At 34.2% G+C, this 110,984-nt stretch overlaps 1 protein-coding gene across 5 annotated transcripts; it reads right to left on the bottom strand.

The window, feature by feature from the left end:
• Positions 1-40,505: 40,505 nt before the first annotated feature.
• On the bottom strand, positions 40,506-108,643 carry PKIA (cAMP-dependent protein kinase inhibitor alpha). 5 transcript variants are annotated; one of them, XM_074278940.1, is made up of 3 exons: positions 108,359-108,643; positions 47,274-47,451; positions 40,506-42,274 (listed from the first exon to the last, which is right to left on the bottom strand). In XM_074278940.1, exons 1-3 carry the CDS (start codon positions 108,371-108,373, stop codon positions 42,198-42,200), a joined length of 270 nt encoding a protein of 89 aa, XP_074135041.1. In that variant the 5' UTR covers positions 108,374-108,643; the 3' UTR covers positions 40,506-42,197. The 5 variants fall into 5 exon arrangements, with proteins under 5 accessions (XP_074135041.1, XP_074135040.1, XP_074135042.1 ...); XM_074278939.1 differs by lacking the exon at positions 108,359-108,643 and adding an exon at positions 107,697-107,724; XM_074278941.1 differs by lacking the exon at positions 108,359-108,643 and adding an exon at positions 107,460-107,690.
• Between the last annotated feature and the right edge of the window lie 2,341 nt (positions 108,644-110,984).

The raw sequence follows: 110,984 nt of genomic DNA, 5'->3' as shown, positions 1-110,984 counted from the left end.
AAGCTTCAATTATGTACAAGGTAGCAGGACATACATTGTAGATAAAAATGAGGAAAACCCGGGGTTCAAATCTTGTTTATGACATACTATCTATGTGATCCTTGGTATATCACTTACGTTCTCTTTTCTAGGCAACTATCAAAGACCTTATGTTGCAGAAAGAGTTTGGTTTTAGTTTGGTATCCTCAATATGTAGCATGATGCTAGGTCTATAGTAGGAGCTTAATAAATACATATTGGAGGAATAAATAGGAAAAGAGGAACAAGGGCTGAAAAAGGTTCCGAATAAGTAAAAACCAAGAGACATAGTGGGTTGCAAACAGAATCTCTCTGGAATGTCAAAATCCAAAGGGACAAGATAAAAATGGGAAATTAGGTGAAGGAAGGAGAAAATGTTCTGAGAAGACAGTGGCAGAAGGGAAAAAATCATGAGTATCAATGAACTAAATATTTATATGACAATCAACCAATCAACATTTTTCCTCAATAATTATTTATTAAGCTCCTCCAAGTACTATGTTAATGCTATGTTAGTCACAGGAGAGGAATCAGAAAGATGACAACTAATTCATGGATAGATGATGATATTATCAAGTGAATAGAGAATGTTTTGAAGAAAGAATTTTCCTCTTTGAAACTTCTGCAACCAGGTACTCTGACATACAGATATATTACTATACATCTTCTTGTCCAGATAAATAAAACTGTTTGTTCATATCCTTTGACCAATTATCTCAATTTGGGAATGACTTATTTTTATAAATTTAACTTAGTTCCTTCTATATATATTTGAGAAATGAGGCCTTTATCAAAGAAAATTACTATAAAATTATTTTTTAAATTGCTTCATTGTCTTTGGTTACCTTTTTTAAAAAGTAAAATATAATTTCCCAGCTTATCTTTTTGACTAGTTTTATTTTTGTTTTTGTTTTGAGATCATGATTGTTACCCATGTCTTTTTTTTTTTTTTTTTTTTTTTTTTTACTTCTGCTGAAGTATAATAGATTCTACTTCAGTCCCTTGTTTTAACTCTGGGTGTGTCTATTTCAAGTGTCTCTAACAAAGAACACATTATTATACTATGGGTTTCCTATCCAATCTACTATCTATTTCCATTTTATAGGTAAGATTATCCCATTCATATTCATAATTACTAAGTCTGTACTTTCTTCCCTCCTATTTTCTTCTATTTACCCTTCTTTCTCTTTTTATCTTGTCCCTCCTCAAAAGTTTATTTTTGCCTCTGACCACTGCTTCTTTTAATCCACCCTATTTTAGCATCCCCTCCTCTAATATCTTTTAATTTCTTTCCCTTCTAATTAACAATTAGGTAAAGTGGATTTTTATATACAATTGAGTGTGTATGTATATATATTCTTCCCACTATAAAACATTAACAAAGAATGAGGTTCAAGCATTGCCCAATATACTTCATTTCTTCCTCCACTGTGAAAGTTCTTCTTTGAGTGCCTCTTTCTTGCGAGATAATTTTCTCATTCCACCTCTCCTTTTTCCTTTCTCCCAGTGCATCCTTCTTTTTCACCTCTACATTTTTTGTAGATCATTTTAATACTGGTGCCCTCTATTTATATAACTTTTAACTTTTCTAATAATGATATTTTCTAGGAAACACAATTATCATCTTTCTATATAGGAATATAAAGTTAATAAACATTGATTCCCTTATAGTTACACTGCAATATTTATCTTTTTTAAATGCTTCTTTTGAATGTTATGTTTGACTGTAAAAATTTCTACAACTGTTTTGTTTTTTTTCATCAAGAAAGTTTGAAAGTCCTCTATTTTATTAAATATCCATTTCTCCCTGAAGGATTATATTCAGATTTGCTGAGTGGGTTATTTTTAAATTTTCATTCTAGTTCTTTTGCCTTCTTGAATATCATATTCCAAACCCTACAATCCTTTGATATAGAAGCTGCTAAATCTTGGGATCCTTACTATGGGTCTATAATTTTGGAATGGTTTCTTTCCAACTACTTCACAATATTTTTCTCTTTGATATAAAAGTTCTGGAATTTGGTTTTAAGATTCCTGGGAGTTTTCATTTGGGGATGTCTTTCAGAAGGATATCTATGGATTCTTTCTGTTTCTATTTTACCCTGTGATTCTAGAATAACAGGATCATTTTCCTTGATAACTCAAAATATGCTGTCCGGGCCTTTTTTTGATCATGGCTTTCTGGCTTTCCAATAATTCTTACACTACTTCTCAATTTATTTTCATTACAAACAACAGGCCATGTTTTTTATTACATATTTTATATTCTTTTCTATTTTTTTTATTCTTTTGATTGTATTTGATTAAATGTTTTTTAATGTCTCATGGAGTCATTAGCTTCTATTTGCCCAATTCTAATTTTTAGGAAATTATTTTCTTCAGTGAGATTATGTACCTTTTTTCCATTTAGTCAATTCTGCTTTCTAAAGAGTTTTTTCTTCATTGAATTTTGGTGCCTCTTTTATCAAAATGATTTTCATTTCTAGCAGCACTCACATTTCTTTCCTCAATTTTTCCTCTAACACCCATCTCTTTCTTTAACTCTTCTAGGAATTGTTGTTGGGTTTTAGTGCAATTAGCATATTTCTTTGAGAGTTTTTTTAAGTTGTTTTCACATTGTTTTCTTCTGAATTTTTGTGCCATCTTCTTTGCCAGCATAGTAGTTTTATGGCTAAGTTTTGTTGTTGTTGTTTGCTTATTTTTTCAGCCTATTTCTCTACTTTGAACTATATGTAAATTTGCATTCTGTTTATCTGAGAATGAAAAGGAATTGTGCTAGGGTTTTTCATGCTGCTATTTTCAGAGCTAGTTCTGGGAATCTTCAAACTTTTACTTCTAAGGTGATATGATCCAGAGAGAGATTTGGTCACTTCTCCCTTTGTCTGTGTTTTGGTCTATACCTAAGAAGATGGCCTACTTTCTCTGCACCTGCAAGGACTAGTAGTCCTCTTGTCCCTGGAACTGTGACCAGGTTTTCTGGTCTCTTATGACACACCCCAGGAGCTCTTCTTCCTTCATTTCAGAACTACAATGTTCAAAAGAGTGGCCAATCAGCTCCAGCTGCACCCAATATTTGCAAAGAGTCTCCTGTAATCTCATCTTGACCAGTTGTTTAATCCCCTTACCATCTCTGGACTGAGAGTTCTTGAAGCTACTGTCATGACTACTTTCAAAGCCCACCAATAGGGTTTGTGCTGCGTGGTCTGACTTTTAAACAAGTCTCCAGCCTGGTTTCCAAACCTCTGCTGCCAAAGTAGGAAGCTATGTTAGGATTAAAAAAAAAGTCTCACTGATTTTTTGTTGCCTCTAGTACTCAAAATTTTGATAAGGATTTATTTTTAAATTGTTTGGAAGGGTATGTTGAGGAAATTTGGTTGAATTATTCCTTCTAATCTGCCATCTTGACTACATTCTTTTATTTTTCCTCCTAATAATAATTTTTGTTCTTCTTCCCCAGGAAATCCAATACCCTGTCCTTTCAATCATTTTAGCTTTATCTACTTTAAAGCAAGTCTGTTCCCATTAATTTTCTTCCTCTCACCTGCAACTTCTCCCATACCTTTAATGTCTTTTACCTATATTCATTCCATCTTCTGTGAAAAGCATGATTTTGAAGGCCTGTAAATTGCCCTACACCAACAGTAATACTGATATCAACCATTACTTACCATAGTCTATCCACAGAGTAGCAAACACCATGAATTAAGTTTCTATTTCAGCTGTTTTATACTGTCTTCTTGGGTATATAGAGCTGGACTTATAGTCAGAAAGATCAGTCTTCAAGTTCTGCCCCCCATCACATTCTAGTTTTATGTCCCTTGGCAAGTAACTTAATCTATAAATGTCCATTAAAAAAAAATTCTGTAAAATAATAAATTGCATCTTATTCTCCAAGAAATCATAGGTCCTTTCCTTAGTCCTTTTTTTATTGCTTAATATTTCTAGAACTCACTTCCATATTCTACTTTGAGCTATCCCAAAGAGGTTAATAGTCTTGCAGAGAATAGAGAGAATAGAGATCTGAAAGACTTGAATTCAAATTGGATCCCATATATTTACTAGCTGTGTGTCTTTGTGTGTCAATTAACTTCTGTTTGCCTCTATTTACACAACTGCAAAATGATGATGATAAGAAGAAGAGTTATTGTGAGCATTGAGATGAAATTTATAAAATTTTAGCATAGTTCATGGCACATAATAGACATTACATTAATGTTTATTTTCTATCATTCTCCTATATCCAGGGTTTTAATTGGTAAAGAAGCAAGATGATATTTGTGCTATATTTCTAAATCTATGATTTAGGGTTTGGAGGCATTAACTTTCACTGAATAAGGTGAGATGATTGGTGGGTCAGCCTTGTAGGGTTATTATATATGACAAGTGTAGGGAGCTCTTCTCATTTATATGACCTTGAAATTGGCTGCTTTATACATAACCCTTAGAATGAAAAGTTTGTGAAAAATATCCCCTAAAAAACTCAGGCACCCCTCATTTCTCTTAGATTGTGTTCTGTCTTCAAAATATTTGTTGTACTTTTTTCTAATATTTCTCTTACTAGAAAAGAAGAAAAACTGAGTCATTTTATCAATCAATAATAATGATGATGGTAATATAGTGGGTTAAAAGTCTGTAAACTACTTTATGTATATTATTCCATTTGAAACTATAAAGAGATCATAGATGAATGACTAAGAAGCTATTTTTCTAGGATTTGAACCTACATTTAGTATAAGGAACCATTCAGATTCCCAGGGTTCGGATAAATAATTCCTCTAACAAAAAATATAGTCAACAATTCTAGGTAAAAGCAATACTCCAAGGTGGCTAAAAGTGACTAGCAAACTGTGCAGACCCTTTGATCCAGCAGTGTTTCTACTGGGTTTATATCCCAAAGAGATCTTAAAGAAGGGAAAGGGGCCTGTATGTGCAAAAATGTTTGTGGCAGCCCTTTTTTTAGTGGCCAGAAACTGGAAACAAAGTGGATGCCTATCCATTAGAGAATAGCTGAATAAGTTATGGTATATGACTTATGGAATATTATTGTTCTATAAGAAGTGACCAGTAGGATGGTTTCAGAGAAGCCTTGAGAGACTTACATGAACTGATGCTGAGTGAAGTGAAAAGAATCAGGAGATCATTGTACATGGCAACATTATATGATTATATGATGATCAATTCTGATGGGCGTGGCTCTCTTCAACAATGAGACGATTCAGGACAGTTCCAGTGGTCTTGTGATGAAGAGTCATTTGCACCCAGAGAGAGGACTGTGAGAATTAAGTGTAGATCACAACATAGTATTTTCACTCTTTTTTTTTGCCTGTATTTTGTTTTCTTTCTCATATTTTCCTTTTTTGATCTGATTTTTCTTGTGCAGCATAATGGTGGAAATATGTATAGAAAAATTGTACATGATTAACATGTGGAGGGAAAGGAGAGAAAAAAAAATTTGGAATATAAGGTTTTGCAAGAATGAATGTTGAAAATTATCCATGTATGTTTTGAAAAGAAAAAACGTTAATAAAAAATTTTTTTTTTTAAATATGAGACAGATCCAATCACCTTTTCTTTCTTTTCAGGCCCTCTTATCTAACATGAACTGGTATCTTCACCCTCTAGAGGCAGCAGGGGGGAAAAAGAACAGAAAGAACAACCAAAAAAAAAAAAAAAACCACTGGATCTGTCCCATCTGTTTTAAAGACACAGGCAGTAAATCAAAGGTGGTTACTCCCACTCACTTGGAAGGGGACACAGCAGCCTTTGTGTGACAATGGGCATGCTCAGACAAAGCCCAGGTGAAAATGAGATACAGTGGTTAAATAAAAATGAGCAAGCACATTAAGGTCTGGCAAAAATTGTCATTAATATATATTTTTAACAATTTGAGGTTGAAAATATGTGAACTGTTGTAAAAATCACTCATTGTCTATAGATAGTTCGTGCTTTTAGGCAGATTTCTCTGACTCATATGAAATACTGATTCTTCCTCAATTTAGGTAATGAATGGCCAATTTCTTCCCTGAGGGTATAGCATTCTGAAACTAGAAGTGAAGAACAATAAAGAGGGTCATAGGAGTAATACTGAATTCAAAGAAAGTGTTTTCCATGATTTATGACTTGATTTCTCCAAAATATAACAATTATCAGATATAAACCATAGCTCAGCAAGCATCTCAGTGTCTGGGTTTACACACACAAGTCTCAGTATTAGGACTGATCCCCTAAATTACATCTATTTGACTTATTTTGTCCTTATCCAGAATTCTTACAGAAATGTATATATACATTGTCGACAATAACAACATGATTATGTGATAATCAATTGATAATCAATCCATTATGGATTTGGCTCTTCTCAACAATATGGTGATGTAAGGCAATTCCAATGGATTTAGGATGGAAAATGTCAATCACATGGAGAGAGAACTATGAAGACTAAATTTAGATCAGAGCATGGTATTTTCACTTTTTTTGTTTGTTTCTTTTTTTGTCTTTCTCATGGTTTTTCCCCTCTTTCTTGTACAACATGAAAAATATGGAAATATTTTAAAAGATTGCATATATTTAACCTATATCAGAGTGCTTACTGGGATGGGGAGAGTTAAGTGAAAGGAAAAAAAATTAAAACATAAAGTCTTACAAAAATGAATATTAAAAACTATCTTTACATGTATTTGGAAAAATAAAATACTATTGGGAAAAATTTTTAATAAAAGATATATATGAGCATTATTCAATATTGTTCATATTTAGGTAGATAAAATGCCATCTCCTATAAAAGCATTCAAGGTAACAACGCATGCTATTGTACATGGGAGAGGATCTATTTCACACCAAAGAAATCCATCCATTCATCCATATACTAAACCCAGTAGATTTAGCAAGATACTTTTAATAATGTAAAACTAAAACAAAAACTCATATACATAAAGACTCACAGCACTGTATGAATAACAAACACAATTTTCCTTCCTGCCTGGTAAACTCTCCAAACTCATACATTCTATGATTTAAACTCTCATTAGAAGGAAACACACTTCAGGTTGCTAGAGAGGCAATGCTCCAAAATAGTAGTGACGAGGTAAGCTGGGAAACTCTTTCTTTTTCTCTCTCTTTGACTTTAGGAATGAGCCATGAGATAGAGCATTTGAGAACCTTGAAGGAGAAATTCTCCTTGAACCCTGCCTCTGTGAGAGACCTGCCCCAGGGAATCAAGATAAAAGTGATTTATCTAGGTGGGGCTAGTTGAGTCCCAAACTGGAGGATTCCAACCCCATTGAATTAAAGATCAAGCCTATTCTATTCAATTCCACCAGAAGCTCACCGAGCTAGCTTGTATCCAAGGCTTCTATTATAAAAAGAGGCAATTTTAAGCTCAGTCCTTGCAGAGGACTCAATATGCCATCCCTGGCATAGCAACAACTTCTGCCCACTGAAATGATATTCTTTCAGTGTTACCCTCTCTTAACTCTCTCACCTATTTCTCTAACAAGACTTTAAACCTCTCTGTTGGGATTTCTCTATTAGAAATTTTACTTCTCTGTCAGACCTTGCCACTAAGGAATTCAGTCTTTCTATTCATGCATAGCAAAGACTGACTTCTCAATGCCAATAATAAACTTTTTTTTATCAGTCTAGCTTTTTGGGTTCATAAATTCCTTTATGAAGAACCTCTTCGCTGCCAGAAGAGAGTTCCCACAACTCCCTACCATGTGCCAAATCCTAAGGGGATTTAGGGGAGCCAAACCTCTTCATTTGGTTCCCTGAACCCTAAACCTGCCACTAACCTTATCATCTAAGTCCCTGACTACCAGGAACCCTAATCTCATCAGTAGTAATTTCTACTTTGACCCTATAGAGGGAATTTCATGCAGACATCAAAGCTTGTGATGCTACCCTGAAAGCACAAGCTCCTCCTGGAAAAAAAGAGTTCTTTGTTATTGTCATTGTTCAATAGTGTCCAAATCTTCATGTTCCCACTTGGGGTTTTCTTCTCAAAGATACTCAAGTGGTTTGCCATTTCCTTCTCAAGCTCATTTTGTAGATTAGGAAACAGACACAAACAGAATAAAGTGGCATGCCCAAAGTCACACAGCTAGCAAGTGTCTAAGATCTTCCTGAGTCTTCCTGATTTCAGGCTCAACTCTACTGTCCATCTACCAAAAGGAAGAGAAGCAACTACTAAAGCAGCAGTCTCCTTTGGTCATTCCTGTAGTGACTAAATAACTGGTAAATTATGATTGAGGACAAAGTTCAGATCTTTTTCTTCCTGATATTTGATACTTTAGTTCCTTGTTTATCCTCCAGTTCTGGGGGCTATATGCTTCATTCTCTACCCTCAAACTTGAACTGCCCCAGAACCTCCAACTCTGTCTAAATAGCTAGAATTAGGATAGCACTGCTCAATCTCTAGATTAAGAAATTAAAACGCAGTATCTTATGTCAGAATTGAGAATTTTTTTTTAAGCTATAAAGGGAAAATTGAGAAACCATTTTGTTGCTGTTATTCTATGAAACTGGCTAACCATTATTCTTGAGGGTGTGTGGAATATTAGTAATCACAAAAACAACCAGAGACCTCAAAATAATAAAAAGCTAAAAGTAATTTATTACAGTCTCGAGAGAAAGGGCCTCTCCCATCTGACAAGGTGTTTGCCAGTAAAAGGAGTACAAAGCAAAAACTACAAAACACAATTAAATAGTCTGAATGCAGAAGCCCCCAACCCTACTGGGTCTTTTTTCCATTGTTTGGAGTCCAGATTTACACTCTAATTGCAGAAATCTACCCCAGAAATAAAAGAACAAATTGCTTTTGAATTGCCTAATTAAGAGGTATGTAGGGGTGGGGGGGAGGGGGTTCCTCTAGGGGAGGAACACCTACAACTTTTTTAGCCATAGCTCTATTTCTTGTTATAAAGTCTCAAGTCACAATTAAGGTATAGTTTAAGGCTATAGTCTCATAAGAATGCCATCACTTGGTTAATTCCTCACAAGGAGAATTAAGTTTCTGGTTGGTATAGGATTTAGGAATTCCAAAGTATCTCACCCCTCAACAGTATTTTTTAGTATGTATTTAAGATGTGTGTACCTGTTTTCTCTCATTAATTAGATCAGGGTTTCCCCAACTTAAAGTATGAGAAGCTTATCAAGGGGAAAGGGAGAATGTTTGATAAATAATTATATTGTTCTGATGAAGTATTCTAAAAGCAGTAGTATTAGTGAAAAAAATGTATAGATTTGTTAAATCAATGAAAACTTAACAAATTTATGGTGCTAAAATATTGCTATGTACTGAATATTTTCCTTTTTTTAAATTAATTTTATAATTATAAAAAATTTTTTGACAGTACATATGCATGAGTAATTTTTTTTAATAACAAAAATGGTATGGTCAATTATACTAATAGTTTTCCTAATATTAATTGTATTCATTTTTCCAAATTTTCCTCTTCCTCCCTCTACTCCCTCCTGTAGATGACAGGCAATCCCATACATATTAAATGTGTTACAGTATAACCTAGATACAATATATGTGTGTAAATCCAATTTTCTTGTTGCAAGTTAAGAATTGGATTCCGAAGGTATAGAAAGACATTAGTGCTAATAGTTTACATTTAATTCCCAGTGTTCCTTCTCTGGGTGTAGATGTTTCTGTCCATCATTGATCAACTGGAAGTGAGTTGGATCTTCTAGGATCTGGCTTTATATTTTAAAGTGGCTTTGATTTCTCTTCTGATCTGCTGTTTTATAAGCAGAGTAGAGCTATCAGCCTGTGCCAGATTCCTCTCTCCCAGTGGCTTCTCTGATCCCAGAGTTCTCCCCAGCCCGTTTGGCACAGTGTGTTAGCTCTTAGTCCAACTCTGTCCGTGCTAATCTTTTTTTTCCTCCCCTTGGAACTGACCTTTTTTGTTGAAATTCCAGATTCTCTTCAGCTGGTAAGTTGTGCTTCTAATCCTTGTGGTTTTTATCAGTCCAGCATTATTTTTGAGGCTAATTGAACTAATTGGTATTTAGGGAAGAAGGGAGCTTAGAAATTTGCCTGTATCTTCTCCACCATCTTGGCCTCACCCCCCTGAATATTTTTCTTTATGAAAATCAATTGATCTCTTACATTTTTATATTCATACGCATGACAAAGTATTTCCTTTCGAATATGGGCTATATTAAAAAGATTTTAGTGAAAGTCAAGAATTAAAGGATCAAAAGTATTAGTGACTTTTATAGCAGATAGGAAATTTCATAAAGTCAGATATTTTTTCCTATAACACTAATAATAATAATAAAATAATTCACCCACATATAATTTATAAACCATTTTTCAAAAACCATAGACTTGTGACATAAATAATATAAATGTCATTATTCCCATTTTCTAGATGAGAGAACAAGCTCAAAGACACTGTGACTTGCTAACAGTATGCCAGAAAATAAGAAAAAAGCTGGAACTCTTGGTCTTCTAGAACTGTGATCTGTTCTGTTTTCCTTCTTTGGTTACACTACACTTCCTAACATAGTGCTTTGCACACAGTAGACCTTCAGTAAATATTTGTTATTATCAATTCATTGATGTGACTTTGATCAAGGCAAGAGTAGCTTTAAGTTTGCCTATTGCCTTAACTTCTATTTTAACAGTATACTGCTAGAATTACAAGTGTAAGGGGGAAATGACTGTTTTTCAAGGAGCTCACATTATATTGGGGGAGATAACAAGTAGATATAAAAATATCTTTAGTAGAAGTATAAATTAAATAGTCTCATATATGCCCAAATATTTATTCATAGCAGAAGTTTTTGTATTAACAAAAAAAAATTCAGAGGACAAAATTAAAATCAATGTGTAGTGAGACTGTAATGCCAGAGAAACTAAGGCAAGACAGAGATTGATTTTTAATCTTTTTATGTGGCGAATTTAGACTAGCTGACAGAATGGAACTCATGTTTAAAATCATTCAGCCTGAAGAACTGAGGCGGGGAACTTATATAGAGTTTTTAGCTAATTAGGGTTTGCAAGGAGAATACATTACTTGAGTATACAATCTCATAGGGGAAACAAAGGCAGATAAGCAGGGGTGAGGATACTAGGTGGGTGGACAAGCCATGATTCCAGGAAAGGATCATAACTTAATTCTGACAGGATATGCATTAACATAAGAAGAACTAGGGCAGGAGACAGAGAGGGGAGGGGAAATACTCAAAAGGAAGAGGAATTATCCCTGTAAGGATTGAGATAAAGCATCTGGAGTTTATGATTCAATAGTATATCAAGGTTTTTTCTGACTCAATTATCCCAGACCTAATGGCAAGGAAAAGGGGTGGCCATAATAATTTTATTCAGGGCATAACAAGACCTGTCAGATCATCTGCTCTGATTTTCGTCAAATGTGAGATAGAGGAACATTTATAAATGGCACAATAGGATAATGAATATAGGTCCTTTAATTGTAGGAGAATATACTCTGAAAGTCTATGGAGACCAGACAATTAATGATTCAATAAAACAGAAAAGAATCTCAGTGATTTTTAAAAAAAAGATCCAAGGAACTTTTTATATATACAGTCATTCTATTAGGACTGACTGCCTGACTTTCCTCCTCTCAAACATACCTTTTCCCTTTAAGGCTTCTCCCAATGTTCATTTTAGGTCACTTGGATAATACTGAGGACAGGGAAGAAATGCAGTGTTAACTCCTCAAGTTCCTAGACCTCTCTAATGCTGGTCCTGCCAACTGGTAAAGCTAATATGACTATAGAAGATTAGCTTTGATATTTATATCAAGACATATGTCAATGTACAGTTACTGAATCACCAAAGTTGTCTTAAATACCTTTTACACAACTTTCACAATATTGGTAACTTCTTAAAATTTTTGAAGCAATCTTTTTTTTTTTGAGAAACACAATACCCTGGACCCTTATTTTCTCCACTAGAACTGGGTCTGCATATAGTTCTTGATATAGAGATGTCCTACCCAAACCACACTACTCCTGATTATCTATTTTTCTTCTTACATAATGTAAAGAATTTTTCTTTCCACAGTAATTTTTAATAAAGACTATAGGCAAAAGTAATATAGAATTCTGCATATCAGACCACTTTCTATCACTAGTGAGAGCTGCAACAAGGGGATAATTTTGGATCCTATTCATTGACCTAAATCTGGTATGATTATTAGGATTGGAAGATGTGGTGAGGTATCTTATTTCTTGTAACAACAGCAGACAACTGTAGAGCATCTGATATACAAGTTTAAAACTTGTTAAGAATAGCTGTAGTATTTTGAATCTCCGTATCATATAGCCACTTGTGGGTGAAGTCATGTCCACTCAAGCCCTTGGAATGAGTGGAAAGCAATCCTCCTGCACCCCCTTTCTTTGGAATGCCAATATGTGCAATGTGTGCAGATTCAGTTTTCAAAAGCTCTAAACCCAAGCATTGACATAAGCATTTGAAAAGAGAAACTATCTTAGCAGCAAAGTAGTATCTAGTTTCTCATTTTTGGGTGAGGCACACATAGCATAAGTTCAGTGACATGTGAGAACTAATCATAGCTATTGTGCTGCCAGGGTGTCATGATTGCCAGCATGCTACATGTTCTGCAATAACAGGTGGTTGACATTAATGTCTTTGAGGAATGAAGGTATGACTTCAGTGGACTTGATAGTGATAATAGATGAGGGAAACCATGAATTACTAGTAACTGCATTAAAATGATATGTTTTTTCAAGTGTTGCACCTAAAACTGCAGATCTGAGCTACAGGTATGTGAGTTTTATTCCTAGTACTTTAGCTGTATCCAAATTTATCATTTATTAAGCCACTAGTTGCACTAACAGCCATAGAAACTGTCATCACTGTTTTGTTTTCAATAAATAAGTCAGACCATTTTGAGTGCCATGAAAATGTATGAACAAAATGCTTCCTAGATTGTCAAGTAGGTCATTCTCAATCTAAGTCAGAGGTACTAGTCTTCCCTGAACATACTCATCTTTGGTGTCCACCTGATCCATCTAATTCTCACCTGTGGCTCCAAGAAGCTGTAGGATGCACAGCAATCACATGTGTCTACCCCAGACATGTAAAGGCTTCCCCTGGTGGAATGGATGGATGAAAACATTTTGTTCCAATGGCCATGGAAGCAGAAGACACAGGTGCTGTAAGGCACTTAGTGCTTGGTTAGACATTGAAGACACCAAGGTCATCCTCTGAATCTTGAGTCATCATCAGTCATCTTGACTCTGTCTTGCTACTGGACATGTTTAGACAGGAAGTAAAAATGTAATTATGAAACGAATGTGAACCTTAAATTTTACCTTTTTTTGAGATGGTACTTGTAAAATGAAGTGTAGCAAAGAAAATAGTTCATAGTTCATCTTTTGATGAAATTATTTATGGTCATGAAAATTAAATAGAAAAGGCAATATAAACTACTAGAGAAATAATTAGTGTCAGTCAGAAAGACTCATACAGTCAAATTCTGCTTCTAGCATACTGGTCAAGTGACACTGAGCAAACTATTTTAACTTTTTAGGGTTTCAAACAACTACCTGTTATAGATCAGTTGCCTAGTCTCCTTGGATAGAAATTTCATCATCCAGAATTTTGTACATAAATAATATTCAAAGTATGATTCCGGGATTCTTGTCAATCCCTAAACTCTTTTGAAGGAACCAGGTGGTCAAAATTGTTTTCATAGTAATTCTAGAGGTATTACTTGCCTATTAATATACTCCTTATTTTTCCGACCTCATATCTTTGTGAGGTTGGATTTTCTTCATATATGTCAACCAGAACAGCCTATCATAGTAGGTTGAATTCAGAAGCATATTTGAGATTCCAGCTGCTTTGAATAAACTAGACAATTAAAAGGAATTGGACAAATATGTACATCAATACTACTTATTCATTCCTCATTTTTTGTTTTATTAAATTTAATTATTTTTAATAAAGATGTGCTATTTTTATCAACATGTTATGAATTTACTTTTATTTTTAATTAATGCATATTTTAAAATTTGCCACTTTTAACTTAATAGACAGAACCCACATAAAATCTCTTTGGAATGTTCAATAAATTTTAGGTGTATAAAGGGGTTCTGAGACTAAATGTTTGAGAATCTTTGCTCTTTGTCAATGAAATCACACATCTTGTCCTCCAAAACATAAGTAGAAGAGGATTTTTGTGTGATCAAAGCACTTTTCTGAAAGAAAGAAAGCAAAGATTCTGCAATTTGGTTGCCTTAGGAAACAAATTAACAACACTATAAGCAAGTATTTAATATTTTAAATTAAACTAATCTGGCCAAAATATGCCATTTTCTAAGTATATTACTGAGTAACACATCACAAAAGTATACAAACATCCCAACTGTTTATTATTTTCCATGGTACAACACTTCTTTTAGTAGGTCGAATAGAGTACAGATACTAGAACTTTAAGATTCAAATGAAATAATGAGATAAGCAGTCATATATGAGAGTCTAATTTCATTTGAAAATTACTTGCTATGAAATGCTTCTTTGGAGGCATGTGGATATTTTATTTTGGATCTATAAGGATATATGATCTATATGTATAAAAGACAGGAAGGTAGGAAGTGAAGAGAAATTTGTTCCTTGGTAAAATGATTGTCATAATTGTAGTTAATAATAATATATTGATAATAATAAAATAAAAAATAAATAGGATGGATTCTATGAAGACTCTGTGAGAAACTGGTAGATTATAGTGTATATTCTGGAAAGACTCTTTCTGTGATGGCTATAGAGAGGACAAAGAAGAGTTCCCTGACTATTACATCAGGTAAAATATCCTCATATTTGCTTATTCTTCATAAGAATGTGAAGGTTCTTAAGAGACTTTATTTAGAATTTGGAGTAAATTTAATAGTGAAATTATGTTCATTAGAGTGAAGAAAATCAACTATCATTATAATGAGAGTCTGAGTTGACTATGGCTTACACATGTACTAGCAAAAAAAAAATACACAAATAATTATTTGGCGTTGCTTTATTATTTATTTTATTTATAAATTGATTGTAGATGAGTAACTAGTGCTAACAATAAAGGTTTCTCTGGTTTATTTTCAAAGTACTATCTAAAAACCAGGGTAAGAATCCAAACCAACTAATATTATTTATGATAAAACAATATATGTATTAATTAATAAGAAACTATACATTCATGCTTCTGGGATGCTTTAGAGCATCACAAATAAAATTAATACAAGAACCAATCAATTGGCATTCTAAGAGGTATGCTATAAATCAGATTTGTCAGACCTCATAATAACTTGCTACCATGGATTTAAAGATTTAGAGTACATAGGGCCTTTCCTTCCTCTTTTCCCTACAGTTATTAACAACCTCTCCAAATTATAAACTATATACATCCTACATGTTCCAAAAGAATATAAACTACTTGATTGTAGGGGCCATTTCTTTTTCTATCTTTGTATCCTTAATACTTGACACATAGTAGGTACTTTAAAATGCTTATTGAATTAAATTAAGTCATTTACTTTTAAATTACAGAAATGGAATTTCAGTGATATTTAATGCTACATGATTAATTATGAAACTTTCTTAAGGGATATGGATCCTCGGAGCTACTTGAATGATGAAAAAAAGAAAGAAGGATACATAATTTGTAAACTGTGCTGCAGGGAAGTGAGTCCCAGAATAAATTATGACTTGACAGAGATAAATAAATAGCCTTTATTTCCAGCAGTAAAGGCAGTCTGGCATGGTAAATAGAATACATATGATTGGTTGGTGATTGTTGTTCTTCATGCTTGAAGAGGACCAAAATGATATCACTATGTCAGTCATGTTATAGTGTGTCTGACTGTGGTTGATCAAACTAGTAGGAGCTTGGAATGCTCTACCATAGGTTGGACACAAATAGTCCCTATGAATATTTGGGGTGGATTCTCTAAGTTTGTGTATCTTATATTCTTTATGAGTTAGTTCAATTCTGTTTTGCTCACAGAACACAGAACTTTCTTGGATGAGGTCACACCATCATGGGCAGTCCTGTGCCAGGTAGTATCCTGACCACAAAAAGGGATCCCTGGCAGCCACAGTGAGATAATTTGAGTTGTTAAAGAGATATGTTTGTACTCCTTGTTGTGTCTTCTCAGTGTATATGTATGTACATGTGTGCGTGAACTCATATACATACATACTTTTATATATACATATGTATATATACATACATATATACATATAAGTGTAAATATGTATGTATATGTATGCATGTTTTATATGTGTGTGCTATGTGTTTGTATACATATATATTTATATACACATATGTATACTGAAAAGAACAAAGGCCCCATATAAATGGGTCCCACACTGACATCAGATGGGAAGAGTCAGAGGTCTGCCCATTTCATTATTTTTTAATTGCTTTATTTTTTCTGGTTATACATGTATATGTGTGTGTGTGTGTGTGTGTGTGTGTTAATTTTATGTGTTGGGAGAGAAAAATCAGAACAAAAGAAAAAAAAACAGAAGAAAAAGAAAGTGAACATAGCATTGTTGATTTACATTCAGACTCCACAGTTCTCTCTCTAGATGCAGACATTTTCTATCCAAAATTTTTGGGATTGCCCCGGGGGTTCACTAAATTGCTGAAAAGAACCAAGTTTTTCATTGTTGATTATCACACAGTCTTGCTATTACTATGTACAATTCATTCCTGGTTCTGCTTATTTTACTTAGTTCACGTAAATCTTTCCAGGCCTTTCTAAAATCAGTTTGTTTATAATTTTTATAGAACAATAATATTTCATTACTTTAATATACCACAACTTGTTCAGCCATTCCCCAATTGATAGGCATCTACTCATTTTCTGATTTTTTTGCTACCACAAAAAGAGCTTCTACAAACATTATTGCACAAGTGAGTTTTTTCCCCTCATTTATGATGTTTAGGTTTTGTTTGTTTGTTTGTTTGTTTGTTTTTTTTGCAAGGCAATTAAGATTAAATGATTTGCCCAAGATCAGACAGCTAGTAAGTAGTTAGTATTAAGTGTCAGAGAATAGATTTGAACTCTGGTCCTCCTGACTCCAAGACCAGTGCTATCCACCATGCCATTTAGATACCCCCCCCATTTCATTATTGTTATCTCTCATTGGAATGGAAGAACCAAATAAAGGGACAAGTCCTTACTAGAGCCTTTTAAATTCACCCCAGTCAATCATAAAGCTTTTGCTTTAAAATTTTGACTTTTAAAACTTTTATCAACTAAGCTAATTGATACTATCTGATTACATTAAACTAGGATATCTCTCCAAAATTGCAGTTATATGGGGAACACATCAGATTAGAGACTTAAATATATGACTTTGGAGAAAAGACCCTCCAACCCCTCAGCAATACTTCCAGAACCTGGAAAATAGCTTTCTCACTCTGGAAGAATGAAGTATAAAATGAAAACTTTGCAAGAGGATTTGAAAAAGGTATATAACTCATTAAAAGATAGATTTGATAAAATTGAAAAAGAAAACAACTCCCAGAAAAACAGAATTTGTGAAACAGAAAAAAAATAACTCCTTAAAAAACAGAATTCCATGGAACAAAACAACTCATTTAAAAATTCAATTGGATAAATACAAAAAGAAGTAAGAAAAAGTAAATGAAGAAAATAATTCACTAAAATTTAGACCTGAACAAATGGCAATGAATGATTCAATGTGACAACAAGAATCAGTCAAGCAAAACCAAAAAAAATGGAAAAATAGAAAAAATTGTAAAATACCTAATTGGGAAAATAACTGACCTGGAAAATAGATCTAGGAGAGACAATCTAAGGATTATTGAACTCCCTAAAAACCATGATGAAAAAAAAAAAAGAGCCTAGATGCTATTTTTCAGGAAATCATCAAAGAGAACTGCTTAGATGTCATAGAATTATAAGGTAAAATAACCATTGAAAGAATTCATCAAACTTCCTGAAAGAGGCCTCAAAATTAAAACCCCAAGGAATAATGTGGCTAAATTTCAGAACTATCAGACCAAGAAAAAAATATTACAAGCAATCAGAAAAAAAATTCAAATACTGAGGAGCCACAATAAGGATTACTCAGGACCTAGCAGCTTCCCCTTTAAAGGATTAAAAGGTCTGGCATCTGATATTCCAAAAGGCAAAGAAATTTGGAATGCAGCCAAGAATAAATTACCCTACTAAACTGAGCTTTTTCTTTCAGGAAAAAAGATGGACATTCAATGAAACAGGTGAATTCCATTAATTTCTGATGAAAAGACTAGCGCTAAACAAAAAATTTGACCTCCAAATATAAAATTCAAGAGAAGCATAAAAAGATAAAAAGAAAAGAACTCTTGAGAACTATATTTCTGTTGAGTATACATAGATAATCTGATTTTACTATGATAATATAAAAAAGAAACAAGTTAGAAAGGGGATTGTACTGGGGGGGAAGGGGAAAGTGGAGGTAAAATGAGGGAAATTACATCTCAAGAAGAGGCAAAGAAAATCTATTATAATTGAGGGGAAGAAGGGAGGGTGATGAACATTGTGTGAATCTTATTCTCATCGTATTTGGCTCAAAGAAAGAATATTAGACATATTTGATTTCACTGAGAAACTTCTCTCACCATATAGAAAAGTGGGAGGAAAAAGGGTAAAAGGAAAGGGGTAGGTTAAATAGAAGGGAAAAAAGAAATAGTAGGGGAAATGCATAAGAAAGGGGGAGAGTCTTTCTAAAGGGGGAGAACTGCTTGAAGCAGGTAGTGCTCAAAAGTAAAATACTGGAAAAGGAAAGAGAAAAGTATAAATTGGGGTTAATAAGACGGCAGGAAAAACAGAATTAGTAGTGTCAACTGTAAGTGTGAATGGGGTGAACTCTCCCATAAAGCATAAGCAAATAGTAGGCTGGATTAAAAGGCAGAATCCTACAATAAATTGTTTACAAGAAATACATTTAAAGTAGAGTGATACATACAGAGAAAAGGTAAAAGGCTGGAGCAAAATCTATTATGCTTCAGGTGAAGTTAAAAAACAAAACAAAACAAAACAAAACAAGGATAGCCATCCTGATCTCAAATCAAACAAAAGCAAAAAATTAATCTAATTAAAAGAGATAAGGAAGGAAATTATATCTTGCTAAAGGATGCCATAGATAATGAAGAAATATCAATATTAAACATATATGCACCAAGTGGTATAGCATCTAAATTCCTAAAGGAGAAGTTAAGAGAGTTGCAAGAAGAAATAGTCAGCAAAATTATAATAGTGGGAGATCTTAACCTCTCTCAGAACTAGATTAAATCAAACCACAAAATAAATAAGAAAGAAGTTAAAGAGATAAAAAAGAACACTAGAAAAATTAGATATGATAGATCTTTGAAGAAAATTGAATGGAGACAGAAAGGAGTATACTTTCTTCTCTGCAGTTCATGGATCCTATACAAAAATTGACCATATATTAGGACATAAAGACCACAAAATCAAATGCAAAAAGGCAGAAATGATAAATGCATTTTTTTCAGATCACAATAAAAGGCCAGAGGAAAATAGATTAAAAAGTAACTGGAAACTAAATAATCTCATCCTAAAGAATGAATGAGTGAAACAGCAAGTCATAGACACAATCAATAATTTCACCCAAGAGAATGACAATAATGAGACAATATACCAAAATTTGTGGGATGCAGCAAAAACAGTAATAAGGAGACATTTTTTATCTCTAGATACTTACTTGCATAAAATAGAGAAAGAAAAGATAAATGAATTGGCCTTGCAACTAAAAAAGCTAGAAAAAGAACAAATTAACCCCTCCCTCAATCAAATACCAAACTTGAAACCAAGTAGGATGAAAACAGAGAAAGAAAATTTCAAGAGAATTAATGAAAAGAAAAGCAAATGAAGGTGGTCTAGCTGTACCAGATCTAAAACTATATTATAAAGTAATGCTTATCAAAACCATTTGGTACTGGCTAAGAAATACAACAGTTGATCAGTGGAATAGGTTAGGTTCACAGAACAAAATAGTCAATGACTATAGCAATCTAGTATTTGATAAATCCAAAGACCTCAACGTTTGGGATAAGAATTTAGTATTTGACAAAAACTGCTGGGAAAATTGGAAACTAGAATGTCAGAAACTAGGCATTGACCCACACCTGACATCACATACCAAGATAAGGTCAAAATGGGTTCATGATCTAGATATAAAGAATGATAGTTTGCCTCTCAGATCTGTAGAGGAGCTTTATAACTAGATCTGATCTGTGACCACAGAAGAACTACAGATCATTATTGATCACAAAATAGATAATTTTGATTATATTAAGTTAAAAAGTTTCTGTACAAATAACACTAATGCAGACAAGATTAGAAGGGAAGCAATAAACTGGTAAAACATCTTTACATTCAAAGATTCTGATAAAGGCTTCATTTCTAAAATATATAGAGAATAGACTCAAATTTATAAGAAATCAAGCCATTTCCCAATTGATAAATGGTCAAAGGATATGAACAATTTTCAGATGAAGAAATTGAAACTATTTCTAGTCATATGAAAAGGTGCTCCAAATCACTATTGATCAGAAAAATGCAAATTAAGACAACTCTGAGTTACTACTATATACCTCTCAGATTGGCTAAGATAACAGGAAAAGATAATGACGAATGTTGGAGGAATGTTGAAAATCTGGGACACCGATACATTGTTGGTGGAACTGTGAATGAATCCAACTATTTTGAAAAGCACTGGACAGTGCTCAAAAAATTATCAAACTGTTCATATCCTTTAATCCAGCAGTGTTTCTACGGGATTATATCTCAAAGATATCTCAAAGGGACCCACATGTGCGAAAATGTTTGTGGCAGCCCTTTTTGTAGTGGCAAGAAACTAATTGAATGGATGCCAATCAATGGGAGAATAGCTGAATAAATTATGGTATATGAGTATTATGGAATATTATTGTTCTATAAGAAATGATCAGCATGACGATTTCAGAGAGGCCTAGAGAGACTTACATGAACTAATGCTAAGTGAAATGAGCAGAATCAGGAGATCATTATACATGGCAATAAGAAGACTATACAACAATCATTTCTGATAAATGTGGCTCTCTTCAACAATGTGATGATCCAATCCAGTCCACTTGTTCAGTGATGAAAAAAACATCTACACCCAGAGAGAGAGCCATGGGAACTGAGTGTGGACCACAACATAGCATTCTCATTCTCTCTGTTGTTTGCTTGCATTCTGATTTCCTCTTTCAGTTTTTTCTTCCCTTTTGATCTGATTTTTCTTGTGCAGTAAGATAACGCTATAAATATGTATAGATATATTGGGTTTAACATATATTTTAACATATTTAACATGTATTGGACTACCTGCTAACTAGGGGAAGGGATGGGGGTAAGGAGGGGAAATTTTGAACAAAAGGTTTTGCAAGGGCCAATGTTGAAAAATTATTCATTAATATGTTTTGTAAATAAAAAGCTTTAATTAAATTTTTTTAAAAAAAAGAATAGGCATAGATGAATTGTGTTCAGCATTGTGTAAGGAATACTTGTTTGGTGATCCATTGAAATACGAAACCATGCAGTGTTCAGTAATTCCCATGGTAACTGAATTGTTTACCACTGTTGGCTTTTTACATTCTCTGACCAACATGAAACCACATCTCATCTGTGAACACCTTTAGTCTAAATTTATCAGGTAAGCTTGAAAAAAAGAGGTATAGATTGTATCTACTTACAGAGCTAAAAATGGCCACCAGGAGGCAGATATATATTGCTTAATATTATCAATAGTTGTAGAAATAGAATCATTTAATTTTACATATATATGAACCTCTGAAATTATCTAGTGCAAATCCTGTCTTTTGCAAATAATAAAACCAAAGCCTGGACTAGTTATAAAGCTAGCCTTAGATTATATAAATTATGTATTTTGTGATATGTGAAAGATTTCATTATTTTTAAGTTGGCACAGGGGTGGCTAGATGGCATAGTGAATAGAGCATCAGATCTGGAATCAGGAAAATCTAAGTTTAAATTTTACTTCAGACACTTATTAACTGTGTGAATCTGGGCAAGGATCACTTAACCATTTAGCAAAACAAGTCACTTAACCCCTGTTTGCCTCAGTTCTTCCCTTATCTATAAGTTAACTGGAGAAGAAAATGACAAACCACTCTGTTATCTTTGCCAAGAAAATCCTAAATGGGGTTATGAGAAGTGAACATTACTGAACAACAACAAAATGACTTGCATTTCACAGATGAATGAGACATTTTTACAGTTTTTAATAAGGATTTTATTTTACTAGAGGGCAAATGACATTAAAACTTTCACTAAACAAAATTCTCAATGAAGAATTTTGGCTGACAATATCTTTTTAGTTGAAGTTAAGCAGAAAACTGTTTTCTATTTCAATTTTTGTTACTAAAACTCTTTCTAAAGTATGTCAGTAAGGCACTTCTCCCTGCTTTAATGAGTAGGGTATGCTAACTTTAAGATTTCTCTGATGATCCAAGACTTATGTCTGCCTTGGGTTCATCATTCTAAACATCGTTTAGGTTTGATCAGTTCTATAGATACAAAAAGAATATGAGATTGGGTTGAATGTGGAGTAACACAAAGATGTGCTTCCCATTTCTTTTTTTCCCATTGAATTCTTTTCAACTTGTTTTGCTGTGATTTGCTTATTTCCCTTTTAAGTGAATTGAAAAGCAAAAAACTCAAATATTGAGAGTCATATTCAGCTGTATTTTAGTTAATCCAGATGTTGCTATAAGTAGTTTGGAGGTAATTATTCAGAAGGAAAAGTTCTCTTTTGTTTTTTCTTCATGCTCTGTTATTTCAGCAAGTATATGTTTAATTGTTGATATTTGTTGATTCAAAAAAAAAAAAAGATATATCCAGCAAAGCCTGAAAAATGTTTCTTCAGTTTTATTTAGCAACAATGTCATTAATCTTTGTTAAGCATATCTCCACCAGTGAAACTACTGCAATACTGATTTAGCTGAATGATACTATAGGCCCCCTGCATAATTTTGCTCAATGCCCCCCTCTGTAGCTCTCCTCAGAACAACTTAAGTCCCCCTTTGAACCTTTGTTCCTCATTCCTCATTGAAGTTATACTTCAATAATTCTCCATATTTGGTGAAAATGTTGCTTCCTAAAAATTATGCACTTACTGCAAATAGCTACATAAACACACACACACACACACACACACACACACACACACACACACACTACACATTATACACTTTCCACTGAAAGATGTGTGGGTTGCAACTTTGTCATTATAATGTGAATATTGTGAAAGAGTTCTCCCATTACATGAAGGGCAGAAGATATGCTTTAGGGGATTTCTTGTTTCTTTCTCATTACTCTGATACATATAATCAATCACTATTGACTCTCATTGCAATAACACAGTAATTGCAATAACAAGGATCAAAAAATGATGAGGTTTATTTATAGACAGAGTTTGGCACAGAGTTTTTAATGAATTTGCCCTCCCCCAGAAAGTCATCTGATGGAGATTGCAGGAACATAAATATAGAGCTACAAAAGACATTCTTAATTACTGTACCTAGTTCACCACCACTACCACCATTGCCATTTTATAAATGAAAAAAAAATGAGACCCAGAAAGACTAATTGACTTTTCTAATGTCACATAAGCAGTGAACACTCTTTCCTGCCACAAATACTATTCATTGATTTTTAGTTGTGACCTGGGTAAGGATCCTGGGTGATGTTACCTGTAATGCAGTTTTTCAGCAATGCAGCTTTTAAAAAAATAATATGTTATTTTTCCAAATATGCAAAGAAAATTTACAACATTCATTTTTGTAGAACTTTGTGTTCTAATTTTTTTCTCCCTCCCTCCATTACCTCTCTCCTCCCCAAGACAGCAAGCAATCTAATATAGGTTAAATATAAACAGTCCTTTTTAAACATATTTCCATATTTGTTATGTTGTGCAAGAAAAATCAGACCAAGGGGAAAAAAACAAACTAACAAGAAAGTGAAAACACCATGCTTTGATCCACAGTCTCCACAGTTTTCTCTCTGGATGTGATTTGTGTTTTCCACCCCAAGTCTAATGGAATTATCAAGAATCACCACATTGTTGAGAAGAGCCAAATTCATCACATAATCTTGTTGTTACTATGTACAGTGTTCTTTTGGCTCTGCTCACTTCACTCAGCATCAGTTTTCAGGCTTTTCTGAAATCAGCCTGCTCGTCATTTCTTATAAAACAATAATATTCCATAACCTTAATGTATCATAGCTTATTCAGCCATCGGCCAAATGATGGTCATCCATTCAATTTCCAGTTCTTTACCACTTTAAAAACAGCTGTTACAAACATTTTTGCACATATGAGTCCTTTGTCCTTTTACATTATTTCCTTGGGATGCAGAGCCAGTATGAGACTTCAGAAACACATCTTATTTAGATTCTTGCAAGCCTTGGAAGTGGAGCTTTTTATTGGTGCAATAAAGTTCTGATCTTCCTTCAGCCCTCCACACTTCTTAACAAGTATAAGCCTGTTACTTTCCTCCACAACTCTCAATCAGTGGGATTCAAGTATTAAGGTATCATTTCTTAGGCAAATATCTTATCGGAGATAAGAGATATTCTGAGTTCCTTTGCCTTATTTGGATTTACCTGAATCTGCATTCATCTTTAATTCAAGGCCAGAAAAGAAACCCCACTATGGATATCCCCTGTGCTAAAAATTCTTCACAAGGCTCTAACTTTAGATGAGCTTGCCTAGATGTCAGGAGAACACTTTCTTTTTCATTTCATATCTGTAGTCAGTAGCAGGTGGGGTCAGTAAACTTCACCATCTGGCATCTCTTCTCCCCCAGGTCCTGGGTGGTGTATTTTCTAGTTATTCTCACCATCACTCAGGATCAAGAGATCAGAAGAACTCTTACTTTCTACTTTCATTGTTCCTGGGTCCCACTGGGTTGGGTAGTCTAATGATAATAATTAAATTAAATCACTACAATTTTTTTTTAATTACAGAGATAATAAAATCATAGATTTTAGAGCCAGAAGGGACTTCAAGGCCATTGAATACAACTCACTTTACAGATGGAAAAGAGACAAGATGGTTAAGAAATTTGCTCACGATTAAAAAGTTAATAAGTGTCTGAGGAAGGATTCAAATTCAGATTTCTCTAATTTCAAGTCCAGAACTCTATACATATTGATTTTAAAAACCATGTTTTATATTGTTGTTCAGTCATTTCAGTTATGTCCAACTCTTTGTGATGCCATTTGGAATTGGAATTGGCAAAACCCCCCACAAAAAAAAAATTGAAGGGGTTTGATATTTTCCTTCTCCTGCTCATTTTACATAGGAACAAACTGAGGCAAACATGGTTAAATGACTTGCTCAGAGTCTCACAAAGCTACTAAGTGTCTGAACCCAGATTTAAACTCAGGAAAGTCTATCTAAATTCAGTCAGAACTAATACTTCAATTCCTGTTATAGTTTCAAGATTGCTATAAAGACCTATTTTAGATTTAATGGTGAAAATCTTGATTTCAGGAACATCTGTCATTTATAATATTGTGCTGATATTAGTGTGTTCAATTTTATTTAATATTGTGTTTTTGTGCAAATTTTATATAGGACTTATGAAATGGTCAAGCTTGGTGTAGAATTTTGGACATGATTATAGTTTATAGTTATGCCTGTATAGCATGAACACCCAACAGCAAGTGCATTCTATGATAACAAATCAGTCAGGAACTATAAATCAAATAGCAAAGCTTTTAAATAAGAGAAAATAGGGCAAATAATGATATGGAATAAGAATTGAACTTATGATTTCATTGGTATAAGGAACATCCAAAAAAGAAAATTCCTTCTAACAGTGCAGGTCAGAATGTCTGTGAAATTTATATTCTTTAATCCAGAGAAACTGGCCTTCTTCTACCTGTTTTACTCCATCTCTCCAAGCTCCAAGTTCCATTTTCTCTTGGTTGTCCCACAGGTCTGAAACAGTCTTCTTTCTTCAACTCCATTTGCAGACTTTTCTGGCTTCCTTTAAATCTGATATAAAATTTCATCTTCTACATGTGGGAGAGAAACTAGGCTTAAGTTTTCATAAAACAGTTAAAATTCAATTCCTCAAAAACCATGAAGACAATGAGAAATACTGAAAAGCTAAGTTTCCACAGAATTTTGTAAGCCTCAAGGTAATGTAAGATAATAAGTATCTCTGACCAATGAGCTTTCAGGAGAAGTGACTCACTTGGCTTTAAACTTTGGATAAAGATATCTAAACATTCTTAAATGAATGAACATACAATGATGAAATAGAGTATATTAGAGGTTTCATGAGCTTTGAAAGTGGAAATGCCCTTCAATTAGGGAATGGCTCAATGAACTGTGGTGTGTGTTTGTGATTGAAAATTTTTGTTCTCTGGAAGTGAACAGGATGCTCTCAGGGGAAAAAAAATCCTGGGAAGTCCTCCATGAACAAAGTGAAATATACTGTATGCAAAGTAATAGTAATGTTCTGAGATGACCACCTGCAAATGACTTTGTTATTCTCAGTAGTACAATCATCCATAGCTACTTTTAAAAATTGACTTTTATGGAAATGTTTTATATAACTTCACAAAATCCCATGTGAATGCAGATAAAGGAGAGAAATTAGAACTAAAATATGTTAAAAAATAAATGTAAAAAAGTGTAACTGGGGAAGAAATTAAATGAATGAATGAGTAAAAATAAATAAAGAACTTTGAGGAGAAAACTAAATAACATCTCTTTGAGGGAATCCAACCTACTACTATAAATGGGAATTGGGAGGGGATGCTCTCATAAAAACAGGCCATGGTGTATACTTTTTTTGAGATAGATATATATTCAGGCATTGTTTTCCAGGTAAAAAAGTCCATTCAGGGATACTTTGGGACATACAATAATATGGGGATACTTCTAGACTGTTTCTTCACATCCAGTTAAATTCCAAAGCTGAGAAGTCCAGTTCTAGTATGGCTTCAGTTTGGAGGAATTCTAGTTGACAATGGTGGTTTAGATTCCTAAAAAGGTTCGTGCTGATCTAGAGTTTCTAGAATCTAAATAGTTTCCTAAGGACAGTGTGAAGTCAGAGTTCCAGTAGGGTGTACCAGCATTAAACTATGAGGAAAAACATATGCAGACCTCTGGGTTTGGCTTTTCTGGTAGGACAAAACCCAACCCAAATTGTTAAGACGTTTCTAAGTTCCCTAGGAGAAAGGTTTCGAGGCAATACAGTTGATATTCTATAAAATTTCCATTCTGTACCCCAACTCCATTAGCCTTTTTGTAGTTATAACTCTGAGTGAACCAAAGAATAATAATAATAATAATAATACATATTCTGCATTGATATAATTTAGGCATGGTCATTTAGATGTTTTATTGCTTTTGTCTATATTTTCTTCCTTTTTCTGATTTTTTCCTTCCTTCCTTTCTTCCTTCCTTCCTTCCTTCTTTCCTTCCTAGAATTTCTTTAAAATCATAAAATGAAATACATTAAATTACAAAGAAAACCAATCCCTATTGAAATATAGTTTTCTCTGTCTGTCTCTGCCCCCCCCCCTCTCTCTCTCTCTCTCTCTCTCTCTCTCTCTCTCTCTCTCTCTCTCTCTCTCTCTCTCTCTCTCTCTCTTTCTCTCTCTCTCTCTCTCCAGGGACCTGAGGTTAAGAACCTTTGTTCTAGTCCCTCAGTCTAAAAAGCTTTGCAGAATTAGCTCTGGGAGAGTCTTTTATAGTGAGTTTCTTTAGGTCAAAATTGTTTCCATGGAAACAATTTGGTGCAATGTTACCAAACTGCATTTTGATTTCAGGCTCATCTATAAAGACACAAAAGCTCTCAAAAATAAAATCTTTTCAAATAATATCTTTTTAAACAATTAAATGAGGATAAGTATAAACCAAAGAACATACAAAGTAACTATTAAATATTTGTTATAATGGTGATTATTACAGCAATAATAATGATTGAACATTTAGCACTATGCTAATCAAAAAGTTATTCAATACACTTTTATTAAACACCTATTGTATATAAGACAAAGTGCTGAATGCTCAGGATATAAAAGCAAGAAGGAAAGATCATGCCCTTAAAAATTTTATAGTTTAATGGGGGAGGGTAACTTGTAGATATAATCTTATTTTTTAAAATGCAAAGAAGATATATAATATCATAACTTAGATTGGACTCAAATTATGTGAACGTGAAATTGGTTGACTGCCCATACACAAGTATTCATTAATAGTTTGATGACAACTCAGAAAGAGGTTTGCCATGGAGTGGACTGGAGATCTTTATATAAGACCCAAATTTATTTTTTTAAACAATTTTAGCTATGACTTGGGAAAAAAAAAAACACTAAATGAGATACTTCTCAGATTTCCAGATGATACAAAGCTAGGACAGAAAACTAACACATTGATTTTCAGGATCCAAAAAATCTCAACAGAGAGAATAACATATAGAACATATTTCCTATAGTATTTTCTTAATTCTGCAGGGTTAACTGAGAATACCAAAAAACTCAAATAGGTGCTCAACCCAGGGATAGAACTTAAAGCAAAATACTTAAAGAAGTATAGCAGGTAGCATGAGATAACAAAAAGGACTTGGAATCAGAAAACTTGCTTTCAAGTCTTGAATTTGCTCCTTACTCATGATGTACCCTTAACTAAGTATTCCTGTCAATTTAACTTGTCTCACATTTCCACTAAAAATATTAAGTCAAGAACTAATTTACATCTTCCCTCCAGGACATCATCTGCAAAATGAGAATGGTCAAATGTCTTTAAAATCTCTTTAGAACTTCAATTCCTATAACTGGTTTTATTTTGCTTTTCCTTTCTGACCTTATACTACATTCTCTGAATTCATCTCTAGCATGTTTTAAGGTTCCCTCTTCCCAGACCTATCCTCAATTCTCTTTAAATAAATATCATCTATCTTAGACACCTTTTAACTTTCGTAGTATGTAAAATAACAGCATACTTTAACAAATTTATCTAAGCCAGGAGAGTATTCTTTGAAGTTACATAACTATGCCCTGTATCTTTCCAGGTAATGTTTGTATTTTAACAGTGTTTCCACGGAGACAATATTCATGATCTTGTCTGACTAGATTAAAGATGGTGGAACTTTAGATGGGAGATAAAGGCTATATAGATAGCATGATGACGGGAATTACTGGGGTGTAGTTGGCAGGTAAGAACTCATAACACCTACATAGAGGGCTGACTCCATATCTGCTTTTTCTTCTCCATCTTCATTACCTCTATTATTATTCAGGTCTTCATTTCCTCTCACTTGAATTATGGCTATGGTCCATGTTTAGTATCTCTTCACTTGAATCCATCCCACATTATGATAGCAGATTAATTAGCCTGATATACAATGTAACTTGTTAAAACATGTTCGTTGGCTTTCTGCAGCTGTCCATTAAAATATTACATACTCAAGGCCTGATCTATTTTTGTAGATTTATCTTTTTCTATTTTCTGGACTATTTTATGCTTCAATCAAACAGGACTAGTCCCCTTTCCCTGAATATAGATCTTGCTTTCTTGGTTCCAAACTTATTCTAACACTTTGGAAACCCATTTCCTTCACCATTTCTTGAAATCCTATCCCTATATTCAGGTCAGCCTCAAATGGTGCTCCTCCAAACCAGTCTAAGCTGTCTGAGATATCCCCCTCCTTCCATGTTATTTACTAGTCTGCTTTTATTTAGAGAGTTAAAAGGGGGGACTTCCCTGATCACTTTGAAGATCTTACAGGAGGATGAGTCTTTGGAACCCTGATTGTATGTCACTATTTGGAGATCATCTGATTGGGCTGATTGATTAGGGGGCTGAACTGTTTTTTTGTTTTTTTGTGTTTTTTTTTTTTCAATTAATTAATTAATTAATTAATTTTTAAATTTTTTTTTAATTCATTTTTCCAAATTATCCCCTCCCTCCCTCCACTCCCTCCCCCCGATGGCAGGTAATCCCATACATTTTACATGTGTTACAATATAACCTAGATACAATATATGTGTGTAAATACCATTTTCTTGTTGCACATTAATTATTAGCTTCCGAAGGTATAAGTAACCTGGGTACATAGACAGTAGTGCTAACAATTTACATTCGCTTCCCAGTGTTCCTTCTCTGGGTATGGTTATTTCTGTCCATCATTGATCAACTGGAAGTGAGTTGGCTCTTCTTTATGTTGAAGATTTCCACTTCCATCAGAATACATCCTCATACAGTATTGTTGTTGAAGTGTATAGTGATCTTCTGGTTCTGCTCATTTCACTCAGCAACAGTTGATTTAAGTCTCTCCAAGCCTCTCTGTATTCCTCCTGCTGGTCATTTCTTACAGAGCAATAATATTCCATAACCTTCATATACCACCATTTACCCAACCATTCTCCAACTGATGGACATCCATTCAACTTCCAGTTTCTAGCTACTACAAAAAGAGCTGCCACAAACATTTTGGCACATACAGGTCCCTTTCCCCTCCTCAGTATTTCTTTGGGATATAATCCCAATAACAGCAATGCTGGGTCAAAGGGTATGCACAGTTTGATAACTTTTTGGGCATAGTTCCAAATTGCTCTCCAGAATGGCTGGATTCTTTCACAACTCCACCAACAATGTATCAGTGTCCCAGTTTTCCCACATCCCCTCCAACATTCATCATTATTTGTTCCTGTCATCTTAGCCAATCTGACAGGTGTGTAGTGGTATCTCAGAGTTGTCTTAATTTGCATTTCTCTGATCAGAAGTGATTTGGAACACTTTCATATGAGTGGAAATAGTTTCAATTTCATCATCTGAGAATTGTCTGTTCATATCCCTTGACCATTTATCAATTGGAGAATGGTTTGGTTTCCTATAAATCAGGGTCAGTTCTCTATATATTTTGGAAATGAGACTTTTGTCAGAACCTTTCCTTTTAAAAATATTTTCCCAATTTGTTACTTCCCTTCTAATCTTGTTTGCATTAGTATTATTTGTACAGAAACTTTTTAGTTTGATGTAATCAAAATCTTCTATTTTGTGATCAATAATGATCTCTAGTTTTCCTCTGGTCATAAATCCCTCCCTCCTCTACAGGTCTGAGAGGTAGACTATCCTCTGTTCCTCTAATCTATTTATTATCTCACTCTTTATGCCTAAATCATGGACCCATTTTGATCTTATCTTGGTATATGGTGTTAAGTGTGGGTCCATATCTAATTTCTGCCATACTAATTTCCAGTTTTCCCAACAGTTTTTTCCAAATAATGAATTTTTATCCCTAATGTTGGTATCTTTGGGTTTGTCAAAGATTAGGTTGCTATAGATGTACCCTTTTTTGTCCTTTGTATCTAATCTGTTCCACTGATCTACCGGTCTATTTCTTAGCCAGTACCAAATGGTTTTGGTGACTGCTGCTATATAATATAGCTTTAGATCAGGTACACTTAGACCACCTTCCTCTGAGTTTTTTTTCATTAGTTCCCTTGCAATTCTCGACCTTTTATTCTTCCATATGAATTTTGTTGTTATTTTTTCTAGATCATTAAAATAGTTTCTTGGGAGTCTGATTGGTATAGCACTAAATAAATAGATTAGTTTGGGGAGTATTGTCATCTTTATTATATTCGCTCGGCCTATCCACGAACACTGAATGTCTTTCCAATTATTTAAATCTGACTTTATTTTTGTGGCAAGTGTTTTGTAATTTTGCTCATATAATTCCTGACTATTCTTTGGTAGATGGATTCCCAAATACTTTATACTCTCAACATTTGTTTGGAATGGAATTTCTCTTTGTATCTCTTGCTGTTGCATTTTGTTGGTGATATATAAGAATGCCGAGGATTTATGTGGATTTATTTTGTATCTTGCCACTTTGCTGAAATTTTGAATTATTTCTAATAGCTTTTTAGCAGAGTCTTTGGGGTTCTCTAAGTATACCATCATGTCATCTGCAAAGAGTGATAGTTTGATTTCCTCATTTCCTACTCTAATTCCTTGAATCTCTTTCTCGGCTCTTATTGCCGAGGCTAGAGTTTCTAGTACTATATTGAATAGTAATGGTGATAGTGGGCAACCTTGTTTCACTCCTGATCTTACTGGGAAAGGTTGCAGTTTATTTCTATTGCATATTATGCTTACTGAAGGTCTTAAATATATGCTCCTGATTATTCTAAGGAATAATCCATTTATTCCTATACTCTCAAGAGATTTTAGTAGGAATGGATGTTGGATTTTGTCAAATGCTTTTTCTGCATCTATTGAGATGATCATATGGTTTTTATTAATTTGATTATTAATATGGTCAATTGTACTAATAGTTTTCCTAATATTAAACCAGCCCTGCATTCCTGGTATGAATCCTACTTGATCATAGTGTATTATCCTGGGGATGATTTTCTGAAGTCTTTTTGCTAATATCTTATTTAAGATTTTAGCATCAATATTCATTAAGGAAATTGGTCTATAATTTTCTTTCTCAGTTTTTGATTGACCTGGTTTAGGGATCAGTACCATGTCTGTGTCATAAAAGGAGTTTGGTAGGACTCCTTCATCCCCTATTTTTTCAAATAGTTTATATAGCATTGGGGCTAATTGTTCTTTAAATGTTTGGTAGAATTCACATGTAAATCCATCTGGTCCAGGGGATTTTTTCCTGAGGAGTTGATTAATAGCTTGTTCTATTTCTTTTTCTGAAATGGGACTATTTAAGCAATTTATTTCCTCCTCTGTTAATCTAGGAAGCCTATATTTTTGGAGGAAGTCATCCATTTCACTTAAGTTATCAAATTTATTGGCATAAAGTTGGGCAAAGTAACTCATTATTTCTATAATTTCCTCTTCATTGGTGGAAAGATCCCCCTTTTCATTTGTAAGACTAACAATTTGATTTTCCTCTTTCTTTTTTCTTTTTTTTTTTTTTTTTTTAATTTTTTTTTTTTTTTTTTTAATTTTTAGGCTGGGGTTAAGTGACTTGCCCAGGGTCACACAGCTAGGAAGTGTTAAGTGTCTGAGACCAGATTTGAACTCGGGTCCTCCTGAATTCAAGGCTGGTGCTCTATCCACTGCGCCACCTAGCTGCCCCTCTCTTTCTTTTTTCTGATCAGATTTACCAAAGGTTTATCTATTTTATTGGCTTTTTCATAAAAACCAACTCTTGATTTTATTTATTAATTCAATAGTTTTTTTACTTTCAATATTATTGATTTCTCCTTTTAATTTTTGTATTTCAAGTTTAATTTTTGGTTGGGGGTTGTTAATTTGGTCTTTTTCTAGCCTTTTAAGTTGCAAGGCCAATTCGTTAATCTTCTCTTTCTCTATTTTCTTCAAATAAGCCTCTAAAGATATAAAATTTCCCCTTATTACGGCTTTAGCTGCATCCCACAGATTTTGGTATGATGTCTCATCATTGTCATTATCTTGGGTGAAATTATTAATTGTTTCTATAATTTGCTCTTTCACCCAGTCATTCTTTAAGATGAGATTATTCAGTTTCCAATTACTTTTTGGTCTATTTATCCCTAACTTTTTACTGAATGTAGCTTTTATTGCATTGTGGTCTGAGAAGAAGGCATTTATTATTTCTGCCTTCCTACATTTAATTTTGAGATCTTTATGTCCTAATATATGGTCAATTTTTGTATAGGATCCATGAACTGCTGAGAAGAAAGTATATTCCTTTCTATTGCCATTCAGTTTTCTCCAAAGGTCTATTATACCTAGTTTTTCTAATATTCTATTTACGGGGCTGAATTGTTTTGCTCAGACGATGTAGACTGGAGCCACCTCTTTGTGCTGGCCTATTAAAACGGAAGTGAGTGCAAAAATAGTTGGTCTTTTTTGCTTTTTGCTCTTTGCTCCTTTCTTACTACAGGTCAGGGAACAGAAGACTTTGCGTTGGTTTTGGTCCTCCTGAAGAACTTCCATATTGTTATTAGCTCTAGCTCTTTCCCCATTCTAAGAACTCTTAAGAACTAAGCCAAATTTGCACCAGGTCACAGGGATCACAAATGCAATTCTGGAAGGAGATAGAAGCATACAGGATAGTAATGTGGAATATCCAGTTTCTACTCCCTGAGTCCCTGTAATCTGAAAGACTGAATCCAATTAGAAAGAGTGTGACAGAGGCATGTAGTAGGAGAGTGGACACCCCAAAAGAGTAGAAATTCAGGATGAAGGTGGTTACTAAACTCCAACCTTCTATTAAAAAAGTGGTAATTCTTGGGCAATGCCAGTCTTTGGGAGAACAGGATTATACTTATAGTTCTTACAAGTAGAGGAACAAAATGGAATTAAAACCATGAATGCTACAGAGGGAAAAAAAATCCCAAACTCCACCACCTTTTGCTTAGTTATTTAGATAGTACAGGTCTGATAAAAAGGTTTTTTTTTTCCCTTTTCTAGCAAACCCAAGCATGCTTTCCTTCATGGCTTTCACTTCAGTGAATTCAGGTTTGCAGTTAGCATTATGAGGCCTTTAAAAGGATTTAAAAGTTTAAAATAGTATACAGCCTAGTTAACTATATGGGCTTTTCCAGTTTTGAAAAGCAGAACTCTTATCAGAATGTTGTGAGACTGCCTCCCTAATAACTGTTAATTATTAATAATAATATTAATAATAATAAATACGCTAATTTTCCTTCCAAAGAAAATTTGAATCACAGGTTGGTATTCTGAGGGGGTGCACGGGACCCTGAGAGAGCTGTTATTCATCACAGGACATGAAGTGTACCAACTATTCATAGATTGTGAATCCTACATTTGTTACTTATGTGAAATAAAGATTTTCCTGCATCTAGTATTCATTATTGTCATGTTTATATGGGGATTGAGGACCCTTTTACCCATATCCGTGGAGATTATGACATGAACTATGTTAGAACTATATTTGCAAATGTCCCAGAGGGAGTTGTGGTTGGTGAGAAAGTATTTCTCTCTAAAATCCTGTCCCTCTTTAGGACTTCCGGGAGGCCGAGTTGCATGGAATAATGATGGATCCAGGAGTTCCAGTCGCCAAACCTGGGTGGATTAGTAAAATGTGGTGGGATGAACTAAAACCAGAGGGTGCTCTCTCTTACAGTACTGCAGATTCACTTTTCATAATGATATCCGTAAGATCATCTCATCTGAGGCTTTGGCAATATACCTGGCTGAATCTCTTCCTTGCTCTTCTTCCTTAATCTTCTTGGGAGTTGGCTCCAGCCCCAATTGTGGAATGGGAGTAGTTGCTATCTTTGTAGCCTCCTTTTGCATGTCTCTCCTCCCTTGCTTTTCCCCTTGTTTCAAATTAAGAGGTGTGTGTGTGTGTGTGTGTGTGTGTGTGTGTGAGAGAGAGAGAGAGAGAGAGAGAGAGAGAGACAGAGAGAGAGAGAGAGAGACAGAGACAGAGACACAGAGAGACAGAGACAGAGAGAGAGAGAGAGAGAGAGAGAGAGAAAAGGAGGGAGAGAGACAGAGACAGAAATAGAACATTCTACATTCTCAATGAATTACTTTCAGAATCAGATAGTAGGCCTAACTAAAAAAAAAAAAAAAAAAGGGGGGGGGAGCTTAGGTGGTGCAGGGGATAGAGCACTAGTCGTGAAGTCATAAGGACCCGAGTTCAAATTTGGTCTCAGACACTTAACCCTTCCTAGCTGTGTGACCCTGGCAAGTCACTTAACCCCAATTGCCTCAGCAAAAAAAACCCCAAACAAACAAATAAAAAAAGAGCTTAAGCCTTCCCTTACATTTTAATACTACAGTACTAGCTTCTCATGATCCCTTTCTCTTTTTCAACTTTGACACCCAGACTTTTACCCTTAAGAGTTGATTCATTTAGGGGGAAGAAAAGATCCTCAGGCTGCTGGCCTTCTAGTGATAAACCTCTGTCAACTTTGAGAGAATGAAATTGAAAACAGATACTAGGTTTCTTCCATCTTGGTAAGACCAGTCCTGCCAGTGTTTATATTTTACTAGCAGAGAAATCAACCTTTCCACCCCTCACCTTCTGGCCAGGATAACCTTTATGTCACAAGAAGACACCAGAGGAAAATTTTAGCGGAAAAAATGAGGATACAACATAACAAAAATCAATGATAAAAGACACCCTATTCAAGGAATGATGGATAAGAGTGAATCATTGTTGTTAATGCATAAAAATGCACTCTAATTGAAGTCACCTAGTAACCAGCCTAGCCCTACCATTCTAGAAATAAAGCTGATGCAAAACAAAATAGCTTTTAGTGTTTTTCTACATGTCCAGTGTTATGGCTTTCATGATGGTAGTAGAGGATTTAATTAATCCTCTGCCTATATTCAGCAAGTTACCATTCCAAAGACAAAACTGGTAAAATAGTATGGGTGATGATTTTTGGCCCAGCTCAATTTTTGGGAGATTCTGAAGGACAGTGTGGGAGAGAAGAGGTAGTAGACTACTAACTATACTAAAGGTCTGCAGAGATATTGTGCTGACTTCATTGTTGTATGCTTGTGAAACCTGGACAGTACACCAGCTTCCAGAAAACGGAATTGTTTCCATTTGAATTGCCTTAGGAAGATTCTGAAGATCATTTGGAAGTATCAATACTGAGTCCTTTCTTAAACTAAATTGCCAAGCATTCAAACTCTACTGCAGAGAGCACAATTCTAAGGGGTTGGCCACATTGTTGGAATGCCAAACATGTTTGCTAAAAAGCTATTTTACAGAGAAGTCATATGAGGCAACAGTCTCATTTAGAGGTCAGAAGTGATACAAGGACGCTCTCAAGTCTCTCTAAAATTGACTGCATGACATGGAAAACACTTGCATAGGACAGGAGTCATACCCAACATGGCATGAATGAAAAGAAGGTATATTATACTCTATTGAAAAAGAACTGCAGTAGCAAAAAGACAAGTGAGATGCACAAATTTAGAAACATCTCTACTTCAAATGTTCTCATGGACTATTTGTGCCTGACCTGTGGTAGAGTCTCTGAACACTCTGTACCTGGAAAGTATAATCCCTGGAAAGTATACTGCAAGGGAAGTGAACTCATCCACATCATTCAATATTTCTCCATTTGCTATAACCAATGGTTCCATGTGGTATTGGCTGGTAGCTGGGTTTTCTTAGTGTTAATTGTTAAGCCAAAATTAGCACAAGCAACAGACAATCAATCCATACTTGGAAACACAAAGTTGCAAACCAAACCTTTCTTCACTTTACTCCTGGCTTACAGTCCTTTTTAATTAAATAATTTTTATCACAGAGACAAAGGAGTTGCAAAGCCTATCTCTGACAGAGACAGCTAACAGGAGACAGGTGATGATAGCTTGCTTTCTGCTTCAAGTAGTTCCCATGACTTTTTCCGTGTTGTTTTCTATCACCTACAAATTAGTTAACTAATCAGATTTAGGAGTTCATAGTTGTTGGTATTGACCTAAACCTTCAATTTCTCCTTATAATTTAAAAATGACCACTATATAGAGCCCCTGACTTCTTGGCTGTGTTCAAATTTCCATTTGCTTCCCAAAATAATTGATCTTATTTGCATAAAATGAATCATCTTTGAAATGTATACCCTATGACAAGTAAAACGTGAATTGTAAAAACAAAAATCTTGTATATCACATACATAAGAACTTGTTAATTGATTGCTCTGAGGACTAAGAATTCAAATTCACATGCTGAAATGGTTTAAAAGTGAGTCAAAATAAAAATCCCTTGGGGATAAGATCAGGTTTTTCTTTTGGCTAAATATGTGGGAAATAAAGGTATTATTGAACAAATTTGTTTTTTCTAATCTGGGGTCTAATTGAGTAGAAGTCAAAAGCAAAAAATACAGAATAGAACCTTGGGATAAGGGATCATAATGAATTTGCAATATACATTTTTTTTTGAGGAAATTGGGATTAAGTGGCTTGCCCACAGTTCACAGCTAGGACAAGTGTTTGAGACTGGATTTGAACTCTTGTCCCTTTGATTCTAGGGCAGGTGCTCTCTCCACTGTACTATCTAGCTGTCCCTGCAATGCAGATTTTTAAGAAAAAAAAATTAATGCAATGCATCCTAGTAAATCTGCAATGTTAATTTTGAAAAATATGGCACCACAAATGATCCTCCCATCACCTGTTACAGGCATGTTTTAGACTATACAATCTGAAATATGTAGAGATCTTGAAATTAATTCAAAAGAAAACAAGCCAAGGAGGCAATTAATGGTGCATATATATGCTCAGGTAATCTTGGAAGATTACATACACTATAGTCCCTTAATTTTAAAATTGTGCTTCCTTTGGAATACTGTGTCTTGGATTTGAACCTTGACTCTAAATGGTCAATCTTAATTTTAAAGTTTCTGCTGCTCTCTGGCCAAGGGGAGCTGCAAAAGCCCTGGGCAGTAACCTAGATTCTATAGCCAAAAGAACTGAGCTGCCCTCAGCAGCAGAGCTAAAGAGGCTGCAGAGCTGAAAACCAGCAGATGGTTGCATATACTCAGGAGATAGCCAATACTGATCTGTCCATCAAAGGGTACAGAAACAATAAAGGACTCTACAGATATCACCAGATGATTTGTAATATCAGAAGCATGAATTATCCCAGCAATATGTATGCCTTGGCCATAGCATACCCCCTCCCCCCCCATGGTGATCTTTTTTGTTGTTTAAATTTTTTTTGCTTTGAAATAATGTCTCTTGGCTGGTTGATAATATAAACATTTTGGTGGGGGCCTTTAAATTATGTGTTATCAGGCAGTGATGAGCATCCAAAAATGTGATTTGAACCTTGGGTTTAGACCCTTGGGGTTTTCTTAAAACTTTATCCTTATTGTTACTTTCTCTGCTTTAACCTGTTGATATATTATGACTCTCAGCAGTCAATAATCCTACCAATCAGTCCTGCAGCTGACTGTTTAAACACTTGCTTTAAACTCGATGCAGTCCTGTAGTAAGAAAAGTGGCTTATAATACATATAAGTTGTACTAAGTGGCGATCCAACAAATTCCTTTCTGTGAACTAAAATACAAATTATTTGTTTGAATTTGAACTTTGGATTTACCTAGTTTTTGTTGTTAAAGTATTTTCATTCATTTACTAAGACTTCCTATATCTTACTTTGATTGGAAATGCAATGGCCACTCATGAGTCTGATCAGTCCCTTACTAATTTGTATGGAAGCTTTGATGCACTGTTTTTAATCTTATTATTTAGTATTTCTTCCATAAATAAGTTGGTGTTCTCCTATTCCTAGAGCTCAATGTATTGGTGTTAGCGTCTCTCAGATTGTCTAAAATGACAGGAAAAGTTAATGACCAATGTTGGAGGGGATGTGGGAAAACTGGGACACTGATACATTGTTGGTGGAGTTGTGAATGGATCCAACCATTCTGGAGAGCAATTTGTAACTATACTCAAAAAGTTATCAAACTGTGCATGCCCTTTGATCCAGCAGTACTACTACTGGGCTTATATCCCAAAGAGCTCTTAAGGGAGAGAAAGGGACCCATATGTGCAAAAATGTTTGTGGCAGCTCTTTTTGAAGTGGCAAGAAACTGGAAACTGAATGGATGCCCATCAACTGGAAAATGGCTGAATAAATTGTTATATGAATGTTATGGAATATTATTGTTCTATAAGAAACGATCAGCAGGATGATTTGAGAGGCCTGGAGAGACTTACATGAGCTGATACTAAGTAAAGTGAGCAGGACCAGGAGATCATTATACACTGCAACAAGATTATATGATCATCAATTCTGACGGAGGTGGCTTTTTCCACTAGTGAAATGATTCAGCCAGTTCCAATGATCTTGTGATGAAGAGAGCCATTTACCCCAGAGAGAGGACTGTGGGAACCAAGTGTGGATCACAACATAGCATTTTCATTCTTTTTGTTGATCCTCATTTTTTTCTTTTTGATCTGATTTTTCTTGTGCACCATGCTAACTATGGAAATATGTATAGAAAAACTGCATATGTTTAGCATGTATTGGGGAGTAGGAGTAAGGGAGTGAAAAAATTTGCAACACAAGGTTTTTCAAGGGTCAATGCTGAAAACTATGTATGTGTTTGAAGATTAAAAAGCTTTATGTATGGGGGAAAAAAACCCGAAAACCAAACACGCATTGGTGTTAGGCTTATTATAGACCTCCAATTAGCTTAGCTCTACTATAGCTCAGAATTCCATCACCTTTAGCCTCCCCAGAAGCAGAGCTTATTTATAACCATGTACCACAATACCTGTCTCATGATGACTTTTTAAAAGATGGACTGTGTTGTTTGTTGTGATAATATGAAGGTTTTTTAAAAATGAGAAAAATTCCCACCCTTTACCCAGTCATTTAGAAAATACTGTAAAGAGAAATAAGTATACACTTATCTTTTCTGTGACTACACAGAAAGCTTAACTCCTTGACATGTCCATGTTAGATGAATTGCCCAAAGAAAGAGAACTACCTACAATACTCAGCAGTGAAGTGAAGGTTAAATAGATTTTTTTTATTGATACAGTACTTCCAGCTGCCTGTCATTTTTCCAGTCATTCATGAACCAGACTCATACTGCTGGTTTCTTATTTATTACCACTAATAAATGATTGTATAATACTGACCAGAAGGGTTACACATCTCACAGAAAACGTCCATGTGACAAGCACCATGATATGTACTGTAGAAACACAGCAGGGGCCATAAACAGTATTAAAGAAGTTTTGTTAACCCAATAATGATGATTATTACATACCGGAAAGCAATCACACTAGTTATTAGTAAAAGTTTACAAACATTAAAAAGTGCATAATAACATCTGAAGCCATTGAGGCCTGAAAAAAAGACACCACTTTATCTTAACAATTTAAAAACCAAAAATGAAACCAAAAGAAAAAAAAACAAACAAACCAAACAAACCCCAAACAGCAGGGCTTTACTTATGTGATTAGTGTTCACATGATTATGATGGGATCATTTCTCCACTTTTTTTCATCTTTACACTGGGAGGTGGGTTTCCTCCCAAAGCAAAGCAGTAGCACAAATCTATACTTTAGCAACAGAAAATTAGGTCCTCCAGAAAGATACATTTCCAATTTTTGGAATGACTTTTTCCCCTCTCTTTTTCCCTCTCAAAAGCTTAAAAGTGATCCAAAAAACCTCAAGTTTTAAAAGCTCCTGAATCTGAGAGAATAACGTGAATTGACATATTGATTCCCAATTTCTGAATAAACAGTAAGGGGCAGGCAAAATGGTTATTTCAAACATGATGGGGCACCATAAACATTGCAGTTTAAGTTAATATTCACATTAATGAATCACTTAGGAGGCCTATGTAACAATGTAATAATACAAGAAAATGTTGCTGAGTTAGTATTAGGCCTGATCAATTTAGGAGGTGACATTCTAATTTATCATGTGCACACCACCACATTATACTTAGGGAAAGAAAAAAAGGTAGAGAATGTGAGAGAGGAAGGGAGAGAGAGAAGGGGAGGGAAGGAGAAAAGGAAGAAAAAGAGAAACAAAGAGAGAGAGAGAATCCTTTCAAAAATAAGTGGTAGAGAGAGAATCCTTTAAAAAATAAGTGGTAGAAAAATTCACAGTAACATAATTTTTTTTTTTCCATAAGCAAGGGGGGCAGTGTTGAGCATCTAAATCATATAATACAAAAACATTGTAAATAACAGAGTTGTAAAACACAAATACATGGTTCTAAAAACAGTACTTTCTTTATGATTCTTTTTAACTGGGAGAAAACTTTGGCCAGAGAATTTTTTAAGCTCTGAGGATCACTTTAACCCTTTCAAATAAAACACAATTAAATCCTCTGACAATATGAGGGGCCATTTTACTACAAGAAGAATCATCATCTGTTCGTGCTACTCTCTACAAACAAGCATTTCATCATGGGATCAGGTGAAAGGATCCATCCGATGGAGATGTCCCAAGCTTAGCCATGCCAATTCAACCACTGCTAATGACAGAGGTAGAGAAAAGTCTGTCCGCAACTGCTTCAGCCTGTGTCCCCATTTTTAATAGGACAACAAGCAGGTTTCAGCAATGCAGAACAGCCATTTTTTCTTTCCTCTCCTCTTACTTATGGAAATACATGCATTCCAGTCAGGCCTTGAAGGGTGAGAACATCAGCAGCTGTGTCTGTAGGTTCAGGGGAGACATTAGCTATCTTGCTTGGGTGCTCCCCCCTGGTTCTCTCCTTGCTCCGGTGGATTTTTCTGCCCATCTCCTTCTCCTTCTGTAAAAGACAATAATCAAGGGAGAAAGAGACAGTTAAAAAAGTGGGGCACTATTTACTGGAAATTAAGACAAAATACTGTATGACCTTTTCCTCCATGAACTGAAATGATACTTTGTATTCCTTTTAAGTAGTTATATATTCTATTTTTCTACAAATACTGTGGAAAGTTTTCTATTTACTTACTAGAATGTTTCCAGAGGGAAGGGACTTAGCTCCCCCAGCCCCAAACATAGTAAACTCTGCAATTAGCAATCTCTTAATTCATGGATATTGAACTGAATTGAAAGGCAACAGAAACCAGGGAAAAAACAAAACACATTGTGCTTGGTGATAAATTGAAAAGACTTAAAATTCTCAATTCTAGTCATGCTACTTGCTTGGTAAGTAGCCAAAAATAAAGACAATGGCTTAAATGTTTCAAGGACTGACTAGTTCTAATGTTGTGAAATGTACTATGAGCTTTGGACATCCCCATTCAAAAAGCAAGATGATAATTAACTCCCGTCTTGGAATGCATGTATATGGCCTGGTAAATAAAGGGGAAACTTCATAATTACTTTGAGACATCTAAATAGATATCTCTACTTTCCTTCAATCTATGCTCATGTTTTCTAAGCAGATATCAAAAAGCAAGTGATATCTGCATATAAAATTTAATGTCATATTTTTAAAAGTGTGGAAAAAAACTACATATCACCCATTATCTATAGAATAGATAATATTCTACTATCAGTGTTAAACAATCAGTGGTATTCCTTTATGTATCAAGGACAAATGGTACTCGATAAAAGTATTTAAGAACAGAAGGGGGATATCTGCTTGCATAGAATCACAGTATAGAGGTCTTTCTACTTCGACTTTAAAGACAAACAGAAAAACTTATAGGATGTGAACACCTGACAGCTGGCCATTGATTGCATTGAAATGGGCTATGATTTCAATTCAGCTCCCAAAGGACAAATAGTGTCCCTGGAACAGCCTCCATGGCAACTGGAAATTTCAATAGCAATTTCAGCCAATGACTTAAGAGCTTTGGAGGCTAAACAATTCTTTCTCCAAGGCAAGGACATCATAGCAGAGGCTAAAATCAAAGGACTGTATTATTCCATATAATGGTTATATCATTTCCAGATATTTTGCTGGTATTAAAACTCAAATTCAGTTTGTGTTAATACTATTTTTCAGAAGCATATATTTGTATGTCTCTGTGTGTGTGTGTGTATATATACACACACACACATATATATATATGCATATATACATATATACTTACATATATATAGTGTTTGTACACATACATGGTACACACATAGATACAAGTATTTTTACTTTTGATGAGATCCTACTTTGAGAAAGGTACATTCAGACTAAGAGAATCATCTGGGATGAAAATGGAAAGTAACCCTGGGCAAGTAACAGCTTCTAAAAAGAGAGGAAAGATGTATGGATGCAGATCCTGAGTGCAGATCAAAGCACACTATTTTCATTCTTGTTTTGTTTCTTCTTTTTCATGGTTTCTTTTTTTCATTTTGTTCAGATTCTTCTTTCACTATATGATTAATGTATATACATGTTTAATATAATTGTACATATATTAGATTGCTTCCCATCTTGGGGAGAGGAAAAAAACTGGAACTCAAAGTCTTATAAAAGTGAATGCTGAAAATTATCTTTACATGTAATTAGAAAAAATAAAAGACCATTAAAATGGGGGAAAAAAGAGAAATCAGAATGTTTTTCCCTCCCATGAGGCTGATTTAAACCCGAAGAATAATATTCTATACCACTGTCATCTAGAGCTATGATAGAATCTACAGACTGCCAAATTGGGTCCCAAAGGAGATGAGAGAGATGACACAGTTATGAAAATTTGGGTTTGGTGAAACCCTTTTTCTTCAATATCAGGTCATGGAGTAACTCCTGAAAAACCTAGACCATTTTTAATAAAATTCCATTTTTAATTATTCAGGCACCTTTTTGTAAAATAAAACCTAGACCATTTTAAATAAAATTCCATTTTTAATTATTCAGGCACCTTTTTGTAAAATAGAATTAAAATATTTTTCTACCTATTACTCCTAAATCTCATTTCTTTAGCCAAGCAGAACAACTGGTCACACAACAGCCTTTCAAACTCTTGACAAGTATTATTGTGTCCTAATTATGTGCCTATACATCCCTAGTTCCAGAAACTCCTCCTCAAAGGGCAGGATTTACCATGTTGATTGCCTGCCTCTTATTTGCCTTCCATTAAAAAAAAAAAAAAAAAATTTCTAAAACACAACACTCTAACTCAACATCACTAAATCTGAACTGCATTCCTTCCCCCCATCTAAAGCATCACCTTTCCTCATGAAATCCAACTATTAGTACCCTCTATAACTACCTTATGTTTACCTTATATTTGTTCAAATACACATATCTCCACAAACCCACCACACCACATAAAGTTAGTTCCCCTGAGAGACTGTAGCTTGTAAGAGCAGGAATCATTTCATTTTGTCTTTGCATCTTCAGCACAGCAGAATGGCTGGGACATAGTAGATGTTTAATAAATACTTGTTGAGTGAATAATTGACAAAGTTGATTTTTATATCTTCATATGATTTTAGGTCCTTTCTAGATATGAGATTCTCTTGGGCCCTACAAAGCTCACAAATGAAACCAGTCATTGTTATATTCTCAAGACTCCAATTTCTCATATATACTAAGGAATAATAATATCCATTTCTTAGGATCATTTTTATCTTTATCACTCAATATGGTTTTTGAATCATCAAATTCAACAAATAAGTAACAAGCACACCTATTATGTGCAAAGTGATACAACATATATACATACAAAAATGAACACTGGGTCTCTATTCTAAGTGAATTTACCATTTAATAGGAGAAGTAAGGCTGGTACAAGATAATTATAATACAAAAAGTCATTATCAATGTAGGTAAAAAAACAGTATCAAAAGGAGATAGAAAGGACAAAAAAAGTATAAAAGTGCTATTAAAAAGTGAATGGTGGTGTTTAAGTCAACTATTTTTCATACTTTTTATTTTTTTTCTGTCTTTCTTTGCTGCCAGATAGTACGTCTTACTACTACAGTGTAAAGTGGTGGGAAGTATATATAAAGAGATATGGTTGGAAAGGAAGTGGAAGCTGGGAGTTTGAAGGAGCTGGTGAAAAGAAAGAGGAAGAGCACAGCTTAAGGATACAATAGTTGAGGTTAAAGAGATAAAGGCTAGAAGGACATTATGGGACATATGGGACAACGGCAGACCCTGGGGAAGGGGGATAATAGCATCTATCTCTTAAGGTTGCTGTGAGGATCAAATGAGATATCTGTAAAGTACTTCCAACATTGACTGGAATATAGCAGGTACTTAAATAAATTCTTGTTCCCTTTCCCCTTTTCTAAGTACTTTTTTTCTGGCATGGGATGGACTAAATAGCAATTGTGGTGAGTTCCAGTTTGGGGACTATGATTCTGAGAATAAAACCTTTTCCCAAATTAGCATGATATCTGGGTTTCTATTGTTTTTCAGTACAGTCACACTGCATTTCAAAAATGAAAAAAAAAATCAATTTCAAGAATGCTATAGGATGTTCTGATGAATTGAATGATATGTCAAATTACCATGATTAACCCCAGAATCATGCAATGTTTTTTTTTTTTTCCTCTCCCATTTCTACCCTTTATTTAGAGAGCTAAGCAGTTCTTGATCAATAAATAACAACAGGTTTAAATGTTCTTGAAAAAGCTGTTGGTTCTTATAGTGAAATACCAAACTTATGACTCTTGATGATAAAAAAGATCTTCCTGGTTAAGATCAGGGTTGCTAAAAGCAGGATACATCACTTCTGTACCTCATTTACCATGAGAAAAAGAAAGGATTCCTTCACAGGCTGCCAACATAATGGCACTAGAAACAATGAATTTTCTCTCCATTACTTTTTTTTTCCTTTATTTTCTCTATTCAGCATGGGACAGGAGGAGTAGCACAGATTCAAAATTTATTTGTGGTAACCACCTTTGTTAAATTTTCCATATAAATGATGTAGAGGACCATTAATGACCATGAAATGTCCAAAAACGCACCACCCAGTATTCTTGTAGACAGCATGTATACAATGAGACTCAGAAGTGAGTATGACCATGAGTATGACCTTTACTGGAGTAAAGGTTAATAATCTTATAGATGACAAAAAGCTCCATATACCTATAATGTTATAATGTATATAACACCAAAAACTGGGGTGGGGGGAGGAGGAAGAAATGTAGATGTCCACAAATTGGGCTTGGCTAAACCAATCTCTTCCATTCATGTAATAGAAACACAAATGCACTAAATTTAAGAAATGATGATGACAATGAATACAGAGAAGAACAAAAGAATTTATAAGAATTGATGCAAAGTGACACAAGAGGAATCAAGGAAAACAATATCCTGTACACAATGACAACAACTAAAATGAAAAGAACAACAAAACAAAATAAACTGAAGGCCATTAAAGAATTAATTAGCAAGTTGAGCTCCAAAGCAGACATAAAAAAAATACCTTCCCATTACTTCTTTGCATAGATTGACAACTATGGATGTGGAACACTGCACGTAATATATCTACATTTTTTGGGGGGAGGTGCAAAATTATTAATTTTTCTTTTTTTTTTTAAATAATCGATATTTCTCTCAAGGGTGGGGGAGAGGAAACATTGGGAAATATGTAAAAAAATAAATAAATAAAATCTATTTTTAAAAAGTGATATTAACTTAAAAGTCATAATTTGACATTTATCTTTGTCTATAATCATCAAAAAAAAATCATCAACTCTTTCATTCAAGGTTATGATCATATATTGCTTTTTACATTCAACAGTCATGTGAAATAATTTCAATTACCTCATGAGCATATATGTGTCTGAGCTGGCCTGACAATGAGCACCATAATTTCCCAAAAAAGTGTGTTCTCCCTTTCCTCTTCTTCCCTCCCTCCACTTACCAGGCTTGTTGATATCAAGGTCCGAAAGCTTAAGAGAGACATCAGAGGTGTTGGTGGTGGAAGAAGTCACGATGATATCGTGGATGGCATTCCTTCTACCAGTTCTTCCCGAAGCAATAAAATCTGCATACGTAGTTTCCACATCCGTCATTGCTAACAAATATCCACATAGCAGTGCCTACAGAAGACAACAGTGAAAATTAAGTGAATATATAAAAGACTTTACATGTTCACTATTGTCCCGCAGCAGCATTAGCTTAAAAAAAAAATGATTTAACTGTTTGCCAAAATTTTTCATCTGTAAAATGAGATGGAGAAATAAATGACGAACCACCCCAATATCTCTGCCAAGAACACCCCAAATCAGGCCACAGAGAACTGGACATAACTGAAAAATGACAACAAATAAGTAAGCACAATAGAACCGGAATTTAAACTCAAACTGGCATCCTTTACACTGTATAATTCCCCATGACATGTTGAGATCAATTTTTATTTTATTTATTTTTGGGAGGGGAATGCAGGAAAAATTTATTTTATATTCTTGCAAGAATGAGTGCCTAAGTTAGTAGACATATCTTTGAAACTCCAAAGGCAGCATTTTATTTCCTATTCTGAAGTACAAGTCCCTCCCCACCCATTCCCCATTAATTGGACATTAAAGAAGTTACACCCCTCTCATTACATAGCCAGTGCCTTCCACAAGGAGCTTACATTCTACAAGGAGGAAGATAAGTACAGTGGTGGGTAGGGCAAAAAACAAAAGATTATTTTTAAATCTCTGGAGACACTGATTACAAAAGTCAGTCCCTGCCCCCAAGGAGCTTACATTCTTTGGAGAAAGATATCCTCCATCCTTGAGATCAAATTGAGCATAGGAAAGAACCTCAAGGATCATCTCATCCAGTTTCTGTCCCATCTCATGTTGAAATATATTATTAGCATAGGAAGAGAAAGATCACCTTAACCAATTCTCTTGTTTTTCAATTGTGTAAAAATGAGGCTCAAAGGAGGTAAATTGGCTTGACCAAGGCCACAGACAAGGAACTGGTGGCAGAGTTCAGTTTAGAACCCAGTTCAGATCCAGCCAAATGCTTTCCATTCATTAATATTTAACAGTAATAGATAACATCATTTAAGAAATGTTTTATATTCTGAACTTCAGTAAGACACCTCAAAAAAGTAAAGAAAACTCATACAAAAACTTGATCCTCGTAAAATGAGTGAATAATGGTAATATATAGCTTTGGTAACATCATTTAGGAAACATTTTAACATTCTGAACTTCATTAAGAGACACCTTAAAAATATGAAGAAAATTCATACAAAAAAAAATTCGATCCTCAGAAAATGAGTAAATAATACATTTATTAAATGTTGATGTCTCTCTTTAATGTCATTTCCACGAATAAAATCAGATCAGTTTCTAATCCAGAACAATTTGACAGTGTGTGGAGCAGGTGCTAGACCCCTTTCCCCAAATTAACAAATCACAGACATCTCCAGGTACAAAGAGAAAGCATTTATTTAATCCCTGCAGGGAGAGGCCCAGACACACCTAGGAGCCATCCCAACTTCACCATGTGCTCCTGGAACCTGGCCAGCTTCAAGGTTTAAAAAGCAAAAGACCCAAGCCTTCTCATTGGATAGACTAAAAGGAGTAGCCGTCCTTGACCAACGGTCACCCATGTTTTCTGCCTCCTACAGGTCACATCATTTCCTGTAACTTCACTAACTTCCTATTCCAGGGTTCAAGATTAGGAATAGGGAGTATGTGACTCCCTGAAACCCAAGGCTCAACTGGAAATAGGGATCATGTGACTTAGGCCTAGTCTCATAAAGTTGAGAAATTTTCATCCAATCAGTTCCATTCAAGAGTACCAAGGACTTTGGTGGCAAGAACTTTCTGGGTCTCCAGTAGCTGTGACTACATAAAACCTGCAGGATGCATCTCCATAGGAGCTGCTTCTCAGGATCAAGTCTGGAAGCACTAATATGCCAAAGGCTTCTAGGCTCAAAGGTCCTACTGTTTCCACCTAGATTTATGAGGAGATGGTGGTCAGACTTGTCTGGCACAGGCTGCCTCCATCACTCCATCAGGATGCCTTGTTGTAACAGACTCAGGAAGACCTGGATTCAAATCCTGCCTCAAGCAACAGGGCAAGTGGTGACCTGCACTGGCAAAGGAAATTCCTTCCAGGAGTCTCTTATATTGATGAAATCAAAAGTAGTGCTGGATAGATATTAATGTGCATGCACACATATACACAATTCTCCAATGGAAGAAAACAAGTTCTCTAAGTTTAATAGTGTGAACAACTCCATTAGATGCACTGTCATTAACTATACCCTGCCCCCATTTCTATACCTTTATGCCCCACAGAAAAATGCAAATTACTCTTTTTACTGACTTACATAATTTTTAGCCCCCAAATACCCATCATATCCTAGAACACCTGCTTCTAACTTAATCTTCATAATGTATAATGTCACCATTTTTTTCTGCCTTGTACATCTTCCCAAACCAAATGAACACCCACTTGTATTTGAATTAAAAGATGATTATGAAACAGATTAAGGAACTTAGAATCACAGACTGAGATAAAAAGAAATACACGGGAAATAAGACAACGATATTTCTAAAAAGTGCCTAAAACTACATCGTTCTTTTGGCCAAGAATCAGCTCTATAACTAGCTGGAACTGCTTCTGAAGCAATCATGTTTGGGGGTGTGAGGGTAAGTAGAGAATGTGGCAGCAGTGGGCCAATCCAATGCCAAATTCAAAGGAACTGGGAGAGGTGGATGGGGGTAGCCTGATAAACTGATCTCTCACCATTTTGCTTCCATCCTATTCTCCCACATTTGTTCTAATGTGCCTTTTGAGGCCTTCATGACATTCTAAATAAATAAATGAAAAACAAAACCAAAAAAACACACATTCAGACTTTTTCTTTGCAGATTCCTCCCACACCTTCACATTCACCCAGGCTGGGATTAAATTCTAAACATAACTTTCACTTCTTTGCCTATATGAGCAATGAGCTAGGTGGGTGACACAGAATGGTTGATACCACATAAATTAGCATTATCCATGTGAATAGGGAAAGAAGTGAATCAGAACATTTAAGCCAAATATTTATATTTGGTTTCAGAACACAGACCACCCCAACTTTCAACACACGCCTTTTATGCAATGTAGAATCTCTTATAATCGAGTTTCATTGTAAATGAGCTGAGGTACGGACATAGCTAAATTTTTATTACTATGAACAACATACAAGTAATTTTTCTTTTTACCTCCTCTAACAGGCAAAACATATCAATTATTGGCAGCATTTATTTTACTGAAGGTTCCCTGGGTGATCACCCCATTCCCCTCACTGAAGTAACTTTTAAAAATCACTGCATTAATTGTTTTTTTTCTATGTTTATGGTAGGTTTTACATACATGGTCATAGTACTTTTTAAACTATTCCATTTAATTTTTAGTCAAAGAAAAAAAAGTCCCAGTTCTCCTAGTCAAATGTATAATCACTAGAAATTCTGGCATAAGAGTGACTCCAACTATGTATTTGGAAGATGAACTACAAGTCTGTAGGTATAAAAATAGCCTTAAGAGATTAATTTCCTGTTGGATTCGCAAACAATAAATTCAAAATAAATATTTAATGAAACCAAAGGAGTAAAATAAATAGACAGCTAAAGGAAAACTTAGAGGTTTCATTTTAGTAGCAGCAATAGACAGATTTCAGTATCTCATCTAAAGAACTTTAAAAGGATGTATTTACGCAAATGAAAATAAATTGATATGATATTATATATATATACACATATATCTTAAATCTACCTGTTTTATTATGTAACTGAAAAATGGAGCCCCTATACACCTCAAAATGGAAATAGAGTTCAAGTGTATTAAAGAATGCAATAGATTTCTTTTGTATAAAATGAGAGAAAAGATTATATAAGTATTTATAGTCTGATAGGAAAGGAAAAAACCTGCTACTTAAAAATAATTTTGCATGCAATTTTTCACAAGATACAAATTCTGCCAAATTATAAATTTAAAACTCCAACACTCAAAAAGAAGAAGCCCTTAAACTTTTGTTTAAATTATTATTATTATTACTATTAAATTCTCCTCTTTCCCAAGTCCCATGAACCAACCTGAGAATGTGTTGTTCAGGAGTCACCTTCTGTTTTATGAGGAATTTTTTGTCTCATCTTCATAATTCTTATCCAGTTCTTAACCAATTTATACTTTTCTCAGACTCTCACTTCAATTAGCCTAAAGGACAGCTTAAGTTTGGATTAGTAGTATCTATATATTAGTCTTGTCAAAGGAAACTAGGAAAAAGGAAGCCTGTACTTGTCTCCTAAATATAGCATGTTGAGTATTTTGGCATTGATGTCTCCAAGACCTTCAGGCCTATGAACATTCTAAATTGAGTTACTGTAGTGACAGCTGGTCATAGGCTAAACGCTGATTGGATGACAGGCTAATTTTGCTTCAGAAATGGAAAGAAATGAAATGAGACACGCACTTGGAAGGAATGGATAGAATGCAACCAGGCTGCATTAAAAGTTTTTCTAATAAGAAATAGGGTCATATCTTTTGATCAACAAGAACTCTCTTGCCCCATTATCATATTTGCTAATATACTGCTCCTCAATCCTTATTTGTTGAAGTCATATAAATTATTCTCTCATTTTAGGAAGTCTCTGAATAATTTACACCTTGGTTGTTGTTTGGTCTTGCCTTGCTTATTAGGGACACGATATTTATCGATCTAGAATTCAATATAACTTTTTTTTTAAGGATGCCAAATATTTTATAGATAAAAAATGAAAGTGGTGGGAAATAAAATATTCATTGGAAATGCCCTGTTGAGTCACAAACCAGAAAAGAATGATAGAATCTAAGAATTGAGGACTGTAGTGATCATGTAAGCCCAATCTTCAACAAAGGCAAGAATACATTTTTTTAGCCTTCCTGGTAGTAATCCAGTGTTTCCCTCATCATAGGATCTGATACGAACAAAGTAGAAAACTTTTGCCTAGCAAAAAGATGTTGACAGCTTGATTAGTTATAAGCATCTTCAAGTAAATCTGCTTCCATAAAATTCTTAAGATGACAATTTGAGTCTCCTTTAGAATTATTTTTGGGAAGATTTTCTGTAAAAACATATTAAGTGCTTTCCTCCCCAATAAAAAACAAACCCACTAATATGCTTATTTTTACCCCAAAGTCGACCTAAATTTAAAAAATATTTAAACTTTAAAAAGTGCCTGAATTTGGCACAGGTACATAGTTCTCCATCTTCTCTTGTTACTCACCAATGAACCCCATTCATAACTTTGCTCATGTTGCCTCCCCCATGCATCATATTTTCTTCTACTTTTTCTGTCAATAATGAATGATCACTATCTCTTTTAAGACCTGACTCAATGCACTTCTGTTCAATCCATCTTATTTTCAGTAACTTTACACTCTTTACGATTGTGGACAAATTCATTCACTCTTTTTAAAGGGCCTAAAATTCTACAATTGTAAGTTGAGATCCATGAAACAATAACTGTATTATAGTTATATAAATGCCATTTATATTTGTTTTTTTATTGTGCAAGGAGTTCTATGTTTATTCAATATGTGAATATTTCATATTCATTTAATTTCATATAATCATTGTAGCTATCCTGGGAGGATGGGTGCAACCATTATTTACATTTTACTTTTATGGAAACAATTTTGGAGAAATGAGTGTTTTGCCAAAGATCAACGCTAGTAGGTAGAGCTGGAACTCAAAACTCTAGGTCTTGTTATGCTTTTACCATAGTATGTTGTCTCAAGAGCTAACACATTCAAAAAGACTCCAAACCTCACTTCAGGAAATAATTACCCAGCTATAACAGACACATTGACTATACTCACATCAACACTTTGTTCAGGTACCCTTAAACTTACAAAGATGTCTCCATAGATGTACTCCATCATTAAAGTATAAATTGTTTTAATTAGTACTTTATTTAGGACTTGTCAAGTAAGGAAAATAAGGAACAAAGAAATAACTTAACTGATAGAGCTATGTAACATTGTTAGTAGTTAATTGTGGAGCCAGGACCATAATTCAAGTCTCTTATTTTGAATATATTACTCTTTACACTATATTTAAAGAATCTTTATATACAAAAGAAAGATGGTCATTAAAATCCACTTTTTCCTTTCACTATCAGAACATCAAAGGGTCTTGGAGTTGGAAATGATCCTCAGATCTAATTTATGCCATATAATCCAAGCATTTATTAAGTAACTATTTTATATGCCTAGCAGCCAGCAATATGCCTTATACAAAGATAAAATGAAATCCAGACCAATCCAAAATGAAATCCAAACCAGAAATTTCTGGTTTATATTAGAAAGGGTAGATACCATATTAACACAGATAAATATACATATGATAATCTAGAAAAGGAGAAACAACTAACAACTAGGGGAGAAATAGTTAAAGTCTTTCCAAAGAAGTGGAATATGAGTGGAATTTTGAAGGAAAATAAGAATCCTAAGAGGAAATGGGCAAAGAGGAAGTGCATTTCAGTCATGAAGAGCAGCCTATGCAAAGTCACAGATATGGGAGAATGAATACTTCTATGACTATAATAGGGTAGCTAATTCCTTTAGTGGAGAGAATTTTTATGTTTTTATCAATGAAATCATGGGGCTATAACCCCCCCCAAAAAATTAAAAGATTGTAATTAAGATGGCAATAACTTTTTGGTCAGGAGCCAATTGGATTTTTGGATACATTCCAATTATAATTATTATTGTCACAAGACTCAATAATTTTGGATTTAATTCCCATGACAATCTCTGCACTTCTCTGAAAATGATACTTATCAAATATATTAGCAGCATCAAACAATACCATATAATATTCCCATTTCTGCCACTAATTTGCTGTATGACCATGGCAATCCATTTTCTCATCTGCAAAATTAAAAGGATATACTAGTTAATCTTCAAGGTTTCTAATAGCACTGACATCCTTTGAATCTATCTTATATAATAAAATGTAATTATTATCTTAGAGTGATTTTTTTTTAAATCCAGAATTCTCACTCTTCTTATAAGAATTTTTTTTTTTTACTTTTCTTTGAAAGCTTTTATCATCTATTTAAAGTCTATTTAGTAGATAAACTCATGGAGCTATCTGATGTCTTCCTCTTTTAAAGATTTTTTTTTACATCATCTATTTAATATTTCAAAGAGTTCTTAAATAATTGATCAGCTAATCCTTGCAACACCCCTGCCAAGTCAGTCAATTAGCAGAAGGAATACTGCTGGTTGGCAAGTGACAAGCAATATTACTTGAACATGACAAATGAAGAAACTAAAGCAGAGAGAGGTTAATCGATTTGACCAATGTCTCACACAGTCAGTGGCAAGTCTGATGTCAGAACTGAAGTCTGACTTTATCACCATTATCATTAAAAGAACATTAAGTATTATAGACACTTGGAACTTACAACTGCCTGGAAGGAAAAGATCAAACAATTCAAAGCCCTCATTTTACAGATGATTAGATCAGTGGTCTCAAATTACAAATTTGTTCTACATTTATATCACTAATATGCTATCATCTAGATTTTTGTTTTGATCTACAAAAACTCATTAATTTAATTATATCATCTGAACAAAGGACATGGTATGTTTTGGAAGTTCTGAGACCAACCCTGAAGAGATCTGAAATGACTAAGCCTCCTACAAGACTTCTGAAATAATAGAATGTATGATATTTTTAAGGAACAACACTCAGAAACACATGCTTCTTTCTCTTTATGTTAAATGCAGTAACTAAAAGGACTATAATTTCCTGAATTAACTTTGTGACAAGACTGTGGTAGAAATTGGAATTATAGAGATGTAGTACAACCCCCAACAATTCCAGTCTAACAGGGGAGGGAGAAGGAGACATAATGAAGGTGCTAAAATAAGCATGATGCAAGGTTGGATGGGATAAGAGGCAAAAGTGTTACAAGAAAAGTTGAAGAGAGAAATTACTAGGTGATGGGGATTGAGAAAGCATTAAATAAGGATGAAAGAACATCTGAGCACTTTTGAGAAAAGAAAGCACTTCAATAGACCAAGATGAGGAAGGAGAACTTTTCAGGAATGGGAGAAATAAGAATCCACTTGGGCTATAATGCACATATGTAAGCAGGGTAATTCAGGTCGAGATGACAGAATGGCTAAGAATCCACTTGGGCTATAATGCTATTGAAAGGAAATCTTATGAAATAAACTTGGGAAAATGGAGGATTACAGATTGGGTATAAAGGGGTAGGTTGGAACCAGGATGGAATCCATAGTTGACAAACCAAATCACATTTTCATGTAGTAAATAAGACTCAAAAAAGCAGTACTATGATTCTTTTAGATACACAGGGCTGCTAAATTAAGTGCAAAAAGAAGTGCCAATTACTTTGCCTGTGATGGCAATAATTGGACAATATTCCTTGATGATTTCAATAGATACAATGACTCAATTTGGTGGTCATCTGTATATTTAAAGAGAAAGGAAAATCAGGAAAATATTTTGCCATGAGAGAAAAAGATTTTTCAAGAAGTGACAACTTGCAGTATATGCTACTTCATGAAGCTGGGCTTCCTGAATACTAACAAAAGGGCACTGCCAAGCTCTGAGAGGGCAATTCTAATTGTGCAGTAGGAACTGAAGCCGGATTTTAGGAGACAAAAGGGGAATGGATGGATTAAAGTAAAAGCTGTGGGTGCAGATAAGCAATTTTACAAGTTTGGCAGTAAAGAAAGGAGAAACTGAATAACAGCTGGGAGGACCAGTAATACTAGGGAAAACTTGAGAACATTAGAAAATGAAAGGGAAAGATTCCATGAAAAGGAGAAAGGAGAAAGAAGTGAGGGAGGAAGAGAAAGAGAATAAGGAAAGAGGGAGAAAGAGAAAGAGAATAAGGAAAGAGGGAGAAAGAGAAAGAGAATAAGGAAAGAGGGAGAAAGAGAAAGAGAATAAGGAAAGAGGGAGAAAGAGAAAGAGAATAAGGAAAGAGGGAGAAAGAGAAAGAGAATAAGGAAAGAGGGAGAAAGAGAATAAGGAAAGAGGGAGAAGGTAAGGAGACACAGGCAGAGATAAATAGAGCCAGAGACAAATATTAACTGAGATCAAAGACCCAGAGGACATAGGAAGTATGGGACACTGTACGGTTCAGGTTTTACAGAAGGAGAATGAGTACTCTGAGATCAGAGGAAGGAATGAAAGGGAGAAAAAGGGGGGAAAGAGGGAGCATATGTTTGATGGAGCTAAAAATTTAGTATTCTAAAGAAAAAAAAGTCTAGAAAGAAGGCTATGGCACTGCGCCAGGAGTTTATTAGGAAAAGGTATTGTAATAGACTCAATATTCTTGAGAGACAAATTCAAGTCTGATGGCAAGAACCTTACTGAAAAGGGCCAGTTCTTTGCTGGACAGTATCTCAATCTGGAAGTGATTTGCATCCCCAAAATGGAGAAAAAAGATATAGGGATGGCTGAGGGAATGGGAATTGTCTAAACAGGCTAAGTCAAAATTCAATGGGAATATAAAAATTTAGGAAGCTGAAAATGGAATGCACAAATATATAGTTATATATTTGTAGTCTAGCCAAGTTACAGCAAAAGAAATTGGCAAAGTGGAATGGAAAGGAGTCATATCGAGAGAAGCTGTTTCTAAAAGGACATATAAGTTCTGCAAGGGAAACTACAAAAAAAAGGGGGGAGGGCGAAGGAGGTTGTGATTCAAGATAAGGAACAAGTTGAGTCATATCAGATTTTGAGCAATGCCTTAGACATCCAAGATGTGGATATATTAAAACGGAACAAAAAGAGCTTCCACTCAAGATATGGAGGTCAAGCAGTCTTAATAAAGATGCTTAAGTGATTGTGATGGTGGTCAGAGATGTGTTATGGGGGTTACGAGCCACTGAAGTATTTTAAGGAAATAAAATCCTTCTGAACTGGCTGGTATATATCTAAGTGGATAATAAAGACTAAATGACACATAAATGGCTTCTATCGTTCACATTAACTCATTGTCTAGAATTTGGAATATATCATCAAGTAATGAGACTATTATTCATTCTATAAAACTTGAAGTCTTAGATGAGGAATTTAATTCTATTAAGTATTGTAAATTGTACCATGAGAGGTACAAGATAAGTTAGTAGTTAGAAGCATAGTTGGGATTGCTTCTCATCCAATGAGAAATTCCTATACTCTAGAATGGAGAGAAAGAATGAAGTATATTAAGTTCTTTGAGGGAAGGGACTCTTTTTGTTTTTATATTCCCAATTCCTACATCATTGCCACAATATTTTTGAGAAGACTTAGTCTATAGATAGATGACCTGAACTTCAAAATCATTCCCATTGAGAAAATCTTTATCACACTTTAGGTTGGCATCTCTTTAGCCTCTGGCCTGAGAAACTATAACTTGGCCAGGGCCAAATAGTATGTATAAAAAGGAAAATAACTTTTAAAATAACTATTAAAATAAATATATGCAAAATAAGTACAAGGCAAACTGTATTTAACCATATCTATATTTTAGATATACAAATACAGATAGAGAGAGATTTAGATACAAAAAAAGTCCCTGCATTTGAAAAATAAATGTGTCTTACTGTCTGCAAATATATTTCTGTAATGCCAACTATACTTTTTCCAAGATTTCCAGTATGAGATAATGAGTCACATACTTTTAGTGGTAGATAAATAGCATGATAATCAAATATGAAGTATATTTGGTATGATCTAGGAAAATAATTAAACACCAAACATTTAAATGCCAAAGAGGATCTAACACTATTATTAGGTGCTGGTATATGACTCTCTTTTGTCTCTAGATCTTACCACCTGTCAGTGAATACAACATGTACAATAATATTACTAATAATAATGATGATAGTAATAACAACAATAATAATAATAATGTAAAATATACATATTTTATCTGAACCTTTTTTGGAGATGCTATTATTATCATCTTTATTTTACCAATGAGTAGACAGAGGTTGACAGATCAGGGGAGTTGCCCCCCAACCTCCACCCTCCATCATATTTTCCTTGTTAAATTGCCTCCCCAATTGTATCCAAGCAAATGAATTTTCATTGACTTGGGTGAATTTTCCTTAAGTGATATCTTTTATTGAGAAAAGCCTATCCTTATAATTAATTATTTCCAATCTACTGCTAAATCTTGATCCTTTCTGTGAACATTTGGGAGCACACCTATTCAATCATTTGAGGTTCCAGTGAAATTACACGGATTTCTGTTTGATTGTGTTCTGGAAGCTCAGTGACGTCACTTCACTTTTAAGATTTTTATTCCAACTGTTTCTGATTATTTCTTTTTTATCTTAGCCCCAACAAGGCACAGTAAGGGTATGCTGAAAACCAGCCTTAGACTATACAGATGCATCTTGTCTTAACACCCACAGTACTCAAACATGGTGACTCACAGGAGAGAATCATCCTTTTCTCCCTCCTTTATAACATTCTTCTCTTCTACCTCCCACTTTCAAAATGTAATCAGAAGGTTTTTCAGAAGAAGGCAAAAGGGGATATGACTTTTCAGGCACGTTAACAATACATTCCACTTGAACTTAACTACCTATCATAATACAGAATGTTGTAATGGAGAGAAAAAAAAATTGCAACATTTTCATCATTATCCATCTCTTTAACACACAGGAACACTAATCAAATAGTTGCTTTCTTGAGGCTCAAATACTTGCAAAGAATGAAAAATTATTTTTCCAGAACTGGGTATTATTATATGCATAGAAGATAAGCAATTAGCACAGCCACCCTTTTAGATGCTGTTGCCTCTCACTGAGAACTGTAAGACTTTGGTTGTAATAATTTTCCTCTCGCCTCCTTCCCCGCCCCTTCCTTCTGCTTTTTCATTCCTACGATAAAAGAAAAGAAAGTAATGAAACACGAGAGGAAAAATCCAGTTGGGTCTAGATGGAAGTGGGTGGGATGGAGGCGGAACACATCTATTTGGAATTGGCACCCTTTTCAAGCAGTAATAAAGAACATTTCTCCATTGCACATCAAGATAATGCAATACTGTATTTAATTGAAATTAGGCAAATGCTTTCTTTTTAAGGATGAAAACAGGTCATCAATTTAAAACACACATATACAACTCTAGACATCCATGAACCTTTTTATTTCCTCATCCTCTAAACAGCAAGCTTTTCCAATTCCCCCCTAGTATGTGAGCATCTATTTTACTCTCAATATTGCCTGTTGAAAATTCTTTTTTAACCTTCCAATATGCCTCTTTGCAGCCAAAGGGAGAAACAGGTGCTATGACTATGTTTTCCACATATTTCTAGTATATATTTCCTAACTGCCAATTTAGCTTCTTTATAAATGCCAGTTTCTCTGTATTTAAGCAACTCCCTTAATTGTCAAAATGCCAGTGCCATGCCTTCTTTTTTTTTCTCCATTTGCATACATGGCTAAAACTGTGTTTTTCCACATTGTTTTATAGTAGACAATAATATCAAGACCTCCTAACTTTCTTTTAAAGATTCTGAACTAATTTTCTAGGCTCAAATCAAAAGCTCTTCTTAGCAGTCAGCTAGCTTTGCTCTAGAAATAAGAAATGATTTATGTGTGTAATGGAAGATATCCTACTTTAAACTGCTAGAGATTCTACAAAAGATAGAACCATTTTGTTCACTTCATATTACTCAATACTCATATTCACTCATATTACTCTCAAAAGGGAGTCAAGAAATTTGTCTTAAAAGTAAACATCTAAAACTGTATTGAGAAGCAACTACCTTAATAATATTAGCTGTAATATTAGGCAAGAGATACAATGATAGACAAAATATTTCTGGCTCAGAGACAAAAAGCTCAGTTGGCAAATGAAAACAACAGCCAAGAATGTGCAGTCATTTGGGGTACTGCCTTTAAAACAAAGAAGATCAGTAATGTGTTTCTGAGAAGTTGTTCTCACAGAAACTCATACTTCTAAGATGTCAGAACCTTTAAAGGGAACTCTGAAATCAGACTCCAGAAAGCTCACACCCCCTCAATGTCAGCCACCAAAGTCATATTATATGTGTCTTTATCTCTCTACTCAGATGATATACTCAAATTAATAATGCTGTGAACAAAAGCAAAGATGGATATAACAGTGCAGACACAAAAGTGACATATGCTTAAATATAATCCAATCATTTTATCTATAAATGGAAAGATGAAGAAGCTGAGACCCAAGAAAAGTCAAATTCATTTTGGCAAGGACTTAATAAGTATCTACTATGGGCAAGGTACCATGATAAATGATAAGATACACAAAATAACAATAATAAAATAATATTAATGTTATATATATATATTAAATATTTATATGTATAAATTTGTACATAAATCTATATTAAATAAATAATATTTAATAAAATAATAATAAAAATAATAAAAATCATACTTCTGCCCACAAGAAACCTACAACATATAAACTGTGATCTTAATCAATCTTAAGAAGAGAAAATGAACTAGAGGGATCAAGAAGGCTTTGCATAGGGAATGGCACTAGAAATTAACCTTAAGGAAAGTAAGAATTCTAGAAATAGAGACAGAGGTGAAGGCACAGTGTAAGAAAGTCTATACAATGCATGGAGGTGAGAGACAATGCCAAATACAGAAAACATAAAGGAAAACAATTTATAGTTAGGCGATTAAGTAAAAAAGTACATGAAGTAAGACTAGAAAAAATTGACTAGAAATAGTCTGAAAATATCTTCAAATGCTAACCTAAGGAGCTTGGAAGCCAAAATCAATGATCATTCTTGGACAAGAATGACATGGTTAGACCCAGATCTCTAGGGCAGATGTAAAGAACTTAGAAGAAGTCATATGGTCAATTAATAACAAAGGAGGGACCAGAACTCAGATTTTATGCCTGCTCTAGTTCTTAAAAAAGAACTTAAAAATTAACCTGTATATTGAGGAACCTGATGAAAGACCTTTATTGACAAGAATTTCCCCATGTATATCATAATGTTAACCCTAGTCAATAAAGATAACACCATTATTTGATCACATAATAATTGTTTGATAAATATGTAATTGACAAAGTATTTTAAAGATCTGAAATTCATCATATATTAATCAGTAGTGCAGGAATTTAGAATACCCACCATATAATCAGAAAGTCTCTTTCACTTCTCGTTCAACATTATTATTAAATAATATCTTAAGCAATTCTGAGCTAGAACCATACAGGTGGGAGGAAAATGGGTTGAAATACCTTTGGGAATCTGATTTTTCACTCTTTGGCAAAACAAAACAATCAGTGAAAGAAAAGCTTAGTAATAATGAACACTTATTTTTACTATTGAATAAAGACTAAGCACTGTTAATGAAATTATAATTACAATAATGCAAAATATTGTATTTTCTTAACTCCTCTAAGCAGCAACTAAATGAACATATAGCAAAAACAAAATCTGTCATTAAAATTAGTAATAAACAGTTTGTTGAATTAGCAGCAGAAATACATTACAATTTATTCTTGCCCTCCTTCCGAAACAATCTTGCAATTAGCTCTTTGTATATATTTATTATTATTGTATACATTTATTATTATTATTATTTATTTATTTCATGCTGTATATACTTATGTTGGCTCCATTTGAATGAAATTTGAATAAAATAATAAGCAGGGATCATCATTTCATTCTTTGTGCTTCTATCTGCAGCATCTAACCAAACTTGCAATAGTATTTGATACATATTGATTGAAATTGCATTCCTGATTTACTCTCCCAATTTCATTCTAGTGTTTTGGGTAAAGCCATGCATTTTTTTGGTGGTTACAAAATTTTGCAAAACTTTTGTTTTGTAAATCTAAAAAAATTAACAGTAGCTTATATTACAAAGTATGGAAATGACTGTAAACAAGCATTTATTCTAACTCCAGTTTAAAAATCCAGTTTTCCATCTACCTTTCAAATAATTCCCAATTACCTTCTCTCTCCTGACCCTTTTTTATATCCTTTTCCATCTCGGCTTCAGTGTCCAGATTTTGGGAGGCTGATGTTGATGTTTAGTTAAACTTCAAGCTATTTCCTGACACTAGCTTCTAAACCAAGGACTCTTAAGCCTTTCTGTGTCATAGATCATATGCCAATTAGGCAATAGTCAGAGGAAACAATGAATAATCTCTCATGCCTCAGTCACTTACTGTGCTTAAACTGAGGAGTGAAAAGCCAAAAACAGGGCAGTTTGTGGTAAGATATCCCTATGTATGCAAGCATAATACATAGAATCTACAGACAGTTCTTAATTTATATAAACCCAATCTATAAATGACTTTACATAAAGAATTCTCAAAGGCATGGGAAAGTAACAAAAAATATGAAGAGAGTTTGGAAAACAGTGTAGCCACAGTTCAATCATGATTTTTGTGAATTTGACAAAGATGAATAGCATGGTTACTCAGTATCCAGGGCACTCTAGGTCCATACCCTAGATGTCAATGACAATTGAAATCAGCTGTCTTCCTGGAGTAGGGCTCTAACACATGACTGAGAATCTCTGAAAGCTTGTCAAACCCGATAATTGACTACTCCTGCCTTCTGGGGATTCAAACAGGTACACATGATACTGCCAGAAGGAATCAGAAAGCATTGCAAAGGATTATGAAATCTTGTACAAGAAAATGACAATCTTAAGGGCACTGTTTTAAATGAAATGCAAGAGCTTTACAAGAGAATGCCAGTTTGGAGAAATGAGCAAGAAAATAAAGAGTTTTAGAAGATGAAATGGATTTGGATTTTCTGAATAACAGCCTGAAATATAGGAAGGATAGGATCATAGATAGCATATCTAAAATAAAGGGATCCTTAGAAAAAGAATAATAAAGGATTTGCTTAGATTCTTGAAAGTTGACTCAAAAAGCCATTTAAACTGAGAAAAAAGGAAAGGAAAAATTTCCCAAATATATCAACAAAACTAGACATCTTAGAGAAAAGAAACTACAACGTAGGAAAATAGTACAGGTACTCACAAGAATAAGAGGAAACAAAAATAAATAATCCAAGAAATGATTCAGCAATAAAACCTATTGCCCCCAAGTTTTCAAAACCCTATATCCAAATGCACCAAAAATATACAAGAAACAAGATGAACAAGAGATATTCTAGCTCCAAAAAACAGGTTTGATTTTCCTAGATGTCATTGGAACTTAAAAGGGAAGTATCTGTAATTGTAAATGACTGGAAGAATATAAATCTTATTCAGAAAGAGTAAGACTGGATACACATCAGGTAGAGTGGAATCTCTGAATACAAATCCATTTACACAGCACCTACAGGGCCTTAATACAGAAACAAGCTAATCTCACTTCTAGCTTCTATAATTCTTCTGCCTTGTACTGCTGAGAGCTCAGACTAGGATCTTGGCAAGCCTGGTGGGAATGGTTATACACCTGATATACTTATAACTTCATTATTATGTATAAGAGATGATCAAGGTAGGTCTGGGTTATTCTACCTGAGTGATATAGAAAATGATCTTTTAAAATGATAAATGGATAATAGGGCATATTTAAAATGTACTGCCAAAAATGGCAACCAGCTAAAAATGGAAAACAGAATATCTTATTGCTTCTTTCTCTCTAGGATGTTTCCTTACAAATACTTCAACCTCATTGGGAATTCTTCCCAGTTTTCTAGAGTGGTGGATAGTAGATGTCTAAGTCCCTTTAAGCAGATACCTTTGACATAAACATAGGGCCATTATATTTAAAGTACTTTAAATTTAAGGTTGTAATGAGACATTCCTGAACCCTTATCTAGAGTATCTGGCCATACTAGATTTCATATTAGATTTGGTTCTGAAACCAATTTTAAGTATACTTAATTTACAAGTTTAGACATTTAAAAACCTCCCCAAAATCTGGACACTGACACTGAGATGGAAAAGGATATAGAAAGGGGTCAGGAGAGTGAAGGTAATTGGGAATTATTTGAAAGGTGGATGGAAAACTGGACTTTCTAATTGGAGTTAGAAAGATTTAAATTCAAATATACCTTAAGATCCTTACTAGATGTGTGGCAAGTCATTGAATATTTGTTTTAGATTCCTCAACTATATAATGAAGATACTGACAGTATCTTCCTCAAAGAATTGCTGTGAGGATTAAATGACAAATGACATAATTTGTAAGAAATAAATGACTTAACACACTGCCTGGCATGTGTTTTTTCTCTTCCTGGTATTCATGATTAATAGCTTTTTTATTTATATAATTTATTTTTATATTTTTATTCATTATTTGATTTTATTCAAGATTAATTCTGTATTTATTTTATTTAAAAGCTTTAATATACCTATCGTATACAATTATAACATATATATTATTACATGATTAGAATATAGTTATATATATACTATAGCTATTGAGAAGCTTTAATAGCTTAAAACTGCACTAAGATTCTTGGGCTACCTTTGTGGTACATTATAACCTCTCATTTGATGGCTTTGGGGCTGAAGTGATCACTACCTCATATATCTGACTCCTGGGTCCCACTAGGCACAATGCTCAAGGAAGTACTAGATATAGTTGTTGATAAGAACTTAAAGTTTTATTTCCTATTTTACAGGGGATTATCAAATAAATGCATTTAATAATGGAATTAGGTTGTGCCAGAAAGATCAAGATGACTGGGGGCCTCAAGGAAGGTATATATGGTAGTGGTAAGGACTAAGTAGAAACTCCTTGATGTAATTCAAATAATAGCAGCAATAGATAACATTTACTTAGGGCTTAAGATTTGTGAAATGCTTTACACATTATTTCATTTGATCCTCATAACCTTGTGGTGGCCAAATAGTAGTTAATTCTTTTATTGCATCTGTCAATTAGTTATTGTCTTTAAGGGCCCGGCCTTGGTTCAAGTTTCCAGAACTTAATTCCAGGTTTTATACTTAGTTTGTAAAACCTCCTTTCTATAACATGAGACAGTATCACATGCTACTTGGGGAAAATAAAACAAATAACAAAATAGGGAAACAATAATACAAAAATTGGGCTATTTTCACATATTTTTCTATCAAGATATTTTTCTGATCCAGAACAGGTTATTATTTTTTTCCGTACTTCTTTGAAACCTTAAGTGTGAGTCATTGGAAGCATTTCAATTACTGTTCTCCCTCTTGGAATTAGATTTGATTTATTTATCTACTTAAATGTATTTATCTACTTATTTACTTATCCACTTACTCATACCACTAGATTAAGTGGAGTTCTTGAAGGAAGGGACTGCTTTTGGCCTTGCTTCATTTCCCTAGTTCATAGATGCATGCCCTGAGTGTATTAGTTGTTTTTCAGAAATTAGTAACAATATTGATAATATTTAAAATAAATGGTATTTAACACTTTAAGGCTTCCAAAGCAACTATATCTGATTTATGCTATATTACACAATCTCATTTCAACTGCTTTGTCTTTTGAATTCCTAAATATGTTTAGTATATAGTAGGCACTTAATAAAATGCAGTTTAGAACCTCAGCACTTTATCTGAAGAATAAAATTTCATTTCAAATCAGATTTTCATTGAATGTTGGACTGAAGTCAAAATTTTACATTACAAACTTTTTAAAAATTCAGTTTAATTTTTTTGTTTTTCATTCTTTTTCAACTTTTTTTCAAAATATATGCAGTTTTCAACATTCACTCTTGCAAAACCTTGTGTTCCAAATTTTTTCTCCCTCCCTTTCCCCCCACCCACCCCTGACCTTAGACAGCAAGTAATCCAATACATGTTAAACATATTTAGCATATTCTTTTCCATACGTATTTCCAAAATTATCATGCTATGTAACTTTTAAAGTTAACCTGATGCAGTAATTTTACTATAAACATTTTTTTCTTTTTCACACCCCATGTTTTTCATGCCAATGTATTTTCTGCTGTAAAAGCAGGTCTCATCCTTCCTAATAGATTCCTACAGTTTCTAAGTTGTCACAATAGAAAGATGTGATGAAATCAAAAAAGAAAATGTAGATTATATCATCAAAAGATTTAATGGGGCACAAATGAGTTTCAAATGAAAATTGGCTTTAAAAGAAGAAAAAAGTGATTCAAGAAGGAGCCAACAAATTATTTCTGTACAAAGTATTCTTTTGGTTTGTTCTGGTAAGAAAAATGTCTATATTTATTCTCATCTATATTTTTCATGTTTAATTTAAACTAAAACATAATAGCAGACTCAGAATGATAAAATAATTTTGACTTTGACCAGTAATGGGATTTCTATTTAAATTCCCTTTGCTTGAATTATAATCAGACAATGACTGACATGTTCATAAGATTCTCCTTTGATTTTAAAACAATTAATTCAAATATATAAGATCTTGCAATTCATTTGCACTAAATAGGAAAAATGAGTACTATTAATATTTACTATTTCAGTGAAAGAAATGCAAAAATAACTAACAAAGACACAAAGCGAAAATTGTGTGAACTGGAGCATAGTTCCCACTTTTCCTTTTCACTATTTTATTGAATTCTTTCAGAAAGTCAAATTCACATAACCTAGTCATTTGAAATTCACCTAGCAGAAACTATTTCCAATATGTAGCCTAACCCACACAACTTACAGGTGAGGAAACTAAGGCAAGAGAATATTAGGTGATTATCATCACAAGATTCACATAATGGTACAGCTGAGCTAAGACTCAAACCTATATTCTCAAATTTCAAAATCAAGTGTTCTTGTGATGATAATATACTATTTCTAGGTTATACTTTAAGTGTATGCATATGGGATAATTAAAGGACTTGTCTTAACATGCTAGCAATGTACATTTGTGATAAATTTAGACTGAACACCTGTTGATGTCTGCAACAGGGAGGGGTGACAGGAATTAGGGTCTTGTTTACAATTCTATTTTTAAGTCTAAAGAAATTATTCATTTGGAATAGTTTAATCTGTCTTGATTTTGGTCCTTAGTAGCAATAATTAAGTTAAATTACAAACTAGTGAGTGTTTGCTTACCACCTATAACATAACAATTTCAAAAAAAGTCACATCAAACTACTTAAGCAAATATGGAATTAAAAGCCTAACATTTATTCCTAGTGAAAATTACAGAATGGATTAATAAAATCAAACATTTAAAGAGATAAAAAGTGAATGCTAAAAGGAAGGATTTATTAAGAAGCCATTAAATTGATTTCTCTTTTGATCAAGTTCTATATAAGCAGATGGAAAAGGGAATTAGTGACATTTGATAAGGCTATATTAATTATATTCTTGAAAATATAGAAAGATAAGTTTAAATCAGGGCTTCTTAAACTTTTTCCACTCACAAACCCTTTTTGCCAGGGAAATTTTTATATGATACTGAATATATTGTATATGAAATAGGCACACATATCAAACATGTACATAAATTATAACATATAATTATATATAATATATAATAAATTATAATTTTTCAACCACCACTTTCAGTTTTGAGACTCCATTTTGGGGTCATAAACCAGAGTATGAGAAACTGGGGTCTAAACAACAGTATACTTAGTAATTTGGAACTTGTTAAGTGGGTAAATGTAGAGTGTTGGCCAATGGATTCAATTCAATAAGCATTCATTATTTGTGTATTAAGTTAATTATATTTTTAGAGATTAGGGATATATAGACAAAGCAAAACAACTACTGTCCACTCAGGGACAGTTGTTCTAACTTTTGGACTTCAAATCCATCTCTTCAGTTTGAACATATCATGCCATCACTAGTTTTCAAAATGAAGATTAAAAAAATGTTCTTTGGTCTCCATGAAGTTCATCTACTTCTAGGATTCACATTGATGGCAGCTCACCTGATGGCTGAATCTTCACCTACGCCACTTAGCTAGAAGATATTATTGCATCCCTCTCTCAATAGTGTGGTGCTTTCTTTGAGATTCTGGTCAAAATTTAACTCTTCTAAGGAGCTTTTCAAGATCAATTTCATGTAACTCTAATTACTTAATCTTATTTCCCCTCAGAATATTAGGTGCATGCAAGAAAACATCCATGTACCAAGCAACATTTCACTCTCATGCATGTATGTTCCACTTCCCAAAGTTAGAAAGAAAAGCTTTAAAGAGAGATGGTTTTCCTCTTCTAGCTCCCTGGAGAGCTAAGGATAGCACCTTGCATATAGCATATATAGTGATCAACATAGAATTTTCTTTGAATTCTTCTGGTAATAATCTACTACTGTAATTTGCCATGAATACCACATTCTTATTCTTGAAGATGGGCATTCATCAAATCTTCCCCTTGCCTAGCTATTAAGTTGACTCAGTGCCTTCTAGCACACTAAGGTTTCCCATGATGTGTCTATCATTTATCACAAAACCTCTGCATATGTGCCAAGTAAACTTATGCAGCTACAAAGTATCAAGCACAGCCCTGCAGGGATAATTAGATTAGGTTTTAGCAACATAAGATTGCTGGATTTAGAGCTAAATGAGGTTTTGGCAATCATCTAAATCTAAGCCCCTCATTATACCAAGAAAGAAACTGAGACCCAGAGAAGGGATGACTTGTTCAAAGCCATGTGGGCAGTTTAAGGATCAGAAGTAGAACTGAAACCTTAGGTCTTTGTGGTCTTGTAAGAACCAAAATCCTGTTCTACATACCATCACTTTCTGCAATGCCAAACATTGCACAAAGCTGAATGGACTCCAATGTGAAGTCAATAGCATTTAATAAGTATGTTGATTGTTACCATATCTACCTCTATATTTTACTTATAATTTCCATATATCTGTAGAAACTGAGGCTCATAGATTAAAAAACAAAAAGGACATATATACAACTCTGTGAGAATATATATACATACATATGTCAATCTCACAGGATTTTTGAAAGTATTTTGTAACCCTTAAAATATAAACAGTAAGTTTTAATTACCATAAAATCCACTATGACTTATTAAATTCTATGTCAGTAAACCAGGAAGTACCATTAAACTAAAAAAGCTTTGAGTTTAAGCCCGATGATTTAAGTCTGTTCCCAAAAGTCAGCCTAGAAATTTCTATCTGAAGTAACTTATAAAGGCATCAAGTAATTGTCATTTGTGTCAGTTAAAAAAAGAACCATATTGGTTAAATCATAATATCTTTCAAGTACTGACATACAGAAAGGAGACGTATAGGCAGCTTATTAATTTTTGAAAATGAAGATCAAAGTTGGGTTTGAAATGTGGCAATCACCAGTAATTTAAATCTTCTAGCCAGGTTACTGCACATTAATCCCTCACCTGCAAATTTCAGAAAGTTATGTGCTTCACATTAAATAATTTTAAAAACTCATTTAAAAAAACATTTTTTAAAAAGAAACATAAAAGAACCTTTACACCTTCCTTTGTAACCTCTGCATTGCAGCTAGGAGAAAAAAAAAAACAAAAAACTTTAAAAAACAGTAAGATTCATTCTATTGTGTGAGCAACCCTCTAATCATATTTACAATTGTTAAGAATGATTTCTTAAATCAAGCTCTCTGACAGACTGAGTAATTTTAAGTACTTAATGCCATGGTACTTTACAAGACCAGAATACTGAATAAAAAGAAATCTATCCTTGAATTCTGAAAATCATTATTATCAATGTTTAAAAATCTTACATAATTTTTAATCTCTTAGAAAAATAATTCTCTAGAACTCACAATTTCCAATATTTTAATCCCCTTTCTTCTTTGTATATGCATATAAAATAACATATACAATTTTTGTTTTGCCAAAACTGTTACTAAAAAGAAAAGTTAAAAAATCAACAGTGCCTCTAAACTGATAGACTAAGAAAATGTTTTGATTGAAAAACTACTATTTTGTGGATTAGGTTATCTTTTACGTTTCTTTAGGATATGGGACGTCAAGTCTATCATCTCTTCTCATATAATACAATGAAAAAATCTGATTAGTCTCATATCACATATTTATGTAACTGTTACATGGTTCATTGCAAGTAACAAAACTATAGTTGTGATTTAGTCAAAACATTTTTTACAATTATCAGTTTTTTTGTCAATTAAAAAAAGTGTTAACTTAAACACCTTAATTTCATTAAATGTTAAATTATTGTTCAGATATAGGTCAGAGACCTACAGACCTTCTATAGATATAGTCCCCTTGAAGGCCAGAGCCATGAAGTTTCAATAGTGTCCATGACATTTGGAAGTAAATTTAATTTATGCTTCATAAAGAAAAGAAGTGACTCATCTTTAACATTAAATGTTACTTATAGTCTCAGAGAGAATCAGTAGAATTTTATTTATAATGTATGCACCTACCCTCTTTGATCAGCTATAGAAAATTTAATTGCTTCCTTGCTTCTTCCCAATTTGGGATGTTTCTAGCCTACCTACCTCCTCCCAAGTCACTTAGTTTATATAGAGGACACAAAATCTAAATTTAACAATGGAACAGGTAAAATTTACCAAGAAATGTACCATCAGCTAAGAATGAAGTTACAACATACTTTCAAGTAAAGAAATATTGCCTAAATAAACTGCAGCTTGTTTGTTTTTAACTTTCAGGTGAGGTCTCCTCCAACTCTGAAAATCTGTATTAGTAGAAATGATCTGAACACAATTTATGATTAATGAAAGGTGCCAGGAAACCCAGAATATCTGAGAGTGAATAAGACAAGGGAGAGATACCACCAAGGAAGAAAAAGATACCTTATTAAAACCTTACTTTTTTCTGTAGTTGATCATTTTGCTTAGGGCAAATTAAGAGGTCATTTTGTCAGAAAACAATAAATACTGAAGTTTGAAGATGATAGCAAGAGGTAAAAGAATTTAATCTAGCTAAATTAAGTAAAGTTACTGGGAAATTGGAGGGGAATGATGTGATTAGGTAACTATGGAAAATATGGGAAGAAGATAGTATCTATAGATTACATGGACTTCAAAAGATAAATGACCTTTAGGCAGAACCTAGAGGACTCAAAAATTGCATGAACTCCCCATGAAAAAATATTCAATAGATGAATGCTTTTCAATTATGACTGAAGAACTTGTCCCTGAATGTGTAGTTGTTTCCAACTGTCCCCCTGTATCCTTACTTTAAAAAAAAAGATTAAAGCAGACCTTCATTTATCTATATAAAGTAGCAAAAAAAAAAAAAAAAAAGCAAAAAGGCCCACAAAAAACCCCTATAACAAATAACTAATTTCATGAAAGGACTCTTGTTAATTGTAATTTTCAGATATGCTGCTCTTGTTTCCTTTTAATGGAAATGGGTCTTTCACATATAATGAGTTCAGAGGAATTATGTTGATGGTAAACAGACTCTTTCTAGAGAGACTGCCTAAACATTTAATGTTAAAATAAGTCATCAGACAAATTGGCTTCAGAGTAGCTTCAGTAAAAGTAGGATTGTACTTAGAATCTGGAAGAAGATAACATCAATATCACATTTATAGCTTAGGCAAAAAGAATTAATGAAGGAGACTGGAGAATCAGAAGATAGAATGGTGTGGCCTAGTCTACAGAAAAAACCTAACCAGCAAAGCTCATTCTATAAGTGATGCTGATGAGCATGTTACACAAGTGCCATCTATAATGGATGTAATTTCCAAGCACATACAAGGCTAGACACTAGCTCTGTTAATCATTTATATTTGGAGTTGGAGTCATCTTGTTGCTATAGTATGTTTTCTAAACAGTTGGCTAAAGGATACGCAAAAGAGCCAGATGCTGTGTGATCAAAAACATTGAATTTGCTGAAATGACACCTACACATTATATGTACACCTGGAACTCTAACTGCTAGGGATCAAGTCAGTAGGCAAGGAATATGCTCAACCACATGGAAGAACTTTGAGGTTGAGGATGAAGCTTTTTTGTTGAGAACTTATAAAATACTGGTAAAAAGAACTTAGTATTTGTTTATTTTACTGTGCTTAGGTGGAGTTTTGATATCAAAACAGTTAATTCACAGGAGTCATATAATTTTAAAAATTATATTATAAAATAATTGGACATAAATATAAAATGATCATATTTAAAAACAACATATTGGTTAAACAATGAGGTACCTATTATGTGACTCTGTGAACAAAGCCCCAGACTTGCCAGAATGACCTGAATTCAAATCTGACCTTAAACATTTTGCAGCTGTAACTGTATACTCCTAGACAAGTCACTTAACCTTTATCAGTTCCACTTTCTACATCATCACCATAATATAGAGGGTAATAACAGTATCTATTTCCTAAGACTGTTAAGGGTTTAAATGCAATATTATTTGTAAAGTGCTTTGCAAACCTTAAAACAAATACAAATGCTAACTATTATTTATTCTCATTTGAACTGTTATATGAATCCATGCTGATTTTAAAAATAAAAATGGTAAGATAAAGATCATATTTTTGAACTTGAATCTAAGGAAGAATCATTTTTAAAGATATATCAGAAGAGAATAATGAGCCTTCGGTGGCTCCCATAAGATAAAATATAAACTCCTCTCTTTCTTTTGAAGCTCTTCAAAATTTGGTTCCAACCTAGCTTTCCAAGTTTATGCATATCCTATTTCCTCTATATTCCAATCTAACTTCCCAATTGTTGTAGAACACAATATTCCATCTCCTATCTCTGTGCCATGGGAATTCCTTTAAACTTTAAATGCAATCCTTACTTAGAATCCTGAGCATCCTTCAAAAGCTCAATCCAACCGCTTAGAGCAGATTCTAAATATGAGACCTATGATTCTGTTTTTTAAAATCTGTACTTTTATGAACTTATCAATACAAATGGTCTTCTTTATTATTAAACTATGGATTCGATGTATTTAAAACATTACTCTCACAAAGGCTCCCATTTCCTACACACACACACACACACACACACACACACACACACACACATGAAGACCTGTCCTAGAGAAAGTCTAGTTTGACTTCCATCTCCTAGTCTGCTCTCTCCAAAATTAATTGTGTTGATTTTGCATTTTAATTTTTATGACGTATTTTAAGCATATATTTTAATATTAGTATATATGTGAGTACAGTGATATCTGCTCATACATATGTGCACACATACAATATACCTGTGTAGGTAGATGTGTGGACACCTACACAAATAGAGTTTTACCAAATACAAAGCTAGCTCCTTGAATACAGGGGTTATTGTTCATTCTTTGTCTGAGGGACTAGAACAATGCGCTTAGTACATAGGCACTTGATAAATGCTTACTTACTTTTTGTTGGAATAGACTTTCAATCGAGGAGAGGTACTATTTTATTTTCTTAAGTAGCCCATTCCCCTTTTGGGTTATTCTAATTAGGAAATTTTCCTATGTCAACTTCTAAAGCTGCTTACAAGTCTAAACCTATGATCCTATCATCTGAAGCCTACTTTTGCTGTCTCATTGCAAAACAGAATGTTTTTAATCTCCTTTCCTTTAAATACACAGCTATTTCATCTTCTCCTATTCCCCTATTTTCTTCTCTTCTCCAGGCTAAACACCCCCAGTTCTTCAGACAGTTTTCTTATGATAGGAGCTTGAGACTCATCACCAACTAGCTTGTCTTCCTATGGGCAATCTCCAGTCTCTCAACATCCTCTCTGAATGGGTACCACATAATAAACTATACAGCCTAAACAGCGGAGAACACGATTGTTAGTCCTAAATACTAATTTTTCTCTTCTTGTTGCCATCTAAGATTATTTTAGCTTACGAGATCATCATCCAGTTCAACTCAACCATTATAAAGATGTACAAACTGAGATCCAAGTTAGTGCTTGTTAGTGGCACAGATGGGGCTAGCAGAAACTGGAACATCTCAAGAAAGATCTAATCAGAGCCCCTTTTTACTCTGTCATGCTAAGGCCATGAGACTAAACCAATCACCTTATCAATATGAAATCCACCATGGTCTTTAAGTACTTTCCCATTTTGCTAGCCAAAGAACAAAGTCCATTCTCTCATCCAGCATTTTACAATAATAGGAATGTCACTAAGCTGTTGAGTCAAACACAAAATCTAATGATCTTATATCATGTGCAAAAGAATACTGCAGGTTCCAGGAAACATTGATAACAATACTACAAACCGCAAGAAAAACTTTTACTTAGTATTTAATTGTATATGTTTGTCTTTTCAGCCCTATTGGGACTGTTCCAGATCCTTGCAAGTTTCCTATTACTGGCAGAGAAGAGAAGGCAGCAAGTGAGCAGGGCTGAACCTTGTCATCCTTGAAAGAACTGAAGGGCTATGGGATTTAAGACTGATTTTTCTACATTGTTTCTTGGAATCTCCTAACTCAAGCATTAGCTCCCATCAAGAGGCCTTACTTGATTCTTCTTTTCCCAGTTTTCAACACAGCTTTATTAGATTATTTTTCTCTTGTGCATTTAAAAATAATTTTCTGAGAAGGGGTACCTAACATAAATGTTAAGAACCTCTATCTTAGAGGAAGCCCACGTTGCCAGTCATTTCCTTTTAGAAATTATTTTATTATTTTACATTATTTTAAATTATTTTACATATTTTATTTCCTCTCTATTTCCAATCACTTTTTATTTTGAAAATATATTGAATTTACTTCTCTGTGATGAGATTGTATCCCTCTCATAGAATATAAGCTCCTCAAACGTCAGGGCTGGGTTTTTTTGTCCTTGTATCCCTAGGGGACAGCACACAGTAGCTGGCACCTGGGGGTGCTTTAATAAATGCTTACTCATGATTGGCATGACAACTCAAGAACACAGTGCTTGTAATTACATAAATATTTTTATTGATGAAATATTCAGTGAATTCTTCCAAGCACCACTCTCTCTTCTTTTTAGGATTTTCTTTTTTTTTTATCATTGACTGACAAAATTCCTTTTATGTATCTGAACTGACCCATGATAAGTGAAGAATTCATTTAAACAGACCACACAATAGACACACTGGGGATGCAGCTTACTCCATATATCCCAATATTGCCCAGAAAACATTCAATATCTAAATATAAAACAATGCTGCAAAACTTAATGCAGGTAAAATCAAGATATATATACTTACATGAATAGGCTTCTTTCCTATAAACTTTCCTGTCTTTTCCCACAGCCCTGGAGAAGATAATTTTGCATTTTCATGGTTTCATTTGTGTCCTCCTTTGTTCCTAGGCTGGTTAATGCTAAGACCGCTAGATTATGTTGCTAGGCAACTATGCAGCCTCTGTGGGGCTTCATGATGCACTAATAATTCTCTGCAGTGCACCCGTTTAAATGCAGTCCCTTATTAAAACACCCTGCTGCCTTTGTACAAGAGGTCAGTAGGGAATTCTTCACATTAACATACATTTCTAGAATAAAGCTAGAAAAAAATTAAAAGGATTTTTGGAAAAAGAAAGAAGTTTGGAGAGAAGCCATTAGCACTAGTCAGAAAAGGATAAAAAAGAAAGACCTCTTGATTTCCATTGCTGTATTATATTCATACATTTCTAGAGGAACAGCCTTAGACAATGAAAATGAAATTGAATCCCCTAAAGACAAAAAAAAAAAAAAAAATTAATGCAAATAAGTTCTCCAGTCCTTTTTAAAAATCAATAAACTTGTTTCTACTCTCAACCCCAAAGAAGAGATTCAGTCTATCAATTTAATCACACACAGGCCTAAAGTGTTTATGCAAATTATTTTGGAGTACTAAACTAAAATTCCAATTTTAAATAAAATTCTGGGGGCAGCTAAGTGGCGCAGTGGATAGAGCACCAGCCTTGAATTCAGGAGGACACGAGTTCAAATCTGGTCTCAGATACTTAATACTTCCTAGCTGTGTGACCCTGGGCAAGTCACTTAACCCCACCTCAGAAAAATAAATAAATAAATAAATGATGAAATTCTGGTCAATTCCACCTAAATTCCCCATGACATCTCTGAATAGGTCAAAGCAATACAAACTTTTAAGATTCAAGAAGGACATTTATTAGATCAGTAGACATATTCATGCTTCAATTAAGGACTGGCTTAATTCAATTCAACAAAAATTTATTGGCTTAAGTAAAAACAATGGACTTAGGTATTAAGAAGAAGGGCATTCAAACTACTGCTTCAAACACTTATTAGCAACGTGAACCTGGGTAAATCATTTATCTTGTTAACCTCAGTTTCCTCACCAGTAAAATGAATTTTTGAGCTTTCATAAAGACTTCTAAGGTTCCTTCTGGTTTTAAATCTATGATTTGGTATGAGTTAAGAACAACAACTCAGAGTTTAGCAAAGTCTTTCTGTAGATATACTTTTTAAACTTTGAGATGCAATAATTTCTGAACAGCACATGTCCCATGAGGGGGCCACTTAACAATTATTCCCTTTCTTCAAGTATTAAGACTGTGAACTTTTTGGGAACAGGGAATGCCTTTTGCCTTTCTTATCTCTGTGCTTATCACACAGTACCTGTGTATTTAGTAGTTACTAAATTCCTTCTGGTTGATGTTAGAAGAAAGATAAGTGTAATTCTATCTCCTATCCAGTACTTAGGAACTATTAAACTTTACCTAAGAACTGGAATGCAAACATTTTTCCCCCTTAAATATCCAGTTAACATAAAAGTTTTCTATTATTTAAGAAACAAATTTTTTAAAGGTACAAATACTTAAAATTAGCATACTGAGAACCAATGATCCATACAGACCAACAGGATGGCTGACATGGTCATGAAGGGACAGTCTGAACAGATATATCATCAGTGGTTCCCTCTAATGTTCATCTCAATCAATTAGAAATTTACCTGACAGATTAACAATTTTGGTCCTCTCCAACACAAACCCATTTAAACATTTTTTATGTCCTGACTTTTTGTTTAAAATCGTACTTGAAGTATTGAGTTTCATTATCACTACTCACTGTATAATACAGTATTTAATTTAATTTAATCCAAAAAATAACTCATCAGGTTCAGAGTTTTTGCCTTGATTGGTCTTTTAGTATTTTGGGAAACAGTCCATATGTTTACCATATCTATATATTCCATGGTCTTAGAATTTCTATAATTTTGGTTTTTTTATCTTCCTATTCCAGAGATTCTTAAGTAATATTTGTGATATAAAAACAACAACAACAACAACAACAAAACCCCACAATGTTTTGATAATTGTATTTAAATATAATGGGTTTACTTTTTGATTCTATCTAAAACACTATTATGCATGGAGGCCTACAAACATCTCTAGATAGATAGATAGATAGATACATACATACATACATAGAAATTAAAAAAGAAAAAAAGGAAGGAAGGAGGGAGGGAAGGAGAAAGGGAGGGAGAGAGGAAGAATAGTTAATAACCTCTTTCCAACCAAAGATATTTTATCTCTTGTCATTTTTTTAAAAGTATCTTTAAGGTAATTTGGTACAGTGGATAGAGAAACCAATGCCTTAGTAAAACTTAGGTTCAAGACCTGTCTCTGACATATAATGGCAAATAGCTTTATTGCTCAGCAACCCAGGATATTATTCTATAGGGGTAGATTTCCTCATTGGTTCTATTAAAAGAAAAAAAAAAATCACTATTTCCATGAAGAAATTAAAATGATTTTAAATTACCTTTCAAGATTATGATATATATGTATGGAGATGCAGGTTTGCTATTGCAATTCATAAAACTAAAGGTTGGGGATAGGGGAGAATGTGTGTGAATGTATGTGATATACTGGTTAAAAAAAAAAAAAAAAAGGTACCTACACAGATGAAATAGCAATTCATTTGAAGCACTGAAGAAATTAGTTAATTTTAACTTACATAAAATGCAAAACCCAATTCAATTTCACACTTCAAACTGACTATTGATTTGTCCTCATTATTTTTTAAAGGAATTAGTAGTGAAGGATGTGAAAGACATTACAAAGTTAAGAGAACACATGTTTCATGACAAAATTTAGCTACGAAGTTATAAAATGCACAGATGTACAATCATTTTCTAGATGTCATGATGATGGATACTGACTGTGCCTAAAATTGTTCTATTTTTCCTTTTACTTTTAGCTTTTCCTAAAATCTTTAATCATTTTATTCACTCTTAACCTGGATTTTCTTCTTTTTTTTTTACTTGCCAGAAATAGAAATCTAGGTTCAGATGCAACAAAGCTTTCTATAAGCATTTGGGAATTTATTCCCCCTTGCCCCATCTTCTTTTTTGTTTGTTTGTTTTTAGGTAAGATCTGACATTTGTTACAGAAATAGTAGGCTGTATGATCTGGTGGGAAGTCTACCCTGATCTTGAAAACTTTTCTGAGCTACAGTTTACAGCAATGATTATCTTTAAAATATAATTATCTTATAATTGTAATGAGGGTATATTAACAGACTTGTCCATATTGAGGCTCATCTGTTTTGTTTTGTTTTTTCTTTGCCTATTCATACTCTCCCTGTAAAATATCTCTCCAGCTTGGGCCCATCTGTTTGGCATTTTAAAACTCAAAAGAGTTAGTATCAACAGCAAAACTTGAGAGATTTCAATGCTCAGTTCCTGCCCCCTGTCTTCACCTTTCCAAATCATTTTAAAATTTGCTAACCATGGAACTTCTGTGTACCAAGTAAGAAGTTTAAGTCATTAGATTAAGAACGCAAAGGGAAAAAAAATATATATATATATTTTTTACAACTTCTGCCAAAGATGTTCCTTATGAAGCATTTTTATTGGTGATTTAAATACTTGAATATTTATCAATGTGCAAAGGACATGAATTAGGAAGATAAAGCTAATTCATTAAGTTAATGGAATCATCTAATAGACTAGAATGATTAAGTAAATCTAACAAAATATATAGGCATAAATGTAAATGATTTTAATTTTTGATAAATTGGTGATTTTATTCTGTTTCATTATTATCATTTCATTCTTATCTTCAAATGGAAGAGAAAATTTAGGGACAAAATAATATAGCTTCATATAGCTGGAAGAAACCTTAGAGGCCATAAAGTGCAATTTTCTCACTTTACAAATGAGGAAACTGAGACTTGGTTTAAGTGATTTGCCCAGAGACACACAAATAGTATATAACTTTAATATAGGATTTGAATTCAAGACTCCAAGCTAGAATGTTTTTATCTTACTCTTTTACTTTTATTATGATAGAAACTTGTATGCTTATTATATAATAACCTAAAGATCATTTTTTAAAATGCCAGCTGAAAGCTGTCTCTTCCTACTGTTTCTCTTCTCTATTGCCTCTCTGAATCACCGATCAATGAAGCATCTTGGACATACTGCCATAAAAACCACCACAGGAAAGAGTAAATGCCCTAGCTGGGAAAGAGTCATTGACTAGCTAGCATTTTATTAGTGTTGAAAGATATAATTTGGGGGGGCTAAAGAGCAGTATGCATGGAACCTACATCGTGTCTGTGTGTTCTTCATGGCAACCTTCCCCTGAGCAACAAGTTTCTTTACCAAAATATTTTCTTTTTCCTTAGGATTCCTAGTGATCCTCTATTCTAGCTATATTTTTATTTAGAACATTTCCAGCCTGTTGAGTTCCTATTGGATTCCAATTCTCCTTAATGATTATGTTTAAATTATGTGTAATTTGCAACTCATAAGCATGCCATATCTACCTTCATCTGAATTACTTATAAAAATGTTAAATATAAGGGCAGCTAAATATTATAATGGATAAAGCACCGGTCCTGAAGTCAGCAGGACTTGAATTCAAATTTGATGTTAGATAATGACTAGCTATGTGACCTGGGCAAGTCACTTAACCCCAACTGCCTCAAAAAAAAAAATTAAAAATAATAGGGCTGCTTGGGTACTCTACTGGAATCCTCCTTCCAAATGACATGATTTCACTCAATGACAATTACTCTTTGGATCCATCATTTGTAATTCCATCTAAGTGTATAGTCTATTTTTTTTAAAGCATACACACACCCCCTGCTTTTGTCCATAAGAATAGCACAAGAGGTCAGCAAATGCTTTGCTAAAATCTAGTTAAGTAATATTTTTATTGTTCTCTAGTGATCTAACAGTGTCAAGAAGTGTTCCTGAAGCCATGGTGGCTCTTTTGTGATCCCTTTCTTTTTTATCCTTTCATTAATTGTCCTTTTTATAAGAAGAAAAACTATAAAGATATACTGGAGTACAATTCTTCATCTTAGCTCTTAAAAGTCAACATTTTATCATTTTGCTTTTGCTTAATGGGAAGAGAGGTTCATACATTTTAGGAATTCACTATAATTCTAAATTTAGAAGTCACTAGAACACTAGAACTAGAAGGTACTTTAAAAGTCATGTAAATCAAGTATTTTAATATGGGCAACTATTTCCAACATATTTACATTACATATTACTTGAATATTTCTAGTTACTATCCATTTAAGACAACTATTAATAGAGAACTCACTTAATATGCTCCTGAAACTCCAACAGTGAACCAGTTTTAGATGCTATTACATTCACCTTAGAAACCCTAAATTACCTATAATTAATAATATTTTTAGGAATAACTAAAAAACTGATTAGTAGGGATTGTTCTAATATGAATATAATAGTATCATTTTACATGAGATCACTAGGAATATCATATATGATCATTCTTTTCTAAATATCTATCATAACAGAATTGAAAGAAGGTCCCAAACTAGATGGATTAATTGGGCCAACATCAAGAAAGGGTAGTAATAATGTAGCATGGAGACTAGATTTGAAGTCAGACTATCTGGGTCTAATGCTGTCCATTTATTTTTATTCATATTTTATTTATTTGTTTGTGTGTTTGTTTACTTATTTATTTATTATATTTTATTTATCCATCCACAAGTGTTTCTGTAGCACCTACTATGTATGTGCCAGACAATATAAGTACTTTGGTTATAAGGATGCTACATGGAAATTGTGTATAAGTCATAATCTTGAGCAAGTCAACTTGACCAAATCAACCTCTTTGGACCTTGTCTATAAAATGGGACTCTTTAAAATAAAGGCACTGGACTAGCTCTTTAGGGAATCCCCCTAGTTTTAAATCTTCTGATTTAAGAAGTTCAGGAAAATCAATCAACCAGTATTTCTTAAGCACCTCTTAAGTTCAAGTGTATTGGAAATGCAAATATAAGAATGAACAAAATCCCTATTTACAAATTGGTTACATTCTAATGAGAGAATAAATACATATAACTCTAAAATCATTAAAGACTCAGTAGTTTAGGTATACACTAACATCAAGTCATTGAAACCTGAACTCCTACCTCTAGGAATTGAAATGAACACATAATCCACACAGTAAGGATAGATTACTTGCAGTCACTAAAAGATGTCTTCTTGATAAGTTATAAGGGTGATTTGTAGTTATTTAACTGAAAGGTTTTTAAGGAAGCCACTGAAAGAAAATAATAAAGTTAAGTAAGTCAGGAGCCTAGAAATCATGTTTTGAAAACATACGGATGTGACAAAAGTAATATAGACCAATGTAATTTAAAGAGAGGGTCATTTGGAAACTAGGAAAAGGTGAGGATTACTGAAGAAATAACCTGTACTGAGGCCCCATGTCCTGACCAAGTGATACAAAATATAGACAATCCTTTCCCCATTTTTACCTGTCAACACTAATTCAATGCTAGCTAATTGACACCTATGTTTCAGCATCAGAACTTTTACCCACTCAATTGAAAGTTTTGACAAAAAGTTGTTTTGAGATGATCCACAGGGTGATGACTCAGAAGGAAACAATGAAAAAAGAAAGTAGGAGGAGGTAGCTGTCAAAAAAAAAAAAAAAAAAAAAAAAAAGCCCTGATTTTTTTTCAATCCAGATAATCCATAAATAACTACTACCATTTTTTAAGCAAAGGACTTTGACTTTTCTTTCCACTCTTATCGCTGCCTCATCTCTTCCCCAAAACTTCTCAGGTACGTTCTATCTAGAATGTTGTCTTGTTGCTTCTATTCCCATATATCAACCTTTGGAAATATTACCTGTTTTTCAAGAATCAGATTTAAGTGCTGCTACTCTTTGGGCAGGCACTCCATAATTGTCTCCTAACCATCAGTAGCCTCCCATAGCCCTAGGTACTTTTTTCAACACTTAACTCTTTCTAACCTATATTTAGATAACTGTATACCTGTTTTCTTTCTAAATATACCTTGGGAGAGAAGCCTATTTTTATACCCCCTAGAGAGCATAGAATATAGTAAATAATAAATAAAATTTTGCTGAAACTTTTGTTAGAATTTCTTAGGAGTAAAGTAAATAAAGGATAAAGACAATAATCAGTTTCAAGATTTTTAAATTTAAATTTGCATGAATAAAAGCTGTGATGAATCTTTCAGAGATTTATGTGTGGCTGACAAAAGATATTTTTAAAAAGAAAGAGTCTGTCTGGTTTTGTAACAGTTCTAAGAACAATGAGATACTTTTGAATGTCTCCCATAACCACCCTAACTTAATTCTATCTTTCTCTTGTCTGTCTCCTCCTAAGTCTTCCACAGATGACCCATAAAATAGTGGTTTCCTGGAATGCATTATGTAAGTACTAATTATCACACATGGAAGTTAATTTTCAATATTAAAAATCAAGTGAATCACAAAATAAAACTTCCTTGAGATTACACATTTAGACATGTCATCCAAAGCAACCCCCAAAGCTTAATTGTCACAACTCCTTAATTATGACCTCCCTACTTTCAAATTTCTCCCTAAATAATCATCTCCAACTACATAGCTCCTAATAATTTTGCTAAAACTTCTGAACAATCTCCAATGAATACCAATTTTCTATAAAAACAGAACTCAAACTCAGCTGTAGAATCTGCCTTTAGCCTACTTTTTCAGGCTAACTTCACACCTTTCTTTTGTGCAGTTTTATGTTCCAACTAACGGTACACTTGGACTTGGTATCCCACTTTCTGCCTCTGTGCCTTTGCAAAAGGTATGGCTCATGCTGGGACCATCCCCTTGCCTCAGAATTCCTTGCTTCTTCTGCTGCTTAGCTCGTGTGGCACTGTATAACATGGAAAGACAACAGAAGAAATGGGGAAGTTTAACTTGAAAAAGAGAAGATTTGGGGGACAGTCCACATAGATATGTCCAAAAATGTGAAAAGTAGCCCTGTAGAAAAGGCAAGTGATTTTTTTTTACTTGGTTCCAGAGCACAAGACTAGGAGCAAAGAATAAAAGTTGTAGATAGATTTCAGGCATGGTGAAAGCAAATATTAACAATTACAATTGTCTAAATGTGGAATGAGCTGCCTTGGAAGATAATGAATTTCTAAACACTGGAAGTGAAAGCTTAAGGACCACTTCCAGGGACAGTATAAAAGGAATCCCTGTTCTGTACACCAGAAAACATTTGAAGTTCCTTCTAATAGGTTAGCATGAGCCAAACTGACTTGGTCCAAGTTTTAATTGATGAAGAAACAAGCATTCTTTCTCCACATTCCATTCAGAATATGCCTATTTTCATTATTATTATTACTGCTGTTATTTTTATGTACTGGATCTATGATTTCATTAGCATGAGGAATCTCCATCATTGCCAATCTACAACTATTCTATAACAGATTACTGAGTGGGGCACCAAGTGACTTGCTTACTTGGGTCACACAGCCTCAAGTGTTCCTATCAAAAACTAGTTCTCATACTACTATGTAACACTCCATCACTGCTATTTGGCTAAATCTAAAGTAGGTTCCTTCAGTTCCTTAACACTCACTTTAAATTGAATCATCCATCAAGTTCAAGGCAACTTTAGCATCATGGAAAATAAGGAAATGTTTTTTTGAAAAGGTTATGGTATGTGCTAAACAGACATTGAAAATTAAAGGAATGAACCCCTACCTTGGAGTAATTATTACACACTCATCTCAGTGAGAGACCTTGCTGCAATCCTGAACCCACACAGAATTTAATTTTATGCTCACTGTGCAAGGCTGCCCACACAGTGACACTAAGAACTACCTATTGAAGCATTAGGCCTGACAGGTGGTTTGGATTTTTTTTTTTTAAATTTCAAATGCAGATTCATCTTATGACAGCAAATGAAGCTTAAGCCAGAGCTAGGACTTCATGTACTAATGAAAAAATATTATGCTTCAGGCAGCTGGGTATTTATAAAGAACACTGTGCTTGCATGAATTTACTTCAAACTGAAAAAGGGGAGGGGGAAACTCATTAAAATTTCAGCATAAATTTAATCACTGTCAATCACCCCCTTCCTCAAGCCATATGGCAGCATTTTCTATGCAATCATTTAGGAAGACAGGAATGTGTGCCATCTAGAAGCAGTTTTTCCAAAAGGGAAACAAAGAAACAGCTTACAGTACAGGCACAAATGCTAAATTAGCAGTTTCATTGTGTTAAACAAAGCCTGTGGATTTTACTCACTGACTATTCAGGAAGAAAATCCATTGTATAAACAAAGCAATCCATGAAACTATTATTGTGGCCCAATAGAAGATTCAGTGAACGGGAGATTAAAAAAAAAAAAAGAAGTTAATTGACAAGTTACATTGGTATAGTTTGAGCTTTTAGTATTTTTACACAGTACCTACCTTCCCATGTATTACCTCATTTGATCTTCACACCAACCTTGAGTTGGCATGGGAATGTCAAGATCTATTGTCCTTATTTTAAAAGCTCATAGGACTAGTAGAGATCGCCTCGTACAACTCTTCCTTTTCTGCAAATTGAAGTCCAGAGCAGCTAAGGGATCAGTCAACAGAAGTGCTTGAAAATGAACCCCAAAATCTCAAGTCTCGGCTTCTGTCCACTGTGTTCTACTGCCTTTGTTTAAAGCAAACAAAAGTAAAACTATTATAAGAAGCAATCTTGAAGACTGGACAAAACTAAGCCTACCAATATGCCTTCCAAGAATCTGATATGGATTATAGAATGCTCTTAGGGGAGTAATGTGTACGAGGTTAGAAAAGATGGTGCGGTTTTTAAATTTTATTTTAAAACTTTGATAATATTTTATTTTTTCATATGCATGAAGATAGTTTTCAAAATTCACCTCTGCAAAATCTTGGCACCTGTGTAGAAAACAGATTTGATGGGTAAATGTGTGATGCAGGGAGACTAATTAGGAGACTAATTCAATAGTCTAGAATCAAAGATGATGAAAGCTTGAACTAAAAAGGTGATAGCTGTGAGAGTAAAGAAGACATATGTAAGAGATAATGTTAAGAAAAAAAGCAATAGGATTTAATAAGGCAGCAGATATGTGATGTGGAGGAGAATAAAGGCTTGATGAAGCTAGATGTGACTGGAAGGATGGTGATACCATCCACAGATACAATAAGTCTGGAACAGGGATGAGTTGGGGATACAAGAGGTCAGGAAGATAACAAATTTAATTAAGTTTAGAGAAGCTTATCACCCAGAGGTTGGACACTAGGTGATGAATTTTTTGGCCACAACAACTAATCAAATTGTCTGCAGTCTGGATCAGTACAGAGTCCCACACAAAGGACACCATGGGCAATACTGAAATTGAAAACAAAGTGCATTCTTTAATACTTCACTAGCTATTTTCTTTCTTCTCAGATATAAAAGAAAAGAAAATAACAGATGGTCTGGGTTACTCAGAGTCAAGGATTAGCAGAAAGAGCATCACAGAAGGCCAAGCATTGAGAAATTTTGGATTAGTGGTAAATTCATTACTGAAACAGCTGTCTAGTCCAGGATAGGTAAGGAAGCAAATAAAGTCAGGGTATGGTAACAGATAGGATGAAAGAAAGAACTGAAAGAACGAAAGACCACAATAGAGAAGAAGATCAAGTTTCAGATAGAAATTAGGGAATAGAAGGCAAAGAGAAGGAAATTTTAGAGTTCAGGGCCTTGGAGGTGGTGCCATTCTTAGTGATTGTCTAAGTGTCTCTGTATCTCAGTGAGTACCTTGGAGAAGGAAGTCACTAGACGAAAAGGAACTATTGAGATCAGAATTTAAGATGTATACTGAGGATGCTCAGAAAAACTTTCCAGTCCTAAATAATAAAGAGAACCAAAAAGAGGTATTCATATTGTAGTGTTAACGGGAGCATGGATTTGGAGCTGGTAGGAGCTCATCCCTTCTTTTTGCATTTGAGGTAACTGAGGCACAGGAGGCAAATTAACTTGTTCAAAGTCACATATCGCATAAGTATCAGAGGCAAGATTTAAATTAAGTCCTTTGATACCAAAGTTAAGTATTCTTTCTACTTGGTTTTCTAGTGTGTTCTACAATCAGCACAGGACCATCTTTCAAAGTACTCTATAAAAGATGATGCTCTCAGAATCAAAAAATTCCTCAAATTGCCATCATCAGTTCCCAGTATACAAATGAATGGTATCTTTTTTCTCCTTATAAAATAGAGAGAAAGGATAATACAATTAATCTTAATTAGAGCATTCAAAGGACAGAAAGAAATCTAGTAGGATCTATGTATATACTGATCAGAGGATAAAGGAAAAACATATATTTAGTTTAGTTAGGGTTTCATTGTCCAAAAAAAAAAAAAAAAAAAAGGAAGTGAAAGCTGACAAGGAAGGAATAGTTGATAAGCTGCCATAGACAAAAAAAAAAAAATTTAATTTATGTAAATGAATTTACTCAAATACAACAGATGGAAAGACTGTTAAATTGGTTTTGTGAGTGTTGGTTGTTTAGTAATGAATTTCTTACTATAACAATGAAAATCTCCATCAAGGATGAAAATGTCTACCTTACTCATCTTCTACAGTTATAAGCTCAGAGGGCCCTAAGGAATCATGTAGTTCAATTCCCTTATTTTCTATAAGAAACTTGTGCCCTCTGCACTGAGAGAGAGAACTACGGGGACACTGAGAAATAAGAGGACCTGGATCTAAATTCTGATACTGCCAATTTACCCTTGTCTAACCTTAAGCAAGTTCCTCTTATGGCTTAATTTTCTTCCTCTGTGAAATCAATTAGGTATTAGCAGCAGAAAGCAGTCAGTTCAGTTAATAAGTATTTATTAAGCACCTACTACATGGTAGGCAATCTGACCTGGGAATAGAAATTGAGATTTGCTGCTAATTTTTTTTTTTTCTGAAACCTAATCAAGTACTCTTTCACTATATCATAAATGTAAGTATAACAAGAGCATTTGAGTCAGAAAGAATGGAATACAGAATGTTTATCCAGAAAGGTTTCATTTTCTAAAAATCAATTAATCTTACTATTTTTAAATACTTAAAAAAGGAAGTCTCTCCCAATAAGGTTTTACATTGAAATGTAAAGAGATTATTCAATGAATGAATCATGTCTTAATTATTTTTCATTATGACATGTTCATTTGGTTGCAAATACATGATTGATTCTTTGTACCATATAACAACAGCTGTTTGCAATGTTCTCTCCCCAATACTCTATTAACACTCTCTCTGCCACTTATATATTCTATACCAAGTTGGACATTTTCCTACTTCTATGGGCCATAAGATCTACAAAATCATTTGCTAAAGCAACCTCCCACTGCTTGAGTTGTACAGGTTGATAATTTTGCATGGCTATCAAATGATGTTAATATAATCAAATGGCCATTGGTGGAAAAAAAAGGTTCTCCGTCCCTTACCTCACCAAGTTTGAAATGATTATATTCCTTCAGTATTCTGCCCACTCAATCTGTCAATGATCAAGGCTTTCATACTTATGAGCAGCAAGATTAAAATTAATAGAAAGCATTAAAACCATAATTTATTAGCATTTTCTACCTTTTTTTTTTTTTTTTTTTTTGGCTATTCTGCCACTGTCACTTTAGAAGTGGCAAGGGGGCTGTACAGGACTCAAGACCATTTTTAAAAATTATTTCCTTTGTTTCAACTGTTTCTATGTCAAATGTCCAGCCTACTAGTGACAATCTTATGATTATATGCTTACTATAGCTGATTCTCAAAAGCTACAAATTAGAAACTTTTTTTTCAAGAGTGGAATGTTGTTTTTTAGAGATTCTTTTTTAGTAGACAAATCTTTTTGCCTGTCATAAATTTGATAGGTTATTTCATCATATGAATGACTAATGCAGGAATTCAGTAAAACAAGTACTTTGCATTTTCTACTTAAATAGTACCTTCTGTCCCAAATGTCAAAATACTCAATAAGCAATCAAAAAACCCTACATCTCAGTAGATTTCCTAGCACCTTTTAAAATATGCAGTCAAAACACTGTCATCTATTTATCCACAATAAAGAGATTATCGAGGACCCCTGAACTACCCCTAAATGTGGGACCAACATTGTTGGGCAACTCTATTCCCTGCCTAATGCTACTTTTACATCATAGGTCAAAAGGTGGAAAAGAACGATTTTAGTCAAGAGGAAGTAAGAATCTTACAGGGCAACTATTTTGGCAATCCCCATAGCCTATACCCATTTCTGCAGCTAGGTGGAGCAGGGTAGAGCACCAGCATTGAATTCAGGAGGACCGGAGTTCAAATTGAGTCTCAGACACTTAACACTTCCTAGCTGTGTGACCCTGGGCAAGTCATTTAACCCCAGCCTCAGGGGAAAAAAAAAAAAAAAAGATTTAAGGGCAGGGAGGAGTATCTTTGGTCACGAGGAATCAGAAAGCCCTGAGGGGCAATACTGTTTTGGTCACACAATTTCCAAAGGATTGAGGCCTTTTCTTTAAATCTCTTAAATCTTTTAGTGTTTTTTTTTATCTACAAAACAAATAACATCAATTACTAAGTATTGTTCCATTATCAAGGATGAGCCAAACTGTTAATATCTATAAGATTATATTTACATAATTATATTACATTACATAATATTATATCTGTAAAGTATCCAGAAACACAAACATCAAATTTTTTGTAAAATGTTTAAATTGTAATGAAGTAAAAATCCTGAATATTTTACTTATACCCTATCTGCATCCAAAATGGACTTGAGGCAAATAATAGAACATGAATTTCCTAAGCTGTCATTTTGATTTTTCTAATGCAGACAAAATGGTAAAAATATCTAGCAAAACAAATGAACAGTGTTCAAGAGGAGTCATAAGTAACTATAGTACATTTGAAGTTCAACTTATAAAAGATGACTCATTCTTGGAGCAAGAAGCAAAAAAATTGCAAAGCTCCCCACCCCCTTGTCATATATACTGGTAGGAGGTAATAAAAGGAGAATGAAGCGTACTTTAGAGATCAAATAGTGGAGAAATATTAAGGACTCAATAAAGCAAACTTATCTTTGTGTAGAATTCATCTTTATCATGATCGGCAAAAACTTATGAAAGTACTAAAAATGTTCTTGTGAAGCTACAACTATAGCAGTGAATTTTAGCGCCTTTTATGAAAATGATCTGCAACACTGAGACAAGTATGGAGACAAATGTCAATTGTGTGATTGCCCTATAAATGTGCAATGTTCAGGGGTGGTATTGTGGAAAGATATTAGAATTACATTTAGCAATAGGCACACTCAGCCTAAGGACTATAATTTTGAAAATATTAGAACCACAGCAAACCAAATTAGACACAAATAATACAGACACACATAAATATATAGAGAGATGTACGTATATTATCATTTAATAGGTATGTGATCTCTTAATTGACTACCATTCACTCTATGTAGAGAGTAAAAACTTTAAAAAGTGGTGTAATCTATATCTATCTATCTATACACATATATTCACATATGTAAAAACAAATACAAATGACAAATGTCATTTGGAGATGGGAGGGGAAGCAAATTAATTTTTAATGGAAAATAGTAAAAAAGCAAAAAAAGGCTTACTAAAAAATGAAATTAAATGGATCATTTTGGAAAAACCTGAGAAGATCCGTATAAATTGATGCAAAAGGAATTGAGTAGAACCAAGGGAATAATGTATACAATAACAACACTGTTAAAAAAAACAAAACAGAAAACTTTGGAAAAAGTTAAAAACTTTGGTCTCTACAATAGCCAATCATGATTACAGAGGTCCTACAACACAGAACGTTCGCCATCTCCTAACTGGAAGGTGACAGACTCTAAGATGAATGTTAAGAAGGTTCCTGCCAGATTTTCTTTTACATTTACTATATATAATATCCTACTATTGCCCAAGGTCCATCTGAGTAAAAACCTAAGAAGGTGTTGTTTTTTTTTCCCCTTATATGTAGTACCACCATTCATACTCAAAGCCTGCAAAGAAGCATTGATCCTATCTTTTCCAGGAAAATGTTTTCATTTTAGCAGTCCTTTTCAAAAGGACAACAAACAATTCCACAGAGAAAAAGGGAGTAAAAATCCAGAACATCCTTTATGGTCAAACTGAACAAAGACTATTGGTAGTGTAATAGGTGCACTGCTGGGCCCAGACTTAGCAAGAACTGACTTCAAATATACCTTCAAACACTTACTGCTTGTGACCCTGGGCAAGTGACAACCTTTGCAGGTTATAGCTTCCTCAACTATAAAATAAGGACAATAAACATCATTTACACAGCAAGGCTGTTGTAAGGATCAAATAAGATAACGTTTTTTAAAAGTGCTTAGTGCAGTATCTAGCATATAGTAGGCACTATTAAAAATGTTTATTCCCTTCCCTTTACCACTGACAAAAAGGAGTACTATTCTAGAAATGAAAAATAATTGGATACCTTGAAAGGACCTTTCAAAAATAGATTTATTTTGTGTATCACTCTCTTCCTGATGAAGGCTAGAAAATTTAACACAACAGGGCAAAAAGCAAATCAAATAATGAAGGATAACTCATAAAATCAAATGCAATTCAAATAGCCCTAATAGGACTACTTTTGCAACTGATATATAGCTATCAGATTGAGTTTTCAAAATTTAAAATAGGAAATAAGCTGTGAAACTAAGAACAGCAAAGACATGCAAAAGCAATTTAAAGCAACCAACCTTAAAATTTAATCCAAATTACTCAAGAACAGGTTTGCTTAACAATATTATTAACCTAATATAATCTTTGTTAAATCTTAACTTATTCATAAGCAAATTATTCAGGCCTCTAATTAACTAGTTTGAAACTTCTTCACTGTACTCTTTTCCCTACTTTTGGCCTTCATGCTGTTCTTTAATATTTCATGTAAATTCTTGAGTTATTAACTTAAAATCACAAAAACTTTACTACTACAAGGTTCATCTAAACAGGCAACGGGGATTAAGTGACTTGCTTGGGGTCACACACAGCTAGGAAGACTTGTCTTTTTTTTTTTTTTTTTAATGCTAGATCACAGAGTGTTTTCATTTGTGTCTGTTTTTGGTTTTTTCCTTTTCTTTTATTATGTTAACTTTAATAACATTTATTTATATTTCTATTTTTATTAGTATTAAAAATAATTTTTATTGTTTTCATTTGTGCCTGCCTTTTTCTCTTTATTAAATTTTTCTTTTAATTTTCAAAGCATATGGACAGATAATTTTTCAACACTGACCCTTGCAGAGCCTTGTATTCCAAATTTTCCCCTCCTTCCTCCCTACTTCTTCCCCCTCCCCTAGATGGTAAGCAATCCAATATATGTTATACCTATTAAAATATAGCACTAAGTGTCTGGGGCAGGATTTGAACTAGGTCCTCCTGACTTTAGGGCCAGCACTCTATCAACTGCACCATCTATCTGCCCCTAAATCTCCTCTTTCTTGTAATTGAGGGTAACTGGAGCCCTGACTGGTAATACAGTAAGCTAATTAGCTTGCTAAATTTTGCTACGCAAAAACCCAATTCTCTGACCTTCCTTCACAATTCTATTCATTATCACATGATGTTGAATGGTTAAAAAATAAATTATTCGCTGTCAAATATTTTTGCTAAAGTCATATTTATATAGATCAATGACTTCTGTGCTTGTTCAAAGTACCTCATACCTTTCTTTCTGATTTATGTTTTTTCATCTTAAATAGTGAATAGAGTTTTTTGTTTATTTTTGTTTGTTTTGGGGAATTTCTGATTGAGTCAACAGCATCCTATTTTTCTACCACAATCGATCAATTAATTAAATAGAAATGAATGTTGAAAACTATCTTTACATATATTGAAAAAATAAAATACTAAATCTTTGAGATATTCATTTTACAATATTATTATGGAATAGTATCAATTATTCTCCAAGTCTTATTTTAGCTGCATTGATTTTGTTTGTGCAAGTTTTAAAACTTCATGTAATTTAAATTGTATACTTTTTTCTTCTATGATCTTTTCAGTTTCAAGTTTGGTCATTAACTCTTCCTCTTTAAAAGCATACATATAATTGTTTCCTTTTAATAAATTGTGTACTTTATCTATTGCAATCAGTTTCTTAAATTATATACTAGATCACTTTGATTACTGCTTTGGGGTATAGTTTGAAATGCAATATTAGTACATCCATTTTCTTTCTCTCCCTTCCCCCATTTTCCTCTTGACCTTTTCTTCTTCCATTTATATTCTATTATTTTTTCTAGTATTATAAAGTAATACTTTGAAACTATGACTGTCATGACTCTGAGACAATATTAATTTAAGTAGTATGGTCATTTCTTTTTTATATTGGCTCACTCTATTCATGAATAATTACTACTTCACTAATTATTTTGGTCCTTCTTAGCATAAAAATGTTCCCTAGTTATGTACTTCAGTAGATAAACTCCCAAGTATTTTACATATTTTGTAGTTGACTCGTATGAAAATTGCCTCTTCTCATTGGGTTTTGGTGGAAATATAGAAAAATATTGATGACTTATTTGCACCTTTGCTGAAGTTTTTAATTTCAGATGAGTCTAGGATTCTCAGAGTCTATCATGACATCTGTACAAAGTGAGCATTTTGTTTCCATTTTTCCTATGTTTATGCCCTCTATTTCTTTTTTTCCTTTCACTGCCACAGCTAGCTAGCAGTTATGGCACTATAGCAAGTTTGCTATAGTTTCAATGGATATTCCCCCTTTACTTCTAAAGTTAACATTTAATAATTTTATCCCTATTACACAGGACCTGGCTTTTTGTTTTAGACAATTTTTTGCTCTATCATATTAAGGTTAGTCTATGTGTTCTAGAGTTACCTAATGATTTCTGCTAACCCTATTCTAAACCCAGATCTGCCTGACATCAGATGTATATTAAAACATTTAGATTTTATTATTGGAGGGGCAATCAATCCTATATTTATGACCTATTTCTGACTGCAAAAACTGATAAGAAATGTACTAATATGTTCAACCATTATTGCTGCTATTTTTTTTTTTTAAGGGCATGACATTCTAATTTTCCAGGAATCTACTTAGAATCCCTATCTCAGGTATAAGCTGTCTAAGCCTCTGTGGAAATACCTACTCCTTCCTATTTGTCCTATCAACTCCATTACTACAAAATTCCTATCCTACTGTACCTTATCCTGTCACTCTGCAGCTAGGACAACTACTATCTTCCCTTCATCCTCCTATATTGGGGATTACTTGCCATCTAGAGGAGGAGGTGGGGATAAGGAGGGAAAAATTTAGAACACAAGGTTTTGCAAAGGTCAATGTTGAAAAATTATCCATGCATATGTTTTGAAAATAAAAAGCTTTAATAAAAATAAATAAAAATAAAAACACATAAAAAAATTACATCGTGAAATATTAAATTCAAAATTTATATGAATTTGTTGTCCTGTTCCTAATATATAACATCCTTGAGATGAGTAGTGATAGGCAATTTAATAAATTCTTGATTACCTGACTCAAGTTAGCCCCTCCTTTTCCTAGCAGACTGTCTCTATGAGAAACATATATAAATGTCTGTACATACATATATATGTAAATATGTGTAAAATATATATGTACATACATATATGGTTATGTGTACACCCACATATGTCTATAATATGCATATATACGTCCTGACCTATATCTTACCATTACACCCAGATGAGTCAGGAGAAAAAAAGTGTGGCTGGTGACTTTGCATAGCTCTCCCTAACTTAAATCCAACCTACTTCTAAGCCACAGCATCATCTCCCCAATATCATGGTCCTCTGAGAAGGAAGGGCAATATTTGTGGGTGAAAATTTTATGATTTTAACTATGTAAGAAGCTCTTGTTGATCAATTTCCCTCCTGGAATGCATAATCACTTGTTTTAGTCTTAGAGAGATGCTTCAGGTAATAAGACTTCTAATGACTGTTAAGTAAAGGTCACAAAGTAGGTCTCAGGTGAGTCATGGACAGAAGCAATTCTATCCACATGACAACCACGTTATTACATGTGAAGAATCCAACAGTCTAAGTATTCCAATGTCTAAAGTCCCTTTTTATACCCAAGTCACCATTTGGGAATAGAGTGATAAGAAAGGGAGAGGCAAATCTGACAGACTGCAGTTGGTATTTTTAATCACAAAAAATTATAGTCAATATGGTCTTTGAGATGCTATAAAGGACATAAGACTTCATTTTCCAAAAAATCCTGATTTTGTCATAATATATTATGTTAGCTATTTTATAAGCATGAAAAGGAGCAAAAATTTTGCAGGGGGTTATTCCATGATTTGATCTGTGATAATACCACCCTGAACATGCACAATTTTGTATATCTTGGAAACCAAGATCTGATTGGTACTTGGATGGAAGACCACCTGGGAACACCAGCAGCTGAAGACTTAAAGTAAGACAATAGGGCGATTCAGTGTATCTCTAGAGCACTGAGCTAGCTGAGTCAGGAAAACCTAATTTCAAATCTGGTTTTACCCACTATCTGTCACTCTGGGCAAATCACTTAATATCTGCTTGCTTCAATCCACTAGAGAAGAAAATGACAAATATTATCATTGGAAGAAAACCCCATTGATAGTACTGGAGTATTATCAGACAAAGATGTCAGACGTGACAGAACAACAAAATTCTACAATTCCAAGTATAAAAATGGAGAGGTTTCATGATCTAAGCTAACAATTCAAAATGGGGAAGTCTTTACTCTGAATGTTGAATTCTGTGCAAATGAGGGCCTGTATACCCTGTTAGTTTTTTATTGCTCTAGAAGGCTACTATATGAACTTTTGAATATATAGGAAAATTATACATTTGGAGGGCAAACAAAACAGTCATACAAATTATGTTTGGATCTAGTTCTAAATCTGACTTAGGAGGAAAAGAGGATGGAGAAGGACATCAATAAAAAAAGTAAATGGAATCTGTTTTCAGAATGTGAGCACATTTCCATGAGAGAGAATTTAACTTCTCCTCTACAGACTGTCAGTTAAAAATAAATCAAAGGAGAGTATGTACATATAAAAACATGTATATATACATATTAACATTAAGTCAAGATTTTCAGAGAATAAAATCATCCACAAAAATCTTAGAAAAGAAACCCATTCAATAATGAGTTTCTTCTCAAAATGGGTTACTCTCAATGGGAATTGCTTTGAAAAGTACCCTTCCTCCTTGTATGTACTTTAGAAATGTAATTTTTGTAAAGCTGCAGTGATATTTACAGGACTTTATTTTTAATATAAAAAGCAGTATGTACTTTTCTGAGTGTATAGATCCTTGCAAAACAGGAAAAGACCAAAAAACTAATCCTAAAGACATTTGACACAGACTAAGGAATTCAGACGAAAGATTAGCAGTAATTTTGGCTTAAACCTCTAGAACAATCTCACTTCCACCCACTCTACTCAATTCTGACCCATAACAAAACAATTATACCATTCTTAAGCTGAAAATGGACAAACTCTGCCAATCACAATATATCACACTAAATTCAGCAAAATATCTTGACTGGGATTTGAATATACTAATTAAGTGTAACTGGAACATTACTGTGACTTAGATCTGAACAAAAATTCAGAGACTAAAATTATGTTCCATCCCATACTCTATCCCTTCCCAGTTTAAATCAGTACTTCCTTCATGGAATGATATTAAAGTAAATTCATAATTGGATTTTTTAAAAATTGTCTATTGAATGACAATTAGTGGTGTATGAGTTAAATTCTATAAATCTGTCACAAGGTACCAGTCCATCTCTTTTATGCTCCAGAGAAAAGAAGGTAACTTTAAAACTTTACATAGTTAATAGTTTTTGTAATAAATAGATATCAATCAATTTGATAATGCAACACATATATGAGACAGTGGACTAATCTTTAGAAGGCCACTCTTAGGAAAAGGAACATGCCTTTAAAACATTTACTGTATAACCATGAATAAGTCATTTAACCTAGGCAATTACTTAAGAACATAACTTATTAATACATAAAATTTTAGGGTAATTGCTTTTATCTATTGGCACAGAATGTTACACGAATAAAAAATGAAAATTTCTTTCAAGGCTAACTTTGGAGGCTTCCTAGTGACTTGCAAATGTTCCCAAATGCTTTTACTAGAGGATGTGAATGTCAAAGGACTTTTGTAAAATAAGACATTTTTATGTCTTCATTTGTATAGTTGAGAAGCAGCAAAACAAACTTACCTCCACTCCCCCCAAAGGAAATGCATATTCTTATGAAATTTTAAGTGATACCATTTCTGGGAATAAATTAGCAGGTAAAGAGAAAAAAAGGTAAAAAGATAGAATGAGAAATACATAACTGATGAATCCAAGATAAACTAATATATATGTGTGTATATATACTCATGCACAAATACACACACACACACACACGTTTATATATGTATTAAATTGATGGTTTGTCCAAAGAAAACTTAAAACAAAAATTATTTTTCCTGACTCCTGCTCCCATTCACTGGTCAAAATTTGCTAACTTTGTATTACAGAGAAAATGCTAATCTGCTGCAGATTACTCCTTCTGTCACTGAGGTGGTTTTCCAGCAAAGCAAGAGTTAAAATTTCCCAAAGACTCAACAATTCAATTCTAACATTGATAGACTGAGCCACTGACCAAGCTTTAGGCTCATATATCACACTGTTATAAGTACTATAGAAAAAAAAAAAAAAAAATCAGCAGGTCAAGGTATCTTTCTCACAATCAGATGAATGTCTCTAGTGTTAGGGAGAGAACAGGTGGGATTCGTTTAATAGTTATTAAACAGAAGGAAATTTTAAAAGGAAGGAAGGATAATGGCAAGACAAAAGCTATGTGAGGGTATTACTAGACATGTGATTATTATCAAAGGATAAGCAGGGGATAAAAATGGCAAAGAAATACAAAAATGTGAGAAACATCTAATCTTTGAAAAAGTTTTCAAAGTGATAGTTTTGCATTTTTTTCTGGAAAATAAAACTCAATGTGACTACAAATAATTAAAAGCTACTTATCATTCTAATACAAAAGGGCCGCTTTGGTATTGTCCAAGTTAATCTCTTCACTATTGTTGTATTTCTGTATCATTAGTTTCTTTCTGACTTTGCACATTTCCAGGAATTAAAAAGATAATGATCCATTTAGCAAGTCATTCTGCTTTAGCAGTGGCAAATTCTCAGTGCATTAAAGTATTCCTAATGAAATGAACCTTTAAAAAAATAGATTCAATGGAATGCCTCTATTCAGTTTTCAGATTCACTCAGGGTGAAAGATAGATCCAGACTGACATATTGGTTTGTCCTCTCTGGAAACTAAATGCAGACAGAAATAGGCCAACTTCTATTTGAAAGGACTCAGAATTTGCTTTTTCTTGTGCATTAATTCCCTTGATCACAATGAAATAGGAATAAAAAAAAAAAATGTTCAAAAGGGGCAGCTAGGTGGTGCAATGGATAAAGCACCAGCTCTGAAGTCAGGAGGACCTAAGCTCAAATTTGCCCTCAAACACTAACACTTCCTAGCTGTGTGACCCTGGATAAGTCACTTAATCCCAATTATACCATAGCCCCCCCCCCCCCAAAAAAAAAGTTCAAAGAAGGCTACTTAATATTTTAATTTAAAAATTTATACTTTTCACCATTGACTGCTTTAATTATTTTTTTTCCCTGATAAGTTAGTTGACAGTAAGTCAAACAGCAAAGTTGCTTCCACTGACTTATCACCTACAAGGTCAAAGGCAGCTGAATTCCTTTACTATACTCATCTATTCTGTACAAACTCTTTTTAAAGTCCAATTTTGTACTACCCTAAAGCTCCGTTTTAATGGAAATTCCAATTAGATGAGGACAGTGTAGGAAATGGTTAAAGAAATGATGGTAGAATCCTAAAAAGGTTCACTCAATGAACTTTATTTCTGTCTTGGAACATACCAATGTCAACCTCGAGTTCCTCTAACATTATCCATTTCTTGAAAAAGAAACTCTCTTTTTTGAGATATTCATTAACAAGGAATGAGGTACCATGAAAAATTCCAGTTCAGTTTTGGAAAGATTTCTTACTAAACAAATTTCATGAGCTATGGACATTTCCTCATACCCTTTAGTTTGTGTTGCACTCAGCCCTAATCTCTCTCCTGAATTCCATCTAGTCCTTTATCACCATCCACCCCATCATTACATTTCAAACTGGTTATCTCAGAGGCAGTTCAAAAACAACATAACAGAACTCAATCTTTCCCCCAAAATACCTCTTAAAAACGTCTTCTCTCGGCTGCAAGAATCACCACCAGAGTTCGTCACCTAGGTTTGTCACTTCAGCATCACCCTTGAACTCCCATTCTTACCCACTACATAGCCAGTTTGCCAGATTTTGTTTCCATCTCCATGATGTTATTTGACTATGTACCCATTTCTCTATTAATAAATTACACCTTAGTTTTAAGCCCTCAAACCTTTGGCATAGACAAGAGCTTCATGATTGGTCTTCCTCTCTGAAGTACAAACCCTCACTACCAAGTGAATCTCCAGTTACCCAAATAATTGTTCTAAGGGATAGGGCTGCTCATGTCCCTCTCCTTCCTACTTCATAAATTCCAAGAGCTTCCAAATCTCTATAGATTTATATATAAATTAATTTAGCATTTAAACCTCCCCACAATCTAGCCTCTATCTTTCTAGTTTTCTTCAGCATTATTATCCACCACTTAATCTGCAGTCTGACCACATGGCTTATTTGCAGTTTTTGAGCAAATATTTCAACTCTTTGTCTCTACACTGGCTGACCCTGACTGGATCGACCAGAAGTCTTCCCTAAGGTTACTCTCCACAATCTGTAATGTACTAATATGTGGAGGTAGGAGCTTTTTTCCTTTGTACTTAGCCTGAAATCTGGCACACAGTAATAAGATTTGCTGATTTTTATAAGCAATAATTGTGAATAAATAGTCAAAGGAAAAATACTCTGTCTTCATGCTTAATTTTTTTTTTTTTTTTGGCAAAGTAGCTAATTTTCAATATTGCTTAGTTTTTAAAGCACTACATTTTTGGTCCCTAGTGCTTTTTTTTTCTTTTTTTTAACTAACCTTAATTACATTTCCATGTGAAAGGATTCAATTTTGACCTTAAATTTCCCTAATAAGGAAATGAAAAAAGTTAAACTTAGTTTGATATGTAAGCTAAAGGGAAGTTTTTAAGCAGAGACTGAATTACTCCTACTGATTAGGTTAGATTTTACAGTGGCGAGCCTTCACCGACAGGGATCAGGAAGACTTGACTTCAAATCAGGCCTCAGACATTTTACTAAGACACAAACTCACTCTCAGTTTTTTCCATTTATGGAATGGCATGATAATAGTAGTACCTATGTCCCAGAGCTGTTGTGAGACTTAAATGAGAAATCTGTTAAATACTTAAAGCCTGGCAATGAGTAAACATTTAATAAAGGCTTGTTCACTTTTCTCATAGACATAATTGTTCAGATACTGGCTGGACCAAAAAGCCAATGAAATTATAACTCGAGATGCTGTGATTTAATTTCATACTATGTAATTTTCTTATGAATTCACTTATGTCTTGAATAACTTTTATTATGAAAATTGGTGGGAACTGTAGATAGGAAGGGAATTCTGATCTCTGCCTTAAATGGTTAATTAACACCAGTCCTATTCCATTCCAACAAAGCATAACTATGAGGTTATTTACATTACACTGCACTATATGATTTCTTTAATGGCAAAGGTAGAAAAATGTGGCTGAATAATGCTTTGTCATGATTTGTTTCTTTCAAAAGTATCATGAAAAGAAATGTTCTAATGGGCACTACAAAATATATAAAGAATGTATTATTCTCCAGTAAGTACTATGCTATAACTAAGAATTCATGGCAGAAGTTTGCTTTTATAGGACTCAAATCGGCCACAAGGATACATTAGTTTGGAAATCTAGCTGTCTTTAAAATAGGACTGGCTTTAGGCAAGTCTGACAAGTTCTCCTAAATGGTTAAAATATAAATCAAGCTCAGATCTAACATTTCTGCAGGTTCCAGCAAGATCAAATTCAGAAAAGGGATAGATCACTAGGTGCAATTAAACTCTAACCCCTCAAGTTAGTTGTTTTGGGCATATTTTAATTATTGAAGAAAAGAGGTGTTTCATCACACAGGGAGAATTAAATGTCCAATGAACTTTTTGTGCTATTTTCAAATACATTTTGAAATATACTTGGGGGGGGGGGGCAGGCCATACAATAGTTTGTATTGCTGCTGCTTACCAGCAACAATCCTGATACCTGAAACCTGTTCCTGTCCTTCCTGAAGGGAAGGGGGAGAGGGAGAAGAGGGAGAGAAAGGAAACAGAGAAAGAGAGAGGAAAGAGGAGAGCGAGGGAAAGAAACAGAGATAGAGAGAGAGAGAAAGAGGACAGAGGGAAAGAGGGGGAGAAAGAGAAAACAAGGAAGAGGAGGGAGAGGGCAGGAATGAAGAAGAAAGAGAGAAAAGGAAGAGAAAGGGAGGGAAGGAGTGAGGGAGAGAGAAGGGAGGAGGGAAAGGAGGAAGTGACAATGAGATTTCTGGAAAAAAAGAAAACATCTTTTGAAATACTACAGTGACCTTTTCAAATCAGCTTAATAAGCTTTTATTTTCTCAATGTTTACTGTTGGGAAAAATGAACCATAAGACAGGCTACTTTGTTCCTGACTTTATTAGTATGTTTAGATTCTAGTTAGCACAAATACTATATATATGAACATGTTAAGTCCCCTCTTCCCTACTGTCAAAAAAAAAAAAAAAGTGGGGGGAATCAGTTGTACTCACTTCAGAAGGCTCAACATCGTAAAACTCAGCATTTTAAAATAATTTTTCAAATGGTTTTAGATTTTTGCTTTCACAGGTCAGATACTTTTATAGATGAGGTTGGGACCATTCAATTCTGGACAGAGCAGGACTGGGACTATATCATTTAGGCCTTGCATTCCCAGCACCTAACTTAGTGCCTTGGCCATATTAAGGCAGGTTGAATTGACTCAAATAAAAAAAACTTAGCTAATAATATGGTGAGATATGACTTGATAGTTGGGACAAAATTGTCATGTTGGATTGGATAACTTGCCCAATTTAAGAGCTATGGTAAAATCTGTTATAGAAGAAGTTCTCTATCTAGGAACCAGACACCCTAGATAAGAAAAAAATTACGGATACAGCACTTGGCATAAAAAGTCAACTTGATGAAAATAATGGTAATAGTAGGTTTGAATAATTTGTAGATGTAGATGTAATTTACTGAAATTGCGCCACTATCCAATATTTTCCCTTCCAGCCTATTTAACAATATAATTAAAATGGTCATTCTTGTAGTGCAGAGGAAAAATAAACACTACATTCTATATGCCTAAGAGTTAAAAGGAAAAACAAAAACAAAAACAGATACTCTTCCACATGTTCTCTCATCACCTATGACACATGTCAAAACTTTTATTCTCTATACTCAATTTCTTAAAATATTGTTTTCCCCTTCCCTCATCAGTTCTTGTCCCACCATTCCCCCATTCATTTTTACCTGCTGAAATTCTATTTGTTGATGTTTAGTTCAAATGTTACTTCCACCATGAAGTCTTACCTGATCTTCAGTCTCCAGAAGTGATCTCTCCTTCCTCTGAATTTCTATTGCTCCTTGTCCAAAATACCCATGTGACATTTGTCATACCTAGTGTTGTATTTAGTTGTATGCTTTTTATGGCACATACCTGAAACTTCTACCAGATAAGATATTTGAAGATAGGAATGGCTTCTATTCATTTTTATACCTCCAGAATCCAGCATAAAGCTAAGCACTTAATAGGTTTTGAGTAAATATCTGACTGAAGTAATAGGAGTAGAAAATTCATAAGATATAAGTAGATAAAATTTTCCAAGTTTTATCCCTTCTTCCCCCCCAAATCCCCAAAGCAAAGACAATTTACTGAAATAGCATGGTTAAAACATTTATCCTGGAACATCATTATTGCCATAAATTTAGAGCACACTTTTCCACAAATATTTGCCCCAACCCAGTGCCTTTTCATTATCCCAAGCAGTCACTTTCACCCCATTTAACCCCACCCAGGTCAGAATAAAAAGAATGGGTAACAGCACTTAAAAAAAGAAAGCTGCTGACTTCCACTATAAAATATGAATTAACTTCATTAACTTCCTTCAAATTTTGGGTCTCAAGAGATGTCCCCTTCATACCAGTCATTTGTGAAAGAGAACTACACAGTAAGTCAAGAAGTATCTGGATTCAAATCCCATGACCACAGGCAAGTCACCTAATCTCTGAATCAGTTTCCTTATCTGTAAAACAAGATTACAAGGTTGCTCTGAGGTAAGTGGTTTTGTAGCATCAGTTGGCTACAGCTTTGAATAAATCATTCAAATACTTTGAGTTTCAATGTTCTCATCTAAAATAAATGTTAGAGCAGCATCTCTAAGCTCTTTTTATAACATCTTTTAATGTTTTTAGATCTTGGAGAATATCCAGTCCAAGAACTTTATTTCACAGATGAGGAAAAACCAAGGTCTAGAAGGAAAATAGGAGCTGTCATTGATCTATTTATAAAATAAATAAAAATTAAATATAAATATATATATATATATGTTGACATATTACATATTATATATATATAATAAAAATTATATATTGGCATTATTTTTATTGTATCTCTTGTAACATATATGGCCTTCAGCTAAGTGTGGGGAGGGAATAAAATATTGCATAATTAAATTATTTAATTTGTGTAATTAAAGATTGTGCCATTTCAAAGCAACCCCCCACCTCAGAAAAATATTAAAGAATCATAAGGACATTAGACAAGAAAAGAAAAGCACCCAAAGTAAATCTTCCTTTTCCTTCAGATAGGCTTATTCCCCAAAGGTCCAAGAATCAAAAGAATTATAACCGCTCTTTTAAAAATATCACTTCAATTAGCAACATTTCCTAATCTATGAGTTTACAAAGTTTTTTGTTAATAAATTATCTTTAAAAAAATACTTCCCATCAATAAGCACTTATTGAGAGCTTATGCAAAGTACCAATGGAATAAGATATATAAAACATGCACCTTACCTCAAAAAGCTTAAAATCTATTCCAGGAGAGAAGACTAACTCACAGGTTAACTAGCAGCAAACAATACAAGATAATATGTAATTAGGTACTAAATCATGTGACAAACACTAAAGATCAACTAGCATTAAGTGCCCACTATGTAATCCAAGGTACTATCCATAGTCAAGCTTAGCAAGGAAAATTTCATGGAAACCCCCATTTGCTTTCTCCCATCCTCATCCTTCTAGCCCCAGTTACTGTATGGTCACAAATACAAAATTTTGAAGTATAGATACTTGTATTAAATTAATTCAAAATAAGACAAATACAACTAGGATGATAGCACAGAATGGAGTAAGAGAAAAGATACCAGAGACTTTCTTCCATATAGAAAATCAAGTTGAAATTCCAGTCTTTCTTCTTTGCTAAATTCCCAGTGGTGGCTTGAAGACATTAATTGTATTGGTCTGAATGGAGGCCACACCCCTAAAATGAGATCTTTTTGAAAGGAAAAAATATAGATAGACATTGAAATTAAACATTCTACAAATCTGCCTCTAAATTTTATACAAGCCAAATTTAAATTCATATAATCATAAAAATAGGTTAAGCAACTGTAATGCACTAAGGCTCTGAGCTACATACTGGAGACATGAAGAATAAAGATGTGAGCTAATTTCTGCCCTCAAGGAGCTTACATTCTAATGTGGGAAGATAACATGTACACAAATAAGAAAATTCTTTGTAAATTGAGGAGGGAGGATGCATAGTTCTTGATTGGAACAAACAGTAAATGAATTACCCATTCTTTTATTCATCACATAAGTTGAAATTTCTTTTCCATTATTCATAAAATCCAGCTTATTTCAATATCTCTTAGTAGCATGAATGATGGTTAAGGATGATTCAATTTTGAACAGATCATTTTGATTCTTACTTTTGTGCTCTATAATTTCTTGATATAATTTATGCTTTTTAAGGTTAGATCATGAATGTATTTTTATACATGTTTTCTAAACTATCTGTGATCTCATAGGATTAGGTACATAACTGAAAAACTTTATACCATGCATAATAACAATCTTCCTGCTATTCCCTTAGCAGTCACTAATAGCTTTATTTAAAAAATAATATTAAAGATAAAGTTTCTATTTTCAAAATCTATGCACAGTTTTCAACATTCACCCTAGCAAAACCATGTGTTTCAATTATTTTTTTTCATTCTTCCTTTCTCCCCACTCCCTCCCCCTAGAGGACAAGTAATCCAATATATTAAACTTGTACAATTCTTCTACACATATTTCCAAAAATGCTACACAAGTAAAATCAGATCAAAAAGGAAAAAACTAAGAAAGAAAGCAAAATGCAAGCAAACAACAAAAAAAGTGAAAACACTGTGTCATCTAATACTATTTTTGAAGACCACCTTCAGGTCTAACAATAAATCAAATTTTATCACTGCCCTACTATTCTTACTAGCAAAGATAATAAAGTGGTTAAATTAATTTTTTGTTTGTCTTCCATACCCTGAATTCACCCCATTTCTTAAAAATAAACAATTTTTAAGAACTGTATTGATGAATTTTATTAAATATAGAAATATTAAGCTTACTCCCAAACCAACATTAGGTTTTCTCCTTTTTTATTCCATATCAAGTGCATCCTTCACCACTTTCAACGTTATTCTCTCTCTCCCTCCCACCCCAACACCCATAAAAATGATTACACTTGTGTTGATAGAAAAATTATGTTAAGATAAAAACACAAACCCAAAGGCTTTAAAATTTGCAGGCTAGATTTCTGAAGATTCAGAATGTCATAGTTTATTATCTGAAAAAGTTTTCAGAAAATCCCACAAGGTAGAATTTGTTAGGCATGTTAAGGAAAAGAACTAAAAAGAAGTGCATATTCTTATTGCCTTCCGTAGCTTATTTTTAATTATGATTTCTTCAAGCATTTTGGAAATCAACTCTCAAAGCAATAAATGGAAATATAATATACATCAACTGTTACTTACATTTTATTTGTCTAACAATGCACATTAAACTTGAACTATAAAGAATATATGCATCAAAACCCTATTAATATCTTTTAATTTTTCAAGATATGGCAATCCTACAGAACAACTCATTTGGGATTGTTTTCACTTCTTGATGCTTTAAGTCCCAATCTGAATCAATAAATTCTCATTTGCAAATAGATATACAAAGGAAAGAGGGACTTTCTCCAACTTATCTTTTCTGGTCAAAAACTCATTGAGATATACTAGATTTAGCAAAGCCTTTGGGTTTTTGTTTGTTTTAGAACCAAATAAGCTGTCAGGAAGCTAATATAGAGAACAAAATAATTTTGCTCTATTTTCTCTATTATTTCTGTTAAAATAAAATTACACAGATGTTGAAAGTCTTCCATGCTGAAAGTTTAAAGATTACACAAGATAGTTCAAGCAGAACATCATACCTGAACCACACTGGCAGGCATAAAAAATCTTATTGTCTGTTATGTGGCTTATTTCTATAACCATTTTGGAACGTTTTAAACTAAATGTTTATCCTTAGGAGGCAATGAAGGAAGGAAATAAATAGGGTGGGGCATCAACCTTTCGTTTTTGGCTGTTGCATATAATATGGATAGGAATGTCCCAGTAGAGACAAGTATAGTAAGTATTATAAAAAAGGCAAAGCAGTGAAAATAAGGGCTGAAGAAATACAAATGCGAACTATGATGCCTGAATAGTTTTCATGCACCACATTTAGTGAAGTTTAAAGGGGAATCCTGAGTTAACACAGTTGCTTCTCTGGAAAGGTTTTTCCTAAAGCTAACAGATGGGCAGGAGGGGGAGGGCAGAGGGTGCCAAAAAATAAAGGAACAGTGTGAGATTCTCATTGAGTCACTGTCTATACCCCAGGGGACCAAATATCTTGGTAACACTGCATATACAATACCCTCACTCAATTCAATCCTTCTGGCAGCTGCAGTGATTACAACTAAGCTGTGAAAAACCATGTTTGTAGTGGGTTAAAAGCAGGGTTTTCCTCACCACTACCTCTGAAGGCGCCATGCAGACAACAGCTGCACAAGGTTGCCTATTTCAATAGAACAGAGAGCTTGCAATTAATTAACCACGTACTGCAATATTTTTCCTAGTCCTTGAAACAATTAGATGTAGAAAAAGTGTGTAAGCAGGTGAACAGGAAAGAAAAAATGTCTGGGTTACCACCATCCTTGACAAAATCTAATCAGAGTTAATTACTAACGTGCAGGAGAGACAACGTGCATCTATAGCAGGCGCTTAATAAATACTTATTGATTGATATACTTTAATCAAAAAAACAATCACACGGAAACGCGAGACGCAGGTTGCAAAGGCGTCGGGCGCAGTATATTCTTCACGGAGGAAATCTTCTTAAAGTAGGAAGCTTTGGTTTGGAAAACAGGTACAGAGTAGATACCTGATATCTGGGGTAGAAGAAGGGGTGAGGGGAAAGAGGAGACAGTTCAGATGGTTTTTCCCAATTGGGAATGCAACATTCTGCTACAGAAACCTGCTGCTCTACAGATACCGCATATCGCAGGGGGCGGGAGGACGCAGGCAGAAGAAAGGCTCCAAGCCCTAGACCCTCCCTCCTCTTGCTTTTCCAAAGGCAAAAAAAAAACGTGGCTGATTTTGTTTTTCCTTTAAAAAAAAAACTCCGTCTCCCTCTTCTACAGCTCTCAAATCAACCCTTTGCAAAATAAAATAAATAAAAATCCCGATCCCAGCCAGCCTTTGCTTCTTTCTCGATTTCCGCAATGCAGGGAACCCCCACGGTGTAAACCGCAACCGCCCCCCGAGCAAACCACCTTCTTAATGCAGAGAGCCCAGAAGCAGCAGAAGCTGCAGCACGATGCAGCCGCACCTCCCCTCCCCAAACCTCGAGCTCGCTTACCTTCCCCAAGACCCACTCAGTGCATTTTCCTCCTCCCGCGGCTCAAAGAGACCTGCTGCAGCAAGTCACTCCCAGCTCCAGCGGAGACAGAGGGTGGGGAATTTAGTCGGTGTCCTAGCCCACCCCCCCCCCCCTTCGCCCAAACCTCCTTCCCCCAACCTTACAGTTACCGCACCCCCCCCCCTTCTCCCAATTCCCCTCCTCCCGTGCTCCAGCTGCGGCAGCTGCTCCACTCACCCAGCTCGGGCTGTGCATGAAGTCATCTCCCCCCGCCACCTCCCCCCCCTCCTCACTCCATTCCTAGGCATGGATCACCACACTCAACTGCCAGCCACAGGGGGGAGACTAAAGCTCTCCAGTCCCCCGGGAGCGCGCTCCCCCGGAGAGCCTGCGCGCTCCGATGTGGATTACCCCCAATATATACCCCCTTAAAAATAAAGCTGCAAGACTGAAGAAGAAAGGGTGATGGCTGAAAAAGATTTCTCTCTATAAAGAAGCATTTTTCTCCCTAAGTCCTCCCCTGGCATTCCCGATGGATAGCTCCATCAGCCAAGAGTTTGGCTGGTGCTGGGGTTCCCTCTCTTGCACCCCAGTCTTTATTATAATGTTTATGGTTTTTTCCCCAACTTGGATTTTGAGTTCTTTTCAGACCTTTCCAATAAATGCACAAAACGTGCACCCAATTCCAAACCTATTTATAAAGAAAAGGTCCAAATGTCTTCCTACACGCCTCCAACCCCCCCCCAAATTCTACCCACTCCCATTCCTCACTCCCTACCCTCCAAAATTTGCATTTCCAACCCCCTACCCTATTCCAAATCCTATCCCCACTCCCTATAACTTAAAACAATAAAAACAAAAACAGAAAACAGGGGAAAAACCGTCCCCAAGTCACTCACGGTAGCGAAATCCATCCTGCAACAGCCAGGCGTGAGTCTGCTGCTGGTAACTGCAGAGCCGCAAAGAGGCGGGGAACAGAACAGAGAGCGAGCAACCTGGAGAGCTGCCCTAAGCAGAATGGGACGTGCTTCTCCAGCTAGAGGGGGACCTGCAGAAGCAGGGTGGGGCCCTCTTTGCAGCCTGACAAGCCGCAAGTGATGGGAGTTTCCCCTGCTGGTGTCCCTAGCATTTGGCAGCCCAGAGGTCTGCACCACTTCCCTCCCCGCTGAACATTCGGGAATCTTAGAGCCGCAGAAGAGAGGGCAGGGGAAGAGAGGAGGGGGGACTGGAATCGGGTGGGGGCAGCTAGCCCCTTTGTCAAGGGGGTGGGTGGAGTTAGGGATTGATTGTTTGCATAGATGAGCCTTTGCTCTTGGTAAACTGCAGCTGCTAATTCTTCCAAGTTAATTGGATGTATCCCCAAACACCACGGCTAGGGGAGGGGGGCACAGGGGCGAAAACCTGTGGGGATAGCTTTGCCCCAACCTTTATTGATGAAAGATGACTAAGACAGTAGGTACCTTCCCCATTTCCATCTGCTTTTGGCACAACTGCAGGTACACTGGGTCTTTGATTTCCAAGGACTTGATGGGGAGAAAAGTAGGGGTCTCTAATTCTACACTACGTTTGCTTTGGAGATTTCCTGTGGAGTTAACTGCAAATGGATCAAACTGGCTTTCCCTCTCAGCCCCAAGCAAAATACTGGAGAAATTTAAAAAGGGAAGCCTGATTCAGAAAAACCCTAAAATACAAAACTTCCAGTGATATACCTGGGAATCAATTAACCAACTTATGCTCAAAACCTATATAGACCAATTTGCAAAAGCCTCTTTAAATAAAAATGGTGATTTTCAGTAACTGGAGGAATAGTCAGTGCAAGTGGGCTGGACCATGGCGGTAAGATTTTGTTTTAAATGACGACAGTATCTAAATGAATTCATAGGGGGCTATGCCAATGAAACTACCCATGAGATACTTTATAGAACGTGACAAAATAATTACCAAAAAGCCATTTTAATATAAAAATGGTATTCTTAAAAAAAAAAAAAAAAAAAAAAAAAAAAAAAGAAAGAAAGAAATCTAGCATTAATTACAATGGGGAAAGTACTAGAAGCTTTCGTCATTGCAGGGAAAAGCAGACTTCAGGGGACTGCAGAAAGACCAGCTGATGAAAATAAACACCACCTCCACTTCTCTGGCTAATACCTGAAATTCTAAAAAGTAAAGAATCACAAATACTCAGTTGGAAGGGACCTCAGAGGTCACTTGTCCCAACCTGTGCTTGAACAGGAATTTCCTTTATACCATCCCAAATCATCCAACATCAGTATACAGCCAGTTAATACTGGGAACCTACTCCTACCTGAAGCAATTTTCTAGGATTTCAAAAGACACTCCTTAACAGAAGCTTAAGCCTGATGAATCATTTTAAAATGAAAATATCCCTTTAAGAGAGAACACACAAAATCCCACTTTATGGCTCATTATGTCTTAGTGTAAATGGCTTGACCACAAAATCTTCTTGTTAATTTAGATCACAGAAAGAGCATTAAAGCCCTGAATGTCTGAAAGGAGAAGAAAAGGAATTCTCTACCTGGAGCAACAGCAGCAAGATTCTTTTTATTTAATATCCTTCTCACAGAAATAGGGATATCCTTATCATAGAGCTATAAGCAAACGTGGGGTGAGTCATTGTTGGAGACTGTAGAGATTCATGCTTAATGTTAAGGTTGTATTAAATAAATCTGTGATTTGATTTGTATAGCTTTAGGCTTGGGACTTCCCAGCTAGAATGAGCAGACTATATTTTTCTGATGCATAAAGCATCCATAGGATGTTTTTTTCTGCTATCTATGCTACTCAAATTTTTGTAATCTGTCCTTTGATGCTGTTACTATGCTGAAGGCCATTCTATCCAATATCACCAAGGATCTCTGAAAGACTAAAGCATAAATCTTAATACTCCTTGAACTTTCCTTAATATAACAAAAATAAAAACTTTAAATCTTATTTCCAACAAATATCTTACCTTGATGGGAACTGGTGAGGCCCCAATGCTTCTTAAAGGAGAAACTGAGTCATCAGGAATGTGGAAGCTTAACTGCCCAAGTTAATGTGTAAGGTGGAAAATGAACTGATAATTGTACTTTTATTTTTCTGGTAGGTTTATTTGTAGCATATTCATGTGTATTTCATTTGTAGTATATACATACTGTATTACATATACATATGTATTTTTTTGAGTTCCCTTAAGATTTTGTTAACTTTTTGTCATTTCAAAAAATTTTCATTGTTGTTTTGTTTAGCTCTATAAAGTATCCCTTTGATAATTTGGTTGGTATAAACTAAATCTATAGATTGATTCAAATACTATTGTCATTTTTATTTTATTGACATGACCGAACCATGAAATCAACAAACATTTTTCCAAGTATTTGTCATCCTTTATTTTTAAAGAATTCTTTGTAGTTGTATTTGTATAAATCTTGAAAATACTCTGATCTATTCTAAATCTTTTATGAATTGATTTATGTTATTTTTGAATAGAAACTATCTTTTCTATTATTTTTCTCCCATATTTTATGA

The sequence above is a fragment of the Sminthopsis crassicaudata genome, chromosome 1, assembly GCF_048593235.1.
Source record: "Sminthopsis crassicaudata isolate SCR6 chromosome 1, ASM4859323v1, whole genome shotgun sequence".
In the NCBI taxonomy this organism is placed as follows: domain Eukaryota; kingdom Metazoa; phylum Chordata; class Mammalia; order Dasyuromorphia; family Dasyuridae; genus Sminthopsis; species Sminthopsis crassicaudata.
The sequence above is the reverse complement of the archived record's forward strand: the minus strand, read 5'-3'. Positions and strand labels throughout refer to the sequence as shown.

What these genes read in the sequence shown, in the direction of transcription:
- PKIA (XM_074278939.1), bottom strand. An exon ending in CCTTGATATCAACAAGCCTG is followed by an intron (nt 42,275 to 47,273) that starts GTAAGTGGAGGG and finishes TGTCTTTTACAG; the next exon opens with AAGGAGAAGGAGATGGGCAG.